The sequence below is a fragment of the Bicyclus anynana genome, chromosome 19 (genome assembly GCF_947172395.1).
Source record: "Bicyclus anynana chromosome 19, ilBicAnyn1.1, whole genome shotgun sequence".
Lineage (NCBI taxonomy): Eukaryota > Metazoa > Arthropoda > Insecta > Lepidoptera > Nymphalidae > Bicyclus > Bicyclus anynana.
Window position 1 is genome coordinate 937,237 of NC_069101.1, and position 144,179 is coordinate 1,081,415.

The 144,179-nt window shown below is 37.4% G+C and overlaps 3 protein-coding genes across 5 annotated transcripts; 2 read left to right on the plus strand and 1 right to left on the minus strand.

Annotated features, from left to right (window-relative positions):
• Positions 1 to 4,218: 4,218 nt before the first annotated feature.
• LOC112053097 (insulin receptor substrate 1-B) lies at positions 4,219 to 32,280 on the minus strand. Its single transcript, XM_052887582.1, has 14 exons — positions 31,243 to 32,280; positions 23,909 to 24,092; positions 23,146 to 23,271; positions 22,447 to 22,595; positions 19,294 to 19,398; positions 12,234 to 12,551; positions 9,967 to 10,062; positions 9,176 to 9,284; positions 8,513 to 8,698; positions 7,557 to 7,785; positions 6,061 to 6,364; positions 5,236 to 5,568; positions 4,867 to 5,040; positions 4,219 to 4,357 (listed from the first exon to the last, which is right to left on the minus strand). Exons 1-13 carry the CDS (start codon positions 31,601 to 31,603, stop codon positions 4,883 to 4,885), a joined length of 2,658 nt encoding a protein of 885 aa, XP_052743542.1. The 5' UTR covers positions 31,604 to 32,280; the 3' UTR covers positions 4,219 to 4,357; positions 4,867 to 4,882.
• Positions 32,281 to 33,918: 1,638 nt separating this feature from the next.
• On the plus strand, positions 33,919 to 70,539 carry LOC112053096 (disks large homolog 5). Its single transcript, XM_052887288.1, has 29 exons — positions 33,919 to 34,363; positions 35,646 to 35,684; positions 35,772 to 35,821; positions 37,720 to 37,994; positions 40,029 to 40,144; positions 40,992 to 41,111; positions 42,574 to 42,691; positions 43,277 to 43,425; positions 44,327 to 44,450; positions 45,792 to 45,904; positions 46,562 to 46,668; positions 47,095 to 47,234; positions 47,982 to 48,077; positions 49,115 to 49,264; positions 49,737 to 49,900; positions 50,361 to 50,551; positions 51,353 to 51,432; positions 51,836 to 51,966; positions 53,537 to 53,633; positions 54,161 to 54,254; positions 55,764 to 55,846; positions 56,227 to 56,290; positions 56,709 to 58,645; positions 59,053 to 59,327; positions 59,701 to 59,921; positions 60,516 to 60,649; positions 60,911 to 61,130; positions 61,450 to 61,535; positions 61,614 to 70,539. Exons 3-29 carry the CDS (start codon positions 35,776 to 35,778, stop codon positions 62,400 to 62,402), a joined length of 6,120 nt encoding a protein of 2,039 aa, XP_052743248.1. The 5' UTR covers positions 33,919 to 34,363; positions 35,646 to 35,684; positions 35,772 to 35,775; the 3' UTR covers positions 62,403 to 70,539.
• A 3,753-nt stretch (positions 70,540 to 74,292) lies between these two features.
• On the plus strand, positions 74,293 to 118,461 carry LOC112053078 (uncharacterized). 3 transcript variants are annotated; one of them, XM_052887411.1, is made up of 10 exons: positions 74,297 to 74,414; positions 74,612 to 74,864; positions 107,044 to 107,223; positions 110,002 to 110,162; positions 110,770 to 110,872; positions 112,004 to 112,192; positions 113,056 to 113,223; positions 113,760 to 113,887; positions 115,259 to 115,453; positions 116,426 to 118,461. In XM_052887411.1, the coding sequence occupies exons 2-10, from the start codon at positions 74,690 to 74,692 to the stop codon at positions 116,630 to 116,632; spliced, it is 1,506 nt and encodes a 501-aa protein (XP_052743371.1). In that variant the 5' UTR covers positions 74,297 to 74,414; positions 74,612 to 74,689; the 3' UTR covers positions 116,633 to 118,461. The 3 variants fall into 3 exon arrangements, with proteins under 3 accessions (XP_052743370.1, XP_052743372.1, XP_052743371.1); XM_052887410.1 differs by having other exon boundaries at positions 74,293 to 74,864; XM_052887412.1 differs by having other exon boundaries at positions 74,293 to 74,864; positions 115,292 to 115,453.
• The last annotated feature ends 25,718 nt before the right edge of the window (positions 118,462 to 144,179 follow it).

Here is a 144,179-nt window from a genome sequence, read left to right on the forward strand (position 1 = left end):
ATATAAACAAAAACGGCAGATAAATTAAAAACGTCAAGCGCGAAGCAACAACAGACTAATAACAGTGTAGAAATAACTTCAGATTTAAAAAACGCTCGGTAAAAAATTGCACAGTTGCACACGGTTTAGTAATCGTACAATACGGAATCAATTGTTCTTGTGTAAAATAAAAACTTATTGTTAAATCATTTCCATTTTTCACTATTTATTGGTTCAAATATATAATGATCGATAACCGGAAAATGCAAAATTTAATAACAGAGAAGGACGGAAATTGGTGACCCTTACCATCCTGTGCCAGAATCATTTGCCAGGACAGAATTTGTTCGAGGAATATTGATGGCATCCGACAAAGATTTTTCCATGGGTTGGCAAAAAAGCCGGATAGTTACGGGACAAACTATGCCCATCCAAAGAGTGGATGAAGTAATTTGTGTGCCGCAACAAACATCATTACGGCAATCCACAAATTGGGAGAGCGACTAAATAGAAATATTGACCGCAGAGAAGGAAGAGGAAGGTGTGATCAAGTTTTGCGTGCGATCACGTATTTATCTGCTATTACCATTACAAATATGAAGTCAAAGGTAATAAGCGTAACTATTACATTTTGAAAGCTGCTTTTGTTATCCAATTGCAACATCAAGAGTAACGTACGAGTAAGTTGTGATACAATAGTGCACACAATTAAATTAAACCTAACATGGTGGCGTATAGTATTGGTAATATCCGTACTGTATGATTGCTAAACGACGTCAGTTTGAATAGAGTATCCTAGGAACACAATAGGCAGTATATTATCTGGGAACGTAAAGAACTGAGTGACTACGTTTAGGCCTCTCTCACAACCGTAGCATTATCGACTAAGGGCAATCGAATATATTTAGTATATTGAACATTTAACGAAGTAAATATGTGGACGTATGTACAGAATATCTAATGGGAATTTCGCTGTGTCGAAATTAGACTTTATCAACAAAGTGATAAAATGCAATTTAGCTCGCACTGTGTTAAGTATTAACCCAAGGGCCCACTAAACGTCAGACCAGGAGTTGTCTATCGTAACTTATAATTTTGTATACACAAATCACATATTAAAAAAAAAATGTTTCTTTTTGGCTTTCTAATTGTTTTTTACTCAAAAGGTACTTCTAACGTGTGTTCTTGTTTCCCATGCTGAATATATGCCATTGCCCATTAACTATTATTTACAGTTTATTAAAATCCATTCATTTTTGCATTCCTGAGATTTCTTCGTGTACGTACATCCTTTACTTATATATAAAGTTAAAGGTACGAAGAAATGTGTAATGCAAAAATGGTTGGTTTTAAACACCGGACATTAATTTATGCACTAAGAGGATTTTTTTTTTCAATTTCTTATTTATTAATGAAACAGCTGAACACTAAGGACTAATTATATGTTAAGGCCTTCTTAAACTTCGACAGTTTCAAGAACGTAGACAGAGAAGTAAATAGACGTATTGATAGCATCCGTCAAATTCTCTCAAAGAAGAGAACTTATTCATGGACACTGTAAACAAACGAGACAATACAATATAATGTTTGGTGTCAGAATGTGTGACTATTTTGACAGACCATAAGGTCTGTATAACAACTTTGATAATTGTTTTTCAATAATGGATGCTTGTATTTAAAAGAAAATCAAACTTAGAGAGAGCCGAAATATACAGTCTGTACTTGTTTTAAATTTTATGTAGCCAGTAAGCTTACTTGATAAATATATTGCTTTCAAAATGGTTCAGTATAGTGTGTTGTGCTGTGAAAATCACACTAGAATCGAGATCTTTTGGCTGACAATATTATGGTGAATGGCCTATTTATACTCTGTCAATGTTTAAGAAGTTGGCTGTTATGTCAAAGACCTTTTAAGATGATTTTTAGGGTATGTGAAGAGAATAGACAGAGAAATCGCCTAACTAAATTATTTAAACCGAACGACAGCTATACTTGAGAATTAGTCTAACTTATATTTTATAGTTTGTTGAAGATTCACACTCAAATATGATTGTTAATTAACCAGGAGCAAGTATGAAATAGTTTGATGTTAAAAAATGTTTAAATGTATATGCCAGTCGATATCGAGACAACATTTATTTTGGAAAAACATCAAATCTGTCTATAAAAAAGTTTTATTATCAAAGTACAAGAAAACTTTAGATCGTAGTCAATTTGAATTTACCCATTCACTTATACTGTTTTAGTAAATAAAAAATAATGGTTAGATTTATTACTCTGCAAAAGTAAGTTTTGCAGACTAATTAATATCTCATCATATTAAATTTTCCAAAATAAATCGTTGTCATTTTGTTAATCCATGAACAGTTAATAAACATCGTCCATTCATTTTGCCATTCATTCCTACAATTAATGGCAGTTATTTCTTAAATAAGCGCATCGTCTTGTTCACTTGTGTCCTTTCCTGCGTACCATACGGTAAACAATAACACAACTTAACAATAAGATAGAGTTTCCAGGACCAAGATATTCATTCATGACCTTATTGCATACACTTTGTACACTATATTCATGGCGAGTCGGACATGACTTTAACCCTTTGACGACAGCGGGGACAAATGTGTCCCTAGCAGATAATGAGGAAGATATTAACAATTAAAAAACCAATATATTTTTTTATCAATGATACAATATCAGGCAAAAAGTATCAGCTATCGCCCACAGGGACAGGTTTGTCCCAAGAATGTCCAAAAAAGCTAGTTATTTTTGGTATTTTAATAATGCAATATGTTTACTATTTGCATAATCAACTATCCTATGTAGCTGTTATGGTAATATACGCTCCTATGTTAACCTTGCTGTCCTGTAAGGGTTAAAAGAGGCGAACCATGGTCCATATAGTCCAGCATTTTGCTTGCTTCATGCAGTACAATGTTGAGCTGGCACCTTTTTTAAGGTTGTGCCAACTTGAGTTTTGGTATTGAACTGCCCAGGTTATTGAGGTATCAGACACTACAATGGTGCGATTTTTCTTTCTTTCTTTTTTTTTAGACATCCACCGTTGGATTCCCACCAATGGAAGAATATTTGTGTGATGAGCATGAGTGTATTCCAGTGTCTGGGTGTATTTATACATTATATTAGTATTTATATGTAGTATTTAAAGTTATAATTGATAAAATCAGCTATCTTAGTACCAATAACACAGGCTATATGCCTACTTTGGGGCTAAGTAGTTATGTGTGTATTGTTTAATATTATTATTATATAATAATATGATAAGGTTAGGTAACCACTTGAGTTTAAATATCTTTATCTATTCTGCGAAAATTCTCTTAGAGTCATGTCTCGGTTATAATATTTTTTATTCAGACAATTTTTAGAGGACATTATTTCTTGTCGGACGCACCATGATCTGTAGGATAGCTTAGAAGAAAAACGCTCCACCACCATGGACTGCTTCATTCATAGTTTTGTACGACTCACCATAAATATCACATACACAAAGTTGGATCAGTATGGTCATGAATAGATATTTTGTTTGCGGGACCAAGGACCATTTGTCGTTGGACAACATGGGCGATAAAGCAAATAAACTAAATTGCTTAGAGCATAGAATTTGCTAGAAACTTAAGGCAGTTTATTACATTATTTGGCCAATTGCTTAAATATAATATCAATCCAGGTTTTTATACGACTTATTCCATGAATACCACTCCCTTGCTTGCCAAATGGGAACATAAGAAACTTTAGTTCTGTATGTCGGTCCCAGTGTGACGGCTTATTTGGAACAAGTGTCTAATACATAATAGTGTTTTATAAAGTATTGCTCTTTCATGTTAGCGTGCATTAAACATAAATTAAACGTAAACATTAATTAAACTAGATATAGTAGATTTGATTTGGTTTATATATATAAAATAACGGTGTTTTTTAGTCTCGCTATAACTAAAAAATGTCTAGATCCATTTATATGATTTTTTTGGTTTGTTTGTTCTATCTAATATATAAAAACAATTTGGTAATGTCCAATAAGGCTTTTGGAAAGTAAAATCCAGACCAGTTAGAATGCTATAGAACTCCGATAAATTGTCAACCTTTTAATGATAATGAAGTCATTCGTGTCTGTATGAACGCTAAAGCAAATGAGCAATACTGAACAGTGTAAGGTCGTGTTATGTACATACGAGTATACAATAATTTAGTGTAGTTCGTAATTATATACATATAAGTATACAATAATTTAGTTTAGTTGGTTATTATATACATGTAAGTATACAACAATTGAGTGTAGTTCGTTAGTCCGTTACCGTGGATGTTCCGCGGCGGGCGGCGCGGAGCCGCGTGCTGATTGATATCTCTTATCACTTAAACTTATCTGAAAATAATAATATTAATATTTTTAATAGAACAAAAAATAAAATACTGTTTTTTTTATATTACGTAATAAGGAATATTAATTCAGTATTTTTTCTGTAATTTTAAAAATATTATTAAAAGTCGTATACAGATATATTTTTCTACAAATATGTCTTTAAATATTTTAAGCATTTAAAACAACATCATATTAGCGCAGTATGCGAATTAGTAATTTGACCTCACAAATGTCAAGACATTTTTTTTATATGGGTTTGTCCACTTTTTAAATGTGGTAAGGTAGAGATATAAAAATATGCGGTTGCCTTCTAAATATCTACCCCATCTTTCATGAAATTAGATTGGTTGTCTTACACCCTCTTACGTGAGCGTATTTGTTGGTGTCGGTCATATTATCATTAGCATCTAATAAGTGATAGTAATCGTCAGAGTGAAACATTATCTCCAATTCCTGCTTTCCTATAGGAGAGAAGAAACCTAATCGATGATGATGATTATGATGAGGCTCACCTAACAGCTAGGGCGGCTAGGTGGCGTCGGGCGCGAACTTCTCGCTGAGGGTGAAGTCTATCTCCGTGTACATGCGGTGCTCGGCGGCGAGCGGCGCGCGGCGCGGCTCCAGGTCCAGCGCCGCGTAGTGCAGGCCGCCCGCCGCACCCGTCGGCAACGCGCCCGCCACCGCATCTATTACACATACACGGGAATATTGAAAATATTCGGCTCGAAGGACCAAAAGCATTGTCCGGCTCGAAGGACCAAAATTAAAAATAAAATACCCATAAAGATTATGGGTATTTTTTTAAATTATTTTTCTAGTGGGGCCATACGCAATTGTCATTAAGCTGTTGTAGCAGTCTAATACTGAAAGCTCAAACGAACCTCTCACATCCTCCGGCCTCATAATAGTCTTAGTGGCAGTGGGGTTGTTCGGTAGTTCTTCGGGTTCCGGCGATTTGTTGCTGATGGGGATGCCCCTCGCCAGCTTGACGTACTGCGGCGACGAGGAAACTTCTCCGGAATCCGCGCGGCTGTCCGGACTCTTCCGGCCGTCTTCCGATATCTCCCGGACAGTCGTCAAGTAGTGGTGGTCGTCTTCTAGGTCGGTGATATCCGTTTCCGGAGGTGATGAGGGTGACATGTGGAACAGGGTTTGCGAGCCGTGGTGCGCTCGCGGTTCCCTTCGTCTCCGTCTGTCGTCTGGGGAATTTGCAACTGCAAATATTTTACATAAATTAATTGTAGAATTTAATATTATCTCCATCAACTTACATTGGAGGTACCGAGGTGTCTAAACTTCATATGCCTCTCCGATACGGAGAGAGCGCTGGCCTTAATTCGCTTGACTGTTGAGCACAAGTCTTGAGTTCTCAGGCGTGTGCAAGGTTTCTTCACGATGTTCTTCCTTTACCATTTGAGCCGCATGATATTTAATTTCTTTCTGAGTATCCTACTCACCGAATTAGATAGACGAACAAGAAAAAACTGTGCTGTATAGGCTGTAGACCACACGGTTGAAGTGAAACTTTTTTCAATAACAATACATCAAAGTTGTGTCATACTTTAGTCATATATTTAAAACTTATTGGTATGTCATTTCAATTACACTTTTTGTAACGCGTTCACTAGCTTCCTCTTTAAGTCAAGCGTACGCAAAAAAAGTTAACTTCAAGCTTTTCCTTTGAAATGAACGTGTTGAATGAATACCTTGCGGCGGTGGCTGTCGAGGAGTAGCTATCGCGATGGGTCGCGTGGGCGCGCGGCCGCACGTCATTTCGACGTAGCCGTCGGGCGTGGAGGCGGCCGACGCGCCGGCGGTCGTCGACGGCGGCGGCAGGTCGCCGGGCCGCATCTCCACGTAGCCGGCGGCGGCGTGCGCGGGCGCCGGGGCGGGAGCGGCGCGCGGAGACATGTCGACATACTCGTCCGCGTTGGCGCGCTTGGGCTCCATGAAACCCGCCGCCGGCGGCGTCCGAGCTAGTATCACCTGGTAGTGACCAAACACTTCGGTCTATTGAGGCTGAATGACTGTCATTGCACTTAAAATATAATATCGCCAGTGCAGATATTAAGCGATTTGACTATAAGGAATTAAAACCAGAAATTTTGTTTGTGTCCCTTCTCTCTCTTCTCGCATGCCTCTAATTAGACTTATGGGTAAAATATACAAAACGGTTGTAAGACCCGTCGTAATGTATGGGTCAAAATGTTAGGTGGTAAAATTAGCATGCGTACGAAATGCATATCATGTTGAGATTGGTATGACAAGAATAGAAATAAAGAATGAATATACAAAGAGTAAGTCTGAAAGTGGCGTCACTGTCAAAAATTCTGGACTAAAAGGTTAGCTTGGTATGGACAGGTAATGCAGAGCGATGAATGTCATATTACCTATAATAATGAAAAATTAACATATAGGACACAAGAGGAAAAGTCGAAGAAAAGATGGTTAGAGTGTGTGAAAGAGAACATATGTGTAAAAGGAGTAAGTTGTAAAGTTGATATTAAATATATCTACTTTATCATTTACTCTTTGCCTTGCCCCACATGAGTGCAATAAGGTAAAGAAGATGAAGATTCCTTATTGGTATGTGTTCTACTTGCAACAATATTTTGGAAAAGAACACATTGTAAGACGTGTTTCTTGAATATGCTTCGAAACGTAGCTCTGTTTATAGGAAATGGTTTTACTATTTATCATCAGATGGATATCTGTATGGTCCGTCAATCACTACTTAAATAACATCGTTTGATCACTTGCCGGTGACGGTGCCGAGTCAGTGGCGTATTAAAACCGTTTCTGAAAGAACCACGGGAAAGAACTGTCTGAAAATCCTAAAACTTAATGATTTAAACTGTTTGAGTTAATGAATTACTGTGTTGGCACCACTGTCAAAGTGATTAGAAGATATTATTATACACATACAATGTTATTTTTCACTTTTTAGTTTATTTTTGTGATTTTGAAGTCGGTTGAATTTTTTTGTTAAAAAGATTTTATTTTTCTGTTTTTAGTGTCCTAACCATGCATAAGTAACGAAAGCGCCACAGTATGGGTAACATGAAAATTAAATGGGACCAATCTCTTTGAAACAAAAAAGTATTTTCAAAATTGGTTAAGAAATGACTAAGTTGAGAGGTAACAAATATAAAAAAACCTCCTCCTTTTTTTTGAAGTCGATTAATAAAAATAGTTGGCTTGCCTTAGGCGCCGGCGAGTTGGAGGAGAAGTCCAGCTCCATGAGGTCGTCGGCGGAGGCGCGCGGCGCGGGCGCGGGCGCGGGCGGCGGCGGGCGGCGTCTCGCGCCCGCACTGTACGCGCGCAGGCGCGCCGGCTCCGCGCGCGCGCTGGCGGGCCGCGAGCCCACGCTGTAGGCGCGCGTCGAGCGCAGGTCCGACAGGTGCGACGTGGCGGGCTCCAGCTGGTACTCGCTGTGACCACACGACACCGTTACAGCCCAATACACTGCTCGCCAAGTTGTTTTGACGTGATTACATCTTACAAATCGATAAACGCCGGCTGCACGCACGAAAAAGTATCACGTTCTGACTGAGCCTCAGACTAATTACATTACATTCCTAACTCGCTAGACGTTACTTTTCTGTCAAAGTATATGATAACCGATCTAATGAGATTATTAAAACTGTCTCTATAGAGCCAATGTTGTTGTAATCATGTTTGCCGGTTAAAAAGCTCCGTAAAAATACCTTTTGTGTTTTTGAATGGTGTAAAAAACAGGCTAAACTTTTAGTTTAGTATACGATATATCTAATCTCTCAATCTATCTATCTAATCGAAGCTCGTTTTCCTTGAAAAAAATACAGGCAATTTTATTTGTAAATTTGGGTGCGATACTAGTCCTTATGTAATTAGTCTGAGGCCTGAGCCGAACGTGCAAGCGAGAGGAACTAGCGATATAGAGTCACGATTGGCCTAAGCGTTCGGCTTGTGTTTATTACTTGGCTATCTTTAAAATAAGAGTGAAAATGGAATAGGCAAGCGTTTACCATCTTGAGCCACATCTTTTTTTAATCTGTTTTAAAATATAAAAAAAAATGTGATTTTTGTGCGCAAAATCATTTTTTTCTCAAAGCACAAAGACCGAAGGGCTCGTGGCCCGGCGCCACGGACAGGTAACCGTTACACATTGCCACTCACCTGAAGCGCGGGTCGGTGGAGGGCGTGCCGCTGCACACGGAGCCGCTGGAGGACACCAGGCCGAAGGGCTCGTGGCCCGGCGCCATGGGCAGGTAGCCGTCGGGCGCGTCGGGCTCGTCGGCGCCGACGGATGACGTGCGCGAGTGCGCTATGGAGCTGCCACGCGTCGTGCTGATAAAATTTAAGCTTGAAGCCCGAATGAAAAAAATTAGCGTTTAAATATTTAAAATTTTCATCAACGTCTCTTCGCACTTTCCACTTGCAGGGTTTTATAAATCAATATAAGTATTTTCAACCTCGTTACATTTTACATTTAAACAATAGTCAATTCTACCGATTATCGTGATTTTTTTATAAAAATGTTCAACCCCATAGCAGTGAAATTATTTATATTTAAAAAATAAAACAAATAATCCCTTAAATTGTATATAACGGTTGTCAAGTTCATAGTAAAATGGGGGATGGAAGTTTGTATGGAGCATTCCGCAATTTTCAAGGTAAAAAACTAAAAATTGGTATGCAGACTATTTGTAAATATTTTAGAGTAGGGGAAGTGTACGGTCCGGCACTGGTAGGGTAGGGTAGGGAACAAGTACACATAAGACAAAGTGAAGCTAGATCGGGTCCGCTAGAACCTAAATACAGAGTAGAACATAGTGTTACCTCATAAAGTCCTTGGAGACGACGTCACAGCAGTCGGGCTCCTCGGGTATCCGCGGCGTGCGGTACCACTCCGACATCGAGTCGATGTCGTCGCGCGACGAGCCCATACCTTTGTACAACAATCAACAAGTTACGTTTTAACTGTATTATTCTATCAAACTATTTGCCAAGAGATTTCCTAACGACATAATGTGGTAGTCCCTCAATAAGTACCTAAAACTCTGTTCTAAAAGCGTATTAAGAACTTATTTTAAGGAAGGAAAGAAAGGATTATAAGTTTTCAAAAGTAATACTGAAACCTAAATTGAGTTTGATAATAATCGAGGAGGAATCTGCTAACTAGTATTAACTATTTACGTTTTATTTCATAAATAATAAATAAAACTAAACATGTTTTTTTGGAACCATAATAATTTTTGGCATGGGTAAAAATAAAAAAAATGTCGACTCTTAGGGATTTTGTGCAATTAGTAGTAGTCACTGGACATATTTGGATGGATGCTTTAGTAACTTGATAAATTAGGATCCAATTGTAAATTCAATGCACGACAATATCCACATCTGTTTAGATTGCGAAGTGTGAAAAAAAACACTGTGCAGCAGTGTACAAAATCCGACTAATTGACAAAATTATTTCAATGTACATTTGACGTTATTGCGCCTCCCTGCCGGCGGATAGTCGCAATTACCCAGAAATTTCTACAGACACTTTTGGGAGTGTACTCTATCACCAGAAATTCTCGCAGACGATTCAGAAAGAGGTATTGCGTAGTAGGTCTGTAATAAAGTACCATCAAGCTCAGTGTCCCGAGGAGGCGGTCGGTCGGTGTCGAAGGACGAGGCTCTCGACGGCATCGTCTCACAGCGCTTGCGTAATGTGCTCGAATCTGCTAACAAACCACGAAGTTACAGTTCTGCACCACTTTGTAAGTGTTATGTAACCCAACTTAGCTGAAAAACTGATGACAGTTCGGAAGGATTTTTGTCATTAAATACCATTAATGGAAGTCACGGATACCGCGATAGCCAGCAATGCGCATTAAAAACCTGCCGCAGACGTACAAGTTGGCGGAATATCTAACTTTTGGAAGAAACTAAAAGTAAACAAGATTCTGATACGATCGGTCTCCAATTGATTGGTTGGCCAACTAGATCGCAGAGAACATTACTAGTATAGTGACGTAAGCTAGCCCGCAAATATTATCCAACTAAATAGTGCAACTAATGAATTGGACACGCAATTAGAATCAGAATCCAGATTCCCTTTTGATAAAAATTATAAAAATACGCAATTTAGCCGTTAAACATCAAAACCAACTTGAGTGAACTGGATATAACGGTTTCTGTGCCTTTCCAACACAACCCATGTATATGAAAAAGGAGGTTTTCAATAGAATATTAAAATGAGGAGAAACATTTCATTGCAGTTATGTTATGTCAAGCGGAGAAGCTCTACATCAGCAGCTAAGCTGGGCGGAGTTTAAATGATTTCTTGATAGTTACTAAAGAATATTATGATAACTTTAAGTATGAAGTTTGCACAATCTCTATCGTTTCTGAAATGTCAAAGTAAAATGGATCTAACATTCTTCATGTTAAAGTACATTATGTGGTAATAATTTTAATACTTACTGTCATCTGATTAGGGAAGTTGTCTGTGAACATGCTAAAGCCTTAAAAGTATAATGATAAACTTCATAGTCGTATTTTATTTGCAGTTGCATTGTATGCATTTTACTTTGTCACCATTTAATTTTGGTACAAGACCGATTCTACGATAGAATGTGCAAAATAAATACTAAACCTACGTTTTTCCAGGAACATTCCCAACATAACAATAACTTTTGTAATCGTCAAATGTCGTTTTATATCCAAGAATCTTTCCCCAATTAATTAAAAATCTTCATTGGTTAAACATACAATGTTAAACCACTTGTGTGAAAAACAAGACATTGTAAACATTAAAAATAGCCTCACATAACAAGCAAACGTTCACTTCCTTAGCATCGATATGTTAACACAATTTAACAAATCTCGACTTATACATTTTAGTCTAAGAACTCGACTCGACTTATACATTTTAGTTCAATCAACCACTTTAAAGTATTTTCATTTGGCGAATTCTCTTTTAGTTCCTATTGAACCCATGTGGGGCTTACCAAGTATGTATTTAATTTTTTCGAGATATCTTGGTATTTTTTTTTATACCGGCAACACCGACATAAGATTGCAAAATAATTGCGTTTTAATATTAAAGGCTTCCAATTTGCATTTTAATTCATATTCCTGGTGCTTTTTTTGATTTGGGCTTAAAATGACTTACATTTTTCCAATTCAGAATTGAGCGATTTTAATAAAGCTTCCGATGCAGGTTATTATCGAATGATTAAACAAAACTTTTAGATTATAAACTTATTACGTTATTCTCCTTCAGTTTTTCAACAACAATCAGTTTATTTGATTCTGTATTGAAAAAAGGAGATAAATATCAAAATTATATATTACTGGAAGATTGGAAAGTGCCTGTTAATCAATAGGCAAGCGCATCAAGCTGTAGGTCTGCCTACTTGTTTTTGCACCCAGATATCATCCATAGTATTAATATGCTAGGTACTCTGTACTTATACTTTAGGGTGATTTCAGACTACTGTTATCGTAGCCTTTTAAAGTGTTTTTTGAACATGTTACTTTACTGATATATTTTTATTTAGCACGATAAGATAACACATTTGTACAAAAGTAATAAAAACAAATACACAAATACAATATTTAAAAAATGTTTATTAAATTAAAAAAATCAAGCGCATCACAGCATTCAAAATACATGCACTCAACAAACGCAAGCATAAACAGAAACAAAATAGCGCATAAATATAAAATAACATATCTTAAAACGCACAAATCAGTGACAATCAAACTAAGAGTTGCCAGGTTATTTATTATAGAATTTTTCACCATTACCAAAATGGTAGTATTTTTTTAACCCGGCAACTCTCAGGCGGTAAGGAAGTTAGTACGGTGCGATGCGGTTTAGATGAAGCGGTTGATTTATACATACTCTTCGTATGCGCCGGCGACAATTTCGACAATCGTGTACCAGTGCTGGCGCGTCGACTCCACGGCGTTTTCTTCGACGACAGATCCATTCCATTGACGGCTTTACACGACGAATGCATTGCGGTTTTCTCTAAAATGGCTCTATCTAACTCGTCCCCCGTCAAAGGAGCGGAGTACGTCCTCCCGTGGTGAATCTTCAACGGCTCTTGGAACAACGAGCAGCCGCTAGGTAGCGAATCGGAACGTTGGTGCGTGTTCCCCCTCACTAGTTTGTCGGTTTTCTCGTTCGTTAGTGTGTTATTCGGCGGTTGGTTTTCGGCTGCGGAAAAAACAATGACAAGCGACACGTAAACATATGGCACCAAGCGTCACCCGGTGCAATGGTGGGTTATGTGATATATGACTAGACGATGGTACCTCTGTGCTTTTAAGAAGGAATATTTTGATTTGGTCAGAAAATTTTACTACTAGACTTATTGGTAACAAATATAAAGAAATAAAAAGACATTCTGAATAAATAAGATTTCTTACTAGTTTTATGATAAATTGTAGCGTACTAAGTAGTAGTACCCTTTAAGTAGATGTTTAGTTCTGTGGCCGATCGTTTATACCACCCTAATAGATCGAAAAATACTTGAGAAAATTTTAGGTTATATAAATCATACTCTGATAAAAATATTGTGAAGAAAGTATTTCTTTGATAACACTTATTTGCGAGAGAACTATAGAATATAACTATATACCTAATATGATTATCCAAAATACATAATTAGGTATACTGAGTGAAACTAATGAAAAAAAAACGACTGGAGTAAGCACCGACCATAGAATATTTATTTGAACAACTTACGCGAAGGTACCATTGCCTCAGAGATGTTATTTTATTAAAACATGGCAACACTGCAAATAAAACTTTGAATAATAATTTATATGTTTTGCATTTGCATCCCAACAAACCCTGAAATTGAACAACTAGTTTATTACTTTACAAGCAGGCGATCTAAATTGTCGGCTATAAAAATCTGCTCACTAAATGTCACTTTATAATGTCAGATTCAAGATATTTCGTCAATACCCACATCACGTCTCTACGCTAATTACTTGGATTTTTTGGTCATAACGGCAGTTGCAAGTCTACCTCCATATTTTACTTTATTTAAAAAATAAAATATGGAAGTAAAAGGCGCGTCTATGAACGTTTAAAACCTATCTATCGCGATAACGAGGACTTAATTTCGGATACAGGCGGTACTTCCAAAATGTTTTCCATTTGAATGTTGCCATGTTTTCGCCTAAGTGTTCATGTACTGGATATTATGTATGATTGTCACACTGGACAGTACAATGGTCGGACGACCAAAACCATCACCAACAAACATGCAGACAATACCCATTCCTATGACGACGGGACAAAGCATAGAACGCTCCGACAGTTTAGACATCATGCTTAAGACTGTATTTACTTGTCACCGTGTCCTTTGATCTCGTTTGTAAGTAATCTTCTAAACAATAGATTGATTATTATTAATTCATGATAAGTATTGTATTAACTATCTAAGATTGCTGTTCCATAGGTACATAGGTATAGCTTAGCAAGTTCGTCGGTGACACTCCCATGATATGCGGGCAACGGGGGAGGAGGCGGGAAGGTCACACCGTCCCCGAACCCCGTCACAGCCCGCGCGGACCATCGAAAGTGTTACGAACGAATTTGCCAACCTATAGGTAGATACGCTAAATCATTTGATTGTCCACATTTCCCAAAACGAATAAATTCTTTTCATCTGCAAACAATTTTCACCTTCCTTTTTCTCAACCTTTTGGAGCTACGCCTCTTCTATCTTCTACCACATTTGTTGATTTTTTTAAACGCAAACTATATACAAAATACTCTGTCAAGGTGTCACGAATCCAAAATACAGCTAAAAAAGAAATAGTAATATTCCAACCACTCTAACCATAAACAATTACCCAATCGTACAAATACTCACACAAACAGCCACAAGCACGCACGACACACATTCGTATGCACTGTTGTAGACGCACACAAACATACACTCATGTTATATTATATGTTTATTTTTAATTTATTTATAATTCTCTATTTTCTACGTTATTTATAATTCACACTCAGTGGTTAAATCTATAACTTGTGTTTTAAATTCACACGTGTAACCTTTGTACTTCATTTATTTCCAACAATCAGTTGCTGGTTACGAATATATAAATAAAAAATAAAATACATAGTTTTTACATAATGATCGATGTTTCATTAATAAATGCCTCTGTATCGGTATAACTGAATACCAATACATGCACCTTGCAGTGCCATTATTTTTTATAAATTAAAACGCAATATTCTACATTTACGTCAGATAAAGTTACACATCGAATAAACATTATTTAACAAGATTTTCCGTATTTTTCAGACAAAATATATGTATAATGATAACTGCGTGGGAACTGTTGCTTATTATCCGTGTATGTATATTGACTATCTCAGACCAATTACCTTCTTTTGGACTTGTAACACACTCAAATTCACCAACAAAATTGTCTGTCGTTTTTTGAAGGGGACGAGGTAAACTCACACACAAAATAAATAACACCAAAAAATATATCCTTTATTAAGGACAAAGGGTATATTTTTGGTGTTAAATATTTTAACTGCCCACTAGGTACACTACACACAACTGTAAACTTTTAATCGTTATGCACACGTGTAATTTTAACACAATGAAACATCGATTCTATAGACACAGTTTGTGTGAAGAGGTTTGATCATGATCAAATATATTTGACAGAGGGGTAACCTCTAGAGAGGCAGGTCCTGTAGAAGATAATTGGTCCGAGCTGACTATTGACACACTGGCCGACAATTGAGACGGGTTGATATAAAACTGGTTTCGTGCGGTTTTCACGAAGAAAAAGTTTAGCTTGGAACAAAGTTTCTTCTCGTAAATTAAAACATGAAACACATAGATTAATAAAATATTGACAGGAATTATTATTGAAGGAACAGAATGTGTAGTAAAGTTCAGACATAAACCAATCAGATTATTGAGAGATTAACATTGACCTCTTATAATAAAAGGACGCACAATCATATTGAAAATTTCACTTAAAAACTGGCCAATTTTTTTTTGACAGTTTTAAAATTATTGGTAAAGAAAATTATACCTAAAGATCTTTAAATATAGTATAATATTCAATAAAACCCGAAATTTAGAGCAAATTCAACCTTAAGAATTGAGTTTAAGGTTGAATTTGCAAATGCGACTACTTGAATTGAGTGTCAAGAAGTTGTGTTTGGCACTCATTGAGTGGGGACGTTTTTTGGTCGTTGATTGTGCATCCATTTTTTAATAGGAGATCGATGGAGATTAACTAATAAAATATAATTAACACAAATTGACAGTAGAAGCCCCACTCCTTCAGTAAATACTTGTCATTGGTACCGAGCGAACGTCATCGTTAATTTGTGTATTTACTGAATAATTGTATTATTTGGTATCTTAATTACCACAAATTAAATTAGCGGATATCACGATAACCTAATAATCATCGCTCAATATTCTGAAGACCTATAAAAGGTTTCACTGTATAGGGAAAAAAAAACACTTTATATCACTTATTCTAGAAAATAACAAACAGTGTCCATCCCATAAAACTATTTATTGATGTTAATTCTCATTCCATTTTTAATCTGTAGAGGAAAAAAGAAGAGATGATTTCACAGCATTCATAACCTAATGATTGCATGAAAAATAGCAGATAGCGAAAGAAAAAGGATGGCCAACAATGGTATTGATGATTCTTTATGGTCGATTTTTAATTTATTTCAATGGTGAGGCGATATAGGGCAGTCCAGGCAATGATTGTATGGTATACATTTAAATATGGTACTTATTCTTATTTTCTTGTGTTATATTTTAATAATACTATTTTATGGGGTCAAATATCTTTGGTCCCTCTGTTTTAAATATTTTCTCTTCTCAAGACTCCTATGATTTTTTGTAAATAAATATTATTTCTTAGAATGTTAATATATTTTGGTTGTTTCAAAGTAGTCATGGTTGTCACAACTAAAACTCTATAATCTCAAATGGTAAAACATATAATGCGCTCCTTTTTTTAGGAGTAATTGAACTAGACCTTTAAAAGAAAACAAATAGAGTCTATTTTGGACGAAAATAGTGTTTTGATAAACAACAATTTATATCTGAATATTAATTAAATTCCTCAAAGATTTTGTCACGAACAGAAGGGTAATCAAGCATTACATTACACTGAATTGATAACTATAAATTTAACGTAGGAAACGGACCAATTAGTGCACGCAAAGGATTGCGTGCCTGATTTCTTAATCCAGCGTCATTTCGAAAACGTTTATTGAATAAAATGACCTTATAATTATGATATTCAAGAAAAACACTAAATATTTTACGTTTTGTAAGTCTTTGTAGGACACAAGAAAATAAGAATACATGACAAATATTGAAAATAATGTCCGCTAGTCAATGTTACATATACAACCATTGATTCAGATTTATAAACATTGATTCAGATTTATAAACATTGATTCAGATTTAAGACTCAATTTACTTCCCAGTAAAGTGAACTTTGAATGGTAGTGATAAGAATCCACTTTACTTTGAAATAAATTGAGGCGTAAAACTTAATCACTGTTTATGAGTATGAACTCTACAAAAAAGGTTATAGGCTAGCTTCTAAATTGTAGAACGGTTCGTCTCTCGTTCATATGCGCACTGCGCCTCGTCACAATCCTAACTATATATTGCTATTCAAATTGTTTGCGTAGACAGAGAAAAAAATAGACAACTGATTAGCGTGCCTTTGTGAGTCATTAGATATTCTATTTTGACATCACAACACACTACACTCAACCATTTATTTCACCAGCATATATTAGGCTTACTTGTTCCCTGGCTGTAAGTTTGTGGTAACAGTAAATTCATTTCAAATACTTTTATAAAAAAAAAATATTATTACTTGTCCTTTGGACTGTCGTTGTAACTAAAAAACCGGCAAACGTTATGTCACCGTATATCGACTTTCCTGTCTCGTTCCTTGACAGAGGTCATGCCTGTAAGGTGCCTTGTTCTTACTGTAAAAGCAGTAAAGCACTGCCTCCTCACTACACTATTATGGTCAGCACCGGACATCCGGTCTCCGCCGACGACACTGACCGACTGCCTCTTTACCCCTCCACTTTGAGTATATATGAGACAGTGAATATAGGTATTTATTTAGTAGACACAAACACTACAATGCCCAATTTGTAATATTTTTTGAGCGAAAGCAGTAGATGGTATATATTCGTCTATTCACTTCACTGTCTTCGATTTTTCAATGCCTGTTCAACGTCTAAAAGTTTTTGAATTACAATAACATGTTCTACCCGAGTGCGATAAATACAGTGAGAGAGAGACGACGCTCTACAGAACTTCGCCCATTACTTTCTACAAACAAACCGCGTAACTTGGTCCTCGTCTACGCAGTACAGAGATGCAAAAAGAGAGGTGCGGACGGTAACATATACCAATGAATTAGTACAGAATGAGTTTATCGCTCGCTCCTCTTTCCGATAATATTCTTTAAAGTAGGATCAGTCTACTAGCAGTTTCGATTTGTTGATCTTAAGTAGGGCGCTATCTACAAAATGTGTTCCACGAATTTTGTGATATTTTTACCCCTTTCCTCTCTTTGTTACAAATTGTCTCATTTATGAGATTATCTCCCTAATTTGACGTCCCGTTTCATATTTTCACAGTAAAATTTAGTTGATTTTCATTTAAATATTTTTTTAATGACTTCGATATAATTCAAATATTTAAAGATAATTGACAATTTGTATTAATAAATTGTTAGGTATATAATTTATTAGATCACCATAATTAATCAATTAGTTGTATTAATAAAAAATACAAACTTAAGCATATTGAGTTATATTTCTTCAAAGGGCTCATAGCGGTTGGAGTGTTTCAAAATGTGACGTCATCAAACACTCCTTCGGTCCTTTGTCATACAATATCACAGTCGACTGTGACGTAATTCTACTGCTAGCGGTAATATTATCACCATTTCCTGCACCACTGTACTGCGCGACGAGAACTCCTCAGTTTGATGTACTGCCATGTAACATTGACTGACAAGACAACGGGCCAGCCCACCAGTAGACCTAACATGCGTACCACGACATACCTAGTGAAGACAAATCGCGGTTAAACCAGAAAAGTCGCTGTCTGTCGTACTAACGCAATGACAGAGAGAACGATATATCCGGTTCGCGTATATTGAAAGTATACATATACTCTTGTGTTCTAGTACTGAATTGTTTCAGAACGTAAAACAAAATAAAGCCCTGGAAAATATACACAATTTCTGCGTATTTCCCCTAAACAAACTATTGAATTGGTTCAGTGAAATAACTGGTTATAAACCAAACATTGCCCTAAGATATGCTTAATTTCCTTCGCTCAAAACTCAAGCGCGCGTAACTGGAAAACATACGCGTTAAAAGCGTAATAACGATGTATAGTTTCAAAATTAATTTGAAAGTATATTTACGGCCTCCGTGGCGCAGAGGTATGCGCGGTGGATTTACAAAACGGAGGTCCTGGGTTCGATCCCCAGCTGGGCAGATTGAGATTTTCTTAATTGGTCCAGGTCTGGCTGGTGGGTGGCTTGGGCTGTGGCTAGTTACCACCCTACCGGCAAAAACGTACCGCCAAGCGATTTAGGGTTCCGGTACGATGCCGTGTAGAAACCGAAAGGGGTGTGGATTTTCATCCTCCTCCTAACAAGTAGCCCGCTTCCATCTTAGATTGCATCATCAGTTACCATCAGGTGATATTGTAGTCAACGGCTACCTTGTAAAGAATATATAAAAAAAAGAAAAAAAAAAGAGCAGTCCCAGCCTGTGTATACTTTCAATAAACGCATCCGGTTCGGTTAGTCGATTTGTCTTGACGAGATAATGTCGTGGGCCGCACGTCGGGCCTACAGCACTCGTGTTCCCTGTACCACACCAGTCCTACCGTGCGTCGGCGTCATGGGCGCGACCGCCGCGGCCGAGTCGTCAATGGAGCGCGTGGCCGAGCACACGCATTGCCTGATACACGAGCCCATACACAGGCCCTTCTCTGCAATAGAGCGTTCGGGTCACGAAACTTGAAACGGCTCAACCTTTACTCGATTTACGCACTTGTACAACATGGCTACGTTCCACTTGGCGATCTCTGGGGCTATTCTGGAAACGATGTTTTGTACTTGCTTTACGAATGACGTTGTACAACATGGCTAGGTTCCACTTGGGAATCTCGAGAACTATTCTGTAACCTAAGTTTTGTATAACTCACAAGTGCTAGTTTTGAATTCTATCTTTCTCCTTCTATAGATTCGTGTTACAAAGAGAGAGATAGAGGTGAATATCCATAATACTCCTGCAGTTATTCCACATGCGCGGTGACGGCGGCCGCGGTCTTTTTGAACGTCACTGATGACGTCATTAATATCGCTCACGGATCCCATCGACCCATTACATTAATCAAATAAATTTGTTTGTGTAAACGTAGTTTTTGAAACCTTGTTTTTTGAAATTATTTGAGAAACATTAATATTAAATGAAGTTAATAAATATTATATCAAAAATTAATATAATAACAATAATTAAGTATAATTTTTTGCTGTTTAATAATGTTTTGTATATATCTCATAAATATTAGCTTAAAATTAATATTTTCTCGCCATTTTGTATCATTTACATCAACGCTCAAAACACTCTATGATCCAATCTAATTGAGTTTATTATTGTAACTCTCGCAAGCTAGTGGAACGAGAAATACTGCGGCCGTAAGCGTGATAGTTAGGATTCCTAAGTGGAACGTAGCTCATGTAATTTGTTACTACCCACACAATAAATATAAAACATAATAAAAAGATTGTAGAACTATAGGAGAAATGATTTTTCTTCCTATTAAGTGACAGACTGGAAACTCAATTCACAATGCCAAATGGTGTCAGTTTACAATTCCCATTTTTCAAAAAATCCTATAATACAGACGAATTCAGATCATTTTTTCATAAAATTTCAAATTTCGTGACGCGATCAGTACCCGGTCTATTATACTTTTTGTGGAAATTTGATTTTCATTAAGATCACACAAATATAAGTATTTAATTCCAAATGCCAGCAGTGTGGCATGTACTAATAAATTTATATATGTACATGTACTAGTTAATCTAGACTACTTTATTAAGAGGTGTAAAGAAGTTTTTCTAACATAAAATATCATATGTATTTTGATTATTTATAAAAAAAGTATTCGTACCTAAAGAGGTAATTGTAATATTCATAGCCTCTTTAGTTTGAATCATTTAAGAAGAAGCAGATCTTTTCGTCAAAATAGAGATCAATTTACAATGCAAGAACATAACGAAGGAAGCTTCTTTTGGGAAATGGTACATTCAGTTGTTTTCATAAACTTCATCTAAAGGGTTAAATTTTAAAAAAATTTTACGATAATGGAACCTTTATGCAAATATTTTAAAGTGCAGCAGTTTAAACTATGTGTTAATATGTCGGTCAGTAATTAAGATGTTCTTTTCACAATTAAATACATATTTTATAGACACATGTTTAGGTAAACTTCAATTAAGATGGCGAGAAAAAAAACATTTATATTATATTTGGCATATTCTAAAAAAGGGTGCTATAAATATTAGTATACTAAGTTTTCATAAATGAATAATGAATTACTATTTGACATTTTTTTTTACCACAAAACGTACTTCCTTACATCTCTTATGTAATTTTATGTGAACAAACTTGTTAGTAATTTACAGTTTACACTGGAAAATCTGTTCACCTTTTCTGGGACCTGAGAATTTCATTCTTTTATAAGTTTTTAATTTTTAATGAAGTTAAATTAAGTTGCATAATTATCTTTCGAGGCAATTTTTGTACAGACGATACACAAATATTTATAAGAAATAATAAAAATGAGTTGAACAGACTTCCCTAATATTACATACTTTAAGCACTCTAAAACTACACAGAGCAAATAACTATACATTACTATACTATAGTACTAAACTCTACGTGAAACAATCAGATCAAAGTGATACACATAGTGATAGCTACATGATCAAGTGCACTACTAAACAATCTACTGATGACTCGAAATGCAGTATGAAAAAATAAAACACAATTAATGCAGTGTGTACACGATTTTAGTATTTTTCACGTGTACTTACTGTTTTTTTTTTCAAGTTGTATGTACTGTAGAATTTGAAGTAGGTATGTATGAATCGTGATTTTAAATATTCAATAGTATTTTAAACGACTACACTGAATGCACCCCGACTTAATAGTAGGTATATTTATTTTTACTAAAAAAAATCACAAGTCTTCAAAGATAAAGTTATTGCAAATTACTTGTACTTTGATAAAAGTACTCTACATTATTCGGGAGTTTGCTATATTTCATGAAAACATGAAGTTAGGAAATTTGAGTTTTAAAACTTTATCGTTTGTGTACATTCACTTGAGTGATCAATTTATTAAAATCTATATGTTGTATGAACACTCATAAAATTGATTTGTTTTTTTAATTTGCATACATTTATTCATATTTAACCAATGTAATATGATACTCTTAAACACCCCATAGCTGTATTTTACTTCACTAATGCAAAATTAGTGTACCTACTCAGCTAGTATCAAAACCCCACAAAATGGGGCGATGAGTGGCAAAAGGGGGAGCCACGAGATTATATGAATTAATCGGAGGTCATTAGATCACTTTTATAATAATCCGAGTGAGTCATCAATTTTCGGGGGTCATTGATCCCTTGTTCAACGCTTTAGGGACGAAATCCATGTAATATACAAGAGTAGGCTTTTACTCACATAGCTGAGCAATTCTGTGACAATAACTTTAAAAAAACAATTTAATGCTTAAAAAGTATTAGTTATGTCTAGGCTGATGACTTTTTAAGCATCTTGCATGAAAAGTAGTGCAGTTAAGTAAAGTTGTAACTCTTTAACTTGCACCTAACTCTCTTTAATAAGCCTAAAGTTTTTGAAATAAGTTCTTGTAATGACTTTATTCGAATATTTTATTTAAATTATTTTTATTTAGTCTTTTTCCTTAACATGGTTTTATTTATTTTTTGTAGTCCTTACTCACCGTTGTAGAGGCCGGAGCGGCCTTTGCCCTCCGAGATAGTCTGTCGGCGCGCGGGCAGTGGGTTCGATCCGTCCAGCAGTGAACTCTTTGCGGGCACCACTATGTGGTCGCGTTCGTTTTCGTTCTCCTTTGCACAGTTTTTCATTGCTCTGAAAATTGGGCAATGATTTTTTTAACAAACTGTTTACTCGTATCTAGGAAGTATAATTTGATAGTATCATTCGATACCCATATTATGGAGGTATCATTTGATACCCATATTATGGAGGTATCATTTGACATGCGTATTATGGAGGTGTGATTTGATGCCCATGTATCATGGTCATGGGGGTGTATAAAAGATAATAGGTCAGCCATCTTTGTGAGTTTATTAGATTAAAAATAACGTAATCTTTATAACCATGTATTGTCATCAAAACTAAACATGTGCAACTCAAGCCTCAATTAGTTTTGAGAGTTAATGTTTTAAAATCCAGGAGAAAGGTTAAAAAACATTGACAGTTGCGTAAAAAATTGTAAAAAATATTAGTTAAAAATTTTTTTAACGTTATGTTTAGTCTTAAAAGAGAAAGATCAAAATGGATTCCAGAGAGCCGCTAGATGCTGGCGGCCCAAGAACGAGGTGTTTAGATGTCCCTATAGGAAGCCATTGTCCCCTCTCCAAGTAAAGGAGCCCTCGCAGTGGGGAAGTAAACTCACAGCAGGATAGTGGAGTGCATGCTCTGCGCGATGTTGGAGTCCTCAGAGTGCATCCACAGCTCGCCCGCGCCCGTCACCGTCTGCCGCCCCACCTCCATGTAGAAGAAACACTCGGAGTCGCCGCACCTGGAACGTTATGTCATTACATAGAAAACACCTAACTTATGCTCAGCCCCTGTAGCCAATTGGCACGTAGATTCTCTTTCTACGATCGACATCGATGAGAATGACAGATCTTGATCACGTGACCTATCAATAGCAAATGTCATTCCCATACATATTTTCGATTATCGAAGCGTTTATTATCGTAGAAAGAGAACCGACGAGCCACTTAGCTACAGGGGCAGGTCATTATTTTTTTATAAGCACGGAATTGACTTAAGCCATGCTAGAAGAAAGCAATGATGAGGTAGACTATCTAAATCTAGGAATTGTCTAAAAGTGAAAAAAAAGAGTGGAGTCTAAAAGATTCATTCTTGTCTTGAAGATGCATAAATCGTATGCGTCACAAAGCAAGAAGGCCATTGGCCCGTATTTTAACTGTTCCAATAAGAAACGTCGAAAGAAAACGTTTCGTGCTGGTATATCAACAACACACGGATGCTAATGTTCTTGGCTTTAAGACTGGCCTATAAAATCAATTCCTTTGTGTATTTAGCCCAAATTCGAAACCTTAAAAGGTTGATTTAAATCGAAATAGTCCACAGTCTGCTGTAAAAACCTCTCCCATTCCCGTTTGGAAGGTGATTACAAAAATGTTTACCGTCTGATATTCTTCAAGGAGTACTCCACCCGCTCGGGTATGCCCAGGTCGCAGATGAAGTTGTTGTGGCTCTTGATCTTCACCAGAGTGAGAGTCTTGTCAGTGAGGCACAGGTTGTAGAGGCCCTGGATGTTCTTGGACGCGCCCAGGCCCTTCTTCTGCACGTTCACTTGCCACACGTGTTCTGGAAATTGATGTTGGCTAGAAGTAGTAAGTCGTAGAAGAGTCGTAGGGTGTGAGAGGATTGCCAGCAAAATCACTCCATAAATTGCTTTAAAACATTGGCCTCACTACAGCAAGTCTTATATTAGAGCGAGAATACAAAGCTGCACTAGTAGGATCTTACCAAAATTGACTGGGCAGGGAGAACAACACGAGCGAGGGAGGGGAGTGTTAATCGATTTCAACTTAACCCTACACTTGTTGGTCACAAGTCTCGCGATCTACTCAGAGCTTTTCTCTGCTACACGATGGACCCGACACCCGCACGGTGTCCACGGAATGCTAAGATATTCATCATCCTACTTTAAATATACACTTCTCACACTAAGAAACCTCGCGAAATATAGACGGCCACAACCACGAATCGTTAGCTGTGATAGCAAAAACTACTGTTTGGCTACGACCTTCTTTCGTTTGTCGTGCTACGAGTACTAGTTGTTATTCTGCCCGCGCAGTACTGGCTGACCAGGTTGCATCTACGTCACAGAAGTAGTGCGCGAACGCTCATAGCATATACGTAGAGCTTGATCGTAAGTGGTGCCGTCCCGTCTGCGGCCAACTGTGCCATATATGGAGCCTTCAGTTAACCTGGTCTTTGTGGTCTAAAGTTCATGGATGGCCGGATGTAGGACGTCTTCCTTGCATGCCCTGATAAGTGTTGCTCTGTTCATAGGAGTTGGTTTTCCACTTTCAATCAGGTAGATTTCCTTGGTCCGTCAATTGTTATTTTTTATAAACAGTAATACATTTGCTAAGCGGCTCAATACTTTTCAATTAACAATGCCAATACCACGATGTCCTAGATTTGAGTCCTGGGTCAGTTTATGTAATATTGAACTTTTTTCTTCTGAGAAATTCTCGATAGAAATTATTAGCCCAGGTTTGAGAAAATGATGGTGTTACACACTCGTGGCTTGGAGTGCGTAAAACGTAAGTCGCGGTTATTATCATTAAGTATATAGTATAATAGCAAAGTAGATATGACCTCTGCCTCCGCTTCCGGAGGGTGTGAGTTAGAATCCTGTCCGGGGCAAGCACCTCCAATTTTTCAGTTGTGTGCATTTTAAGAAATTAAATATCGTGAGTAAACCTGCATACCAGAGTATTCTTAATTCTCTGTGTGTGTGAAGTTTGCCAATCATTGGGCCAGCGTGCTGGGCTATTGGCCTAGCCCCTCTTATTCTGAGAGAAGACTCGAGCTCAGCAGTGAGCCGAATATGAGTTGATAATGATGAATGATAAAATGAACCCTTAGGCCTAAGTTTCATATCCCCTCTCACAATTAAAACAAGCTGTTAATGATACATTAGAATTGCTCAAGATTATTATAACCCTCCAAGCAGATTATTGCACCATAATTTCTTAAGTATTACCTAACTGTATATCGGTAAAGTTGTTTTTTATTATTATCGTTACATCGTCGTCACCGGGGGTTTTCGTTCAACAATCATGATTCACGACACGACAAGCGGTATAGTGTTTGTCACGGACTTACATTAGCTAGACGCCGCTTTTCCATTCAAAAGTAACAAATGCTAATGCCAATTTTCACTAACTACGATGGTGTCATGGAAGTTTTTAGTGACATCTAAAAGTAAACAGTCTAATCGCCACACATTGAATAATTAAAAAATCGAAATCGATCAAAACCAAAAAATACGTAAGACACATTCAAAAGATGACTGGCATTTCGGTTTTACCTACTACCTACAATTTATGTTTTCCAAGTCAAGAGTGAACGTTCTAAATTCTAATCTAGAGAAGTGCGTTCCATGCATAATCGCTTTGTCCATAACCAGAGAGAGCAAATAGGTGCTCGGCACAAATATTTCTGGTTTCGATGGATGGTTGCGGTATCTAGATAAATCTAAGTCTATGATTTCTGTTTATCTAAATATTATGATTAGAACTTCTGTGTAATTCCCTTACGTATTTTCCTACGTGGTTACGAGTATACCTAGCGGATGTTTTTTTTTCTTTATCAGATAGATAACTTTATTCGGTTTAGGGTTTGCGTAGATATGTTACGATTTCACGTTAATGGAATGAAATCCTGCGCCCGCCAGACCTCTCTCAGTTTATGAACCCTAAAAGTTCGTTAGCCCGTTACTCATTTTCAAAGGCCGCCTCGTGCTAATTCTTAGTTTAAATTATTGTTTTCTTTATATATATTTTTGTGTGCAATAAAGTACCTATTTCTTCTTCTACTACCATAGGTAGGTACAGTGGCCAATTACGAAGGTTAGATTGTGGTGGCTTTGTAAGGTCCAGACCCTGAACCTAGTATTTTTTTCAATATTTTCCTCGGAATAATATGAGAAATCATGTCATATTTATTTATTATGAAACACGGCTATAACTCACGTGATACAACCCTGAGCACCCCAAACTAGTTCCGAACCTATACGGGGCCCTTAATCATGAGTTGGTTCTTGTAACGCAGCAACTTACACTTATGATAGTTTAGATACTAAAAAATCAAAATTACCAAAATTATTAAAATTTACAGTTGTTAATATTTTTTCAATGTATGTTTTTTCTTGAATCGAACATATTATAATGCAGGTATTTGCTCATATCTAGATTATGCGATTGCCAATCAAACTGAAATTAAACCAGTCTAAAACTGATATTGTTATTTAATAAATGACACTAATTTGGACATTGTAATGGTACATTCATCAAATCTGGGCCCAGGAATGTATGAAAAAAATACATACCTAATCTAAACTCAAAGATGACCTGACCAGAACGACTCCCAAGGGCTTATCCTCTGAGACTCGCTAAGAGGACCGTTCTAGAAGGGTTTAGAGTCTAACTACTATTCCAAAGAGGCTGTTAAAAGGGCTTATTGGTATTACTCGTCCCATGTACAAAATCGATAGGCCTTAAGTACTCGGATGTCAATAAAATAATAACTAACCCAATAAAGTTTATGCTTTACGTGGCCCGCGCGCCGAACCGATTTATGTTCAAACGACGGTTTAATGGTCCAATAAAAATTTTATTATTACTCTACGGACTTCCCCCGTTGGTTAGACAAGTACCACGCAAATGATAAAACTTTATGTATGGGGGGACACTGTTTAGTTTGGTACCCTCCTCCAGAACGGCCCTCTAAGCTGAGGTCCGAGTCTAATAGAACAAGCCCTTAGAAAGCCCTTTTCCTTTCAACATTCGAGCCTCATTAGGCGATGCTTCTGCGGTCGCCCAAACCCTCGGTGACGCCGCTGCGATTTCATTATGATGCCTTTGTCACTTTTGCAATAAAAAAAAATAGTTTGATGCTCACTGCCCTAAAAATACGATAGATGGCCGTGTCTTGTTTCGTATTCGATTGATATTTTTATTTATATGCTTAGTACTTTCCCAGTTATGGTGCAAAAAACACTAGGTACTACTGCTAAGAAGTCAAAAAATAGAAAGCATTTTTGATATCTTTAGTATCAGGCTTAGCAAAGAATGAAAGTTTGTATGAAAATCTATACTAATATTATAAAGCTGAAGAGTTTGTTTGCTTGAACGCGCTAATCTCAGGAACCACTGATCCGATTTGAAAAATTCTTTCAGTGTTAGATAGCCCATTTATCGAGGAAGGCTATAGGCTATATATTATCCCCTACGAGAACGGAAAATACGCGGGTGAAACCGTGCGACGTTAGCTAGTCTTTCATAAGCGCACAGGTGAATTAAGTCGCGGGCATTCTACTTAACTTCATCAATCAATTGGAAATTAAAACATTTCGATTATATCATAACGGTTTTGTCTACCTGAGACCTGAGACCTGAGACTCGAACTCTGTACTTTATATCTGTAACTAAGCATTATGCGTACAGATTATACAAATCAGAACATTGCTTCTCCAAAATTACTAAACCTTATAGTAATGAGGAGTTTAGGCGCTATATTTTTACATGTATGAAATTCACACCATTAGAACAAAATTCATTTTATAATACAAATATACAACATATCAATGACTGAAAAAACCTCATACAAGTTCATTATCTCCACTCATTACATTACTACTACACTAAACTGGCCAATGAACTCCAAATTAGCAAATTTATATGAAAAAAAAAAGTTACGCGAAACCTCCATTATATCATTCAACCTTTTAAGACATTAGAGTGCCAATTATATTGTATAATTTATATTGCCATACAATATTGACAAGGAAACATAGGGTTGACAGTCTTGAAGATTAAGTAACAGAATAAAAAAAAACAAAAAAGACATATACATTACTTTTTGGAAATCGATTAAAATTACTAAAAAATGATTTCTTTCTATTTTCTTTGCCATGTGTCATTTTTAGGAAGTCTTTAAAACAAGTGTTTGTTCAGCAGTGGACTTTCATCCACAGCATTATATCAATCATAGTACTGGCAGTATTAAATTTTTTTGGTATTTAAAACCTATTAAGTACCTACTTAAATAACACACTTTTGAATATTTTATTTTTGTAAGCTTTAATATAAGAATTTAACAAAAATACGAAAGACCTGTAAACCAAGACAACAGCCAAAAACTCGAAATAAATGAAATAGTTAATTTCATTTAAATATAATTAGGAATTCCCATTTAAACAATTTCAGAAGATATATGAAGTTTATAGAGTCATCAAAACAATATTACTAAATAAATTTATTTGAACTATTTAGCATTTTACTGCTAGTTGACAACCCTATCTGCCACTGTCATTAACTTAATAGAGATTGATAATAGGACATTGTTTACATATTATCAGAGTGCCATAGTTAGGTCAGTGACACATTGCCTTGAGATCTCTATGACTCTATGAGTACAATTCCATACTTCTACTGAATACACTGTACATACAATACTGGAATCCTAGCTTCTTCTATACATTATACACATTTTTTTAGACAGCGAAAAGTATGATTGAATTATTTAATTCTTTCACTTTTTTTTTTCAATCTAAGTTTTTGTCAACCCCCACAAGGTGGGCCAAAGACATCAAGCAGGTATCAGGGAACCGCTGGAGGCTGGTGGCTCAAAACCATGATGTTTGGAAGTCTATGTCAAGCAGTGTATGTCCATTGGCTATTAATTATGACAACAATGTTTGTGTAATTTTTATTTAATTAAGTTTTCATTTTCAGCTGTAATTCCCGTCCTTATAATTCAACTGTTGAACTACCTTCTTGTTATTCAAAAATCTAATTTAATGAAGTGCATAGTTTTAATATAATAAAACATGTATTTTAATAAATTTATTATTTTAGAAAATTTGTAGAATATTTTCCATATTATCTTTTTAAATATGACCAATATTGCCATTCCCCTTCAATTAATTGGAAAAGACTGTGTTAGGAGGGGATACAACAATAGACCAACAGGGCGGGGAATGAACCACCACCCCTCGTGATGATTCCGACCGCTCTTAGCATTGAGCTATTGAGGTTATTGAGGTCTATTTTTTAATAATTTATATAAAAATGACAAAATTATTAAGCGTGCAGACCTCCAAATCCTGCTCTATACAGGCTGTAAGATATGGGCCCTTACAACCTGGCAATAAAATTTGCTGATGATGTCAATATTTTCTGTAAATTCTAAATTATGTATGCTTATAAGCACTAATAAAACACCAAGTTTATCTGTTTTTAGTGAACAAAACTTCCAAACCAAAGGGAGAGTTACTACTCTGCCATTGGTTTGGAAGGGTGAATCTGCTAAGAGCCAGCGAGAAACAAAATAGAATATAATATTTCTGAGCATAAGGCAGAAAATTACACTAATAATACACAACTAAGTAATACTATAATACCATAAATTACATTTGATACCTAATGAGAGATAAGATACTACTGTATTTATAATTAGCTGACACCCACAACTACGTCCATATTAAATTCTCCTTTTTTTCAGTAACTGTTTTTTTCAATATAAGTCCAAAAATAATGAAAGAAACCCTATGTTACTCTGAATTTAGTTTAGTAGTATATAACTGTGAAAGGTGCATGCCCCGGATTGGGTTCGATCCTTCGCCCTCTGGAATTGGAGGCAGAGGTCATATCCACTGGGCTGTCACAGATTTGTGTTCTTTAACTCTATGAAACTCAACTGACTTTTTTATAATTATATTGAAACTAGCAGACGCCTGCGACTTCATCTGCGTGGATTTCAGCTTTTTACAAATCCCGCGGAAACTATGGATGATATTATAAGTACATATAAACCTTTCTCTTTAATCACTCTATCTATTACAAAAAATCACATGAAAATCTGTTGGGTAGTTTAAAAGATTTAAGCATACATAGGGACAGAGAAAGCGACTTTGTTTTATACTATGTAGTGATTACAGACATTCAACTTCTCTCAATATTTAGTATAGATAATTCATAATTCATTATCAATATAGTATCTTAACTTAAATCAGTTTTACTCATGTTTAATATTAAATACAGGCTATCAAGTGATTCATACTTCATTGTAAATAAGATTAAAAAACAGGAAAACAACTTGTTGAAACCCTACAATGACCTTGATTAAATTTACCCAAACATATTACAACACAAAAAACAATTATTATCATTATCAGCCTATATTATAACAATTATATATTAAAAAAGAAGTATTGGAATGCTTTTTCAATGCAATTTGATGGGTTTGGGCAATGGCATGCATAATGCTTTCGATTTAGGATTTATTTTATATAATAATAATTAAAACAATTGTATTTCAAATATAAGGTTAACAGATAGCTATAATAATAAGTAATTACTCTAAGGAAAATTCTTCAAAAGTTTTCTTTCCAACAGATTTCAATACATCTCTTTCAAATATAGGAAGATGATAAAAGTTGTGTAAAAACTCAATCTAAAATTTAGACATCTTGAGGTTATTTTAAAAATAAGGTTATTGTAACCTTGTTTATATTCCAATTGGATTATTTATTTTTTAAAGCATAGTGGAGATTAATGTCATTGGTTATGTACATTTGTTTACATAATAATTTATAACCTACTATGTTTTCAACTAATCTCTTAAGCTTGCAATGCTGCTATTAACCAAAATACTCTTTAAAACAAATAACTACAATACTCATAACTTTCAAGGCTGAACAAAATATAGTACGACTTACGTATTGGATGGAGTAAGTCATCACTGGTGTCATCTCTGCGGAACAGCTTGAGGATGGCTGCCAGCCATGCGTGAAGCTCCACTTCATTGTCAGCCACTATGCACAGTTGTTCCTCCTTGGTGAACAGAGCGATCACATGCTTCTGCTTCAAGTCCAGTCTGCGAGTTATGTTGTAGCAACTCTTGAGGGGCAGCACGCGCCTAGGGTTGGACCCTGAGCGGAACTTCTTCTCCGACTCGTAGTACTCCAGGCGCGCGGAGCTCACGGGCGTCTCGGCGCGCAACACGAAGTATTTCTTCTTCATGGTCTTCAGCTTGTAGAGGTGGCCCTGCCGCACTACGGCACCGTCGCTCGCCGCCATCTCAGCGCATCAGGGTGCCAGACGCAGCTAATAACCTTGAAGTTGTTTACGCACTGATGAAAGTCACTAGTCTGTGCCGTCGCGACTAAAAATACGTACTATCTCTTTTGAATAGTGCGTAAATAGTAAACTCGTAACTATTCCGCGCACGGGCCAGGCCTGTGGGCGCCCTGCGAGCGCCCGCCGTCCGCCTCCAGCGTTAAACCCACCACACCACAGATTTACGCTCGAGATAACGGACGATAATACACTGCGATGCCGTGCGAACCGAAATACAATAACAAACGCTTTTCAAATCCATAATTTTGTACGCTCGCTATTACACTCGGTCATTCACAGATACACGAGTTTAGAAAGAGATAAAGATAAAATCATTCATAGTAAACGTAATCCGCACGCCCTTCCGTAGGAACGCAGGGCATGGAAGTCACGCCGTGGTCCATGCCCATGCCTTCGTGCGACATCAAAACAATCAATTTTGCGCGCTACACTGCACTGTTTCCGAACTTTGCGATTTTAGGAAATGAAAGAGTCATATTACACCACAACGTTTGTATGTTATGCACTTGATTTATAAAACTCCTGTATTTGCGCGTCGTTTTTTATTGGTTCCTCGCTATTGCGTGTCATTTATTCGAACGACGATTACGAGAAAGAAAATAGTGCCGTATAATTCGGATACTCGGACCACCAGCACCTTAGCAAAACAATAACATCAGAAATAAAATTATAATGTTAAATTGAATCTAACCAAAAACTAAAACGAATATTTAAATAACAACCTTTAAGTTGATGTTGATTTTTGAATGAATTTTTCTATAGTAACAAATAAAAAAGTTTTTAACTCGTCAACCTCAGGGCAGAGTCGGGCAGAGTACATTATGAAATTAAGATGTTTTAAATTTAAACTATTTAACAAGTGTCTTTTAGGCCAAAATTCAAAAAATCTTTTTTTGATTATGTTTTTGTTGATGGTAGCAGGCTTGGCGCACTCCGTGTTTTGGCAAAAACGTACACGGTCTAGGTACACGGTCGCGGTACCCTAAGGGGGACTTAAACAGGACTTAAAGAGGATGCTTTTGCACACACTACGCGACGTGCCGACCGTTCGTTATCGTTCGTAATATTATTAACCAAAAAAAATAATGAGAAAAAGATATTGTTGTGCATTTGGCTGCAATAGTAGATTGTTATACAAGGGGCTAAAAAACCCCATTTTAAACGAGGTATTTGTAGGGCACGAGCCGTAGGCGAGGGCCGCTTAAATAGAAACCGAGTATATAATGGGTTTAGTCCCGCGTGTTACACAATTCTTTTCACTACGATTGAGAGAAAGTAAAATAACTCGGTACGGTATTCAATGTTTTATTTTATTTGAAAATTAAATGTAGGTACAAAATGCTACAATTTTGGATGTTAAGGGAGATGCTTTTACCCGGTAACTTAATTTCCGACTACTGTGAAGTTGAATAATGAGTATGAGGGGTAAACATGGGAGATAATTGTTTAAAAACACCATCCGTAAGTGAATGCACTTGTTGTTCCTTTCTCCACTTATTAAATTTTTCGTAAGTAGGTGTTTCATTTGTAATGCTTTTTTGATCCATCTCCAAATTAGGGTCACCATTCTCACTAGATGAAGACATAACAATTAATGTTGCGAAACATGTAAATTACGGTCACAAATTCACAATGAATTTCTTTAAAAAAATCAAGTATTTATTATTCACGGCAATTGTTTTTAAAATTCTCGCTTTTTAATTTTATTTTTCTTTCAATGATTTTATTTTCGAATAAAACCTCCACCGTTTTATAGTAGGCTAGTGCTTGGCTAGTACTCGAAACAGACAAGAACTAAAAAAACAAAATTACTTTAGCCCCAGAGGCTGAAATGCTTGTTTAGCCCCGCTGCGAAGGCGGTAATAAGACAGTGTTTTTGAGCAAGAGTAGTGAAAAGTAAAATAAATGCAGTATAGATGAGAAAAATAAGGGGTATGAATGGAGTTTCAATTAATGAAAGAGTTAGATTAGAAATAATGTATTAAGAGTAGGTTGTGGTCTAAAAGTTTTAGTGAAAATCGAGACTAAACATACCTTTCTCGTACGTAGAGAGAACTTGACATATGGCTTTATGATTGCAACGTTATAAAGCAAGTGGCCCAATAAAAATTGTGGTCGTGAGCGTAATCGTTTTGATCGCTTAGTGGAATGTGCCCTAATGTATGTAATTTGACATTTGTTATAATTTGGTCAAAGTATCCGAAACAATTGTTAAATTTTATCTATGGCAATATTCATAAAATGTCCGTCGTCTTTTGTGTCCGTCATTCATTCATTCATTTACTTGCTAAAAAAGGTAGAGAACAGAAACGGGAAATGTTGGCAAATTAATACTAATAAATACGTGTAATGAATGTTTTGTTCTCTCATTTAAGCTAATCTTTGTGTAATATCTTGTGGTTTGTGCGATACAGTTAACTGGGACGGGTTATAAGTGATCTGTTTACATTGTGAAATAAGTTTTAGCTCTATAGCCGTGAAAAGTATATTCGTGTAATTCGTAGCGAAAGGAGACTTTTTTGTTGCGATTTCGGCGTTTTCAGTGCTCGGTGATGGTATTTATGGACCGTATCGGTGTACAGTTATCCGATATTCGCGGGTGGCGACGAGATTTTGGGTGTTTCGTCGCGTAATGTTGATCTTTCTGCGCTTGTGAACTGTAAACAGCGAAGTTGCAAGTTGCGACAACGGTTGCGGTTTGTAAGTTTTGCAACCATCATTAGAGCGTGAAAACCGTGTCAAGCTTGCACCCGCGAGATTTGGATCCTCTGATAATAACATTTACACTGCCTGTACGCACTAACTCGAGCAACTATTCTTATTAGATAACCAGTTTTTGCCCACGGTTTCGTCCGCGTAAGATTCAAGATAATTTACATTTGTACTAAAAATTGTATAACATCAGTCTTATCAGTATATTATGAACAAGTACAATTTATAATATTTTGCTGAAAAACCACTGAATCCTACTATACAATTATATTATCAGCCCATTTTAATGGCTCACTACAGGGCCAGGTCTCTCCTGATAGGCTAGTTATGGAGCTTTGACCCACCATGTTGCTCCAATGAGGGTCACCCACCGCTTACAATGTTTAATTGTCTTTTCAATTGATTATTGTAGAGTCAACATCTCCTAAGAAGCTCTGGTTTCACAGTAAAACATAAGTAGTGGGTTTATTATTAGGTCCAGGTAGTGATGCAGTTTGGATTCATTGGTTTTAAATAGCTACTTAAATTGATTATTAATTATTTATAATGGATGTTGGCTTCTTCTTGTATTAGGTTCTTTTTCCTATAAAGTTTGCCATTGTGTGTGTGTGTACTCTGTTGGGATACTCCATCCAGCTTAGCTTGCTCTAAAAGCTTAATCCACTGCTTATTATTAGCTTCTTTTATTTGGTTCATCATCATCATTATCCACCCATATTTGGCTCACTGCTGTGCTTGAGTCTCCTCTCAGAGTGAGAGGGGTTAGGCCAATAGACCACCACGCTGGCACAATGCAGATTTGCAGACTTCACACATGCAGAGAATTAAGAAATTTCTTTGGTATGCAGGTTTCCTCACATTGTTTTTCCTTACCATTTGAGACACGTGATATTTAATTTTTAAAATGCAACTGAAAAGTTGAAGGTGCATGCCCCGGACTGGTTTCACACCCACACCCTCCAGAATCAGAGGCAGAGGTCACATCCACTGGGCTATCAGGATCAATTTATTTGGTTATCAATTTCATGTTCTATAGAATTTGAATTCTTATAATCTAATATACATAATAGGTCTATTGATGAAGAAATCCAAATCCTCCAGGATGCAAGCTCTCTAAAGACATGTCTAATTTTACTATCAATTTATTAGGGTCACTTGGACTTTTTATTAATAGACCTGAATTAAATGGTCTCTTCTACTGTACATGCAGAATCCTAACAATAAATGATTTTTGACTAATTAACTAATGATTATCATATTTTATTTTTAGGTAACACTATAAAATGGACACAAGGTCATAGTTTTAGAGGTAATTTAAATTAATTGTATCAGAATATATTATTATAGTAATAGTAAAGTATACATTTGTGTATGTTAAAATATAATTTAATTTCAGGTTTATGATGGCATCTGGCACTTCCTCTTTGGAAAGCAATGGGAGTAACGGTACATTAATTTTCATTTTCTATTTTGATGTTATATTGCTTATAGACATATATTACATGTAATATAATTATGCAATACAACACTCACACTGTGAACTAAAATTGGCTATGCGATTAGTTTGTACACCATGGAAGTAGGTGTGAGAGGATTACTAGCAATATCTCGCTATAACTTGCATAATCTGCTTAAATACCTTGGCCTGACTAGAATTGCATTAAGTTCTAAAAGAGTTAGAAAATAATTCCTCAACCCTACACCTGTGGCACAAGTCCTGGGATTTTGTCAAAGGTATTCTCTGCTAAATGATGAGGATAAATTCATGGAATGCAAAGATATCAGTCTTTATTATTTTGACGGCCTCCGTAGCGCAGTGGTATGCGCGGTGGATTTACAAAACGGAGGTCCTGGGTTCGATCCCTGGCTGGGCAGATTGAGATTTTCTTAATTTGTCCAGGTCTGTCTGGAGGGAGGCTTCGGCCGTGGCTAGACCCTACCGGCAAAGACGTGTAGAAATCAAAAGGAGTGTGGATTTTCATCCTCCTCCTAACAAGTTAGCCCGCTTCCATCTTAGACTGCATCATCACTTACCATCAGGTTAGATTGTAGTCAAGGGCTAACTTGTCTATACTTCTATACTAATATTATAAAGAGGTAAAGTTTGTAAGTTTGTAAGTTTGTCACATTTTTTAAATCGGGTAATCTTCGGAACTACTGGTCCGATTTTAAAAATTCTTTCACCAGTAGAATACTACATTATCCGGGAGTGCTATAGGCTATATTTTATATTGGTATCATATATATTAGCCGAGTTATCACAGTTTTTGTCATACAGGTCGGACTGAAAATCCTCTTAAACAGACTTATTTGCATGCGCTGCCTTAACTATTGTGTAAAATTGAAATTAATGTATGGAGGCTTTATGTATCTTTAAAAGTTCTACAAAAAAGTCCGCGACACCATATATCTATCTTCTATATATTAGCAGATATAGTACCTTTTGTGCTTTTAAAAATTATTAATTTTATATACTTAGGTTTGCGTCATTATTTATGCTACTTAACTTAAATCCTTATCAAAATAAATTATTTAATAATCACAAGGATATTATGGAGATAAGATTTGCACTTTACAGTATGTTTATTACTTAAATAGTTTCGGAGATAATACAAAATTTCTAAAAGACGCAGAAATTCCGCTATATGACGCCCAGCGCTTTCATTTACTTAGTTCCCGTTCCCGTGTGAATATGGGGATCAATATATATATAATAGCCTATGACACTCGCAAATAACGTAGCTTTCTATTGGTAAAACAATCTTTCAAATCGGTCCAGTAGATCCAGAGATTACCTCCTACAACCACACGAACTTTACCTCTTTATATTATTAGCATAGAAGTTTCTATTTCTCTTGGTCATACCAGTACTCTCGAAGGACTGCTAAGGATTTTGCTAAGGGTAGGAGTAAGATAGAAGTTACAGGGTAGGGTAGGGTATGGGTAGGGAAGCGTAGGGGTAGGGTAGGTTTAGGGCCGGGTTTAGGGTAGTGGTAGGGTAGGGGTAGGATAGGCGTGAGATAGGGGTACGGGTGGAATAGGGGTAGGAAAGGGATAGGGTACGGGAAGGGTAGGGGTAGGATGGGGGTAGGGGTAGGGGTAGGATGGGGGTAGGGTGTAGGTAAAGTAGGGGTAGGTTTGGGGTAGGGTAGGGGTAGGGTGGGGGTAGGGGTAGGGTAGGGTAGATGTAGGGGTTGGGTAGGGTAGGGTTGGGGTAGTGGTAGGGTAGGGTAGGGGTAGTAGTAAAGTTGACATCGAAATTTACGCGGACGAAGTCGCGGGCATCCGCTAGTAAAGAATAAAAAAAAAAGTCAATTAAAGTTATTCATCTACTTTTGTTCCAGAGTCAATAACGCACAGTTACGTGAGCAATGAGAGGCACACGGCCGCCCAGCTGCCCATCGAGTATGAGGTGCTATCGGCCTCACAATGCTACGAAAAGCCCACCTACACACACACGCACACCATGAGCGCACCCTACGAGCTGGGCCAGTATGACGTCATCAATAAGCAAGCCAACGAGAGCCTCAAGCAGCAATGCGAGAAAGCTCTACACGACCTCAACCAGCTGAGGCGACAGCACTCGGAGACGTCGCGTCGGTGTGAACATGTCATGAAGGTAGTTGGATTTATTTTTTATTTACCTTTTTGACATTTATTTATTTATACTTAATGAAAGATTTGACTGTTCATTTGCATTGAATAGGCTCATTATTACTAAGGTAGACTAATTTTAAAAATTCTTTTACCAATGGAAAGCTACAATGTTATCGTATATTTTATTCCCTGTATTCCCACAGGAATGGGGACTACACAAGTGAAACCGAGTGGTTCTGCTATTAGGGACAAACTGGGTCTGTTAAACAAACAGATCAATGAGAGTTTTAAGATATCCATGACCCCATCAGAATGGGGTCATGGGGTATTTGGCTAGCAATGTCCATATTGTTACTGCTGACACGCAGCATTGCTGTGACAGTAAACACAGACGTCGAAACATTCCACATCTTAGCAGTTCTTCCCCTGTACCCAAGTGGCACGTCGATTCTCTTTCTACGATCGCAAACGCTTCGAAAACTACAAAAATGTATGGGAATGACAGATTTTGAACACGTGACCTGTCGATAACAAATGTCATTCCTAAACATTTTTCTAGTTATCGAAGCGTTTGCGATCGTAGAAAGAGAATCGACTTGCCACTTGGCTACAGGGGCTTATTAGAAACGTTGATGTAAAATGTCTTGTAAGGATTGTCAGGACGTCAATTTTCACATTTTTACGGCGTCTCACTGTTCGTTGGTTAAATGAGGAACTAGATTGTATAGTTTCTGTATTCCTGTTAACTTCCAAATTTGACTTACACATACATAATATGAGTATGTAACAGGGTTAGTAAAATAAAATCATGTAAAAAAGAAGTCTTATTACATGTAATTACGGCGTATTCAATAACGTTTTGCATTTTATTCACTCGCAAAGAACTGGAGCGTTGTTCAAAAGCCTCATTTACATGAGCGCGCGCTGCAAAAACCGAGTAAGCAGCTTTTTCATACATACAGAATAAAATATAGGTCACCAGGCCAAGTTTGCTTTTTGCGAGGTTCATTTCTGAAACGTGAATTTCCGTTGAATGGCGCCCGGCTCTCAATACTTTCTATAGGCGGCTCGGTTTCGCCTCGAGCCGTGAATATAATCAGAGATGTACTGCGATACTTCTGTTGGAAACGGCTTCAATATGTGGGTTACAGGATTTTATTACTATAGAAATGTTAATTTTTTTGAAACATAATAAAGAAATGAATGATTAACACTACTTCTTAAGTCTTTTCTACTGATTGGAGGGGGAGGAGTTTATTGTGTAAAAGAATAACAATTTCGTCATCTTGAGCATTTAAATATGGGATAGTTTCTCCCATCAGTTTGATTTAGTCTTTCTAGTCATCGTATTATGACATGTCAAAAAGTCCAACATTTTTTTTGCCCTTATAAACTATGATCTAATAAATTTTCAATAGATAAGAAGTGACTGACGTGTAATCCACGACGTGTATCAGCTGACTGTACTTTGTTTTAGATATTGGGTTAATATCTGTATAAATCATTCTAGAAATAAACAATGCCTGCTTATGCCTGCACCCTTGAAATCGCAGCTGACTTTTTCCAGGAGCCTCAAGTATTTTACAAGCTATCGTCCGAGCGATATGACCGAACTTTTTTTCCTGGTTCAGGGACCACAATAAGTGAGAAAGGAACAAAAAATTACGTTCTAATTAATAATAATAATTCATGTTTAGTGCTACAAACAATACATCCTATTTTAAATATTTTACGACTGTCTGTGACACCATACAGAAAGAGCTCAGCATTTAGCCATTCATTGCTAAAGCAAGGCCCAACGCTGATTTTCAGCTGAGAAGTCGGTAGTAAGTAGTGGTATAGCATGGCAACTTCGTTCGTAACACTCCCGTTACGCCAGTCCGTGCGGGTCGGGGGGCGTGTATCGATGAATGAAAAACCCACGACTGATGCACCTCACTTCCTCGCACGCACGATTTCACGCCCGCGCAGTCTTTCTCCCCGTCGCCCGCATATCATGCGAGTATCATCAACGAACTTGCCAGACTAAAAGATGCCATGTCCTGTTGTTGCGCAGGAGTTGGAGTACTTCCGCGGGCAGCACCGCGCCGCCATGAACCAGCTCGAGGTGTCGGCGCAGGAGGCGAGCAGTCTGCGCGGCAAGTATGGCGACCTTCTCAACGACAACCAACGGTGAGCATTGGTGGTTAGCGACACACCTGCGGCACGTTCCCTTGAACACGTTTGTAATGTTTTGCCAATTAGTCTTGTTCACAAAAGCCATTTATGCCAAAAAAAATTCTCCGTCTCCTAGAACTATGCTTGAGATGTCATTCGATTCGGAATTGAATGTAGATTTTGAAAAAAATTAAGGCCCGATCGCAAAAATTGCGATCTTAAAGATATTTCCAATTTGACAATAGATTCAGATTCACGATGCTTCGTGTAACGATGCGACGTGTAACGCAAGCGAAAGCTCGGGGCGCACAATTCATAACGCCAATGCGCGTCATGCGTGTGTGTCATACCGACTGATGTTTCCGTCACTGAAGTTAACGTGCTGTAATGTTCCACAGGTGTATCCCGCACTTACTATCTGCCCAGAAGTAGAGTCACTTTAAAGAAAACATAATTTTGTTCAAAGAAGAATCTATACTATAGACTTTCTTGATGAGTACTGTTTACCAACAAACAAATTAAAAAAGAGGGTATAAATCACTAGTCATTTCACAACTAAATAACTTTATGTAGCTTGTTCTTAAATTAATGCAAATAAATTTGATTAATAATCTTAGAACAATTAGATATGGTTAAAATATTTTAAATAACAATTTATAAACAAACAGTACATGATTTAAAATAAATAAGTTATGAAATGATATGCGTTTTCTGCCTTCATTTTTAATGTCTTTGTAGTAGTCGAGCTTCACCCAGGCTTCAAATATGTGAAGCTACGAGTATATGTAGCGCCTTTACGTTAGTTTATTTAAAGTCAGTGTTGCCAAGTTTCTATGAATAACAGTATTTCATTGTCCGCTAGACTGGAGCGCGAGGTGCAGCACCTGCAGCAGAACAGCGGGCCCGAGGGCTCGGACGCGCTCGTGCATACGCTCCGGAAATACGACGCTCTCAAGGAAGAGTTCGATTGTTTCCAGAAGAGGTGAATCTTATATATTTCATTTATTAACAACGACGCAAAAAAGTCTGTAGATATAAACATATTATAATAATATGTTTATATTTTTTACAATTACTTAGCTCCATACCTGTATAGGTACATGAACAGAAAGGAAAATATCTCGGAAATTTCTAGACACTCATTAAAAAAGTGGTTAAAATCCACATTATCTACAGTTAATTATGATAATACGGAAAACATAATGGATCCATATTTAGTCCACAAATAAAATAAAATTAAGATTGTATTTTGAAACTAGTACCTAATCTAGTAGTTAAATATTAAGAGTAAAGGTAAATATAATATTAATAGTAAAGAAGTCTAGTTATAACTCACACTCATACGCACACACACAGACATAGCCGCATACAGAACACACACGCACACACACAGCCATACCCGCACTTACACGCATGCATGTATTTACACACACACACACACACATACACACACACGCACTAACATGCACACAACATTAAAAATTATAAACTCTTTTTTTTTTAGTAATGTATTTTTAAGATCTTTGTAAAAATTCTTTTGGATATTGTATGGATATTGTATGTAGCAAATGTACCCAGGGAAGTCACTGGCCCTTAAGACACGGGCTTACCTAGTTTAAGGGCCAGGACGTCATTGCTATTTATATGTACCGAGTTTATTCAAATAAAACAATTCTTATTCTTATTCTTATTCTTATTTACAGACAGTGTGTCACAGACAAGTAGCGTGGCAGACACCCACCCATTTAGATGAAGTTAACTTGTTTCAAATAGGCTATACTTACTAGTACTTTTGGAAAGTCAAGTGTATTAGTGGGGAGTGACTATCACGAGTTCCAAAAATACATTATATTGAGAAGAGTCAGCAAAAGACTCAGTTAACAAAAGAAGTGGTGCCATTTTAATGTTACATTTCTTGTTATCCTTGCTTGCTTGCTTCCACTTCTGTTACAACAATTAAGTTATCATTTTATCCTAGACATATTGAATAATGTCTTGATTTTTTAAATTTTTATAATAAGTTCAAGCGAGGAATAAATTTATGACTACAATGGAATGTATTATGGAAAAGGTACGACCTGATGAACGTAGATTATTTTGCGCACTTTAATATGCTATGCTCCATGACAAACACTACGGCAACGCCACCCAGAATTTCAAGAAATGGCGCTGAAATGTTCAAATGTAAAAATATTAAAGTTAAGATTGTAAAGTATGCTCCAATTAATATAGGTACCTGAAATTGTATTGTAGCTTTGTATAATATGTATATTCTGTAATCTTTGTGGCCTTAGTTTTAAGCCTATGTAATCTAATAATTATGTACTTACTGTTACACTGTTTATTACAAATAAATCTATAAAATAAAAAATAAAATACTCAATATGTTTTTTATATGTGTACCTATATATAAAAATTAAAATGATAAATAATTTTGTTTGCAGGTATGACGACTTAATAGAGAATCACAACACTTCTCTGGAGAAACTGCGAATAGTCCAAGAGGAGAACAGTCGACTCAAGACGCAATGTCATGAGCTGACTCAGGAAAGAAACGCTGTGGTAAGATTTTTCACAATAGCTAAAAAAAAGGTTATATTGTTAAAAAAAACCAAGTAAATTCACCATAATAATGTTTTTATGAAAACTTCTATAACTTAACTTTATTTTAACACGTGGTGTATGAAGAATTGCGCTTTTGTAGTTGCCAACTATAAAAAATAAATGAAACTACCACCGCGCATAGAGACATCATAGTCTCTATGCGCGGGAATTGATAAGAAATTACGAGGTATTAGTGAAACCAAAGTTACTGGACATAGCTCAACTAGGAGTTTGAAAAAGTAAAAAAAATAAAGGGACATCTTTTAGCCAAACGCATTCCAACTTAGACAAATCTAAGACCTCATATGCCCGTTGTTAAATCGTCAACCAAGCATTTCAGACTGGAACATTACCTTACCTTCCTCCAGCTAATGCTGCTTGCAAACATTAGCGGCATGCGATTGGTAATTCTTCTCTGGACCAACTCTATCACAAAATGAAACAGATTAAATAAATGATTTACTACAACTAAGTTATATTATTCAATTGACATGTGCGTTATCCGGCTCGAAGGACCAAAAAATACACATGTATATTTTGTAGATACGCGAACGCAACGCTCTGAAGCAGCAGGTGGCGAGCGTGGTGCGGCAGTGGGAGGGCGGCGGGGTGCGCGAGCGTGCCGACATCAAGCGCCTCACCGACGAGAGGAACGCGGCCATGGCGGAGTACACGCTCATCATGAGCGAGAGGTGAGGCACTGAGCGGCATAGTTATAGTCATAGTCATCTTCTATTTATATACAACATGCTAAGTTCACCTTTTGTAAGCCGCCCTGACATTTATTAGTCCAATACAAGAAACCCTTAACAGTATTAAAAATGATCTCAAGGTAATTCATACTAGCGAAAAATAATTCATGAAAAAAATTATACAGAATTAAACAGGTTAATTCTGGTACGTAAGTATAAAGTCATTGAACTTAGACCTATATAGTTTAGACTAAAGTGAATGACCTCAAAGGGACCGACGAGCCGCATAGCGACATCGCGGCGGAGTTTGAAAATACAGGATGTTTTAAAATAATAAATTTTTGAAAGCTTATTACAATCGTAACTCCTCGTTTTTATATATATATGTTGACACCACGCTGATCTAATGCGGAATGCCAGAGTTTTTTAAATTCTCTGATATGCAAGTTTTCCTCAATAAGCTTTTCCTTCACCGTTTGAGACAATATATGTAATTTCTTAAAATCCAAATAGTAAAAGAATTTTTGAAATCTTTTCAGTTAATCCTCTCGGTCTCGGACTAATTACCTTCTATTGGACTTGTATCACACTCAAGTTTACCAACAAAGTTGTATATCGTTTTATTAAGGGGGACGAGGTAAACTTACCATCGAAAATATTTAACACCAATAAATATATCCTGGTGTTCTTACACTACCCCACTTTTAAATTTTAAATCGTAATACACACATGTGTAATTTTATCACAATGAAGCACCAATTATATAGATATAGTGTGTATGAATATATTAGATCTTGGTCACATATTACCTCAGGCAGGTTCAATAGAAGGTATTAGGTCTGAGCTGGTGGTGTTTGTGTTGCGCGGAGTGGTTGGTGAAGTGTCAAAGGGCGTATTACAGGGACACGGTGCACAAGGAGATGGAGAAGCTGTCGGACGACCTGCAGGCGGCGCTCAAGCGCGTGGCGGCGCTGGAGTCCGCGCTGCAGGCCTCGCGGGAGGAGCAGCGGGCCACCGCGCTACAGGTACTGGAGGAGTAGTTGCTAGTTGGCCAAATGTTGACGACTTCTGACGACAGCAAACCTACCGGACGACCTGCAGGCGGCGCTCAAGCGCGTGGCGGCGCTGGAGTCCGCGCTACAGGCCTCGCGGGAGGAGCAGCGGGCCACCGCGCTACAGGTACTGCAGGAGTAGTTGCTAGTTGGCCAAATGTTGACGACTTCTGACGACAGCAAACCTACCGGACGACCTGCAGGCGGCGCTCAAGCGGGTGGCGGCGCTGGAGTCCGCGCTGCAGGCCTCGCGGGAGGAGCAGCGGGCCACCGCGCTACAGGTACTGCAGGAGTAGTTGCTAGTTGGCCAAATGTTGACGACTTCTGACGACAGCAAACCTACCGGACGACCTGCAGGCGGCGCTCAAGCGGGTGGCGGCGCTGGAGTCCGCGCTGCAGGCCTCGCGGGAGGAGCAGCGGGCCACCGCGCTACAGGTACTGCAGGAGTAGTTGCTAGTTGGCCAAATGTTGACGACTTCTGACGACAGCAAACCTACCGGTACTTAAGAGCGCGCAGCGCGTCGGTACGATATGGATGAAATTCGAAGCGCAAACGAGACGCCGAATTATGACTTTCACGTGAGTGAATAGCACGGAGCGATTGACGCGCGGCGCAAATTTTATGACGTGAGCGCCAAAACCATTTTTACCTTTGCAACCATTGCAAGTAAATTAAACAACATTACGAAAAACAAAATGGCCATGTTCAAGATATATACCTAATTTTCTATACAAAACAAAAATTTAAGAAAATAAGTTTGTATAGTCATAACGAACACTTTGAAATATCATTTACCTAATATCAGGCTCCTAACTTTTCCAGAATCTGAGATCCAGAACCATTTGTAACCACCTAATTACATATTGCACACTGTTAACTGGCAAAATAATTGATAGCTAACAAAATGTTGACGACTTCTGACGACGACAAACGTACAGGTATTAAAGTCGGATGCAGTCTTTCTGACGTTACACCTCGTGCACGAATCCCACCCACCCGCAGTCGCCTCACGCGTCTTGATTTTTGTATAACCTGAGCGTAGGTCTTTTTTCAGACTAATAATTATTGATAGCTTACAAAATGTTGGCTACTACTGATTGTTCTATTTCTCATTATTTGAAGAGTGAATAGGCATCTTCTAAGCAAGCGCTCTCCACATAATATCTCTCCCTATAATACAGTCCAATTTCTTAAACTCTAATTTCACAACCTAATCACTGTTGAATATAGCACATTTTAAGTCTAACCTATGACCACGTTGTGGTATGTTGATGATGATGATGATGATGATGAATGAACCTCACTGTTCGCAGGCGGAAAGTCTTCGTCGCGAGATCGAGTCAGCGCTGGTGGACCGCGACCGCGCCATCAAGGAGTGCACGGACTTGAAGACGCCGCAGAACACCGCCACACTTGTGAAGTCTCGGTGAGTTACGATTTCCAAGTTAATCTATACCTACGATCTACAAGATTGTCATAAAATAGTCTTCATCATCATATCAGCCAAAGAACGTCCACTACAGGACAAATGCCTTTTGTAGAGACTTCCAAACATCTCAATCTTGAGCCAGTGAATCCCTGTGACTCGCTTGAAGTCGTCAGTCCGCGTAGTACGTAATCGCCATTCCAGCACCTTGGAATCCTATCGTCCATCGGCGCTTCGTCCATGTGCCCCGCCCATTGCCACTTCAGCTTCTATGACTTTGTTTCTTCTGCTGATTTCCTCATTTCTGAATCGATCACGCAGGGACACTCCAAGGGTTGCTCGTTACATCGCCCGCTGTGTGATTCTAAGTTTGCTCATGAGGCCCATAGTTAGTTAACAAGTCTCGGAACCATAGGTCATCTCTAGCAACACTCACTGTTTGAAGACTTTCGTCTGCTTTTGGCAGGCAGTAAAGTAGCACATAAAATAGTAAGGAAACCCATTCTGTATGGGAAATAGAACAATGAAAAGATTTAAAAATCTATAGAATAACTTACAAAGCGTAGAAAGAATACATCAAATTTAACTAGATAAATACATCTGCACCTGTTGTTTTATATACATTTTGCATTTATTATTTTTTCTAACCTTTTACAGTCAAGATAATTCTGCATATCACCACTTGGGGCTGACGAGTGGTGTTGGTACTGATGGATTCCTTAACGGGCAGCATTCCAATGATCCGTCCATGGACAAATTGCAAGGTGATTATTTAAATTAATCCCATATTAAGGTTATGTATGTGGTTCAAATTAAGGTCGAGATTTTTTATTCATATACATAACAATATTTTTTTAATATACTCAGATTAAATTGTGAAATTTTAAAAACTGCATAAAATACCTGCAAAGTTCAGTAATACATTATATGCTATTGGTCCATTCGAAAATTCAGGCAACCAATGGAAAAGTGTCTTTTGTATTGACATTAGTGGCATCATAGTGCCATAAAATACTTAAATGCTTAAAATACATTAGATATTTTAAGAGCTCATTTTTCAAAAAATAATAAAGTTTTATCTCGTGATTTTACTTTAATCATAGTGTTGTTATGACAGAAATCGATCAAAAATATAAAAAAAAGTACATGTATAATCCTTTTCATTTAATGTAATTGTTTCCCACGTTCAGGTTTGGTTGGTATGGTGGTGGACGCGGTGGACAAGGAGCGTGTTGACAACCTGGAGCAAGCCAACCAGGAGATCGAGCGCCTCAGGAAGCAGACCGAGCGCCAGCAGGCTGAGCTCAACGACGCGCAGAGAGAGGCTGAGGTTCGTTTTGTTAACAAATCCTAGAACTATAGGCTTGTACTAGAGCCCCATTTGGTTAAACTCGATGTAAACAAACCACCATAAATAGGGTTCTGAAATTTTTCCCCTTTATACATGAATCCTATCTTATTTATTTCAAGCATTTAATTAACTTGCACTCCTTTGTATAATTATTTAAAATTAATGACTACTATGAAGTTTCCAATTGGTTGTTAATATCTGCTTCCACCTGATTTGTGGTCTACATCAAATATGGCTCAACTATAGAATGTCTACGTTTGATTTACATATCGCTATCTCTGTCGTTCAAATGCAATTAAAGAGAGAGCTATTGAAGGAAAATTTCTTTACAAAAGCTCTATTTAAGGTGTAAGTTGATGAATGCGTTGCGAAATGCGAAAATTGTAATGCGTGGTGTCCTCTACAGGCATAATAAAATATTGTCTTCTAAACTACCGGTAGATGGCGTTCTTAGAGCACTTTGAAACAATACCTTTTAGTATATTTCAAGAACCTGTAGCGTTGCAGTTATGCCTGAGGCTCATAGATGGCGCTGTGTTATTTTTGAAAGAAGTTTTACTTCAGTCGTGTAGTCTACACACTTCTTTTTTTTCCTTTGTTGCTCTTGGTCGATATGACTTTCTCTCGTTACGCTCACGATATATGTCTTTTATGTATTTATGCACATTTTTCCATTAATGATTGCAAATGGTGTTGTTTTTTTTTTTAATTTTGTCTTGTTTGCAGGTTTCCAAACGTAGACGAGACTGGGCGTTCTCGGAGCGAGATAAGCTGCTGCAAGAGCGTGAAAGCGTCAAAGCGCTTTGTAATAGATTAAGAAAGGTAAATAATGTTACGGAGCACCCTATTGCTCCAGACATAGGTTTCATAATCTCTCGCTCATGTCGGGTTGTTTTTAAAAATATCAAATTGAAATACCCCTGTACTGTGCAGAGGATGAGTCAACCATGCGGCTTGCCTATCATAATCAGCATTAATAAATGTAGATACACCCCTGCTGGACATTTGACTAGTAAGGATTTCTAAACACCACAAGCCACCAGTTTGCCTGTATAAATAAATAATAATAATAAATAATAATAAAGCTTTATTTAATTCCATATAAACCTAAAACTAATACATAATTTTAAATTACATGTATAAAAATAAAGTAGTTTAACTAAATTTAATATTTACAAGATTTTTCGTTTCTTTTTTTAATTTAAGTTTTTATATGGACCCCCTAAGGGTAAAAGCCTCCTCCAATGTTTTCCACCTTTCCCTATCTTTAGCTACATCTTGCCATTTGACTCCTGCTTGCGTCTCTATTTCATCTGCCCATCTAGCAGCTGGGCGGCCTCTCGCCCTTGTGCCTATTGGACCACCCCATTTCAGCACTCTTTTGGTCCATCTTTTGTCTGTACATCTGGCTAGGTGACCTGCCCATTGCCATTTCCTTTTGAGGCAGTAAGTTAAAGCGTCTGTTACCTTCGTTTTATTACGGATATCCTCATTTCTTACCCGGTCTTTTAACTTTATGCCTAAGCAACTTCTTTCCATTCTTCTCTGAGTAGTCTGGATTTTTCTTCTTGTTTTAACATCAAACGTCCATTAAACGTCCGTTTGCCTGTATAGCCCCATAAAAAGTTTTAGGATCTGACCAGGATTTTTAGAATTATAACCAGAATAACTTATCTGAATGCTACATTTGGCTTATGACCTGTAGGATCGGGCTTATACAGATATGAATTAATGAATAAAAGCCGCCTTCAAACTGATCAATAGCACACATGGTGTTACTTTTAGCATTTTAGTGTGTGTTTTAGAATTCGGTAGATTTTTTTTTAATTTAAAATAAAACCTTTGCTGTATTATTGTAGGAGCGCGATCAAATGGTGGGTGAGTTGGCGGAGGCTCGTCGCCACAACAAGAAGGAGGCAAAGGACGGCAAGTCTCGCTCGAAGCACGAGGACATGTGCCGGCTGCCGTCCCCCGCGCCCGCGCCGCACCGACACTCCGCCGACGTGCAGGTGAGGGAGCTATAGTCTAAGATCAAATGGTGGGCGAGTTGGCGGAGGCTCGTCGCCACAACAAGAAGGAGGCAAAGGACGGCAAGTCTCGCTCGAAGCACGAGGACATGTGCCGGCTGCCGTCCCCCGCGCCCGCGCCGCACCGACACTCCGCCGACGTGCAGGTGAGGGAGCTATAGTCTAAGATCAAATGGTGGGCGAGTTGGCGGAGGCTCGTCGCCACAACAAGAAGGAGGCAAAGGACGGCAAGTCTCGCTCGAAGCACGAGGACATGTGCCGGCTGCCGTCCCCCGCGCCCGCGCCGCACCGACACTCGGCCGACGTGCAGGTGAGGGAGCTATAGTCTAAGATCAAATGGTGGGCGAGTTGGCGGAGGCTCGTCGCCACAACAAGAAGGAGGCGAAGGACGGCAAGTCTCGCTCGAAGCTGATTTTCAATGACGCAGAGAGTTTATCTTAGTTTGTCGTGTCAGGACTTCGAGTGGGAGCTGATCGACGTGGAGCTGAGCGGCGCGGGCGCGGACGGCTCGCCGGGGCTGGAGCTGAGCGGCGGGCGCGACGAGCCGCTGTACCCCAACGACTGCAGCGTCTACGTCACCGCGGTCAAGAAGGGCTCCGTCGCCGACGGGAAGATCAAGTGAGACCTAATTATACTGTAAGAAGCAAGGAAAAAAGTGGCTCCGGCCACTCGCTCTGTAGTCATACACTTAACGTTTGTACTATTTGGGTAGGACTTGTGTTGTCGCATTAAAAAAACTATTCCTGTTAATTAATTGATTTATTTGGTTTTCTATACATTGATTAATATAAAACTAATAAACTAATTCTTCCATATATATAAAGATTCTTTTGTGTTTGCCGTACACCGTTCGTTCATTTGAAATTATTGTGTGATTTGCACTTAGAACTGACAGAGAGGTGGGAGTGGGGCTGGCGCAAAATATACGCCTGACGATGACGACGATTGAATTAATGAAGGAATGAGGCCCATAGTTAGCGACCAAGTCTCGGGACCATAGGTCATCACTGGCAACACGCACTGTTCGAACAGTCTTGTTGTACATGCCAAGTGTTGACGTAGCTCGTGTGTCCCGTAGGGCGCTGGACCGCGTGGCGGAGGTGTGCGGCGTGTCGCAGTGGGCGCGCGGCTCGGCGTGCGCGGCCGCGTTGCGCGCGGCGCTGGCGCGCGGGCCCGTGCCGCTGCGGCTGCAGCGCGCGCGCGCCACGCGCACGTTGCTGCGCATCGCGGCCGGCGGCCAGAGCCAGTGCGGCATCACGCTGCAGCACGGTGAGTGCGCGACGACATGCAAACAACACGAACGTCTGTATCGCATAACAATCTATATATTTTTTATGAGAAGCAAATAAATTGTAGTACGCTTGTGGAAGAAAAAAGGAATGCCGATTTTTGTATGAAATTTTTGTAATGGCCTTGCGTCATAACCAAACTGGCGGCAATACATGTAAAATATGATAAGATTATGTGTTAAAAATCATAAAGATATTCGACGTAGTATTATGACTTTTAACGGTGCGTACATTTTTTAGGTTATGTTTTGTAAATGAAATGTTCATGTTTTTTTTGAAGTTTCAGGCATTTACACCTTTGAGACAGTAAAAGTTTGCACGAAGAACAAGAATGCTTATTTCGATTTTAGTACTTGCGTATTCATTGCCATTGTATTCAGGTGTAGAAAAACCGGGCATTACGTATCTTATCATAGTAATGACGCATGGAAAACATAGACTAGACACAAATAGCATCTATACAAGTAAATTCCTTTATAAAGATTTAAAAATTATACAAGTAAACCGTGGAAAGAATCAATAAGAAAAAGAAAGTTAAATTGTAAAAAAAAAATCTAAACACAAAATGTACAACTTAACTAAATCTATAAAATTGTAATAAATTTAAACTAATACTTAAAAATACTTATCAAAATTTGCCGCCCTTGGTACCCTGCCCATCACGCAGGCAGCATTTCCGCATTAGATTGCGATTGAAATTCTTTGCCCAAGAAAGCTGCCTGCCCGAAGGTCGCAAATCTTTGTTATTTTTATTAAAAAAAAAACCAAATATTGTCGGCAGGTATTTTCATCGGCAAAATAGCGTGCGGTAGTGCGGCCGCCAAGGAGAGCAACCTGTACGTCGGCGACCGGGTCGTCAGTGTAAGATACTTTTCAGTTGCTTGTGATGCTCAAGATTCTAATATTGCAGCACCCGCTTTACTAGAATTTCTGTACTCTTGTTTGACATGTAAACTTCTTTCACTTCTAGAATTTTGTATAGTAAATAACAGGCAGGCTAGTGGTCAAGTGCGGAAAGGCCCAGGAAAGAAGAAGAACAGATGAATGAGGGTAATCTCCACTTGACCTCAATCGGGTGTGGTATCAGGCTGAAGGATTTACTTCTTGTCCGTGCAAATCCTCTTGTAGAAACATGGCATTGCCGGTTTTCTGTTCCAGCTCTGTTTAAGGCTGAGACTCTTGCCCTATGAATCAGTCCATGTGGATATATCCAAGCGGACGTCCGCTAGTCATACATATAATTACAACTGTTGTTGTGGTACAGATCAACAACCGGTCGCTGGAGGGCGTGAAGAGCGCGTCGGAGGCGACGGCGCTGCTCAACGACTGCCAGTACGACTGCGTGCTGATCACCGTGCTGCGCCCGCTCTACCCGTGCTGCGATCCCCGGAACAGGTACTGCACACTTTGAGCCTAACCACAGGACATAACCGAGTCCTCGACGGCGCTGCTCAACGACTGCCAGTACGACTGCGTGCTGATCACCGTGCTGCGCCCGCTCTACCCGTGCTGCGACCCCCGGAACAGGTACTGCACACTTTGAGCCTAACCACAGGACATAACCGAGTCCTCGACGGCGCTGCTCAACGACTGCCAGTACGACTGCGTGCTGATCACCGTGCTGCGCCCGCTCTACCCGTGCTGCGACCCCAGGAACAGGTACTGCAACTTTGAGTCTAACTCGCGCTGCTCAGTGGTGCGGCATGTTTGTCTGTCTTAACGCAATAACATGAAAAAAATATTGTATTCTCATCTCATCATCATCAACAGCCGATGGACGTTTACTGCTGGACATAGGCCACACGCATGGACTTCCAATCAACATTCTCGAGCCGCCAGCATCCAGTTGCTCCCTGCAACCAAAACTACGTTTTGCTATTCAGCACCTTGTGACCCCAACATCCGCTTTTCGAACTATATGATTTGCATATTGCCATTTCAGCTTCGCGATTGGCTGAACTATGTCAGTGACTTTGTGTCGTCTGCGGATCTCCCCATTTCTGATTCGATCACGCAGAGAAACTGTATTCAATGTTGCCATATCAAAGAATAACATAATCGTTATAATCCACGTACCACGGCCAATCACGTGACCAAGTGCGGTAACGGCCTAGAAGAATCGTTATAATATCATAATGTTTAAAAACTATAAGCCCAAATATGGTTAAACTAAGAAATTATAACAAGTCGGCGATATTACAATAGGTTCCAATAAAAGGAAGTTTAAAAACTATAAGCCCGACTTTCCTTAAACTAAGAAATTATAACCAGTAAATTTTACAATAATAATGATTTATTTAATTACTTAGATTTTTTTCCTAAATAAAATAGTGTTTTTTTTTTTTTGAAAATTATTCTAATTTGAAAGGCTAAAACCAAACAGTATTAGGCTCAAAAACAAATTTTTTCTTTATTATCACACTGAATAAATATTTCCTTCGTGTGTTTAAAACAGAGGTTCCAGAATTAATGATAAAAATACGCACAGGTTAGGACATTTGGATTCAATTAAAATATTTAAAATTCCCCCTGAAATAAGAGTATCTTTCAAAGAATTGCCTTCCGTTACACGAGTAAACATTATGTTATTATTTTCTCAACAAAAAAAGGATGTTTGTCTCACAGATGAATCTCGCACGCGACTCGGGCTCGTGTTAACGGTCTTTAATGGTTACATAATTTTACTGTGGTTATGTTAGGACTTTGGTTAGGCTTGGTTTGGAATAATAAACAAATATCGATATTCTTTTTTTGTGATCTGAACTCACTTTAATTATATCACTATCCTCTAAAGTGGCAGTAGTGTCGTCATTTTCGGCTTATTACGCGAATGATTTTTAAAATATTGGAGGCAGAGGTATTAATTGTAATGTAGTTATAGATTTTGCGTAAGTTACTGATCTATTGTGGTCAGATATTGAAACACAAAATACCCTTTTCTCGAATGTTGACATTTTTTGTTCAGGGCTTCCTTCGAACCTGCGTACCCTTCGAACAGTACTCCTTCTTCTGAAGAACCTTGGGGTGCATTCCTACCGCCTGCGCCGCCGCACGAGCCCAAGGTAACTAATGCAGTAATTTTCTCAAATTCACATAATCTAAATTATGTAGACTTAAAGTTAGACTTCCTAAAAATTTTAGTGAAGCAGACGCACATCATTATTAAACTATTATGGTTTTCTTTAGAAATGCCTTATTCATTTTATTATAATTGAGGTTATGTAACCAATTTATGATAAAACAAAAGAAGAATAACAAAGAGAAGTAAATTGAGAAATACTCCTGCAACAATCATTAAAGGAGCAATACAAACCATTTATAGAAATGAATACTAAAACAAAAATGGTTTGTACATATAGTATCTCACTCGTCAACCGTCAATCTGAAATAACGTTAGAATGTACAAAAATGTAAAAAGTGTAAATTTTAACAACACAAGAAAATATATTTTTCTTGAATAAATATGAGTACATTAATATTTTAGCAATAATGGGTGTCCAGATTTAAATATGATTCTATTACAAAATACGAATTTATAACTGGGTTCATTAGGTTTACTTTAGCTTGACTACATAATATGTTTTGACAGCAGGTACACATAGAGCACGGGGTGCCGGATTTTGATAGGAGATACGTTTACCACGTGGCCGCTGGCAGCCAGGGGAAGATACATCAAGAAAGAGGTATGTCTATTTTGCACTGGCTTGAAGGCCTTTCTTAAATAAAATATCTATCTTTTAAAAATATGACTAATGGTCTTGTTTCTCTCTTTTGAAAGGATATTGAGTCGTCTATACTAAAACAGGGTCTTCTTTGGATTTTGGTTTGCCAAATAGGTTATTTCTAAGCAAAGATGCCACGGACACGAATGCGCCTAGTTTCTCTATCCTTGTAGATCAAACGACGAGATACGACAAATCTAATTAATAATCTCGATTTCCCTTATCCCATCTAAAGAGAGCCATATTATTGATTCTTCTGTTGTCAATTCTTTTTTGTTTTTTATTAGGTAACATGTCGTGTCCGCATCCTAGACCTACTGAAAATTAAATTATTGAGTCTTGTGATGGAAAAATTATCGCGTTCTCTTTTGATGCCTGTATTGGCCTACTGTACGCTTTCTATCTTTCGCGGGCCTTAATAGTAGCCAGTTGTTTTTCTGATTGTTAATTTGCTGCATGCCTCTTAACTGGGCCATTAACGGCACTGGAGGTATTCGTAAACTTCTGCGTTCACACATACCCGAGGGCTAAAAGAATATGGGGAATATGTTTTGACAACTGCATTTAATGAAAATTATTTGCAAATAAATGTCAAATCTCATGGAAAATTGTCAGTTTGACAAAGATAATGGAATTAATTTACTGTATAACGGATCCGATCAAGATATTTTATTGCCCTGCGGGTTGATTATCGTAAAAAATTGAGGATTGTATTTGGATATTTTTTAGAATGAGTTCTTTAGTTACTGAAGGCTGACTTGCCTGTTATGTGTATAGCCCTTATGTATAACGCGCTGTATTGTTGTGCGAGGCGATTGCATTTGGGCCCAACTCTCCGGCGTTATCGCTATCAGCAATCGACGAGCGTGCTGATAAGATTGTAGTAATTCATCGATGTATCGATGGTTAAGGATTGTGGCACACCGGTTCCTGTTATACGTGCAATATTTATTTATCTTATCATAAATTAATATTGTTGATTCAATAAATATTAACTTTTAGATTTTATTTTGCTACTTTGTTGATGCTAAATAACAGTTTTCTAGTAGTAATAGTCTCTGAGCTAAACTGCAGACGGATCGACAGACATGGCAAGACTATAAGAAGTCTCAATTGTTGACCAATTTGCGTTATATTTGTTACTAGCTGACGCCCCGCGTTTTTACCCGTGTGGTTCCCGTTCCCGTAGGAATACAGGGATAATATATAGCCTTCCTCCATAAATGGTCTATCTAACACTAAAAGATTTTTTCAAATCGGACCAGTAGTTCCTGAGATTAGCGCGTTCAAGTAAACAAACAAACTCTTCAGATTTATATTATTAGTATAAATAAAATTTTCGCTGTTATGCATTTTTATTAACTTTTTTGTTATCGTATCGTGTAAGTGATGTTGTGAACGCGAAACGCAGTGTACCCTCATCTTTACCAACAGTGTGTACGAACGTTAGTATTGCATCGCGTTTTGCAGGCACCTGGGATATGATCGGGGGCATGATCCGCGGGAAGATCGAAGCCGTCACCGGCGGCAAGTCCAAGGACAAACAGAATAAGGTAATTATTATAAACGACCTTGAAATATACTTAACTATAAGTAAATAATGTTTAAACAACATAAAATACTTGCTCGTCTATCAAATCAACCATTGTTTACCAATTTTTCAACATTTAATAAATTTTAGATGTATTGTGTTTTAAAATCATTATTTTTTTTTACCTAAGATGTTGTTTAAAGTTTTAAGATAATCTGCAAAGAAAATCTTCTTTATTTGTTGATGATAAATAAATTGTCTTATGCACCTCTAATTGAGTACTATTACTTTATTGTATTTTAGGCTATTTGTGATAAATTTTATAATTTTGGATTATTGTTTACTTAGATAGCAGTTTTTTCTTATACATGCAAAATTAAAACCAATGTCTGTTTGCTACAGGTGCCGGAGTCGGATGCTATCGCAGAGTTAGATTCCGTTATCGACAGTTATCACGGAAAAACAAGTGAGTGTCTCGTAAAACTTGTACTCTTAACTGTGCCTACACCGCTGCACTGGTGTTACAGCATATCATTTATGTCATCTGTAATGTCAAATAACTGTTATAATTAACTAAATTCCTACAGACACAGATTGTTCTAGACTGCATTTAAGACTCAAATCATAAGAACCCACCGTCTGATCTTTGGGTCAGGTTTCGCACTATGACAATGCCTCGTTGATATTGAGCTTTTCTTCTAAGAACATTCCAGATGCATGGAGTGGATGCGCCTGGAGTTACACATTATCACACTTAGTTTGCCAACCTTCATTGATGCAATGTGGTGGATCTAACACCTATATCTCCTGTCTGATAATGATGATGGATACGTCGACCTTGAAAAATTAAAAAAAATATAATTTGAACCATGTTTATTTTTCAGTAAAAGAAACTAGCAGCGTGTTAAAACGATCGCGTAGAAAAAACAAGGAAACGCAAAATGATGCGAAAAATGGTGGAACGTGGCCCAAAGCGCGGGCGAATTTCATACTCGAGGACAACGCCACCGGCACCATAGTACAACCCAGGTCGAGGAAAGAACGGCCACCACTGTCTATTCTTCTCAGTCCACCCACGAAGTTGCCGCCCGAGCCGCAAAGATCTAACACTAATCGAAATTCCAACCCCATACCGCTAGGACACGTCCCTTTGACGCAAGTGACAGCGCCCGCGCGGCATTCAGTGTACAAATCTATAGAATCTAGTCCAGCGGTCGAGCATTTTCCCAAACCGGCCCCCTTGGCCATCCACAACCCCTTCGCTCCCACCGGCATGAGTTTCGACAAAAACCGCACGTTAGAAAAGGATAAAATATCCATAAGCGATTACGAGCAGGAAGTCGCCGCGAACAGATTGAGTTTAGTTTTAAACCCGTCAGAAGATTCGTTGTTCTACCAACCGGCGATCAGAAATCGAACGAAAAGCCCTCACTCGTTAGATTTCATGGTGAACAAGGGCCCCAATTCACTGGATTTCGTTACGAGAAAGTCACCCAGTTCTTTGGACCATTCGATAAAAAATCACACGGGGAAAGATATCCTCGACCAGTATTATTCGTCAAAAAAGTCTTCGTCCCCCAAAACAGTGAACAAATACCCTTCGGACAGTGACAGCTTTGGCCCGGACAGTTTGAACAGCAATGCTAATTTCCCCATGACGGGTACCTTACCAACGCAGTCGCGGTTACAGTCTCAGTACTACAGGGGGCCGTTTACGAACTCGAACCCGCACGCGTCGAGTCGATACACGCATTTGTCGAGCCCTACGAATATACCGCAAAGTCAGTCAGGCGAAAGCATCGGCACGACCTACGACATGCACTCCTTCACCTCTCACACGCACAATATGTCAGATCTCAATCCCGTGCCGCGAGTGAATCGGGAGTACCAACACACGTACGAAGGCGGCACGTTTCCGAGGAAGAAGGAGAATCAGAGGTTTCGGATACCGTCCAACCCCAGTGTGACTTCCAAAAATTCCGCGGGAAAACTCAGCACTGGATCCATAGAGAGGAGCTCGGAGCGGAACTCGCCTATGCCGACATTTCACGTCGAAGTGTTGAGCCCGGGGAGGGGAGCTAAACAACTCACCCACAAAGGGACCAGGAATTCAATGCCGGAGTACTGCGGTTTAGGTTGGAACAAGCCCTTGCCTGGGGAACTTCGGAGGGTGCACATAGACAAAAGTCAGCAGCCGCTCGGCATTCAGATATACTGTCCGCCCAGCAGCGGCGGAGTGTTCGTATCGACAGTGAACGACAACTCCTTAGCGAGTCAAGTCGGTCTTCAGATCGGTGATCAGTTGTTGGAAGTCTGCGGTATAAACATGCGCTCGGCTACTTATACGCTAGCCGCGAGCGTGCTACGACAGATTGGCAACTCGATAACGATGCTAGTACAGTACAGCCCTGAGAAGTATAAGGACGAAATGGACGTGCCCGGTAGTTCGTCTTCTGGGGAGAGTTCCCACGATGAAGAGGTTTCGTTATCAGGGTCGCCCACACCTAGAAATTCACCCGGTCCTCAACAGTCTCTGAGGATGGACGTGCCGTCTACTGACGTAGCGACATTGAGACAATCTCAAGGGAATAAGGATCTTCCGAGGTTCTTGTTGATCGAGATGCGCAACTGTTCGGACTTAGGTATAAGTTTGGTGGGCGGCAACGCCGTGGGTATATTCGTGCACAGCGTGCAAATAGATTCGCCGGCGTACATCGCTGGGCTGCGGACGGGAGATCAGATCTTGGAGTACAACAACGTGGACTTGAGGCGGGCGACCGCAGAACAGGCAGCTTTGGAGTTGGCGAAACCGGCGGATAAGGTAAGTATTCTTAATCAAGGATAATGATCTAAGTGCCTTTTGAGATACCAGCGATATTTGTAGTCCAGAAAGTGGATGGAAAGAGTATATCTTTCCAGAAGTATGTGCATTTAAATGATGAAAATTCCCATTATCATTGTAACAATAGTTACGGGTCCAACACTGTTAACTTTTAAAACGACCTTTTAAAATTAAATTGATCAGATTAATTGATAATGTTATGCGCATAATTAAATTATTTGCATACCATTCTTGTTGTAGAAACATGATAACACTTTTTAAAACAAGAGTAAATAGGCATCTTCCATAGGCAAGCGCGTTCCACCAGTTTAGATTGTGGTCAAGCGCAAGCATAAAGTACATGGTTTTGTGGGTCAGTTGCAGTCAATGTTATTTCGTATTCGCAGGTCAGTGTACTAGTCAGGCACGATCTCCAGCAGTACCACGAGATCAAAGACAAGCCCGGAGACGCGTTCTACATCCGCGCGGGGTTCGACCGCTGCAACAAGATCACGTCCATCGGCATGGACACCATAGACGAGTATTCTCTATGGTTCCGCAAGGACGAGGTGCTGTTCGTGGACAACACGCTGTTCAACGGAGCCCCAGGGCTGTGGCGCGCTTGGCAGTTGGACTTTAAGGGTGTCAAGAGACAGTGGGGCACCATACCCAGTAAATTCAAGTAAGTTTCCTATCTATTAACTTTTTTCTCGCTACATAATCAGTGTGGAAAACTAGGAAATACGATAAACAAATAACACATAACTAATGTTTTTGTTTGTCTGATGGTAAATGATGCCTCTGGTAAAACGCCCTATTTAGCAAAGGTTTCTATTTGCTTTTGACTTGAAGCTGGAAATCTATTTCCTGTCTATCCAGTGGGTATAACGAAAGTGGAACAAGCCAGCTTAGCGGCCTAGGGATAATAGCAAAAACTGGCCAATTTTGCACACGAATTTAAGATAGGCATGCTGCCAAAGAACAAGATACTTTATCTAATGTACACAATATACATACACACGTTACATTTATTGCTTATATTTATATTATTTCAGGGTAGAAGAAATACTCCGGCGATCGATAGGAACACTAGACAACGACGCACAGAGACGAGCGTCGAGCACGGCGAGGCGTTCGTTCTTCCGACGGAAAAAGCACAGAGACAGCAAGGAGCTGGCTTCCTTCTCCAACACGGAGCTGGGCTGCTGGAGCGACTCCGGCACCCTGGCTGACGATGCGCCCCCGCTCTCCTACCAGAGGGTCGAGAGGTTGCACTGTAAGTCGGTGGAAATTAATACACACACGTCCCATAAAACAACAATTTACACACCATTCGGACTTCATACTATCACACTGCTGTCATTTGGTATTAAGCACAATCATTAGAATAGAAACTGTTTTAGGGCAGAGTGACGACGGAACGTGGTAATATTATGTAATTACGGATTACAGTTTACTGTATAAGCATCGTTGCTTTCGGGGTTCAATTATTTATCTAATTAGCTTAAAACGAGTGACATGGGACGGGCCATTAAACATCGTCGTGGCAGTAATTCCTCCAGACTCCAGTACCGCGCACACCACGTCGCCACCCATTACACACTTGCAGCAATATCAATAGAGTTAATATGCAACCCATATGTCATTTTGTCTTTGATGTCGTAGATGGGGAGGACGATGTCAGAAAAATAGTAGGTGTCACTTGGAATAGATAAGCACATAACCGTTTAGTGTGGCAGATTCTAGGGAAGGCCTATGCTGAAAAGCAAGACAATCTCAACATGCCGGTGTCAATTAACTAAATTTTCAAATAATTTATAGATATGTAAGGTTGTTAAATAAAGATATTATGACATGGGCGTGTCGTCAGACGGCAGCCGGCGGCCGGTGGCGGTGCTGGGCCCGCTGCGCGACTGCGTGGCTGGCAAGCTGGTGACGGACTGGCCGCACGTGTTCGCGCGCGCGCGCCCCGACCCGCGCGCGCTGCGGGACCTGGCCGACAAGGTGAGGCTCAACTTGCGCGTCGTGGGAATGTAGTTTATTCCCACAGACACGCAAGCCAACCTTATGAACCTGCTTAGTGGCGGTTTTAATACAACAGAATTTTTAGCCATTGCTGAGCATCACATTTTACCATAACACAACGTTATAGGAGGTTTCGGCCGTGGCTAGCTACCACGCTACCGACAAACGTACGTGAGATTGCAGTCAGGGGCTAACTTGCAAAAAATAAAAAAAAAATAACTCGTTTCCTTTTTCATCCAGGGCGTCCATTGTATAGTGGACGTCAGCGTGCCGACCATCGAGAAGCTGCACAAGCACCAGATCTACCCCATCGTGCTGTTCATCAAGTTCAAGTCCTTCAAGCAGATCAAAGAGGTGAAGGACACGAGGTACCCCGCCGACAAGGTGTCCGCCAAGGCTGCCAAGGAGATGTACGAACACGGCCTGAAAGTGGAGAACGAGTATAGAAATTATATCTCGGGTGAGTCTCTCATGTACATGTTTTTTTGGGGAACTGGGAATGCGTTACGAAAAGTGTGATGGGTTTAGGAGAACAAACGTTGAGAGGGAGACCTACAGAAGTTTTACTTCAGTCGTGTAGTCTAAAGAATAGTTGTTTTATTTAAAGAAATATTTTCTATATCTTTAATATATGACATGTCTCGTTCCTGTCAAATTACTTGGAAAGACTGTTAGGTATGACTACGACAATAGGACGCAGGGATCGAACCCAGAATACCTAGCTTCAGATAGGATGTTTAGTAGGAATTGGTATAACGCTCTTTGTAATTTAATTGCAGCTGAAATACCAGCGGGCGTGAACATAGCGTACATGTGCACGCAAATCAAAGAGGCGGTAGAGGAGGAGCAAAACAAAACCCTGTGGGTGCCGTCCGCGCAGGCCTGACCCCTGCCCCCCACGCCCCCCACCCGCACGCCCTCCTCCTCCACCCCCTCGCGCAAGTCCGTCACCTTCTGCACGCACTGCAAGTACGACAAGCCCCCCCGGCACACGGACGCCGACATCCGATACTACTCCGACCCCGGACAACCCGACACGCCGAAACAGAAAGCAAAAAAGAAGCCCAAAGAACCAAAAAAAGACTCGACAGACAGCGACATGAAGTACTACTCTGAACCGGACGCTAAATACTTCGAAATCGACTACGAATTCCTGAAGGAGTTACGCAAAATCGCTCGCAAACATTGCCCCAAGTGTAAAAGAAGACGGTCTAAAAACAAAGACTCGAAATACAAAGACAAGAGTAGATTGAAACCTCCAAGACATGTTCGCATGCGGGAGAATTTGGTTCTGTGCAACGGTCGCTATCACAGCGACATGGAGCATTGTCAGCTTTGCTGCAAGATATGTAACCGTTCCACGGACACTTTGGATTCTATGGAGGACGAATATTCCCTAGTGTCCAAAAGTTACAGTCTCCCATCCAGTAAAGGGACGATTAGTTCGCGATCTAAATCTACTCCATCCAATCGCGCGCGGGAACGGAAGAATTCTGTGCAATCGAACAAATCGGTGTCCTTCCTAGAGTCCAGCAACGAGGAGTCATTGAAGGACGAACCGAATTACACAGCTTCCAGTTTCACGAATGATTTAAAAAAGTTTCTCCTGAAACCTGCGTCGCCAAGACTGAGTTTACGCGAGAAGTTCATCATAAGTTTCAAACAAGAGTTGGAGGCGACCAAAAAGTCGCCCAAACTCAAAGCTATAAAGGGACTGTGGAAATCCTACTGAGATATATAAATATATAGCCTTTTTTTATTTATTTCGTATTAACCTTCTGTGATTGTTAAGCTATGAACTTTCTTGTGTATTGTTATTAAATTTTTTGAGAATTTATTGAAGAGTTAGGCGGATAAGACTTATTTTTTATTTTATACCTTTCAAACTTCAATTTGCCGGTTAATAAATGGTGTATTTGATGAAAAATTCAGTGTCCAAAGTGTTTCTTTTAAAACGAATAATTTCATGTTATATAATATAATACATTGCATTTTTGTATTACAGTTACATTAAAATCAGTATTAACAGTATTGACGCTGCATTGAATAATATACAAAATTTCAAGGTCACAGTGAAATTATAACTATAAACTGTTTAAAATCAATAAGGACAATTTTATTTATTTTTAGACTCAATTGCGTACTTGATGATATATTTTGTATGTATTATGGAGATTATAAAAATATAAATAAGTAATTTATCAAATACACTATTTCTTTGCTAAATAAAGCAACCTGCAGCCTAACTCACACTTGAGATTTCCTTAACTTGGTGCTTATTTTAGATCTTAAAACTATCGGTTCTCTATAAACATATTTTCGAGTCAACGTACGTGTTCAGAATTGGTCTAAACTTTGTATTAGCAATGTGTAGGTGCTAAATAAGTAGAAGCTTTATGTATGAGGACATTTATTGATGGCTACCGGCGTGTCTGATTTTGAATACAATTTTGGTTGGATGTCGACGCGTGTTTGTAAGCAGGCTGATTGAATCGATCGCACTTAATCCGTTATCTATGTGAGTCTTTCATGATAACGCGACTATACGAAAGAAATAATGTGAAAGAATGTATAAGAAATATTAGATTCTGACGAATTGGAAACTTTCTCCTTTTTCGAAGACGATTATAAAACTTGGCGAAATGGACTTGTCTTGTCTCAGTTGCTTTACTGACGTTCGAAGTACTATTTTAGTCATTTTAGACATTCAGATACGCCATTCATCGGAAGTCGACAAAATCAGGTTAATTTAAATGTTATTAATCTAAATTAGACAAATTTAAATGAAACTCAGACAGTACGTCTGTAGCTGCCAATAGATGTCCCAAAATGGAACTAAAGTTAGGAGTTTGAGAATTTACCTCTATACAATAAGTATTCTGTAAGAAGTTACTAGGACAATTTGTAGGGTTTAATGTCTGTATTTGAACGTTTATCGTATTAACAAGATATTACAGCATCGTTTCTAAGCGTTTACATTTTTGGAAGTGTGTGATTTAGGAGCATCCATAAATTGTGTTTTTTCAAAACAAAATGTGCTACAAAATGTGCCCAATTACGTTGTTTACTGATGATTTTCGAAGATGTTTTTCAAGAGATCAACCTCCATATTTGAAACTTTTTAAAATCCCATAGATAATAAAAAGGAGCCCATTGTGCCAAATAATCTGCTTCTGTATGTTCTCAACGATTGGTGCCGTTTGTCCTTTTGTTTTTCTAGTTGATTATCTTTCTCTGACAGGTTTATAGCCATGTGAATAAATTCGCCAACATAGTAAAATGATTGTTAATGGCTGATTTTACGCTACTTTTAACGCTAAATTTAAACTGAAAAATGCCTCGTTTACGTGGTTTATGGATGTTCCTATATTGAATTTTTGTCCTTTACAGTTTGTGACTTGTATCTTTTTGAAGACTCTTAGATGGTGCCCGATGAAATACATTCGCGCCAATTCTATCGAACACGTAACTTAACTATTTCAGTTTTATTAAAAGCAAGCAACTCTTGCTATTGTTTTGTTAAATATTTTAATATTACTCTCAGAGCTAGGTGTCTCATGTTTTGTTTCTGGAATATATTAAGCCTTATGGGCAAATTTGGAAGTTTTTATAAGACTGAAAAGGATTATAAACCAAAATTGACATTGAGTTCTTTGAAGTCCACAACTGATGACCACTCTTGTCCTCTCTTGAAAAGCAGGTAAAATAATGAAAAAAGAAGTATCTTTTTATATTATGCCACATATCACAGTTATTGTAAGGACAAAACAGGACAATAACCTGCGATGTGTGGTATAACCTAGAAAAAGGTCTCATGCATATTAAAAAAGTACAAAAATCAATATAAATTAAAAACCGCAAAGTTAGCTAGCACCCTGTAGAGTTTCTCATATTGTTTACGGGACTCTCTGTATTGGATATACAGACTTCCCTTAACTTACTGCACCTTCACTTAAAATAACGCAAGCAGTGCTAATTTTCAGTTAGATTTGGTCAAGGATTGGTTTTGTTTGTTTTCTGTTTCGTGTTCGATAGAATTGGTAGTCATTTATTACAATCAAATAAAGTACTACAAAGTTTTATATGAATATTTATATTAATATTTGATAATATAATGCATCTTCTTCCCCAAATTGTCTTTTATCTATAATACAATCCATAGTTATTTCACAATATTTCAAAGCTACTATATTTATATACAATTATGTGACGTGAAACATTTTATATCTAGTGACCATTTAAAATTACAGTTGAAGGCTTTGTTTGGTATTACTGATGGTAAAGTAAGTTCTGAAAGATAAAATATAAAATTACAGAATATTGTTTTATTAGATACAAAAAGTTCAAAATAAATCAATAATTAATTTCTACCATTGTCGAGTTTTGTGAACTGAAATACTATTCTTTAGCGATTTTTTATAACTCGGCAGTACGAGTTTCGAATTCTCTATATCTCTCTATTTGTAGTATTGTGTTAGCTAGAGAGATACAGAGATTTCTAACCTCACACTGTCACTGATATTTTTCGCAGCTTACTTTACTATCTATAAGCATTTATGGGCTCTTTTACATTACGAGTAATGTTTAAAGCTTTTAAGACCTGATTAGAATATTATACCTAGATTTTCAACTAGAAAATAAATCTTTTGGCAAATATTAAAGTGAATCAACCTCTATAAAGTATTGTAAAGTGCAAGAGTCCCAACATGCCTTTCTTAAAAAGCCCTTAAAAGTTTTTGAAAGTGTCTTAGTCCTTAGACATTAGGTATTAGATTGGAGTAACACAGTTCACCTTAGACTTAGAGGTAGCATAGTATGTTTGAGGTAGTTCCTTAGGGATCAAGTGAAATCGTAAAACTTTTGTTATGTTTATAGACATTTATAGTATTATAGAATGTATGACGTAACGATTCCTATGACGCCGTCTGCTCATTTGGACTTTTTGTCATAGTGAAGTATTGTTACCAAGTGGTATATGCAATTGAAATATAAAGAAGCACGCTCACTGTTGAGACGGTGATGTGATGAATAGTTCCAGCACAAGAATTGGTGAATTTTTGTTATAATGACATTTAAAATATATGGAAGCGCACGAAGTATGTGGAACTATTTGTCACATCTCTCGTGGGTTGAGATTTGGGTGAATTTAGTAATCCATTCCAAGACTGTGCTCATTTGGTAGCCGAGCGATGAAAACAATGGTCGCACTGGGTAACGATAGGTGACAGTGTCAAAAAGTTACAAAATCATAGTGACTCAGAACCACTGAAGGGAAATTATTGGCTATAGTCGATTAGAAAAAAATACGATGTAACAAAATTTACACTTCACTTTAGTTTTGGATAAGAAACTAACTCAGTTTTAGACATATTTCTAAATTAAAGTGACAGAGAATAGTTCTGTTCTTAATCAAAAGACCTTTTAAATGGGATCTGTCAATTTAGTGCAATTTTATCTATTACTGAGTACACAACAGTTACAAAACGTGACATCAAATTGATAAAACGCGTTTTCTGTCAAAATATGATACTTGGCCTGTCATTTTAGTAATGGAACGGTAACAATACAGTACAACGAAATTAATAATTTATCCGTAATGTAACAATATTAGAATGTTATTTTATGAAAACTCTAGTACACATATCACAAAGCACGTACATTAGGAAGCACCTTGCAACACTAGATATATAACAATAAATAAACTTACAGGCGTTCCCACTGTGTGTGTGTGTAATATAGCGGTAAATAGTATGTTATATAACATTTATAATAGTATGTTATATATCATTATTATTATTATTTCATTTATTATTTTTAATTATTACAAGCGTGTATGTATGTCAATGAATAATCTTTATGTAAAAAAGTGTTATATACGAATGAAAATGAAGGATTACATATATAACAAAACAATTAATATATTTGTGATAAAATTAATTAAACACTTATGTGATTGTTTCTTTAATCTGCAAGAATCCTTTACGCTGTTCATTCTTATTTTTTTTTTAATATTAATGAAGTGATACATGTTGTATAATATAATATTACAGCTAAATGGGAGCGCCTTTTTAATGAATATCTTATATTGATTACATATACCTTTAGACGTCCATATATAAAGCGTTATACATGTTTAATTATAAGTAAATATTACACATACGTTTGCGTATTGAAAAAGTAATCGGAACATATAGGGTCGGATATTGTATGTAATGTAGGACCAAATTTTTTAACGTCTATGAAAATATTTTTTTTTGGTTATAATATTTAATGTGTTTTAAATATTTACATGGGCAATTTTTTGTTACAGCTTGTGTTTACATGCGATAAAATCTACAAACACTACTATATAAATATGTGAAGTAAATTGACAGGTGTGAAAAATGTGTTATATAGTTTGATTAAAAATAAACTTGGTTTCATTTAGCTGAACACAATTACAAGTCCACTGAAGTAGTTGCCGTTTTTTTTATTTTATATGCGTTTTTCATATATTTTATAATTTGTTCGATACTTTCTCTAACTTCGCGTTCGATTGTTGACATACACTTATTACAGAAAATGTCAATTTAGTTTTTAAAACCTGTCAATTTAGTTTAAAAGATTTGTCCGAATCACCACTAAACATAAATATAGTGCAGAATGGATGACTACGATCTCATTGATATTTTACATTGTGATGAGGCTTTATAACGATATTAATTTTTTAAAATGATTTTCAGCACAGTTTTTAGTGGTTAAGTTTTTTATGTACAGACGTTTGGTACGAGTTTATGTGACGTTAGCACTATTCGCTTTTCGCCGTTTTTTGGAAAATGATTTTTCGTACGCGCACAGTTTCGTATAAGACGGCCACTGGTTACTTTTATGTCCAAAATCAAAGTCAGAAATATTCTAAAAAGAACAGGAAAGTTTATTATGAATAGTAGTCACCTACGTTTGGTATTATTTGTGGACGTAGTTCCAAGTGAAAGATATAAACTATAAATCATTAATATTATTATATAACTAAATATTACCACCGCTTATAAGGCAACTGTGCGCGTAAGAAAAAGCCTTAAGATTTTAAGTGTAAACGTAGATTGAGAAACCTATAGACAAAGATTAAATGTTTTAAAATATTAATATACACATTATTCTTAACATCAGTAAACACGTAGACTATCCTTGTTATGACGTTGTTTCTTATTATTTAAAATCATCGTAGAATCAATAGGATTAGTGAATGATTACCTGAATGATTGTTTGTTATTTATTAATTCTTAATTTTTTTTATATAGTAATTTACAAGTTTATTTTAAAATAATATTAAAACTACCTACTTATATTGACTTTCTTTTTATTTATTAAATTTCTTAACTTATTGTATTTTTCTTCATAATCTAAAATAGGGTACCAACGATATAGGTTTCTCTGTCTACGCCTTTTAAAGTTTTGTTGTTTTTTTCGGTGCTTGTATGGCGCCACGTGTTTTATAACAAGCAATATTATATATAAACCGTTATATTCAAAATGGAATGGCCGGGAATAATAAAAAATGATATAAACTATTTTTATTAACTAAAGCTCTGAAACTATATTTATGTAGAGATACTCTCAATATTTTTTTAAACTTAAAGTTTCTACTTGCTATATTTTGGAGTACTGAGTCCTTATTGGTTGTGACGAAATTAAATGTGACTTTTTAAAATTTATTATCAAATAATATTAGCAATGTTTAAAAAAATTACCAAACTTTCTCTCCAACTAAGCAAAAAGCCCGGCTATTGGACTATTGCCATACCCACATGGCAATAGTCAGTGATTTTTGCACTCATGGCATGGAATGTTTGTCATTTTTGTGTCAAAAATATTCTTAATGTTAGCCGACGTAAACAGAAGTTCAGTTTTAACTGCACAATGGAAATGTTCATTTCATTTAAATGGTCCGTGTGCAGTTGTTGGCAGTTTTAACTGTACAGTTTTTTCTAACTGTACAGTTAAAACTGCACTTCTGTACCACCAGTTAGCTTAATGTGCAATGGTCATAATTCATTATTTGATTTTTAATTAGTTCGGGAAATTAACAAAACATTTCAATAAATGGTTTCCAATATGACGTCACGTTTCTTTTAAAATGTCATATCGAATCGGGACTCAATAATTCTCTCTCTCTATCTGCGTCCTATTATGGTTGTTTAATATTAAAAATATGATTACTGTAATACATAAAGTATGGTGCTAATTTTAGTAAAAACCCATTCAACGAATGATTACGAGGAGTAAAACAGATCACTATTTTTGGTAATATAAATATTTATATTTACTATACGCATTTTAAAAGGCCTCTTTTGATATTTTTTCTAAAAAAATATGTTTTATTAAATGTAAAAACTCGTCATATATTGTGCAAAAAAACAAAAACAACGTTGGAACATACGCAAAATATGAAAGAGGCCTTTTAAAACGGCTCACCTTTAGCACACCGTCTAATTTTTTTTTTATTATTCCCGGCCAAATGAAAAAGTATAATAAAATAGTTACCATATATATACATACATATAAAGAATATTACCTACTTAATTAAAATTGCACAAAAATACAGTTCAATGTATAACTAAAAAATATATTTTTAAGCCACAGTTAGTTATTAAGTGTATGTTAATTTTGATCTGATATTACAGCTAAGGAATTTGGTTGCTAAGGGCTGTTGTCCACCGCGGATGCGTCGCGTAGCGGGAGCAAGCCATGAAAATGTTCACAGCGAAGTTCCTTGCAACTTGGTTTCTTTTTGTCGTTTTAATTATTTACTCGTATATTAAAGCCTTTGTATACGATTGACATTTTTAAATATAAAAGAGGGTCTTTGAGGTTATCGTATTTTAACATACCGATAACGATATAAACGATACATATGTTTACAAAACCAATTTGCAGCGCTTTTCGTGTGAACAGCGCTGCAAATTGAATTTGGAAATGCGAATCTACAAGTAACAACAGGCTGATAGACTTTGCTGGTTGTAGATTCCCATTGAGGTCATGTTGTACAAAGGCGACGATCGTTTTGTTATTGGAGTTTATTAATTAATTTAATTATTAAATGTAAGTATATTTATTCATCCTATATAAGTACGGCAGCCGTTTTCTCTTTTAATAATATTTTACAATGAATGTACCAAAATTATCGCAATCGTTTGCATCTCTCTTCATTGGCATTAGCATACACATCATTTGATTTTCTTGATCATTGAAATGAAAATGCCACGTGTTATTCTTGGCATTGTTATATTCACTTCAACCTGACTTGAGATTTTGTTTGAATTTTGATGAAATTACATTTAGTATGGAATTCAATCTTTACTGACAATCTGCTTGAATAATAAAGGATTTTTTAGCAATATTCGTATCGATGTTATTTTGACTTTTAAAATAAATTGATAATCATGGTTAGTTACGCTTCGCATCGCGCCTAATGTGGAATGCTAACCTTAACATTTTGCTTGATAATTTTATTATTGTACATTAGAAATTAATATATTTTTATTTATAATAATAATATTATTATAACACTTTGAGAGTCCCTAAATGTGTATTTTAAAATGGACAATAAACAGTATTTAAATTATAAAAAATATACAAGGTAGTTTCGATGTCTTATTTTGGAGATATATTTTATCTGTTGATGTTTTTTGGTTTTTATTTTCTGTATTTTTGAATGGTATTATTATTCTTTATGTAAATTCGTTTTAATTATTAAGTATCTTGTATATTATAGCAGTTGAGTGAAAATACCTTATAATATTAATTATTATATTATTATGTTTATATTGTAATGGTTCAACGAATTGTTTACAATTTGGAACGGAGCAATAAATATTATACGGAAGATTCTTATTTGTTTTATTTTTTCTGATTAAAAACAATAAGGTCACTTGAGATTGCATAATAGTATAACGTAGCATGTAAGTAACTTGCAGACCTTCCTCGGTTTTACCCGCGTAGCTCCTATTTCTGTGGGAGTTCGTGAATCAAATATAGCTTATGTTAGTTACAGATAATGTATTCAATTAGTGAATGAATTTTTAAAATCGGAGCTTATTCAAGCTTTATTCAGCTTATTCAATGCATGCAATCAAATCTCTCTTTATAATATTAGCATAGATAAAAACAAAGTTTGTGTGAAAAGTACTTTATTTTTCAAGTTTAATTAATTTAATTTTGTGAAAGTTTGTACTTTACTAGAAAAATATTAAAATCGTCATTCGAGATTTTTCCAAATTCTGCTTCTAAAGGATTAAAAAGGGGTAGAAGTTTTTTCAATATAAATCGTTATATCGTATAAATGTCTTGAGTTTTAGTTTTGTAGCTATAATGATTAGTGGACTATTTAGCAGATGAAATAAATAGGGGTTGAAAGCTTACATCACTTCACGCAGATGAAGTCGCGGGCATTCGCTAGTACTTAATAATTTCATTACATGTGCATTGTGCACGTAAATAAAATGTCGTTAAAATACATTTTCATAATTAGATTTTATGATATGAGACTTAGGAATTTATTAGGTATGTAGGTCAAATCCACCGTACATAAGTAGTTGATACGTATTTACTATGCTAGATGCAAACATGGACAATATGCGAATTAAGTACGTACGTGCCTACTTATCTGAGTTGGGCTTGGTTTAACTAAGAAAAGTAACTTTCTCTAATTAGTTCACCGATCGCGTGCCGCGCAGGATAAGTTGTGTGATTTGTGAAACAGCTCCGATATAATTACCTACTCCGGATTGGTTTTGATCCGAGCAGATAAAATCAGTCCTGGATGGAAAGTTGGTGGAACTAAAACGATAGTTGTCGTCACAGGTACAATTATAAACAAAAGTGTTAAACACGTGCTTCGTTTGGCTTAGAAGCAGGGGCGTAGTTACCGCCGTATTAGCCGTATTTTTTTTTATTCTCTACAGGTTAGCCCTTGACTACAATCTCAATCTTGATGGTAAGTGATGATGCAATCTATGATGGAAGCGGGCTAACTTGTTAGGAGTAGTATAAAATCCACACTCCTTTCGGTTTCTACACGACATCGTACCGAAACGCTAAATCGCTTGGCGGTATGTCTTTGTCGGTAGGGTGGTAACTAGCCACGGCCGAAGCCTCCTACCAGCCAGACCTGGGCAAATTAAGAAAATCTCAATCGGTCCAGCCGGGCATCGAACCCAGGACCTCCGTCTTATAAATCCACCGCGCATACCACTGTGCCACGGAGGCCGTCAAAAAGGATACGCCGTATCAAGGATACGGGGCCCCCGGACTACATGGGCCCCTTACGTGTAAAAGCAAAAATTAGTAAAACGTAATCCATAAGCCCACTTAGTCTGGTGCTTCCAGGAAGAAACAAAACGATATCTAAACCTAACCTATGTAAAATGAATACAAAAATGTTTGTTATAACATACTACCTACACAAGATGTAATATTTTTTTTTTGGTTTGAGTAAGGGAATTGGGAGTTTTTTGGCAATTTTTTCTGATGTGCCGCTTGTCTATTGGGCTCCCTAACTAATTTTGATACAGGGCCCCTTCAAGGCACGCTACGCTACTGCTTGGATGCTTAAGGTTTTTTAAGGAAAAAATAACTTAATTTAAACTGTTCAATTTATTAATAGTGGCATTTTAAATTACCTACACTAATAAAATTTAATATAACAAAAGGTTAATGTAACTTATGTACATATTCTTAAGAGTTGGGGGTTCGGCGATTTAATCCGACCACCTGAGGATTCTGCTGTGTCTTTTTTTTATTCCTTACAAGTTAGTTTTGACTATAATCTCACCTGATGGTAAATGATGATGCAATCTAAGATGGAAGCGGGCTAACTTAGTGAGAGGAGAAAAATGCTGTGGATTTTTCTCCTACCTTTCGGTTTCTACGCGACATCGTACTGGAACGTTAAATCGCTTGGCATGTCCTTGTCGGTAACTAGCCACGGCCGAAGCCTCCCACCACTTAGACCTGGACCAATTGAGAAAACCGAACCGAGCAGCGTTAGCTAGTCATTGATACGTTTGATACGGCGATCGCAACGTCCCTGCCATTCTATTCTTGTAAAAGTTGCCGGTTTTACTATCGCCTATTGTATACTGTGATATCACGGCGAGCACAGGATAGATACCTACTCCCCGTAGCTGGGTAGTTACATGAAAACACAAACAGGTAAGCACGATCTCGTGCTGTCTCGATCACGAATTGATTTGCGGGTCTTGTGACCTGTATTACCTGTATGAAATCCGCCGTATAAGTGCACAACCACTTTAATGTGAAGGAATTAATGAGCATGCACTGGATGCCGACGCTAAGCGTTTCTGTTAAACAAAGGGCCACCTGACAAGATGATGCTCCGAGTATAGATGTTTTATTATTGAATAGAAACAAGCGTTAGGTACTTAGAGGTAGGTGAGGTAGGTACATTTTTTTTTAATTATTTTGTCATATATTTTAAATATGACCAACTAGCGGACTACTTCGTTCTTTTAAATATGACCAGGACGCCCGCGACTTCGTCCGCGTGGAATTTAGATTTTCACAAATCCCTCGGGAATCATGGATTTTTCCGGGATAAAAACTAGCGTATGTGTTAATCCAGGCTATAATATATCTCAATACCTTCAATAATATATATCAATACCAAACTTCAGCTAATTCGGTTAAGTAGTCGAGGCGTGAAAGAGTAACAAACATTCATATCATCAAAATCATCAGTTTTCGCAAATCTCGGGAGACCATGGATTTTTTCGGGATAAAAAGTAGCATATGTGTTAATTTAGAGTAAAATCTATTTAAATTCCAAATTTCACCTAAATCGCTTCAGTAGTAGTAAACATCCATACTAACTTTCGCGCTTATAATGTTAGTAGGATATTCTCATTCCCCTTCAACTAGTTAGGAAAGACTGTATTAGGAGTGGGTAAACAGACCAACGGGGCGGGGATCGAACTACCACCCCTCGGTGATGAGTCCGACCGCTCTTACCGTTGAGCTATTGAGCAACGTTGTCGTAGCCGTTCAAATACAAAATTCAAAAACTAATACATTTTCGAGTCAGTACGACTCGAAGCGTTGCATCAGTAATTTTCAATATTAGGTATTCAAGAAAAATGGCGTCTTAAATATTTTAAAAACACAAAAACCTAAAAAAATAAGATAAAGTATTTTTTTATTGTATTGTATTGTATGTATTGTAATTATTTATTATTAAATTAATTTACGTATTTTTAGCGTTAAATTTTGATATACAAATTAGGAAAAAAAATGTAAGTAGGTATATGCGGATGGAGATGAGATCATGCATCTCATCTCCATCTGCATATACGTTACGTATATACGTTTGGGTTTTTATTGGTTTCACCGGCTTCACCACGCTGCTTACAAGCAGACTCATTCTGGATCATTCTTTATTCTGTGGATAATACGTAGAGCTTGCTCATACAGCGGAACATTAAAAATGCTGATGGTATGTAAATGTCGAAGTAGAACGAGATAGTAATCAAAACAAATGAATGAACGGAAAAGTTTGGTTCAATTATTGTAACAATCACGCTGTAAAGTGGTTTATTTATCTTCTTTTTGCCCTCCGTGTTTTGCGCGTCCACCTGCCCAGTCGCGATTACCTGTCTCCATACAGCGCACGCGTTTCAAAATGGCCGACTGTTTTGCGCGCCAAAATTCGCGAAATTCAACCAATTGCCGCGTATTGAAATATACACAGGTCGTTTAGTTATTTATTAAAGTTTTACAAATAGTACGAAATTGTTGTAAATTGTTACAATTTAGTTTTGGGATCTGTAATTTTAATTTTTTAAAAGAACATCGGAAAACGGTTACGAAGTAATTTTGAAAATCGCAGTTTTTAGCACTGTTAATTAATTGATTAAATATTTTTCTTGCTTATTTTTTTTATTTAAGTACATAATGTTGGATAGTCGATTATGAATTCTTGTGTTGTAAGATTTGTTTTTTAAAAACAACAATTATGAATGGAAAATGCGTACGAAACTTTTCGGATGTTTGGTGTTTATTGTGTTGATACTGTGCTGCGATGGTTTCAATAATAAGAAGAAGGTTAAAAGAAAAATAGGGACTGGTGCTGGAAAGAATAAAGTCTTTTTTGGAAATGTGACTGAAAAACATGGTGAAAAGCGAGGATTTTTGCCACACGGTAAGATTTTTTTATATTTATAGGTATGCCAGAGAAATAATACTGTTTTCACTACTCTTGCTCAAAAACACTGTCATATTACCACTCCACAGCGGGGCTAAACAAGCATATTAGCCTCTAGGGGCTAAAGTAATTTTGTTTTTTTAATTCTTGTCTGTTACGAGTACTTGCTAAGTACTAGCCTACTATAAAACGGAGGAGGTTTTATTCGAAAATAGAATCATTATAGGTAAGGCACTGATTGTTTTGAAAAATAAATAAAAAACTTTAAATTGGAATGAAATACAGCGTTCTTGTCTGTGGAATGCGTTTATTTTTTTATTGAGTTGCGAATAGAACGAGATTTGAAGACATGGGACATCCTTTACGGTGTAATACCTTTGCCTCTTTCTCATGTGAAAAAAATAAAATTAAAAAGCGAGAATTTAAAAAACAATTGGCGTGAATACTTGATTTTTTTCAGAAATTCATTGTCAATTTGTGACCGTAACTTACATATTTTTCAACAATAATTGTTATTTTCTCGCAATCGTAGTGAAAAGCAGAGTGTAATACGTGGGGTTAAACCCATTATAAACTCGGTTTCTATTTATATAAATACCTCGTATATAATGGGTCTTTTTAGCCCCTTGTATAACAATCTACTATTAATACTCCACTTAAAATAAGTCGTGATAGCTCAGTTGATATGACCTCGACGTTTGATTTGAAGAGTGTAGGTTCAAGTTCAGTCCAATTCTTCAGTTATGTGCGTTTTAAGAAATTAAAAATAACGCTAAGATAAAAAATCCTTTTTACCAAAAAAGGACTTCCTAAATAATAATATCGTAACTATGTACTACTTAAATTACTTAAATACCAACTACACAGATTTGTTTAGCAAACAGGTCAAGATTTTTTGAATCCCATACTGTCACAAGTAATTTTCTTATTTTGCCTTAATCCGGCATTAAAACAAATACCAACTTGTAAATCCACCGTGCAGACCACTGTGCCACGGAGGCCTTCGAAAATTCAGATTGGAGATAAATTAGGTACCTATCTATCTATACCTGATTAACGTGTAGGCTAATTATTCCGGAAAAAATCATGGCTCCCAAGATTTGTGTAAGACTGGATTTCACGTAGACGATGTCGCAGGGATCAGCTAGTTGTCTATAATTGTAGAAAATGTTAGCTAGCAATGAGTCACATTTCCTTATCTTGCTAAAGTGGGTAGGTATCTCGCTCTTGTGGAGGGGATAAGTTCACGATTATACAATAACTAGCAGACTTATCTAACCCCTTTTTAGTGCTCCTTACTTAGGTTAGTCTTTTTTTATTCTTTATAAGTTAGCCCTTGTCTACAATCTCACCTGAAGGTAAGTGATGATGCAATCAAGGATGCCAAAGCAACAATCTCACCTGATGGTAAGTGATGATGCAATCAAGGATGCCAAAGCAACAATCTCACCTAATGGTAAGTGATGATGCAATCTAAGATGGAAGCGGGTTAACTTGAACCCAGGACCTCCGTCTTGTAAATCCACCGCGCAAACCACTGCGCCACGGAGGCTGTCAGTAGCTACCCAAAATATAGTTTAACCTACCATGGTATTACAAGTATGTACCTACGGTAAGCAGTGGCGTGCGCAGGGTTTTAACTAGGGTATGCACTATAGGTACAAAATGTAAAATTCCTATCGCAATACAGGTTCGTAATGAGTTCTCAGGGTAGGCAGGGCATGTTTGTATCTATGGTGTGCACGCCACTGACGTTAAGCTATGCATAAAACTATGAAAACAAAGCTAATAGCTTCCTCGCTTCATAAATCGTATAGTTACTATCACACTTCGACGTCATAAAACATGTTTAACTTATGCATTGGCAGCTCCGAAATTGCTTTGGGATCCGTTTCGTGTTGTAGGTAGAGGTATACGGTGCACCTACTAAGTGTCGCCGCACACGGGCCACAGCCACAAACGCCGCCACAAGAAGCTAGAAGGGGCCACAAAAGTATCTGAAGCGCGCGACAGCCACTTGTGGACCAATTAAGAAAACCTCAATTGGCCCAGCCGGGGATCGAACCAGGACCTCCGTCTTGTAAGTCCACTGCGTATCCCACCGCGCTACGGAGGTTGCTGCTACTATTCGACTCTAACATGTTCAATAAGAGAGAGAAAGGTGCGGAACCGCGCAAGTGTGGTGTGTTGGCGTTTAGTGGCCGATGCGGGCCACAAGAAGCAAGCAGCGCTGGCTACTTGCCTCTTTTGTAAACAGTGTTTAAACTGAATTATGGAAGTATTATAAGCTATATTTTATTTTGTCCCGACAATAAAAACCAGTAAAATTTTTGCCGCCGAAACACAACACATTAGCAAGTAACGTCATTCATAGATAACAGCGTGATTGGCGTTTGCAGTGATGTGATATATCACGTCACCGCAAGCGCCAATCAAAAACCGATGCCTAGTAGCGAATGACGTCACAGTGTTATGATTGGCGTTTGCGGTGACGTGATAAAAATACAATTTTGTTTTGTAAAAATATTACAATTACGACATTATTTTCACAAATAAAAATGTGATTAGAGTTTCTAGGTATCTAAACTGCCTATATGCAAATCTTCTTAGTTTTGTACAGTAGGCGAGTAGCCTATTGTAGCGTGTGGCGGCCACCGTCCATATAGAATGTACTAGCTGACGCCGCGCGGTTTCACCCGCGTGGATCCCGTTCCGTTAGGAATACGGGGATAATATATAGCCTATAGCCTTCCTCGATAAATGGGCTATCTAACACTGAAATACTTTTTCAAATCGGATCAGTAGTTCCTGAGATTAGCGCGTTCAATCAAACAAACTCTTCAGCTTTAAAATATTAGTATAGATGAAAACTACAGGAAATATGCCGGTAGCGGCGTTTTGTGGTTGTGGCCCGTGTGAGGGAGCCCTAATGTAACAAAGTTGGAACTTGAATGAGGTAAGTTACCCACTCGGACCTGCTCAAAGTTGTACAACTGCTAACTCTTCCGGACGAATTCAAAGAGGGTCAGGTTTCCGGAAATAGTATATTAGTCTAGTAGAAGTCTACCCGACAAAATCGTACATTAATAATGGACAAAATATGATACACTTCGTCTTCGTTCGGTCGTTTTTGAAGTCGTCCATCTACTTAATTAGCTGTTCGTCAACTAATTAACTGTATGAACATGAAATCTATATAATAATATATAGCTGAAGAGTTTATTTGTTTGAACGCGCTAATCTCAGGAACTACTTAGGTCCGATTTGAAAATTATTTTTAGTGTTAGATAGTTCATTTATCGAGGAAGCTATGGGCTTTTATGTTTTATCCCCGTATTCCTACGGGAACGGGAACCACGCCGGTGAAACCGCGCGATGTCAGCTGGTGATGAATGAAACCGTATGAGTAGTCACTTCGAAAAAATTTAAATGTAAAAACCAAATCAAGTGTATGAGTTACCTATACGTAAAAATAATACCATGTGTAAACAAATAATTTTTTTTTTCAGTTTTTAACATGACTTCATAATTTTTTTTTTTATTCAAAAATTTTTGTTTTCTATTTTTCAAAAAAAAATTTTTTTTTATTGAGAAAGAATACAATATGGAACTTAAGCTAACTAACAAAATTAAATTGAATATTTTTTTTTATTCTTTGCCTTCTTTGCTCTGTAGTTAAGGGCTAACTTTAACTACAATCTCACTTGATGGTAAGTGATGAAGCAATCTAAGTTGGAATCGGGCAAATTTGTTACGAGGAGGATGAAAATCCACACCCCTTTCGGTTTATACTCGACATCGTATTAAAACGTTAAATCGGTTGGCGGTACGTCTGCCGATAGAGTGGTAACTAGCCACAGCCGAAGTCTCCCACCAGCCAGATCTGGACGTATTAAGAAAACCTTTAGCCTAGCCAGTTCATGGTCAGGTCTTTTAAATCCGCACATATCACAGCGCCACAAAGACCGGCAAATATTTCATAGTCAGGATTCGAACCCAGATTCCCACAACCTATAGCCGTATACTCTAACCACTGGGCCATCGAGATAGTTCACATATGGGTACGCAATTCTAAAACCGAGTACCGCGCGGCCTAGAAATGGCTGCGGGTTGCGGTTCGCGCGCGTCATTCAGCAAAAACTTATTATCACTGTTGATAGCTACTTGGAAAATCGAGTTTACAGTACGAGGCACACCGGGCGAGATACTTATACTTTGTTGTAAGCATTATTGGAAATTGTAGTGACGTCATAATCGCCGCATCTGCTGTTATATATGACGTTTTTTTTCAAAAACATCGCTAAATGTTTTAGACTACGTACTCGTAAAGCTAAAAATTAAAACTAAAATTCGAAATGCATTTTTAGAACGACATTATTTATTTCAAGTTCTTCGAGTACCACAATTTTATTATAACATTCATAATCACACTAATATCACACTTCACATCACATCACACATCACATGAGTCACACAATTATGGCAAAATAAACTTACGAAAATTTAAATGTAAGTTGTACCTTTTCTGCGTAATAAACAAGTTTATAGAAGCACTAGGTTTGGAAAATGTCCCTCTTAGACTGTTTTTGAAGCCTGGAAAACCTAATGAAAAAAAATATTTTAAGATAGGTATGGCACAAGCATTACATGAAAGTACCACCTGTGTAGCCAGTTAAAGCAGTTACATAGGGTAGTTTAGCCGGTTTGCCGCCGATGGTTTTTGGCCCGTACTTAGTTATACTAAGTAAATGAGAAATCTTTGCTTTATTTATGATTTAGCTTTTTTGTGACACCACACGCACACCACCACACACCACCACACACCCATAGATTTCCATGTTCTGACATATTTTATTACGACAACAAAACTTTAAAGCTTTTGAATTTCAGTATAATACCACTATAACACAGATCTAATGCTTTCGACTGTGCTTCTTTAAAACTCAAGCATCTAAATATAATTAATAAAACAAAAGATAGCACGCAGTAAACTTTTGCGAAGTAAGTTACTGTTAATAGTTGTTATAGATGTATTGTTAAAGATGAAATAATTTCAACGTATTATATAGGACTAAGTTTATATAATAATATTTAGTTTAACTAAGACATTACTCATGAAATATATTGATTTGTGTGTAATAACCCGACCAGTTATTAGTAATTATAAGGTAAAAACTAAATATGAAAAAAATAATACACTAACATTACTTATAAAGGCAAAAGTTTGTGTGTATGTGAGTGTGTATGTTTGTTCCTCTTTTAGGCTGCGGCTACTGAAGCGATTTGGTTGAAATTTAGAATGGAAATATATTTTACTCTGTATTAACTCTTCAATTCCCAGTGTCACCTGGAGGTGACAGACGTTTATAATTTTTTTTCTACCAGAAGGAGATATTATTTTTCAAATTTACTATTATTGTTTCGAAGCCAATATGTAACATTATCAATTATTTTTTTTTGATAACACTAGCGATATGTCATGTGTCAAATTCATTTAGTTGTTAAGCGCGAAATTGAAGGAGTCTGCGTTTTAGTGATCTTTTGCGATATAAAGTGAAATATAAATGCCTCGACCGTAAGTATTGTTTTTTTACTTATTACATGTAATAAAGGAATAAATAAGCTGTAGTACAAATGTTTCTTATTCTAAAAATAACTTATAGCGTTATTGTTACAACGTCCGAAGTATGCAGTGTCACCTGTAGGTGACACTGGGCATTGCAATAACAAATTGTCCTGACTTCATTCTAAGAAAAAACTTGTTACATTTTGGCCTTATCGCTATGTGGTGATGTTTTTTTTATAACTTTATTACGTATAACAGGTTGACCTTGGATTATAGTTGCAGGCAGAGGAGAACTCAGGCGATATTATTTTATTTTCTCCTTATAATGGTGTTTTTACAGGTGATGATAGAGGGAAGAAACGAAGCTAATATTATACATCTCCCCAGTCGCATGCTTCGCTCTCATGTTGTAATACAAAATATACTTTACTATTATTCCGAGTAGTTACGAGAGCAGAATGTTGGAGTACGGGTACTGGTCGGGAAAATCGTTTGGACTACTGCAATTCATAAAACTTGAGAACGAGAGAAAGAGCTAGGCTCTTCCTTACGTCAAGCTTCTGAAGACCATATTGTAGCTAAGTAGCATGACAATAGCATGACTTACTTTGCTTTTAGCTTAGATGCAGCTTGTCAAATTAATGTCTGAACTGAGACAAGATTCAAGATTTCTTGGTCAAAAAACTACTAGCCTTACTGCGTTTTCCGGTGAAATGTTGCTACTTGCAAAAATGTGACAAGCCTTCGATCGGCAATTTGAGAATCTACCTCTGCAGATGATGTTGAAAGTCCCTACTGAGGTTAGGAGCGCTGGGAGAGCTGACGATCACTCGCAAACCGACACTCAACGAAAATGTGTATGTACAAACCACCACAATATAAAATGTATTCCAATGCAATATCGGTTTGCATATAGTGCTGTACAGCTTTCACAGTAAATGAGTTTTCTATTTGTTTACATAAATACACATTATTATAGAATCTGTCGTTTCATTCCTACTGTAAGAATAAGAAAAATATTGTTTCCTATAAGTATAGTCTCAAGTATACTTATAGGAAACAACAATGCCTCAATGCCCAGTGTCACCTGTGGGTGACACGCCCATAAAAAAAAATGGGGGTGGTTCATTTACATTTTATTTATTTTTTTGTAATAACTAAGTGTTTGTAAGCTATGTTATCCAAAGAAAAACGAAAAATCTATATTAGCCTTGACATGGGAATTGAAGAGTTAACACACAGGCTACTTTTTATCCTGGAAAATCTATGGTTCCCGGGGGATTTGTGAAAAACTGAATTTCACGCGGACGAGGTTGGGGGTGTCCGCATTACATATGAATAAGTTATCAATAAATTCAAATATTTCTGTATACTTAAAACTTCGAGTTCCATATTATTTACAAATATCTTTGTTATCATAGAAAATAATCGTCTAGCATCACTATCTTACCATAAGTGGATAACTGTCCGAGAACTGGTGGAATTACCCTAGTTGTTAGTTGTCAGTGTGACACACAGTTAGCGGGATGAGTTGCCATATTCGCGAATGATTTAATCTCTTTTACGACTCTACGGTTTTCACTGCGGGGGCCAGGGGGAAGAGGGAAGTGAAAATTCCATAAACGCTACTTTACATGTGATTTTAAATGATTCGTTTTATGATAACTTGAAATGTAATATTGGTTCGATTGCCTCAAGTGCCAAGTTATCATTAAAGAAATAAAAAAGCTAAATCTATACTTCTATAGTAATGTTATATAGAGAAAAAATTGTGGTATTGTAGGGGGCTTATTTCTGGGTCTACTGAACCGATTTTTAAATTTCTTTTAGTAATAGAAAGCCACTTTAATTGTGAGTGTCAAAGGCTAGATTCCCGTATTACACGGGAACGGGAACTACGCGAGTGAATCCGCGAGACGTCGGCTAGTATTATAGGTATATTGGAGTATTATTAGTATTAGAGGTATATTGGTATTACATATTCAAGTAAAAAGTGTCATAATTATACTTATTATATTAGGTACCTATTAGCTCAGGCGAACTATTTTTTATGTTCCAAATTATATACTGAACATATACGTGTATAGCGGGGTTTCTACAATAACACTTAAACCAAAACCATTCTTTCTTTATTTATGTCAAAAACATAAAAAAACACAAGCTTTTTATTATCTCCGTAAAAGGTAATATAAGTGATGTATAAACAATAATAAAATCAAAATGAAATACATTTTTTTCTCACGCTGAACGCGCATTGAATAAAGATACATAATATAGCATAATTCCGGTAATAAATTAGTGAAATAATAACGGCCGACCGGTTGACTTGCTGGCTATGACAAATTCAGAAAGTTCATTGCGATAGGCGGAGCGTCTTGCGACTATGTAGTTTTTTTTATACAAACAAGTTAGATCCTTGACTGTGATCTCACCATTCTCATATGATGTTAAGTTACGATGCAGTCTTAGATGAAAGCAGGCTAAATTGGAAGTGGTAAAAATTCATACTCTGACGGTTTCTATGCGGCATCGCGTCCAAACACTAAATCGCATGGCGGTAGACGTCTTTGCTGGTAGGGTGGTAACTATAGCCACAGCCGATGTCTACCACCGGACCAATTTAGAAAAGATAAAATCCCAAACTGACTGAGCTGGGAATCGAACACAGGACCCCTCTGGTGAGAACCATAGCACTACCAACTGCGCCGGTAAGGTAGTAAAAAATGGTTGATATAGCAGATTACCTGATGCTTGTTTCACCTGGATGTGGATTCTACAACATAATCACGGAACGTCAGTATGATCACACTCATCCTATAAACTCCCAACGTCCAAGACTAGCTTCGAGTGTCATAAAGCCAGTTTTAAATAGAATAAAATACATTTTAGGAACATTACTCCCATATTCATACTCTGGTGATAACAACAGCCAGTAGTGGCTAGTAAATTCGCGACTTTCAAATTACCGCTCAGTGTGATTCGCTCGATCCCATGGCCCGACGGAGGCTTGAGGCAAAACGAGTATGTAACTTGTCCCCGAATATTTTCGCAATAAACAGTCATGAATAAGTGTACTATAGAACTAAAGTGAAGTAATCAGACGTTTGGCTTTACCTCACCTCACCTTACACTTACTGGTAAATTTACTTTCATCTGTTTAATATCAAGAGAATGCTACCATAGATTTTTTAGTAATATTAACTAGTATTAAAAAATATTTTTACCATAACCTAACAGTGAAATTTGTAGACGTCGTGGGGGTGCCCCCAAGGGATCGTACCCTCGCTGAGTTTCGAATTTTTTACTCTATGAGAATTCGACACTCAGCAGCGGTGAATGGTCCCCTGGAGGTGCCACTGCAACGTCTAATTCCACTGTAATTAGAGTAACAGGCCACTACAGGTCTCGAAGGATATGAAAATTATACCCAACTTGCTACTACTACTAGCAATGTCCTGCTCTGAAAAAATATTTAATTGATTTACAATTTCTACCAAATGTTGACGATAGGTATTGACCGGGATCGTTGATTTAACGTGTTTTCTGAGACACGAGGGTGTCATCATCATCATCAACCGATAAATGTTCACTGCTGAACAAAGGCCTGTTGCATGGACCTCCAAGCACAACAATCTCGAGCCGCCAGAATCCAGCGTCTCCAAACCCGCTTGATATCCTCGGTCAACGGATCCTCGGTCGGATAGTGGAGGGTCGACCAACGTATAATACCACCAATTCCCCGACTCCGTTTTGAAGACCGAACATTCATATAATTATTTCCTTTACTATAATCAATCTAATCTTGCACGCTTTTAAGCACAGAAAACATAATTTGTACGAGATAAGGCAGATTGTGCATGAGCCACACATTCTGACAATAAATGAATTTCTCGATTTCTCGATATTTCACAGTCTATAACCTCGACTGGAACCCAGGACCTCGTAATCCAAAGCTATATAAGTTAATCACTGCACTAACGAGTCGATTAATAGTACTCAGTAAGTATTTAATATTTTATTCAAGTATAGATACTTTTCTTATGTTGTAATTTGAGATGAACAAAAATCCGATGAATTTCTCATTATATTTTGTGTTTCGGAAAATTCTCATTGTGGTTTTTAGTATACAAAAAGTTTCATGTTTTTATATACTTTATTTTATTTTTATTTGAATTTTTTACTGTATATGTTCCACGTTTGTTTATTGATTTTTTGATAATATTTTCCTCATCGGTTAGGGCGTGCAAGCCTACGCACGATTTTATTTGACAGGCGTGAGGCGTCTTCAAGCGCATTTGAGGTCAATAGGTCCGCGACATCGAAACCTCATCGCTAATAAGGACTGAGGACTGAACAAGTCCTTTACAATGTAAAAACCTTTTTTTATTTGTTTTTCTTATAAGTATACGAGTACCTTAGACGTTTATAGGTACTATTTTTGTCTCTCATTTATTTATTACTTCTTTTTTTTTAAATTTTTAACAATATAAGTATAAAATACAAAACATTATTAAAATTTTATAAAAAAAATTCACCCTCCCGCTGCGGGACATTTGAGTGCCCAAGCAACCGGTGGTCAGGGCTCCAGAGTGAGGAACCTCCTCACAATACGCGCCGTCTCAAGAATCACTGCCTTTTGTATCCGACTCTTGATCCAACAGTTAAGCGAAAGCTTCTTAAGGTGTTGGTCGAAGCTTTTCGCTATAAGACCATTGACTGAAACAACTATCGGAACAATAATAGTTGACTCAACATTCCACATGGCGGTAATCTCGTGAGCAAGGTCCAAGTATTTTGATACTTTTTCCTTTTCGGCTTTAACCAGATTATCGTCATGTGGAACTGTAATATCAACAATTATTGCACGACGCACTGACCGATCGACTAGCACTATATCAGGTCTATTGACTACAATATACCTGTCAGTGATAATCGTTCGGTCCCAGTAGAGCAATGCACTGCTATTTTCAAGAACTGACGCTGGGTCGTAATAGGTACTATAATTATTAGATATATAATATAAGACCTATGTAAATGTACCATATTCTGGCGAAATAAAAATTGATTGATTGATAGATATTATACGAAATTTTCAGAGTAAAGTGGAACTTTAATCACTATTTACTTTAATCACTTAAAGTTCATTTTATTTTGAAGAAATTTGAGGTTTAAATCTTAAACAATGTTCATAAAATATACTACAAGACAGGCTTTAACATAACGAGTAATAGAGACGAATGGAAAAGATTGACATATTTTTCCGACCCCACTTAAGTGGGATAAGGTTAAGGAAATGATGATGAGGCTTTAATATAACTTCGAATCTCGAGGTATTGGGATCGATTCCTGGGTCAGGTTATGAAATGTTGAGGTTTCTTTTATAGAAGACTAGCGGACGGAATTCAGTTTTTCACAAAACCCGCGGGAACCGTATTGGAACAGCGTGGTGGGTCTAAGCTTAGTAAATTGGTAAGAATTAAACATATGTACATTGTATTGAACATCCAATTTAACGCTAAAAGACTCCGTACAATAGACTAACGGTTTCAGATCGTAAATGTGTGTAACAGGCAACATTCCGCACCACAGGTTAAGTGATAGCAAAGGTTAAAACACTGCCCTTAGATAAATTACACCGACGGTGGAAAAGTAAAACTGTATAAGCGACATTTTGAGAAAATTACTCAAAAATAATAAATATTGTAAAGCTTTGAAATTGCACATTTGATGGCAAACTATTCTGAGCTCTGTTTTTGATGTACGTAGACGGTTTTTTATGAGTTTGGGCAGTAGGTCTTGCTGTTAGATGTAGATTTCTTTTTACTTGAAAAATAGCAAAATAAAACAACTTTTCATTGTTGATTGATAAATATCTACAAATCAACATGTTTCTGTTCAATAGAATAACAAAAAATATTAATTAAAGAATATCAATTATTTTTTGTAAGTATAATATCATGTAGCTCATAAACTAGCTAATAGCTATACAATAAGAATATGTATTTATTATAAGTTAATAAAAACTTTTAATAATGTTCTAACTTTCAAACATTGTTGACTTTAAGAAACAAAAAGAATTAGTAGTTGTTACGAGTATTTATTAATTAAGATTGGTAAATAATTTGTCCATAGAAATATAAAAACCACTTGTTAACCATTTTTTTAATTCTTTACAAGTTAGCCCTTGATTACAATCTCGCCTGATGGTAAGTGATGATGCATCTATGATGGAAGCGGGCTAACTTGTTAGGAGGAGGATGGAAATCCACATCCCTTTCGGTTTCTACACGAACGCACCGGTACTCTAAATCGCTTGGCAGTACCTACGTCTTTGTCAGTAGGGTGGTAACTAGCCACGGCCGAAAGGCCAATCAGCCCAGGTGTTGATCAAACCTAGGACTATTTATTGTTTATTATTGCAATGGCAAAAACATATATGACGTGTAGATATTAAAAAATAAATTCATAACGTGATGTTTTTTGTGATGTCGCTTAGATTGTTTTGTCTTTGCACAGTCGATAGTTCATGCTTGCTGTACATTAAGCCTTTTTAAAGATTAAGCTTTTTGACGACCTTGCCATTTATATTCGCATTATTTTATAACTGGGAGGGTTTGGTTTGGGTCAGATGGGTTAATTGCTAAGTCGACATTTTTCAGAAGATTAAGTCAATCTATCCCATTAATTAATACTGCAATTAGTAGGTATAGTACGCGGCTTATATGTTGTATTATACCTACGCTTTACATTGCAAAAAAAATTGCATTGGAAACTACAATAGCACTTATTGTAGTTTCCAAACCTAAACGAATAGACCGATTATGATGCGGTATTCCTTGTTTGAAAGCTGACATGATTCAGATGGTTCTTGGTTATATTATAACTAATATAAAGATCGTATAAGCCAAACTGGTAGTTTTCTGTTGTGATTAAAATAATTTCTGATATAAAAGTTGTTATTCTAATATATTTTTGTCTTGGTTGTTGCGTAATAAAAGGTTAATTCTACTCGGCCAAAGTTAACGAAATTGTATTAAATAGAGTAGGTAGTACCCTACGGCGAAAACCTGCTCTCTTGTCTCTACCAGACCTTTGCTCTTATTAAAGAGTCATTTGCAATTAAGGCTGCGCTATACGTGTGTACGCCTCTTTCTAGATATTCTATTTAAATTATATCTTCTTCTATCTATCTTTATTTGACGACCTCCGTGGCGCAGTGGTGTGCGCGGTGGATTTACAATACGGAAGTCCTGGGTTCGAACCCCGGCTGGATCGATTGAGGTTTTCTTAATTGGTCCAGGTCTGTCTGGTGGGAGGCCGTGACTAGTTACAACCCTAACTGCGAAGACGTACCGCCAAGCAATTTAGCGTTCCGGTACGATGTCTCGTAGAAACCGAAAGGGGCGTGGATTTTCATCATACTCTTAGCAAGCTAGCCCGCTTTCATCTTAGATTGCATCATCACTTACCATCAGGTGACCTAAAATCTTATATAAAAATACCATTCTATATTTACGGTGTATGTATTTGCGGCACGTTTGCAGAACGTATCCCTCGAGAATAAGGAGCTTTTACTATATTTATAAGTTAATTGACTGAGTTTCGATGAAACTTAACGTAACCTAACGCATTCTTAATAAAATAGTAGTTATGTTTTGCTCTCATTTTTTTTATTTACACTTTTCTTTGAAATTTTCATCAATGTTTACCTACCTATATAATATAATATAAATCACTATTCAAAATTTATAAAAAGATCATTGACATTTGAGTGCCTAATATAATTGTTTCTAGGTGGCATTAGCGGCTACCGACCAGCGCATCCTTAACTTTGCACCCGCGTAAGGTTACCACACCTACACGCAAAAACTTAATTTAATTTACCCTCGAGATGGAAAATGTTCGCGCAATTTATATTTTACTCGTATACTTATAAGAGATTTATACGGGAGGGTATTTTATATTCCTTTATTTTTATAATGTAAAGTGACTCTCAGTGGTTACATTTAAGCCGTTGATCCATTTTCCCGGCGCACAGATTTAGGGGACCAACTCGAGCGTATTATGTGACAAGCTCGCGTTGGGTAACGCGTCAGCGTCATGTAGTTTCAGAATACGCTGACGACATGTCGGTTGATAATATGTCGCATGACGTAACTGACATTTTTGACGTGAATACGTCTATGAATTGCTTCCATAGTGCGGTGTCATTCCAAAAAAGCATCGGAGAACACAATTTAAGCCACTACTATGATAATTGATAAGTCAAGCGCAGTGAAAGGCGAAGTTTTTACCAATATAAGGTCATTGTTTCAAAATTTCCATTTAGTATAACTTTTTTATTCGATTACAAGTTGGCCCTTGCCTGCGATCTCCCTTGTATTAAGTGCGCTGCGGTGTAAAATCCCAAGAAAAAGATGACATCATTAAGTGCACATTTTGAGTTATGGCGTGTTGGTGTATGCAGAAATCGCGAACTGCAGACAAGTTCGATATTTCCACTAATGATTGTTTTCTGCGCAGTAGAATCCGCATTAGTCATACGCACACAGGTAAATGTAAATAAACTCTTAAACTTCGACCTGAATTACCACAGATATAAGAGGTAACTAGATTTATAAAGTGTCAATTCTTTGCATTGAAACCAGCGCACCCAGGGGTGTGGCCTAAATGGCTGTTTAATATTTAGTGAAAAATGAAATATGTCACCCTTACTTTAGAGTTGAATATTTTTTATTCTTTTTGTCACAGATCAAAACAAGACTGCTAGTACATGCGCGGACACGCTTGCGATGTTCCGCACACCCGGGTGTACGCGGGCCACGCCCCCTTGCTACTTCTATTGCTAAAAGCGTTAGCTTTTAGCGTTGTCTGCTCTGTGTGAATTACATAGGCGTGGAACGGAGTTTTTAATCGACAATATACTGATCGAAAAGAATTTGCATTCGAGAAACTCGTAGTGAAGTCATATGTACCTAGTGAAGACTTTACGTGTATAGAAACAAGAAATCGTTAGTTTGCTTTAGAACTACGTTTAGGGTAAGAGCCCAACGAGTAATTTGCAGAAGGTATTTTTAGTTCGCATTCGTACATTCGGAGGTACTGGATTACGTAAAGAGTTTGATAAAATATTCAACTTGAACCACTTTCGATAATCAACTTATTTTACTTTTTTTCACTTTCACTTTCAAAAGAATTTTACAAGTTTAAGTTTTTAAGCTCATTTTGTGAGAAGTTTCGGATATAAGCTTTGTTGAAGTTTTTTTATTCATTTCCATTATTTAAACTAACCAGATGAAACAAGAAGAAAGAAGAAATATATTAATCTTTCTTCTTTCTTCTTGTTATATTAATTATTGAACTAGGCACAGATTAAAATTGATAATTTGAAAACAGTTACTGAAGGTGTGGATTCGAATCCGGTCCGGGGCATGCACCTCCAACTTTTCAGTTGTGTGTATTTTAAGAAATAAAATATCACATGTCTCAAATGGTGAAGGAAAACATCGTGAGGAAACCTGCATAGGTACCAGATAATTTTCTTAATTATCCGTGTGTGAAGTCTGCCAATCCGCATTGGGCCAGCGTGGTGGACTATTGGCCTAAGCCTGTTCATTCTGTGAGGAGACTCGTGCTCACAGTGATGTGATTGACGATGAGGAAAAATATTATTACCTAAAACAAAGGCGATTGTTAAGATCTCCGAGTATTATCTTAACAATCGCCTTCTTTGTATTTATCGAATTTGTAGTAGGTAGAGCCATTTTGATTGTTTACATGAATGTGAAGCAAAAATGAATTTTGATTGTAGTCATTGTGGGAAGCAAGAATTTACCTACTTAGTCGAGATTACTACACCATTGATGAGTTCCTTAATGATAAAGATGCTTGGAGTCAAATGGATCAGCTTCCACCTTCACATAGTAGAAGTAAAACTATAAGAAATTGTAATGTTCTCATCAATTGTAAATTATAATTTTATAATACTGCATGATTTAAAAAAAAAGCAACTATTGAGTTTCTTGCCGGTTTTTCTCAGCAGAACCTGCCTTCTGAACCGGTAGTAGAATCTTTACAAAGTAGTGCTTGTAAACTAAACCTACTTTTGCCTGAATTTTGTTTTTTTTTCCAAGGAAAACGTATGTTTAAGAGCTTACTTACTTGTAAAATTGTCAGCAGGTCAGTTAGAATAGTGGCGGGTAATAAAAATGTGGGTAAATACAGCCGGTTGGCCGAGTTCTAGTGCTTACATTCCTGTCCTACAGGACTGGTCCGACCAGTGCCCTGATACACTTCACGCAGGATTATCCGTGTCATTGCGACTTAGCCGTAGTGTCATAGCTTCTCAACCTGGGTGAAATGCCCCCTTGTGGGCGTTTGATCATTTCAAGGGGTCCCAGATAATTATAGCGAAGGTATACATGTAATAGATTATCAACAAAAGCGATCACAGTTCTTTGAAGGGACTATTAGAGTACCCAGAGAAAGTTAAAGGGTCTTAAGTATGGGATAAGTAGACAAACCCAGAACTGTAGCGAGTAATAAAAGTCTCACGCAATTTGGCTGAAGCTTTCAGCGCGTCTCATTGTGGGTAACATTTCTGTCCTACAAGACTGGTCCGACCGATTTAGCAGTAGTGTCTGTGAGTCATAGCTTCTCAATCTGGGTGAGATGCCCCCTTGTGGGCGTTTGATATTTTCAGGGGGTCCCAGATAATTATAGCAAAGGTATACATGTTATAGATTATCAACAAAAGCGATCACGCTCCTTTGAAGGGACTATTAGAGAACCCAGAGAAAGTTAAAGGGTCTTAAGTATGGGATAAGTAGACAAACCCAGATCTATGGAGAGTAATAAAAATCTCTCGAATTTTGCTGACGCATTCCGCGCATCTCAATCTGGGTAACATTCCTGTCCTACAGGACTGATACACTTACACGCAGGATTATCTGTGTCATTGCGAATTAACAGTAGTGTCTGTGCGAGTCATAGCTTCTCAACCTGGGTGAGATGCCCCCTTGTGGGCGTTTGACATTTTCAGGGTGTCCCAGATAATTAGAGCACATTAAGATAGCATTGGATAAAGTAGGTAAACTCAGAATTGATGTAGGTATACATGTAATAGATTATCAACAAAAGCGATCACACTCCTTTAAAGCTGATATTAGATAACCCAGAGAAAGTTAGAGGGTCTTGAGTGTCCAGAAGCTAGCCACCGGTCGTCGAACGCCTCATGGGGATTCAATGTGTGCTGCGCGTTGTACGGATACAAAAACAAACAACAAAAAACATCGATTAGATGCAGAGATCTAATCGATGTTTTTTCGATGACCGACATCCTGGCATGCATAACCAACCATGCATGGCATGCTCTGCACAGAGGACTGTCGGTTATACCTAGAACCGAAAGGTGTTTATTTAGTGAGTAGTGCCTTGTCATTAGTTCCGTGACTGTTTTAAGTTTGTTACTTTTGTTAAGTTTAAGTAGTTTTATCGTTAAACATGGGTTAATGCTTGTAAGGCCTCTCTTTTGAGCTGGAGGATATCTCCATATAGGATATGGGGGAGGAGGTACGATCTCCACTCCAAACCCATCAGCCATCTGTATTGTTTTATTTGACGATCTCTGCCGGTTCACGTGTAAGTCGCTTAAAAGAATTTCGTTCCAAAAAATGATTTACTTTAGTTATTATAAGTGGGAGTATTTTTCATTTTCCTCATTAAGGTATGATAAATAACAAGCGAGCCCTCGGACTGCGCATTAATCAGATTATAGCGCCGTGTTGTTGGTGTTGTTTTATCTCTTTTACGAGTTGAGAACTCGCCGCGGTGATATAGAACCTCTTTTTGCTGAACCTCCGGGCGTTTTGAGTGTCTGAACAGTTGTTAAGACTTTTTTGATCGTCTTTTGAGATAAACTTTTTATCCTGTTGCCGAATGAGGGTTAAAATTATATTAAAATGTTATAATTTTGCTTTTAGAAATAAAGTGTCGTAGAGTTAAACATTATCTATACTAATATTATAAATGCGAAAGTAAGTCTGTCTGTCTGTTACCTTTTCACGGCTAAACCGATCAAGATTAATTTTGTTATACCTAATGGTAAATGGGACCTTGGAGAAAACATAGGGTAACTTTTTGACCCTAAAATAAAAATAGAAGGAGGTGAAATAGGGGTTGAAAGTTTGTTTGGAAAGTCCTTCATTTTTAGATTTACAGTTTTAAAAAATTGTTCATAAATCGCAAAAAGAATACGAAATGTAATAAGGTTCAAAAATTTAAATTAAAAAAAAATAGAAATATAAAAAATATACTTTTATTTATATAGAGAATTTAACAATAACTGACCCATATCGCTTATCTCATTTCAGCTCATAAAATAAAGAGAGATAAAGCAACGACTGTGAACAATAAAACACGGCATTATAATCTGATTAATCTTCCGCAGGCGGGAAAATGGCCGAGGAAAGTCCTTCAGAACATTAATCGTGTTGTAGGATATAAAAAGTTTAATACATTAGCCGATAATGTTCATTATTAGATACCTTTTTAAGGGGTTAGCAATTTAAGACTGGACTTTCGACTGTATGTAACCAGATGATTAAGGGTTACTTTGGTCATATAGCCCGTCCCTTCCCGATAACCTGGATAATTGATGGACAAGGTGGAGGGGAAACAACCACGCTGCCAATCACCTACCCGCTGGTCTGACCAGGTTAAGTTACTCACTGGTCTCCCTGTAACAACAGCTATTAGAAAAGCCGAGGACCGACCTGTTTGAAGGGGAATTGTAAACAACGCAACTGCAGTGTGGACACGACCTTCAGCCAGTGGCATAGCCTGCTTTGGAGGGGGGCCCTGTATTAAAATTAGTTGGGGGCCCTAAAATGAAGGGTAATAACATCTCACAAAAAAATGCTCGCTTAAAATAAAAATGTTATGTGTGATGATTCCAACTTTTAGGTGCATTTGGGTTAAACACGCGGAAAAAATGCGTATTTTTATTTTTTTTATAAGTTTTATGATTTTTTTCTGGGAAGCACCAGATTAAGTGAGATTCTGGATTACATTTTACTATTTTTTACGTAAGGGGCCCCCGTGTGAAAGCAAAAAATAAGAAAAGTCTGAAGTCCGGAGGCCCCATATCATTGCAGATACGGCTGATACAGCGGTAGCTACGACCCCTGCCCTACAAAACGGAGGTCCTGGGTTCGATCCCCGGCTGGGCAGATTGAGATTTTCTTAATTGGTCCAGGTCTGGCTGGTGGGAGGCCTCGGACGTGGTTAGTTACCACCCTACCGGCAAAGACGTACCGCCAAGCGATTTAGAGTTCCCGTACGATGCCGTGTAGAAACCGAAAGGGGTGTGGATTTTCATCCTCTTCCTTACAAGTTAGCCCGCTTCCATCCAAGACTACATCATCACTTACCATCAGGTGAGATTGGGCTAACTTGTAAACAATAAAAAAAAAAGAATTCACACAGAGGTTAGGGGGGGGGGGAGGAATATGGCTTGTTAATAATGTCTTACACGGGAGCTAAGCGGGTGAGAACGCTAGGTTTTGGTAGTGTTTTATAAAAAAAAAAATATATGGGTACCGCAGGCTTTCGTCCTATGACGGCTATAGGCTCAGTTTTTAATTTCACGAATGATTTATGCAACACTTTTATGGAATTCCGAATTGATTAATTCTTCAAATATAATTGGAAACGGCAGCTAATAATTTATTACACGTGTAATTATTCAACTCATCACTTTCGTGTGATTAATTTTCACACAATACACTGATTACAAACAATAAAGAATCCTATTGTGTTGTTAATATGGTTGAAAATGTTTTATACTTAGTTTTACTCTCTCTGGAATTGCGATCTTGATAATAAAGCAGGAATTTTAATGTTGCGTGAGGCTTATGAATGAGATGTCGTGATCAATTAAAAGCGATGACGTCATTTTGTTGTATCTTAGTGCAACATCGGATGGCCCAATAAAAAAAAAACCAATTAATACCAAACATTTTGCATCTTCATCTTAACATATAAATGCGAAAGGTCACTTCATCACGAAATCTCGAAAACCACTTGACGTATAAAGATGAAATTTAGCAGGGAGGTAGTTAACATTTAGTAGACGTCCGCTATGAACGGATTTTGCAAGGGGGCCAGATTAAGGTCGAAAGGCACACGAAGTTGCGGGCGACAGCTAGGCTAGCTTCTTATACGCATGGTCAGGTACTTATTTAGAAGGAGTGTCTTATTTACCTATACTCCTGCAGATTTGATATAAATCAGGCTTAACATGCGACCAACGAGATATTGGGACGAAAAATATGATATTAGAACTCCGCCGCCATCAGTCGAAATTTCGTCTATTTCTCGTCGCTAGTTAAGTCGGTGGTCGCATGCTAGGCTTACCGGAGATTTTTTCTACATGACTTCGTACCGGAACGCATAATTTCTTTGTGGTAGATATGGTTTTCCCGATGATATGGTAAATAGCGGCTAAAACTTACTATCAGACCACACATCAAAATCTTTTTTTTTATTCTTTCCAAGTTAGCCATTGATTACAATCTCACCTGATGGTAAGTGATGATGTACCTAATCTAAGATGGAAGCAGGCTAACTTGTTAGGAGGAGGATTAAAATTCACACCTGTTTCAGTTTCTACACGACATCGTACTGGAACGTTCAATCGCTTGGCGGTACGTCTTTGTCGGTAGGGTGGTAACAGTCACGGCTGAAGCCTCCCACCAGCCAGACCTGGACAAATAAAGAAAACCTCAATCGGCCCAGCCGGATATCGAACACAGAACCTCTGTCATGTAAATCTACCGCGCACACCACTGCGCCACGGAGGCCGTCGCGTCTTAAATTAACCCGAGAATCGAACCCAGGACTTCTCTGTTGTAAACCATTATCAACCCACTCCAGCAAGTCGTATGTCGTCTAAGCATTTCTTTATTAATTAATCATAGCTATAGTGGGGACTCGGTGTGTACTGTTTATCAAAAAACAAATTGAAAATTAAGGTATAAATCGCTAGTCATTTCACACCTAATAATTAATTATAAATAACTTGTTTTTAAATTAATGAAAATAAATTTAATTAATAAGCTTAGAACAATTACATATAGTTAATATCTACATTCTAAATAAAATTTTATAAACAGACATAATAATTTGAAATAAATAAGTTATAAAATGACACGTGTTTTTAATATTAATTTTTAGTTTTTAATGTTGGTAAATAGTACGTCGAGTAAGGATGTAGTATACAGGCGCTATGGTCTTAGAAGACGATATATAACAGAACAGATAATAGCCCAGTTATGGTCAATGGCTGTGATAAAAACTGAACTAGTAAAAGTGTAGGCACTGTAACTATAACAATTAACCCACTTACTTTCTGTTTCACGGTCTCATGATCGGAAGCCATGCCTTCGTCATGTTTTACGTGAAAGTATTTCGTCATTCTATGAATAATCATGTATTAACAACATAGTTTGTTTTAATAATAATCAATTCAGTCAACTATTATTATTGCGATAGTTGTTTCAACGGTCTTACAGCGAAAAGCTTTGACCAACACCTTAAGAAGTTTTCGCCTAACTGTTCCAGGGTTGGGTTGATCCAGGGTCGGTTACAGAAGGCAGTAATTCGTCATGATGGGAGGCTTCGGCAGTGGCTAGTTTTCACTCTACCGACAAAGACGTACCGCCAAGCGAGTAAGTACCGGTACGATGTGTAGAAATCGAAAAGGGTGTGGATTTTTATTCTTCTCCTAACAAGTTAGCACGCTTCTATCTTAGATTACATCATCAATTGCCATCATATTGTTTGTAGTCAAGGGCTAACTTGTAAAGAATAAAAAAAAGTATTGTGAGGAGGTTCCCAATGTCCCGCAGCGGGCAGATTAAGATTAAAAAAAGAACAAATAAGTAAATGAAAAAATATCAATTGTACTATTGAGAATTTCTTAGATGGACGATTTGGACCCAAGGCTCTTGATCTAAAGCCACAATCGGTGGACTCATTTAATAGAGTGTAATATCAAGAGGAAACTGTCTTAACTAATAATTCTCCGTCATGTTCTTTTGATGAGTGAGCTTCGACAAACAATTTTTTACAATAGATTTTACCATAGATGGTTATCATTAATCAACACGGTCATGGGTACTCGTATACTATAATTAAACTGTCAATTATAAACCAATATTTTTTTACATTCGCGTAGTGTGCTAAAAATGTTTGGAGTTCCGTATTATTAATGGTTTGATAATCGCATTATATTTGTTTTTTGATTGAATTAAATTGTTAAAATATATTGTTAAATGTTAACGATATATTTTTAAAACTAGTTTTTATATATATAAATGCTCTAACACGTAAATGATGTACTGCATTACCATTAATAGTCGGTGATAACCAAATTTTTCTCTGTTTATAAAAGTTTGTCTAGCTCTATAAATTGAGGCTAGTACCATAGGTAAGCACGATTATAGGATTTTAGACACCTCTCTAGTGAAGTTTGTAGTGCTGTAGAGATGTTCTGGGTTCGATACCCAGCACTCATCAGAGACACTCATCAGATTCATCAGAGAGGTACTGGGTTCGATATCCAGCATCTCAAAAAAAAAGAGTTTGGATCGCGGTTGTTTTATATCAGATATAAATAGTTCCGAATCCGATCCTTTATTGAAACATAATTAAAACATAATTTTTCTTATTACATTATACTAGTATTGGACAGGTATTATAAGTCCTTAGTAGTAAAAGTTACACATGTCTACTAAATCAAAGTACTCCCTTTCTTTTGCGGAAACACACTCGTAAATATAAGTAATCAAATTATAACAGAATTTAAATTTAAATTGTACACGCCACGGACACATTAAGCTTGTCTATATGCGTTGTTATTATTACTTATGAATATGGATAGCTATGTTCTACTTACATTAAATCGGTACTATTTTTACATGAGTTTTATTGTTCGGAGTCATTGTTTTTATGCTGTAGGTATAGGTATTAATGGTGGACGGAACCAGCAAATTTGCCACCAGCATTATGAAGGAAATGTCCAGGGCCGTCTCTAACCATATTAACAGCTAGTAATTTGTTTGGCGCCCTGGACAACTGTTTGTAACTATCCATTCGGAATTTCATCGGTAACCATTCGAAATGGTTCCCATATTCGGCTCTCTGCTGAGCTCGAGTCTTCTCTCAGAATGAGAGGGGTTAGGCTAATAGTCTACCACGCTGGCCAAATGCGGATTGGCAGACTTCACACACGCAGAGAACTAAGAACATCCTCAGGTATGCAGGTTTCCTCACGATGTTTTTCCTTCACCGTTTGAGACACGTGATATTTAAATTTCTTAAAATGCACAAGACTGAATTCTTGACACCCTCCGGAATCGGAGGCAGAGGTCATATCCACTGGGCTATCATGGCTCTTATCATAGAGTTACAGAAATTAAGAAAGTTCAATTCTAGAGTGTTTTATTAAGTGAATAAGGAAAAACGAAGAGTCAAACAAATAGCACAATCATCTGACCAAATACTATCGCGAGTGGTAGCGGTCGTGATCATTGTTTCGTTTATTTTGTCCGTCTGTAACAGCTGTAGCGGTGAAAGTGAAGCGGTAGAGATTTCTGATGCCCGTTGAATTATTCTATTTTTAGGGTAGTACTTCCGACCTCAAAAGGATAAACAGAACGGACCACTTTGTTATAGTTCGGCCACCTTGCCGGCAAAGATGTCCCTACTGCCAAGCAATTTAGCGTTTCGGTACGATGTCGTGTAAACCGAAAGGGGTGTGGATTTTCATCCTCCTCCTAACAAGTTAGCCCGCTTCCATCTTAGATTGCATCATCACTTACCATAAGGTAAGATTGTAGTCAAGGGCTAATTGATATGAAATAATAATAAAATAATGGTGTACAAAAAAGTGATTTTAAATATACTCTATAGAAAAACAAATATTTTGTTTTGTGACAGGAATAAGCAAGTAATTCTCTCCAAAACGACAAAAAATACCATATCCAACTTCTCACTGACTAACCGCAGAGCTATTACTATATTAAAAGCATTTTTAATTTGCAGGTGCCGCAAACAGTTTGGGTATATAGTTTAAACACACACTCTCACGCACACACACACAGACACACTTGCACTTAACACAAAATTTAATGTTTTAAGTATTGTATTTTAAGATTATTTTATTTTATGTTAATTACATCATTATGCATATGTACCTAGTTTAAGGTTCAGGACGTCAATGTAATTTGTGTACTGAGTTTTTTCAAATAAACAATTCTTATTGTCATTCTTATTCTTATATCATCGCAAATAGAACTGTCACAGTGCTGTGTCACGGCTGTCACGCGGGTGACTTAAGCATAACGTATTGTGACACTGAACCCAACCTTTATAATCATTTTTTCCCAATTTTTTCTCCGTAAATATAATTTATGATGCACAACGTCCACTTTCGCCCAAGCATTACCAAACATGATGCGACTTTCCTGGAAATAAAGTTTTTTGATAAATTGATGCTGTCAACAATTTTGTTTGTGTTTTTTCTTGCTCGTCCTAACCTACATACATGGAGATATTTATTGCGTTGTGTGTCAATTTCGTTGATTTTCTTTTATATGGCCTACTTATCCAGCTATGTTATAAAAATGTTAGAACAATGTAAGGATTTTACAAATTCATCATAATGTCAGCTGGAAATAGGCTTACTGCTGGGATTTTCAAACGCCATGGCCCTAAAACCTGCCAGAAGTGGCAATAGGCGAGGCACACAGTTCGAAGAGCCGATGGACATTGGGGCCCCAAGGTGCTGAAAAGGCGGCCTCGCACCAGAAAGCGCAGTGTTGGTCGACCTCTCACCAGTTGGACTGACGACATCAAGCGAGTCTCTCAAAGCGAGAGCATTTGCTGGATGCAGGTAGCTCAAAGTTGTGATGTTTGGAAGTCCCTACAAAAGGCCTATGTGGACGGATGCCATTGGCTGACATAATGGTGATGGCGTAGTGGAAACACGTCTCTTTGACACCTTGGACCTGCAAACAACTTATAGTCTTAACGTTAAGACTTTCCGATTGCCAAAATGCTAAATATTTTTGGATACGATTTGCAGGTAAATTATGTATCTCGGTGTATATCAAGCCACTACACCAAGTGGTAAGGATTATTCGGGTCGTCTACGATAATTAAGTGGAAGTAGCGCTATTCTGTCACAATGTTTTTATACATCGACAGTGTCAGTTTCTATCCCACTGTCCGTAGCACACTGGCAACTATCCGTCATATCAGAACACAGTAATGCTGATTCACGGTAGAAACAATTATGGTATAGTACCTATTTACTTTCTCAGGCGAACGCTGTCAAAAAATAATCTATTACTAAAACTGTTGTTTGTGTTTTTTATTTTTTTTGTAAAGAAGGAATGCTTTTAAGATCGCGGTTAAAAAAACAAGTGACATTGATAAAATAAATATAAATAAAAGTAAGTTATTTGTTACAATAAATGTCCATACATTGTACTTTTGGGCTTACAAGGATACCTCGTATATTATATGCGTGGGATGACTAAGGCTTAAGTTACAACTTTCTTTTATTGCTTCATTGGTTTTTATGTTAAATCGTGGGGACGAGAATCATGCGGTCCTGGATTTAAAGCCTCAGCCGGGCTGTAGAAAACTGTAAAATTTTTTTTTTTCAAGCTATTGTCAGTAGCAGCCATCCGTGCCTCAAAGTGCACTTAATGTTGTACAAAAACAATTGAAGCAGATTACGTAAAAACAAAAGTTTACCCATAAAATGCCAAGTACAAGTACTTTTAAACCCGCCCTTTAACAAAATTCATCACAGCGGTAAAACATTTTTATTTCGTCAAATTAACATATTTTTTTTTTTAATTAAAAAAGGTTCACCAACTCTGGTCACAATATGGAAAACAAATCACAGCTTAGTTAACATAAAAATAGAAGCACAATTATATTTATATTTCCTATTAAAATCTGCTGGTGACAGCACGGATTTCCCACCGCGATCTCGAGAGCCTCTCGTGTACCGTTAGCAAAAAAAGCACTCGAGCAATCGAAATAATTAACTCTTTAACCGGAGTTCGATCCTATCGTAGTTACTTACTATACGATAACCGGGTTTAACTATAAGCAGTGAATTAGCAAAAATAACTAGGCAAACTTAGGACCAGTTTACACTGTTGAATATTTTGTAACAAAATTTAATTTGATTTATCTCTGAATTCATTTTGTATATCGCACAGACAGTTTTTATTTGTAGCACCAAATATTTTTTTTTAAAGAATATTTGCCATAACTATTTTTTAATATGACCAATATTTCCTTTCCCCTCCAACTAGTCGGGGAATACTGTATTAGGAGTAGGTATGACAACATTTGAGCTATTGAGGCTTTAAATTGAATTGTCAGCTTTATTCCGGAAAAATCTGCAAAAGAACAAATTGGCAGATTTTTCCGGATTTTTTTACATTTTTAACATCTATCATCTAGATGTTAAAAATGTATTTGATGAATTTTCTCAAATGAAGCGCGTAACTTTCGTTTGCAGCAAACGTATAGACGTGTAATCGCTACCGGAGGCGCTTGTGGCAACTTTTGTGATTTGGTATAGGTACTAACGTCCTTTGAAGTTAAGGGTTTAAATTTTGAGATATCCTTAAATAGACGTCCCATATGTCTAAGAGAGTGAGTACAGCAAATACACAATCAGAATAAAATAATAATAATTAATATATAAACCCATATTCGACTCACTGCTGAGCTCGAGTCTCCTCTCAGAATGAGAGAGGTTAGGCCGATAGTCCACCATGCTGGTCCAATGCGGATTGGCAGACTTCACACACGAGGATTAAGAAAATTCTGGTGAGCACGTTTCCTCACGATGTTTTCCTTCACCGTTTGAGACACGTGATATTTAATTTCAAAACTGCATATCCACTGGGCTATCACGGCTCTAAAATAAAATAAATATAAAAAATAAAAAATAACGCATTATTATTTACGAGTAATATCAAATGTTGAAGAAAAAATAATTTCCCGTCCATTATAAACGCGCACTTATAGCAAGATGCTTTATGAAAGGACATCTTTTTGCTGAGTAGTGAGTAGAGTAGGTAACTTAAAAAATATTTGCGATTGAAAAAGATGATTATATTGTATTCAATGGGAGATCTACAAGTGTGCCATATAACGGTAAACCATTGAAATATATACCAAATGACGAATTAACGCTTGTCAGTCAAATAATTACTAAAGTTTACGCTCATATTTTACTGTTACTTAGATCTTTCGATAAAAATTATCGACTTAACTAATTAATGTTATTGATTACCTAGTATCCTGCTAAGGCTTTGCTGGCCTCAAAAGCAACTTACATGGTATAGATACTATAATACTAAAACCTCAGACCAATTATAGAAGGACCTGTATCGCACTCATAGTCACGAACAAAATTGTCTGTCATTTTCTGAGGAAAACTAGCGTAGATTTGGTATATATCTTATACTAAACTAGAAGTTTTTGTCCGTTTTTTACACAATTCAATTACACAAAAAGGTATTTTTACGGAGCTCTTTAACCGACGAACACGATTATAACTATTTAACATCGATTCTAAAGAGACAGTTTTTATAATCGCATTAGGTCGTTGATCATATACTTAGACAGAAAAGTAACGTCTAGCGAGGCAGGTCCTATACAATAATTGGTCTGAGACTCAAACACACAGGACCGATTTGAAAAATTTTTTCACCAATAGAAAACTATATTTTCAGGGATTAACATTGTCTTTATTTCATACCAGTATTCCTATGAGACTGGGATCTACGGGGGTGTAAACATTTACAAGAAAAAGCAGTTTACAAAGGGTATAAAAAGTATAGATCCTGAGGGGGGTTGAACTTTTAACCTTTTGCATCGTCTAACCTCAGCGCGAAAAACTTTTTAGAACAATATGCAGTTTACGCATATTTTCCAGCATATTATCCAGTAAAGAGTATAAAAAGTTAGAGACTTTTATGCAGCTAAACAGAGTTTATATTAGCAAGCCTTTTTTAAAATATTCACCCGTAATGCCCGGGGCGGGTGCGGCGTATGCACCGTTTTTTGCGGAGTTTTCTTCCACATAATGGCACGGCAATTTGTAACAAAAGCATTGAGTTACGAAGTACTACGTACTAGAGAAGCTTTTCTAAACAAAATCCAGCGCCAGTCAGCGTTTTCCTAGAAGTTCAGAGATGCTGGATGTTTGACAGTGATTGAAGTATTTGCTGCAGCGCTAAAACATTATTTTAGTCATGGTAGACTAAAAACTATTAAAATGTGCAGCGCTAGATCGCTTATATAATACTAGCTGACGCCGCGCGGTTTCACCCGCGTGGTTCCCGTTCCCGTAGGAATATGGGAATAATATATAGCCTATAGCCTTCCTCGATAAATAGGCTATCTAACACTAAAAGAAATTTTTCAAATCGGACTAGTAGTTCCTGAGATTAGCGCGTTCAATCTAACAAACAAACTCTTCAAATTCAAATAATATTAGTATAGACTAGCGGACGCTTGCAACTTTGTACGTACTTATACTTCCTTTATCCGGCACTGCCGCTAACTATATATTGTAATCTACCTCACTGCCGAATTTCATAAGTCAAGCGGTTTTCGATATTAAGTGATGAGTTTACGCTCTTTTATTTAAATAGATTGGCGTCTTGCGAACAAAACACTGTAAGCACATGAATACTTGGCGCTTCATTCAACATACAGCACTGGCAAGAAACTATGAAGTGCGGCGATATCGCCGCAGTTGAACGGAACGCAGTAGTGACGAGCGGTGTCTTCTCTAGATACATAGTAACTCATTGAACAAAGGTGGTAATTTTACTTTATTTAATAAAGTCAGATGCGACATCGTCCATGTTGGCTGACATTTATGAGTGGGGTAGTAGTCATGCTTAATAATGCTTACTTCTACTAAGCAGCTTGGCTGTGCTTGAAATTTATGGTAATATGGCAAATATATAGTTAATAGTTTGTCTAGTTGGTCCAGTAGTTAGCCTATGTGGCTTCGGATGAGGTCGTGGGTCGGGTCGGGATATGAAATATTAAGCTCTTAGTAAGGAAGTATTATCAGTAAAACTTTAATCCCGGATATGAATAAAAATATACATCATCATCATCATCTTCATCATCATCATCATTAACAATCCATTTTCGGCTTATAGCTGAGCACGAGCCTTCTCTCATAAAAAAATAAAATAAAAAATGTCACCCTAATCCCGTCAACCCGCATTGGAAAAGCGTGATGGTTTTAAATATGGCCTGCCCTCCCTCTGGAAGAACTGGCCCTATAGTGGGCCGTTAAAATAGCCTAACAATGATGATAGAGTACGCCGTCCCATGTCCACTTTCCTACAAGGATAGGATAGGATAGGATATAGGAATGGTGATATGTAGCTTCGACCCACCACGCTGCTTCTATGCGGGTTGGCGGGCCTAACGAGCACTATCAGATCAGAAGCTTTTTATAAGCATCTATTTCTCTGTTTAAATATTACGTGACGCAATATAACCTTATATACACGAGAAAACTTTGTGTTTGTTATCTTCAAAGTTTACTATTTCTCCCCCAATTCTCTTTTTCTCTGCTTTCCGTGAAAATTCGCTCGCAACTTGCAAACAAGGTGTGACTATAAACAAGAAAGTTTCACGTTATTTTTGCGAAGAAAATGTTCCACGCAGTTTTAGAGGGAAAAGAAAATTCCTAACATTTTAAACAGCAAACTAATTTTCTTACCGTATTAGCTTAGCTCTGGTTTCGTTAATTTTTAGCCTTTATTTTTAAATGACAATAATTTATTTACTTTGGTATTTTTCGTACATATGTGTTTTTATAATAATAAATAATTGGCGGCAGAAATATGGCAGTAAATATTTAGACATTAGAAAAGGGATACTTCCCCGGGTAAGATCAAGGGACGACCACTCTTTTTGGTGCGGAGTGGGACCAGTAACGTGCACAAGGCTTTTAACTAGAGTATGCACTATAGGTACAAATTGTACAGAATGGAAAAATCCTCCTCTAAAACAGGTACGTAATGAATCCTCAGGGTATGCATTGTGTTTATGCATCTATGAAGTGCACGCCACTGCGTGGGACCCCTTGGTCTATCGACGTTTCGAACTATGTGACCCGCTCATTGCCACTTCAGCTCTTCACTGTATCTTTGTGAGATCGAATCAAAAATGAGGAGATTCGCAGAAGAACCACCGACTTAGCGATTTGCGAAGTCTCACACAAATACCTTCCGAATCGGTGGTAGGGTCTTTACAAATAGTAAACTGACGTTTGAAAGTGCTTGTAAACTATCTCCCTACTTGAAATAAATGAATTAAGAGTTTTACTAACAGTGGAATTCACCCGCTCGCACCGAAATCGTTCATCCGCTGAGTGTCGAATTTAAACTTTATGCGTTTGAGAATTCGACAGCGGGTGAATGGTCCCCTGGGGGTGCCCCCGCAACGTCTATGAATTCCACTGTAAGTTTACAAAAACCCATTCTCTACTATAGGCGCTAATAATTCCTCAAGAAACACTGTAGTTCCGTGCGAGGTAGTTTACGATTTTTTACTCGACTTCTTTATGAAGCCGTGCCTCGTGCAACGTAAACGTAGAGTTTATGTTTACGATTGTTTTGCAAAATTATTGTATCCTTGCAAACTTGTGTGGGAAGCTTTGTAATTTATTTTAGGTTGAAGTTATTTAAAGTTAAAGTTCTCTGGTTGGTTTATTTACCCCACTATGTCGAGAAATGGTAATGAAAGCAATCTATACTTGTATGTTTAGTAATACGTTCCTAAACTTCGATATTAATAAAGTGTGAATCAATTTGAAAAACCGGGTTTAGCAGGCTACTTTTACAACAATATGTGAGGTCGTTTTTCTCACAAACTGAAGTTTTTATCTATTATAAAGAGGTTTGTGTAGTTGGAGGGGGTAATCTCTGTATCTACTGAACCGATTTTGAAATGTTTTATTACTAATAGAAAAGTACGTTATTTGTGTGTTATTGGCTATTGTTATCCCCGTATTCTTATGGAAAAGGGTTTAAACGAAAGTGTTAGGTAATTTTCAAATATTTATAGATCCTCAAGTATAAATCTCATTTTAAGTTAAGGTATTTTTGGAATTCATCTCCAGAGATAATTGAGAATCCTCTTTCATTAAAACATTGGCAAAAACCCTGATTATATTGATGTTATGGTGACAGTAAATAATACAGTGCATAAGAATTGTTATTAATTGTTATCAATTGTAAATGATGTACTGTATGACTTTTTCATTTCAAAAGAGCAACTGTTGAGTTTCTTGCCGGTATCTTCTCAGCAGAACCTGCCTTCCGAACCGGTGGTAGAATCTTTACATATAGTCAACTGACGTGTCAAAAGTGCTTGTAAATTGAGCCTACTTGAAATAAATGAATTTTGATTTTGAAGAACTTTAGTGCGAAAACTTTAGTGCATGTGAACTTTAGTGCAAAACGAATCGTCGTCTTCTTACCAAATCTTTTCTTTCTTCGTTGAAGTGGTGCAACGAAGTTAAACTGAGCAGTATTACGATTTATCTGCAACTGTAGAGCAATAAAGGTGTCGCTATCTCTCACGATCGCCCACTTCAAGAAGTACAAGATAACTTATTTGCTTAGATTTCTTTGGTGGTTAATCTTAATACAAAGTAGTTTTTACACTATTGTATCTTTTATCTAGACAGAAATATAACACCTTGATAGTACTTGTAGTAGATCGAGTAGGTATTATTACTTGAAGCACAAAAACATATGTGTTTGGGGCTTTTTAATTATTTATTGAAACTGTGTTGCTGGCATTTATAGTAAACATAAAAAAAAACTGTTAATAATTTTCGACGGCCTCCGTGGCGCAGTGGTATGCTCGGTGGATTTACAAATCGGAGGTCCTGGGTTCTATCCCCGGCTGGACAGATTGAGATTTTCTTAATTAGTCCAGGTCTGGCTGGTGGGAGGCTTCGGCCGTGGCTAGTTACCGGCAAAGACATACCGCCAAGCGATTTAGCGTTCCGGTACGATGTCGTGTAGAAACCGAAAGGATTGTGGATTTTCATTCTCCTCCTAACAAGTTAGCCCGCTTCCATCTTAGACTGCATCATCACTTACCATCAGGTGAGATTGTAGTCTAGTCTAGTCTAGTAGTAGAGCTAACTTGTAAAGAATAAAAAAAAATAAAAAATTATATGAATTAAAAACTTCAAAAGATGAGTTGCAAGTATACCTCCACGCTTCGGAAAGTACGTTAAGCTGTTGGTCCCGAGCCGTATCATTAATGTCAGATAGTGATATTTACAAAATAACGCTATCACTCTCAGAATTGAAGCAGCGTGGCTCTACATATGAAGGAAGGTCTGGTCACCACAGACTCATAGTCTAGTATAATCTGTAGATACATATTCTAGTATAAGTTGCTTTTCCCTATCCCAAAATTGCATGAAAATGTTCCTTCTAAATTATTATTTTTTTGTTCCAGGAGGTATCTTCTCTTTGGGGAAGGTGCTCAACTTCTTCCCGGTGGGAGGAGAGAGGGAGTGCCAGCCCTCCGGGTTCACCATCGCGCGCGCGGGCATCTGCCTCAACCCTTACGACTGCCGCCAGAGGGACGGGCAGGCTGCGGGGGACTGCGCGCACGGACTCGGCGTGTGTTGTGTGTGTGAGTCATCATCACCAATATCTCAACCCTTACGACTGCCGCCAGAGGGACGGGCAGGCTGCGGGGGACTGCGCGCACGGACTCGGCGTGTGTTGTGTGTGTGAGTCATCATCACCAATATCTCAACCCTCACGACTGCCGCCAGAGGGACGGGCAGGCTGCGGGGGACTGCGCGCACGGACTCGGCGTGTGTTGTGTGTGTGAGTCATCATCACCAATATCTCAACCCTTACGACTGCCGCCAGAGGGACGGGCAGGCTGCGGGGGACTGCGCGCACGGACTCGGCGTGTGTTGTGTGTGTGAGTCATCATCACCAATATCTCAACCCTTACGACTGCCGCCAGAGGGACGGGCAGGCTGCGGGGGACTGCGCGCACGGACTCGGCGTGTGTTGTGTGTGTGAGTCATCATCATCATAATGTCCACTATATCTACCTACTCCGCGCCACGAAACAAGTCCCTGTAGACGCGGCGCTAATGTCTTAATGGCGCTCATTGTCATTTGGTAATGGCGGTCTTAATGTCAATTGTGTAAGGCGCTGTCAATTTTAGTTCAAGTTTCAGCCGCGGACTTCTTTCGTGGCGCGGAGTCTATCATCATTTACATTCATATATACCCGAAGCACTGTTTATATCCCAACTTTAGGTTCCTACTAAAATACTTACTTTTCAGTGAAATATGTTTGATCAGTAACAAACTTTCATCCATCTATCGGAAACTTTCACAATTATATAACTATTTATTTAGTTTGATAATATACTTGAACTAAATTTATACTAATAATATAAACAGGTTGTAGGTGGTAATCTGCGGTTTTACTGAACCGATTATCAAAATTCTATTGTCAATAGATAGCTACTTTATTTGAGTCTGATAAACCTTATCCACGTATTCACACGGGAATGGAAACACGCGGGTGAAGCCGGGGTCTGCTGGTATAATAATATATTTTGAACAAAAGGTTTTATTTACGTGACAATCTACAAATGGATGTCTACAAAGTCTAGGTTTTGGTATGATTACATAAATAATGACCAATCGATCAGACTTGCTGATATACTACACGTATATACATTCAAAGCAAACAGTCTTCAGCAAACAGTGAATCCAATTACCCGCCTCCTTTTGTTCTCAATTCGGTCGAATGATAAGATAAGACGTTTTAGGGATCCGCATGTCATAATAACATCTGTTTTCATATGTTTGTTGTTCTGTCTTCGCTTTTCATCTATTAAGTATTTATTTTCTTATTTTTCTTTACTAGTTCAATTTTATACTTGTTGTTGTAACCCAATGCCTCGTTTGTTCTATGATTTGTGTTCTCTGTGAGTGCCTAGATTCGACTCTTGGGTCAAGCAGTAAAATAGCATTTCTTTCTTCTTTAAAAATTTCAGTAATATTTTTTAGCCAGGAGTGGATAAGTCGATGTTATAGCCCCGTGCCTCGGAGCATGTTTAAGCCGTTGGTTCCGTATTATAGTTAGAGTCAAACATAACCTTAACCCATCAAACCGCATTGGTGCAGCGTGGCGTATCTAAGCTTCATATTACCTCTTCTATCAGAAGGAAGGTCTGGCATTAAAATAGTCTAATAATGAGTGAATTATTTTCAACAAACGCCATAAATAACCACGTTATCCATAGTGCTATTTAGAAAACAGTGTCGGTTTATATTATCTCATAACAATGCATACTCTTAGATTTATTACGCATTCACTGCACGCCAGGTGCCGCAGCCTGACACGGTTAAATTGTTTACAGACAGGAAAAGTTTGCGATTCGGTTCCTATACCTTTTGTATTTGTAAGCGAGAAAGTTACAGTGATTCGCGAAATAGTCTAAGAGAGCGATAGCATCACAGAACAAAAATAAATCTCGTTCTGAATCAACATGGCGTAAAGTCAGAGGCTCCCAAACTTTTTTTTCTTATAGACCACTTTCTAATTTAAATGGTTACGGTGGACCCCTTGCTAAATTTCGATCCAAAACTCGATTGATGTGATAAGGGATAAGTTAAAAAAAATAAAGTGAGAATTAATTACTAAGTTAATTAATTAAGTAATTGATTTTTAAACTAATGATAATTGTGTGTGGATGACAAAAAGTCTATAAAATTGTCCAGGAAAAAGTTATTTCAGCCAATGTTAATTTTGATATCTACTCACAGCACAATGAAGCAAACAATTCACAATTATATCGCATATTCGAATATGCGAGATTTTCGTAAAATTTACTAAAACAGTGCATAAACATTACTATTTTTTATTCCTGATCCAGGACTCGAATCTTGGACCGAGCAGAGACGAACAAGTCACCATTAGTCCACAAGCTACAGTGATATAAAGCAGTGCACATGACTTACTTACTCTAACGACGCCATATAAAGTAATGATTTAACAAGACTCTCAGAGAGGTGAAAACCGAGTAATTCAGTTTACTTCAATTACCTGCGTGTGACCGGTTGATGACCGGTTGGAGGAATCCGGTCATTGAGTCCGTCTCAGACTAAATGTGACCATCTATGACTTCTACGAAGCTTTCTTATGTCACTAGTCGGATGTGTTCCGAGAGATTCAAGTTTACCAATAGTTTGTTTATTTTTAAGGTTCTGTAAAAAAAGTTGCAACCCTGTCTCACTTAGAATTCCATCAAAAAATTCTTGCCACCATTCCACATGGACATGATCTTATAACAAGATAAGCCAGCCTATGTTTATTATCGTGCCTAATTCTTTCTCATTAACAAAATTGGTATGAAGATATATGATTGTTTTCCAGTTGAGGTGACATGCGGAGGTGTGGTGCAGAACAATCTGACGTATTTCATGTCTCCGCGCTTCCCCGAGCTGTGGACGGGCGAGAGGAACTGCTCCGTGCTCATAGAGAAGACTCACGCTGGCATCATGCAGCTGAGGATTGACTTCGTGCATTTTACTATCGTGAGTAACGTATGAACGATCTGCCATACTTCGTGTCACCTAGCCCGAGCTGTGGATGTAGAGGACATAAAATTAGAGGTAGTAGGGGGAAGGCATTAGCCGTGGCAAGTTAACACCCTACCGGCAAAGATGTACCAACGTGCGATTTACGATGAAACCAATATAGGAAGAATAAACTTGTATCTCTTCTAAGTATTCGTAATCCCGCTTCCACCTTAGACTGCATCGTCACTTAACATCAGGTGAGATAGTAGCCAAGGGTTACTTTACATTGGTTACACATATAAAGAAGAACATAGAGCTAAAAATAGACTTCGTGTAATTACTATCGTACACAAATAAATCGGTTACCTTTTGACTGCATCTCAATAGACTAACAATGATACAATGCAACAGAGTCGTAAACTGCAGGCTAATTTTAACTTTGACGACGAAACTGATATTCTACTTAACAAATGTCATCAAGTGCTTACTAACAACCCTTTTTGGATATCTACAGTAGGTAGATGCCATTTCTCAGATGATTGAATGTTTATGAGCTCGGTTCAGTTGTGGATGACATAATATCGAATAAAATCGATTACTGATGAGTGTAACTTATCCGCAGGGTCAGCCGAACCGTCTGACGGGAGAGTGTGACGAGGACGCCATGGTGCTCGGGGAAGGAGCCAGCAACTACACACTCTGTGGACAAAACCATGGACAGCATAGTAAGTATATTTTTCAAAAACTTATTTGAGTTGTTTATGGATGTTTGCTTTCAATCATGGCTAGACGAAAATTGGTATAGAGATTAGAGAAAGATATAATAATAGTAAAAAATCGCGTCGAGATAGATTTAAGCCTAGCAAAGCAAAAAGATTTTTACCCAATTTTGCTATTTCTATGCATGGAATGTCCGCGGGTGAAACACCAGAGCACAGATAGTATAGTAAAAGAAGTAGACGTGATTAAAAGACTTTTCACGGTTTCACCTGCGCAGTATTTATTTCCATTGTTATACGACAAATACGAAGGGCCTGGTGCAGCCCTGAGCGAGTTCTCGTGCCGTTTAAGACTACAGAATCCAGTGTAGATAAAACATTACAGATAGTAGGCATTTATTCTAGGATAGCTATTTTACGGTCTAACTTTTATAGGCCTAATAAAGGATCGTTTAAGGTTTCAACAAAACATTGTACCCTCATTAACTGTTAGATTACTTATTGCCATTCCTACATTACGTTCGTTGTTTTCACTCGGTGCTTAACCTCAGTCAGCGGTTAGGAGGGTAGTTAGACACAGACAGTCTGCGATTAGGAAACTGGAGTCCAACTAATTTAAAAAAGATGTTTTGTCTACTTTTCCTAAATTAATGGAGCAATTGTCTTTTGCACAAATTTTTCAGTGAAAAGAGCTTTTATAAAACTAATTCACATTTAGAATCAGAATTTTAACTGCAAAAACCATCTGATATAATGAAATATTAAAAACACTAAAAATAACATCGTTCTAACTACTGATCAGTTTAAAGGTGGTGCCAATTGAAATAATTTTTGGCACTGCCTTCAGGCAAGGGGTTTGAACTTTAGATACATCACAATCACCAAGGTTAAACCATATTAAACCAAACCAAAGGTCAGGTTGGTAATATACCCTTGAACTAGTCCTATGACTTGCGCTCAAATCTGACAATGTATAATCTGGGTACAGCGAGTAGAACGAGCAGCATGAAATGCGGCAGGACGAGTAACGTGGCTAAACGACGTCTCTGCCTCCTTCCCTCGCTACTTCTCACGCCACTCGTATGTGTGTGGCCGGAAGAATAGGACAGTGTGAGAAGTTTTTCCATTTCTCCCCAGTCTACTATACGCTGCCCAGCGGCGGCGAGACGCGCGAGGCGGGGGAGCTGCCCCGCGCGCGCCCCACCCCGCTGGTGATCACCATGCGTGGGGGCGACATGCCCCGGCTGTGGCTGCTGCGACTGGCGCAGATGCCCCTAGCGCACTCCTCTCCACACAACTGCTTGCAGTTTCACATCGAGAACAACGGTAAGAGATGCCATCTTGAGCAATCTAGGGTTATGAACATTAGCATTTACATGACGTGTTGTTTACAGTTTTCTAGCTCAAAATATTTATCTTCGACGTTTCTAATCAAGGTATAGAATAGAATGCTGTCCAGCGACAGTGTTTGCTTTCACGTATAGTTTGGGAACCTTTCTTGATTGGTCCAGGTCTGGCTGATGGGAGGCTTCGGTCATGGCTAGTACCCTACCGGTAAAGACGTACCGCCAAGCGATTTAGCGTTCCGGTACGATGCCGTGTAGAAACCGAAAGGAGTGTGGATTTTCATCCTCCTCCTAACAAGTTAGCCCGCTTCCATCTTAGATTGCATCATCACTTACCATCAGGTGAGATTGTAGTCAAGGGATAACTTTTTAACTTATTTAACTCAAGAGCTTATTTTTGTAGTGCCAGAAATTATGGTTTTTTATATTTGTTTTCTACAGAAGTCGATCTGGGTTTTATGCTTGTTCCATCAACTATCTATATGATACTTATAATGATATGACTGATAAAGGTAACTAGGTACCAAATCATGAAAATTTAAATTATTCAACAGGCGATAGACGTTCACTGAAAAATAGGCTTAATGTAAGGACTTCCAAACACCATATTCTTGAGAACATATTAGATGTTTTCTTAATAAGTTAAATATCACGTCTCAAACGGTGAAGGAAAAAATCGTGAGGAAACCTGCATACCAGAAAGTTTTCTTAATATCTGCGTGTGCGAAGTCTGCCAATCCGCATTGGGCCAGCGTGATGGACTCTCTTCTGAGAGGAGACTCGAGCTCAGCAGTGAGCCGAATATGGGTTGACAATGATGATGATGATATGTTTTAATTTCAGGTACCATAAAGACGTTCAACTACGCTTCAAATGGACGCCACCTTGCTGCGCAGGAGTACAGAGCGTGCGTCAGAAGAAACATAGGATTCTGCTCCATTCGCTATACGCCATGCGATAACCGCTCTTTTCGTATTGGACCTAGAGGCGATAGTTCTTTGGACACTTCGAGTAAGCTCCCATTTTACTTTATCACCTGAAAGAATAGGAAACTAAACTTTATTCTTTTTTGGTGATTAATACCGTATCACAGTGTACTGTTAGAATATGTTGTAACATTAAATGATTATCGGACATTTTCAATAACCTATCTATCCGCCATTTGGCTTACTTAAGGTAAGAAAATCTATCTTTCTGTTCTTATCTGTTTTTCAATAACCTACTGATAGAATGTTTGACTATGTAAAGATTACTGATAATCGAGGATAGCTATCTATTCGTAATCTTGGGTAGGTTATTGAAAAAGGCCGTAAGATATATTTTGCAGTAATATAGCATTACTGACGTTCGCCTCTAATGTCACAAGTTCGGCAAAACTTTTGTGTTTTTTTTTTCGTTTTCCAATTATGGGATAATTTATCTGGTTATTCACAGCACTTAATTTAATCAAACAGTGATAAAAAAGTGTTCAGAAGGATATCATAGGAGAACCTCAAATTATTGGTAGGTATAACAGATGAATGATAATGATGATTTTAATTCAAAAGGCACTGATCAAATGGATCAAGTAATGCCAGTCGATGACGAGCAGACCCAGCAAGATGAGGAGGGCTCGGGATCTGACCCACAAATAGAAGATACCTCTCCTACTCCGCAGCCCAGTTTTATGTCGAGGGTGAGAATGATAAATATTATTTTTATTTATAGCCATTCTTAATTAATTATATAAAAAGCCTTTGTTACAGTTTTCATTAAAATAATTTATCTCTATTTGATATTTTGTATAATGAATAGCTGAACCAAGTACTTATAAAGTTCTTTTATCAGTACGTTAACTGCTATCTGTACGTTTATCTTTTAAAGTTAAACGCTTGATAAGTTTTAAAAGATACAGCAGAATGCGTATAGAAAATTCCTCATTAGCATGTATCGTACTCAAGCTACAAACACAATACGCTCTTGACTTTAATGTAAACAATAGAAATATCCAATCTTCTATAAGCCAAGAGGTCTGGCATTGTATTGGGAAATTAATATAGACTAATACTGAAGATAATGATGAATTATACATCCGTTGATCCTTTGTAGAAGAAGACCAAGAATCAAAAGATAAATGTTGCAACAAAACTTAGTCTTACAAAAAGTAATTTAAATATTCTAAAGTAATTAGGTACTCCTATAATAAAGTAAGCTTTTGGAACAGTGCCAAGAAAGCTGATGGCATTCGTTTAAAAAATGAGTCGCCCGTTTAGTTACCGGATGGAGCAAATAACTATAGTAGAAATATCTGCAAAAATTTTTGGCAGTTTGCTTACGGCGTCAGGGGATGAGATAAAGAAATTCTGGGAAATGAAATAGAAAAATTATATTATTTGTCTTAATAACATGGTTGAAGAGGAAATTAAGATTAAAAGGAATATTGGTTATTTTTAAAGACATGGCTAATACAAGTACTTACTTAGAAAACTATCGAATTATGTCATTTCATTTTGAATAAGTATGATAATTGTATTTAATTTAATTTATTTATATGACATTTCTTTCATAATTTTATCAGCGTAGTAGTGATTATGAATTAATTTTTCGATATGACTAATACCTAATACAAGCAATATAATAAATTAAAAACTCTTGCTTTTTGCTTAAAAAAATTTAAAAGTAATATATTATGATGGATGTTAATCTATGATTATCTATTCCATAATTGATGTGTGGTTCCAATTCTTCTTAGACTCTATCTTATTTATAAGTATCCTGTATATTAATCTATATTTTCCTTGCAATTCTATCACCTTAAATATTTAGGCACTTGAAAATGGCCTTAAGCATTGATTTCTCTTACAACTACCCATTAACATGAGAATAGTATTTTAAGCTAAACTCTGCCATGTTTAACCCTATCGCTCCTTATTTTATTTTGTTTCATATTTAAATTTTTTTAACAATAATATCTTAGACATAGTTATATATATGGTAATATTTTGGACATAATAGCTTCCCCTGTAGTACCCCGTAGCTAGCTAACCCCTAACCCGTAAATAAGCAGATATGGAGCTTTATCTGGCCGTTTGGCGGGCAGAGGGCGGGGCGGGCGTTCTGGAGCTGGTCGCCGTACATGCAGCACTACAGTGAGGAGAAGCTCAAGTACTACGGGTACGGGTACTACGCTGGCGGCGGCTTTGGGAGACAGCGCTGTACTGACAGAGTCACCATACCCTGCGAGAATGAATACTTCGTGTCGGTGAGTTGGTTATTTTAAGTATTGATTATTTTGCACAAGTTCATAATCTATACTAATATTTTTTTTTTATTTTTTATTCTTTACAAGTTAGCCCTTGACTACAATCTCACCTGATGGTAAGTGATGATGCAGTCTAAGATGGAATCGGGCTAACTTGCTAGGAGGAGGATGAAAATCCACACCCCTTTCGGTTTCTACACTGCATCGTACCGGAGCGCTAAATCGCTTGACGGTACTGTCTTTGCCGGTAGGGTGGTAACTAGCCACGGCCGAAGCCGATTTAATCCCCGTATTCCTACGGGAACGGAAACCACGCGGGTGAAACCGTCACAAAACCGGAACAATTGGTCATGTTAAAGATACTCGTAATATTATCGTAAAATCGTTTGTATAAAAAATTATTGAATCGATTTTAAAAGTACTTTCATCAATGGAAAGCTACATTATCTTATCCGCGTATTACCACTGAAATTAGAATTACGCGGTCTGCTATTTTATAAATAAACTAGCGGACGAAATCAGTGTAAACTTTCAGACCCTATTTCACCACTTTAGGGGTTGAATTTTAAGAATTTTTGAAGTATTTCGTATTTTTTTTATGATTTATGAACAAATTTTTAAAACTCTAACTCTAAAAATGAAGAACTTTCCATACTTTCAACCCCTATCCCCCCCTTCTCATTTTATTTTTGTAATAAAGAGTATCCTATAACATTCTCCGTATTATAGTCTTAAACCTTGCCAAGTTTAATTTGAATTCATTCAGTAGTTTCAGCGTGATGCACGAATAACAAAAGAACACGCACAGATAGACAGACAGACAAGAATTGGAAAAAAAATTATGGTAACGTTTGTTGTTACAAATGGTATTAGTAAAATCTCAAATAGCGAATAAATGTATAGAATTCTACCAGTTTTATTATAAGTATAGATATAGATATGCTAATTATATGTTCTTACTCCCATTTCCAGTCTCAACTGTTCGGTCCGGGGGTGTGCGACCCCCACCACTGCGGCAACACCTTCTGTCCGGGGGTGCGCCCGCAGGACTGTCGCGTGGACACGTCTATCTCTCCCTTCGCCGTGTCCGTGCACTTCGGACCCCCCACCCTCAAGCAGAACCCCGAGGAGAACATCGGCATGTGTTTGAGATACACTCAAGTGCCCTGTGACTCTTAAAACGTTTGCTGCGGTATACGGTCAATAGACCTTTACTATGAACTTACTGACGGTGCATAAAAAAAGATGTATGAGGTCTTTCGACCTCATGTCGTACTGGAGCGTCAAATTGACATTTCTAGAGATACTAGGCCTATTTGAAGCACAACGCTCATCAACCTCATATCGCATTAATCGATTTGCCAGAATTATTTAGTGATGAATAATATACTCAAGTGCCTTGGACTCTTAAAACGTTTGCTGCGGTATACGGTCGATAGACCTTTCCTATGAACTTACTGATTGGGCATAAAAAAAGATGTATGAGGTCTTTCGACCTCATGTCGTACTGGAGCGTCGAATTGACATTTCTAGAGATATCAGGCCTATATGAAGCACAACGCTCATCAATCTCATATCGCATTAGCCGATTAGCCACAATTATTTAGTGATGAATGATACACTCAAGTGCCCTGGACTTTTAAAACGGTCGCTGCGGTATAAGGTCGATAGACCTTTCCTATGAACTTACTGACGGTGCGGGAATAAAGATGTATGAGGTCTTTTGACCTTATGTCGTGCTGGAGCGTCAAATTGACATTTCTAGAGATATCAGGCCTATATGAAGCACAACGCTCATCAACCTCATATTGCATTAATCGATTAGCCACAATTATTTAGTGATGAATGATATACTCAAGTGCCCTGGACTCCTAAATCGTTTGCTGCGGTATAAGGTCGATAGACCTTTACTATGAACTTACTGATGGTGCATAAAAAAAGATGTATGAGGTCTTTCGACCTTCTGTCATACTGGAGCGTAAAATTGACATTCATACGGATACCAGGGCTGAAAGCCTTATATGAAGCACAACGCTCATCAATATCATATCGCATTAACCGATGAGCCAGAATTATTTAGTGATGAATTGAATATGATATTGTGCAAAGCAAGTGCGTGGGTGAATATTCCTTATGTTCACATTTTTTGTAATGTATTAAATTAATACGTGTAGCCCAAGGGTGTTAAAATTTGAGTTAGAAAAAAATAATGGAGTGCGACCGGCAGGACTCTCGCGTGAAATGAAATAAGATGAAATAAAATTGAACCTCCAGGAAAACATCAGCATGTGTTTGAGATACACCCAAGTGCCTTGTGACTCTTAACATGTTTGTAGCGGTGTAAGGTCAATAGACCTTAACTGCGAACTTACAGCCAGTTCGGGCGTAATAATAATCTTCCTGGTGCGGTAGCTATTTAGAAAGAAAGAAAATATTGTTACATTATGCCACACATTACAATTATTTAATTAGGAATACTGAATACCCTGCGATATGTGGCAGAACCTAGAAAAAGGTACCAGCTTAGCATATTGCTATATTTATAAGTGAATTCTTGGTGTACGACAAAGTCGATATTATATTTCCTTAGCGTACAAGAAGGAGGTCTTTGTTTGATTTCCAGCTACAAAATGTATGTCAGTCACCCTTCATCCATTACAGGACAGTAATACTGCACTTGTATTTACCCGATTGCCAAAAAGGTAAGATTGGGCTTGCCATAGAGTTATGAACAGCTTAATTTATAGAAGCGTCGCTTTGTAATGCGATTCTTGAATCTTACCTTTTGCCATAGAAATAAGAAATGACATGACAATATTAATGATTGTCTTTGTACATATTATAATAATATTCTACTAATGTAAAAACACAATATTTGAGTTATATAACGCTGATATAACATTAATGTAAATGTGTGTAAAGTATTTATTTAATTTAAATAATTTATTAAGTAAATAAATATTTGTTTGTAATATACGTGTTGATAATAAATCTACTTTTTTAAATAATGTTCTTTATTTACCATATATATATATATCTTATGTATATAAATGCGAGGTCATTCATCACGAAATCTCGAAAACCGCTTGATGTACAAAGACGAAATTTGGCAGGGAGGTAGTCTATATTTACAAGGACGGCTTTTTTACAAGTATTTTTTCCGGTGGGAGGCTTCGGCCGTGGCTAGTTACCACTCTACCGGCAAAGACGTACTGCCAAGCTATTTAGCGTTCCGGTACGATGTCGTGTAGAAACCGAGAGGAGTGTGGATTGTCATCCTCCTTCTAACAAGTGAGCCCACTTCCATCTTAGACTGCATCATCAGCAGGTGAGGTGTAGTCAAGGACTAACTTGTAAAGAATAAAAAAAGATTTTGCGATAGGGCCGGATTAAAAAGGCCTAAGGGCGGACGAAGGCGCAAGCGTCCGCTAGTATTAGTGTAAAGCAGAAAACGGCAAGTAAAATCTTTAAATATTTTTATGATTAATATGTGTTTTTAATTTTTTAGTTGAAAATTAAGTTATCTAAAGACCTATAATTCAAAATTCATTTATTTTTCAAAAATTCATTTATTTTTTAAGATTATGTCGTAATTTAATTTAATCTAATGGTGGTAATAATATTCGAAAACTTAAAATTAAAGTTACGAGGATTCCAAAGCGCCTTGGTCCGAGAAGAGCCCACAACAAATTCAGCCAAGGTTTCTTTTTGTTTACCACCATTTTACAAACTTATTTAAAACTAGTAGATGCCGCGCGGTTTCACCCCCGTGGTTCCCGTTCCCGTAGGAATAAAGGGATAAAATATAGCCTATAGCCTTTCTCGCTAAATGAGCTATCTAACACTGAAATATTTTTTTAAATCGGACCAGTAGTTCTTGAGATTAGCGCGTTCAATCAAACTAACAAACAAACTCTTCAGCTTTATAATATTAGTATAGACTAAGCACACAGTCGTATATTATTAATTTAACACCTAGCTTTTTTATAATTAATATAATCATTAACACTATAATAAGCCTTTCCCAAAAGCTTGCGTTTAATAAACACTTTTTTAAAGCTTTTTGAGATAAGTATAAGTATGTATGTTTGTATGCCAGCGATTTCCCTAAATAATCAAATCTGCTTTAGGTACCTACCCGTGCGAAACAGGAGAATTTCCCTTGTGTGACATAATAAAGGAAAACCCACAAAACCTAGACAGAAAAAGTCAATAAAAAGTAGGCACTGTAGTAGTCGCATTATAGAAGATCACGTTTTATTTGTAAGACAATGAACAGACGGTTAAAGCAATTTCACCGCATAGATGTTAATTCCGTGAAAGGACTAAGTAATTTCCATTTTCCTAAACGTTCTTTTACTGTTTGTATAATTAAAAAAAACAGCCGGTCCATTATTTTGTAGGCTAAGAGTGGTGTATTTTTAGATCAAATTGTTTATACATTTTTAACCGACTTCCAAAAAGGAGGAGGTTCTACGTTCGGCTGTATGTATGTTTTTTTTTTATGTATGTCCAGCGATAATTCCGTCAATTATGGCCGTCTAGTACGTTTGTTAGTGTTTCCATAAGTTATTTTAAACCACTAAAACTTTATGAAGGTTTGGAGTTGGTCTGATGATGGAGCCGAAACACAGACGATGGAACTCGTCAAGGATTTACAGCAGTCACCTTTTGTTTGGGCTTGATTAATTTGTATTGATGAGTACTTTCCACCTATATGGGTTGTGACTGTATTAAGGGTCTGGTGATGAAGACGAGGGACAGTGAAGAGAACTCCTCGACGGTTCACAGTAGCTACCTTGTGTTTGGATTTGATAAATTTGTATTGATGAGAACTTTCCACCTAGATGGATTGCGACTGTATTAGGGGCTGGTGATGAAGACGAAGCACAGTGAAGAGAACTCCTCGACGGCTCACAGTAGCTACCTTGTGTTTGGACTTGATAATTTTGTATTGATAAGAACTTTCCACTTAGATAGGTTGTGACTGTACACACGCAGTGGGTATGCTAACACTAAAAATAAAAAAATAAAAATTTTAATAAAAAAAATTCAACCAACTTCCAACTCAAAAAATAACTTTAACTAAAAAGCAAAAAATAACATCCTACCTATGTGCTACCTTCTGATTAGTTTGAAGGCGGTGCCAAGCCAGTGTCGTGTTTTAATTCAAGCTGTTTCTGGAATAACCACAGAAATTTTGTAGTTTAAACGTATTTAATTAAAACATCACTGGCTTGGCACCGCCTTCAAAGTGATCAGAAGGTAGCACATAGGTAGGATGTTATTTTTTGCTTTTTAGTTAAAGTTATTTTTTGAGTTGGAAGTCGGTTGAATTTTTTTTATTAAAATTTTTATTTAGCTTTTTTGTAATGGTCTACTACTAATATATATAGTAGTTTAGCGTAACATTTATGAGATACGAATACTTATGGAGATTAGACCCACCACGCTGCCCAATGTTTATGGTGATATACTAGACTAGATTATCTAGCAACTAGCTGACGATGCGAGGTTTCACCCGCGTGGTTCCTGTTCCCGTAGGAATATGGGGATAATATACAACCTATAGCCTTCCTCGATAAATCGGCGCGTTCCTGAGATTAGCGCGTTAAAGCAAACAAACAACCTCTTCAGCTTTATAATATTAGTATAGATTAGGTACTACCAGCTGATGTTAATAATAATGACCGGGATCGATGCCTTAACTCTTCATGGCTCGGTATGTATCATTGAGGGGCTTGGGGGAAAGAACTTGTACGTTAGTTGCCATACACTATATATTAATAACTTACAATAACGATTAATAATATAAAATCCTGCTAATATTATAAACGCGAAAGTTTGTATGGATGTTTGGATGTTTTTTACTATTTAACGCCTCTACTACTGAAGCGATTTGGCTGAAATTTGGAATGAAAATAGATTTTACTCTGGATTAACACATATGCTATTTTTTATCCCGAAAAAATCCATGGTCCCTGAGGGATTTGTGAAAAACTAAATTCGAAGCGTCGAAGTCGCGCGCGTCCGCGTCGCGTTTAATATAAAGTGTTGTTAAGATTTATACAGCAATGACGCCTGTAAAAATGCAATAGCAATATCTTGTTATGGAAAATTTACAGAATTTTAATATCGACAATTAATAATAATAACAATAATTTTTATTTAAAGGTATTTACCCAATATAAAATATACAAAATCAATAATAATAATAATAATACAAATGAAAAAAATGGGACCACCCTGGAAGTAAACCCTTCAAAACAAAAAAGGAATTTTCAAAATCGGTCCATAATTGACGGAATTATCGCTGGACATACATTAAAAAAAAAAAAAAAAACATACATACAGCCGAACGTAGAACCTCCTCCTTTTTGGAAGTCGGTTAATAAAAATTCTAAAATTATAAGTAGCCAGGTACATTACCTACATTACTTTTTATTCGGCTCCTGGTGCACTGAACGCCAATGTTTACTTAGTCCAAAGTTGACATGAATAGAAGCATAAGCAGTATGCCCTAAACAATGTCACTTTGACTTGCTCACTGCACTTTGCAAAGCGTCGCGCCAACATGTTGCATCTAACAGCCAGAGCCCGTCGCTCCCTCTCAATATCTTCATTATCAACGAGACCCTCAGTCACAATGTGCCCGATGTATCTGAACCGCTCAACCCTTTCCAGAACGTTACCTTCCAGCAACACCCCCAGAATTGTCTCTGGACCTCTGCCTGAACGGAACACCATCGTCAATTTTTACCATTCTTATTTTTATTACTTTTAATAAGATGCAAGAAACTGCATAAAGTACAAACATAAATGTGCTTGGAATGTCTGAGAAAGATCGTTTATTGCACCTAATGGATTTATAATAGCAATTTCATCGAAATCTCGTCAGTTACTTACTTTGTTATTATTTTCCTTACATTGTTTAAGTTACCTAAACCTTAGTAAATGAACGATGGTATAGACAGCCAATTTAGCCATGTTTAGGCGACCTAAAATTTTGTTGCAAATGTTTATAGTTGTCAGTATAAACATTTAGTATAAACAGGTAACTGGCTCTTTTACTTAAAAAAACAAGTCCTTTATTTTATTTGCTCAAGTTAATTAAGTAAACAGGTTTGCTAAGCTCCCCCGCGCAGATCGCTGGGGTTTATGTGTTTGCTGAACACAGTTTGATGCGGTGGAAACCTAATGGTTTGTAATTATCACTTTGTTTGGAAATGGTTTTAGGGTAATCTTACTGAAAGGATCATTTAATTTTGACCTTGAACCTTCTTTCACCGGAGGCATTTCTAACTTAGATGATTTCAATGTATTATTAGATGATTTTGCAGTTAAAAGTTTAAAAAAAAGGAACCCACATAGAATTTGTTGTATGGCGGTCTGTTTTTTTTTTAAATTTACAGTTAGTACCTATAGAAATCTGTTATTAGTAGGTATGTTTGGGTCAAATTTATAGTGAAATTGGAGCTTTGTCTGTGGTCGTCAACCGTACGATGCGTCAACGACGTATATAGTGACCAGAGACAAACATAATATTGTCGACCAATAGCGGTGGAATCGAAAATATAATTCTGTATTTTATTCTGACCCATGTCTTCTACAAAAGTCGTGGCGATTGATTCAGCGAGTTCAAAACGCTTGTGCTCGTTTTTGTTTCACCGTCCCGCCCAGATCACACATCACCCCATTTTTAATTAATAATAAAATATTAAATATGAAACATAGGTATCAGCTATTAGTAGGCACTCTTTTATTTGGTGTTGTCAAAACTAAAGAACCTCCATATTTATATTCTAAGCTAGCTTGGCGGGAACCTAGCTATGGTAAGAGGTCTAAAGTACCACCTTTAATAATGCCACAGCACAGGTCTGCAGCATTTCGTGGCAGTTTTAAATATCTTGCCACAAAATGTTGGAACAACATCCCCCCACCTATTCGGGAGGTAAAATCTAAATTTACTTTTTAAAAAATTTTCGATTGTATTTGTTAGATTGCCAAAAAGCAGACTGTGGCAATTATTAATTAATAATAAACAATTAAATCTATATATTTTTTTCCTTTTTTTAAAATTTTTCTTTTCTTTTGTGTTTGCTAGCTATTGAGATTAAATTTTTTTTTTTGTTCTTCTGAGATTACACTACTGTATTTTTAAACTGTATTTTGTTTTATTTTATTAGTTATATAATTATTTTGTGTTCTGTTCTTCCCTCCTAAGGGTCTGACAGAATACCAGCGTTGTGGGTACTGATGTACCCAATAAGCAATTAGTTGAAACGTTATTTTCTTATGATAAGTATCTAAGTCCTACAATCCCAATTTTAAAAATACTACCTTAACTTATATACAAAATTTCACTCCCCCTTTATCCACACGTAATATGAATATTCAGAAAACCGTGAAAGGTGACTGTCCGCCGTCTTCATCACCAGACTCCCTATGCAGTCACATTCTCATCAATATAAAATTTATCAAGTCCAAACACAAGGTAGCTACTGTGAACCGTCGAGGAGTTCGCTTAACTCCCCTTCATCTTCGTCACCAGACCCCTAATACAGTCACAACCCATCTAGGTGGATAGTTCTCATCAATACAAAATTATCAAGTCAAAACACAAGGTAGATACTGTGAACCGTTGAGGAGTTCCCTTAACTATCCTTCGTCTTCATCATCAGACCCCTAATACAGTCACAACCCACCTAGGTGGAAAGTTCTCATCAATACAAATTTGTCAAGTCCAAACACAAGGTAGCTACTGTGAACCGTTGAGGAGTTCTCTTTACTATCATTCGTCTTCATCCTCAGACCCTTAATACAGTCACAACCCATCTGGGTGGAAAGTTCTCATCAATACAAATAAATCAAGCCCAAACAAAACTTACCTTCTGTAAATCGTTGACGAGTTCCATCGTCTGTGTTTCGACTCCATCATCAGACCAACTCCAGACCTTCATAAAAGTGTAGTGGTTTAAAATACCTTATGGAAACACTAACAAACGCACTAGCCGTCCCTACAATTTTCGAAAGTTCCCCTCGATTTCTCCAGGATCCCATCATCAGATCCTGACATGAAAAAAATGGGACCACCCTGAAACCAAATCCTTCAAAACAAAAAAAGAATTTTCAAAATCGGTCCACAAATGACGGAATTATCGCTGGACATACATAAAAAAAAAAAAAAAAAAAAAACATACATACAGCCGAACGTAGAACAGGAGGTTCTACGTTCGGCTGTATGTATGTTTTCCTTTTTGGAAGTCGGTTAAAAATCGATTTCTTTTTGTGCGTAGGCTCACTGATGTTTTGTTGATTTCTGTTACACTGACAATAATTGTAAGTGTTTGTGTATTTCGCTCCCCTTCACGCTCCAGTTACAGATTTGTTTGATATTTGGAATAGTGATAGATTATACTCTGGATTAATACAATGAACTACTTAATATGCCTAAAAAATCATAGTTATCGCGGGATTTCTAAAAAAACGAAGTTGCGGGCGTCGTCGATTTTTATCTATACTTATAGAGGTAAACTGTGGGGTGATGTTGGGAGTAATCTCTGGATCTACTGAACCTATTTTGAAAATTCCTTTACCACTAAAAAGCCACGTTATTTGTGTCATAGGCTAACCGGAAGCACCGGATAGGGGACTACGCGGTTGAAAACACGGGGCGTCGACGAGAATACATATAATAGCGGTTTCAAATAAATTTATATTTTGACGGCCTCCGTGGCGCAGGGGTATGCGCGATGGATATACAAATCGGAGGTCCTGGGTTCGATCCCCGGCTGGGCAGATTGAGATTTTCTTAATTGGTCCAGGTCTGGCTAGTGGGAGGCTTCGACTGTGGCTAGTTACCACCCTACCGGCAAAGACGTACCGCCAAGCGATTTAGCGTTCCGGTACGATGCCGTGTAGAAACCGAAAGGGGTGTGCATTTTCGTCCTCCTCCTAACAAATTAGCCCGCTTCCATCTTAGACTGCATCATCACTTACCATCAGGTGAGATTGTAGTCAAGGGCTAACTTGTAAATAATAAAAAAAAATATATATTTATAAATATCTATAAATTATTAAATAATAAAGTGGGTGTTTTCGAACGTCGACAGAACTGCGACGGCGCCGTGTTCATACTTGCATTATTAAAATGCAATCACAGTTTGTACTCGCTCGAGACGAGGTACACTCCGCCTCAAATACATCTACATGTCGATACTACAATGATAGATATTTTCATCTGTAAACACTGTCGTCACAGAGTTCCTCTGGGAAAGTAATTCCAGTTTATTTCTGCCGCTGGTAAACGTAAGATGCTTACCAAAACATATCTCGAGACCAAATACAAATCCAATAGCAGTGGATTCGAATATATCGCTTACTTTTGTTGCTTACTTGTTTTTATAGAGAATATGACCGGAAAAATCCTTTGATTATACCCCCCACAATAATGACAGTGTACGTCAAGAGTTCATTTTGTATGGCAAAAAAAATCTACAACACACTTCTTATTTTGACGACCTCCGTGGCGCAGTGGTATGCGCGGTTGATTTACATGACGGAGATCCTGGGTTCGATCCCCAGCTGGGCCGGTTGAGGATTTCTTAATTGGTCCAGATCTAGCTGGTGGGAGGAAGGCTTTGGCCGTGGCTAGCTACCACCTACCTTTCGTACCTACCGAAAGGGGTGTGGATTTTCATCCTCCTCCTATCAAGTGAGCCCGCTTCCATCTTAGATTGCATCATCATTTACCAACAGTTGAGATTATAGTCAAGGACTAAATTGTAAAGAATAAAAAAAAATATTAGTTAAAAAACGAAGCCTTGCAATTGTGATATTTTATTAATTTAATACAGAAGACGATAATGAGGGAAGGCTCTGAAGTAGGCTATTAAAATAGAGTGATAATGATGATGATCGCTTGGAAACAATACGGGAAACCAGTCTTTTTTTAATTCTTTACAGGTTTGCCCTTGACTATCTCACGTGATGGTAAGTGATGAATGAATATGGAGGTACGTCTTTGTCGAAAGGGTGGTAACTACCAATTAAGAAAACCTCAATCGGCCCAGGCGGTAATCGAACCCAGGACCTCTGTCTTGTAAATCCACCGCGCATACCACTGCGCCACGGAGGCCGTCAAAACAAGTCGAGTCTGAACAGAAGTTATCCCACAACTGTGCTCTAAAGTCAAGCTTTTAAAATACTTAGACTTTGAAACGAAAAAGAGAAATTGTATTTCTTAATAGTGGACGTGCCCGGCAAGACTTTCAAATGGTATAAACTCACAGCTTAAGTTTTGGTCCCCCGAGTGAAATGAAGTTAAAGGACTTGGTCGCTATTTTTCCAGACACTTGAGCAATTTCTTCGGAAAATTTACAAACTTAAGCTGCGGATAAAATAAAATATGAAATACCGGGATAAATTCTAACATAAGGTAAGTACTTTTCTATGTACATTGTAAAGTGTTTGAGACGAGCCAAAGATATTTCAGATATGGAAAAATATTTTGTATACAATAAGAAGTTGATGTGTGTGTGTAAACTAAAGAATTATCGCCATATCAGAAACTTTGTTAGATTATTTACAGAGACACAGAAGCTATTAAAATACACGTCATCAATTGAGTAATATCATCTACCTACTGTATGATAACCACCGGTAGAATATGTACTAGATGACATTTGTTACTTAGAAACTCAATTTCGTTTATCCCTTTCCAAATTTTTGCTTTTTTCGTGTATAACTTAGATTAAATGTGGTTATTTAGGCTTCAAATAATTAAAAAAAATATTGTAAAAATAATCCTGTGCCCTCCTTTTATCACAAAAATATCCGCATGATCATGACGATTAGGAATAAATTGATTACCACACGATCGTGACATTTAAAGAATCAGATAATAAAATTCAGATTTTAGCAACTTTCTTAGATTTCTTATTATAATGTTTCAGTTATCTAATCGTCAGTCTTTATAACTGAGCATTTGTACTTGTAATTTTTTAATGAAGTGTGTTCCGTAAAAGACTATTGTTCAAATGGAACGATTCCTTTACTATAGGTCGTGCCCACAGCAATTAGTCATATAAGAATTATAAAAAATAATGACATTTGAAACTTCCTCAAGGTTGGTTATAGATGATACTTTATTTTTATTGTGTTCCAGTACGGAACAAAGTGCAAACATCAACACAATCGTGCGACGCCGGTCTTATTTAACCTGTTGGAAAGGGTTATGTCAACTAGCATACGTCAAAGATATTGAATTAGCATGGTCACTACGAGTATGTTATGCCGTGCATTTATATATCGTACTACATCGTCCGCACTTAAACCTCCGTAATCCGGCCTTCTTGCAAAATCCGTTCTTAGTGGACGTCTACTAACTGTACCTCCCTGCCTCCTTCAGCATTGAACGGCAAGTGGTTTTAGAGATTTCCTAATGAATGACCTTTCGTTTAGCATCTTTATGTTAAGACTAGCCGACGCCCGCGACTTTGTCCGCGTGAAACTCGATGTAAATTTTCAACTACCCCTATCCTACCCCTACCTACCCCTACCCTACTTTTCTGGTTGATTTTTTACACCTTGTGTCCGAAAAACCCAAATATCTTACGGAACCCTATTTTTTTCCATAATAAAATTAAGCCTAAGTTACTTGTGGATAATGTAGCTTTCGAATGGTGAAAGAATTTTTAAAATCAGTCCAGTAGTTTTTGAGCCTATTCATTACAATCAAACAAATAAACAAACATACAAACAAAGTTTTCCTCTTTATAATATTAAGTATAGATTTAACTTTAAATATTATTATTTTAAGCTGACTGTACTTATTGTACTTAAATTAAACTCAGTAACGTCAGCAGCGACGACAACCAGTTACGAGATGTTCTACGGCTGCTTAACAAGCAATTATAACCTCTACCTTTAGCCTTTCTAATACAATATGGCAGTTTAATTATGCAATACATCATTTATTCTGAACTTACTTTAGTTTATTGACAATAAAGAGCTCTGGCCCTCAATACTGAGGGGAATTGCTGTGGTGTGTCAAAACACCACATTTTCGAAAACCAGGATTGTGGGAGACTCCATCCATTTTATTGTTATTTATTATTTATGTAGTATATCTCTATTATTTATGTAGTTCTCTCGTCAGGGGTTGCCTGGTAGAGATTACTTATAGTAATAAGGCCGCCTTTGCATGCTTAGTTTATTTTATGTTTTTAATGTTTCAATTTATATTTATTCAATTGGATTTTTGTGTGCAATAAAGTATTTCTTCTTCTTCTTCTTTCATCCATCTTGTTCCTTTTCATCACATAATAGCAAGACAAAAGGGACATGATGAATCCAGGCAACCCTTACTTAACGTTTTCTATCAACATTTTTAATTCGCACAGCAAACCTTTAAGGAGAGAGTCTGTCGACAGCAATGATATTAAATACTGTTAGATGTGTTACTAGCGCATGAAAAATGAGGCGCTCGAAAGAGGAAATTTATAGTCAACTCAATGATAGTTGTGGCCAATAACGAACGTTATTTCAAATCAAATCAAAATTCATTTATTTGAAGTAGGCTCAATTTACAAGCACTTTTGACACGTCAGTTGACTATTTGTAAAGATTCTACCAGCGGTTCGGAAGGCAGGTTCTGCTGAGAAGATACCGGCAAGAAACTCAACAGTTGCTCTTAATTTAAACAAATAGTACCTAAATACCGTCTACAATGTCGAGTTGTGTGTTCAGGAAGTGTAAAATTTATATTATATTCATAAATATAGATATAATGGAATTAAAGACAAAATTGTGCATATGTGTTGTAGGCAACTGTTGTAACCTATTAATTGGATCACTTTTTGCGGTGATTTTGTAGGGACGTAACCGATCTATAGTATAAAATTATCATTGGTGGACACCATTAATTTTGACACCATTATAGCTAAAAATTTGAGAATGCGTAATGTTTATAGAATGAAAATCTCTTTTTTGAAGTCGGTTGAAAATACTCAGAGGCCTTAGCCATTTGGCACGTCGATTCTCTATCTACAAACGTTAACGCTTCGAAAACTATAAAATGTATGGGAGTGACAGATCCAATCGACAACTTGATCACGTGACTTGCCGATAGTGATCATTCCAATACATTTTTAAATTTTCGAAGCGTTAGCGTTTGTAGATATAGAATGGACGTGCCACTTGGCTAGGAGGCCAGTATAGTATTTACATTGGCGTCTTGGCCCTTAAACTCGGTAAGGCAGCATTTATATATTAAGATAACATAAATATGCTTATGCGTTAACATTTATAATCATTATTGCTTCCTCACAGTAATCGGTCTGCCACCTGAGCCTCGAGGGAGAAACAAACCACCAAGACTCGACACAAATACAATCGTCAATAAATCGTTTGATTTGCAAATACCCACGGATTCGCAATTAATGCCATTGTATTACGAAAACGGCAAACATCGTTCACAACAAAAGGTACTTTTTGTATATTATTTACTTCAATATAAATGCTAATTGCCTAGAGTACAATAGGGATAGAAGAAAGACGCACACTTTAATTTCTTTAATCATCATCATCATCATCATCATCATCATATCAGCCGATGGACGTCCACTGCAGGACATAGGCCTTTTGTAGGGACTTCCAAACATCACGATACTGAGCCACCTGCATCCAGCGAATCCCTGCGACTCGCTTGATGTCGTCAGTCCACCTGGTGGGGGGTCGGCCAACACTGCGCTTACTAGTGCGGGGTCGCCATTCCAGCACTTTGGGACCCCAACGTCCATCGGCTCTTCGCACTATGTGCCCCGCCCATTGCCACTTCAGCTTCGCAACTCGTTGAGCTATGTCGGTGACTATGGTTCTTCTGTGGATCTCCTCATTCCTGATTCGATCACGCAGAGATACTCCTAACATAGCTCGTTCCATATTTAATTTGGGGTGTAATTTATATTTCTTTAATAAATATTATTTATTTAAACAGCAATTTACAAATGAAGGCGGGGTTTTAATTCGAATGTGTCTTTACCACAAATGCTCGACGCAACAAGAATTTAATTACTTACACGTAAAGTAAAACTTTGTTCGAAGGCTTAGTACGCAGCGTGAATAAACTACAAATAAAGCGGCTAAGGAATATCTGAAAACGCAAAACCGCATAAGTACATGCACGAACTGCGACTTGTATTATGCTTTACTTTAATTTAATTTCATTATCATCATTGTTCTTTTTCTCAACAAGCATTTTACAGTGTAAATGAGTATTTAAGTTGATATTATTGTTATTTTCATACATATTTTAAATTGTAAAGATGTAAATTTTAAATGGTGAAATTGTCATTTGAATCATTAAATACTTAATAAATAATTTGCATGCCTAATTGGCAAGATACATTTACTATCTACATCTACCGACCACCTGTATAAATAATGCATGTATCTGCAAATAAATAAATTGATTGATTGATTGATTGATTGAAAAGTGGTGAAATATGCTTATGCGTTAACATTTATAATCATTATTGCTTCCTCGCAGCAACCGGTCTCCCAAAGGCGTGGTCTAAAGTGGTGAAATTTTCGAAAATAGTGATAAGAATCCTTTAAAGACTAGAAAGTAGGATCTGCTAAGAAAAACAATAAGCCAAACAGTTACAGCACTTTGCAAAACTAATACTTGTATAATATTCCTGTTGCGAAACTGTTTTACCCTCCAATGTTAGCAAGTAAACTGTTTTACCGGCTGAAAACATTTCACGCAGAGAACAGATGGCGCGTCGAAAGTTTAGATTGGCTTCGTAACTCTGGAGAAACAAAACTTTGGAAGCGTTGCTTAGTTATATTTTAAACTTTGTATAAACCAAACTTTAGAAGGTTACACGTCGGTTCTCTGTATACCTAATAAATGTAGATTCCAATATGCTTTAACACCACAAAGCGTTTGAAGAAGTTAACCACGGAGTACATAATACCATCGATATAAATCGTTAGATGGGCCCCTCCATATTAAAGAACGCACAATTTTATGTCATTCCCCAAAGACGTGCACAATATGCGAAACCAATGACAACTCCGCGACGCTTTGAGGTCCATCTAACGGTCTACGATCGAGGCATTATACCTTATAAGTTTAAATCAAAATACATACTAATATTATAAATTAAACAGCAAGTCTATCTGTCTGTGTGTCTGTTACCATTTCAAAACAAAACAACTGTATCGATTTGGTTGAAATTTTGAGTACCGATAAGTTGGATCTTAGAGCAGTATATAGGGTTCTTTACCCCCAGAAAAAAATAGGGTTGCTGCGGGATTCGTACAAAAAGAATTTTCACGGGAACCAAGTTGGGCGACAGTATTCAAGTATACCCACTAGCTAAGCTAAATTCTGTTTAAATCATCATTAAAGTAGATAATTATTAAATTATCTACAATTTGAAAAAGCTTTTTATACGTTGAATTGTTCAATATAGATGGTGGAGAGCAAATATTCTAGGTACCTCAAATTCCAAAGTGAACTTACTAAGAAGACTAGAGTATTATATTTACAAGTTTTTAAAGAAATTAAACCAAAAGCAAAAGCTACAAGCTCGTATTCATCAAGCCATAATTGCAAGTAAAGGGGTTATACAGTGTGCTCTGGAAATGAGAAAAAAACCTAATTTGTTCGGACATAATGAAACCAGCCGAGCCTACGGTACAGTTAACCTCAGAAGTCTTACTGCGATTCTGCATTGCGGATGGACTAAACTAATGAAAAAATTGTTATCTGCAACTAAAATTTAAAAGAAAACAAATTAAAACAATATTTTATCACCAATTTAAAGTAGGTATACAAGAGGACGCCCGACGACTTGATTTGCGTTAAGCCATGTGTTTTGGGGATATATGTATAAAAAGCCCTATTTTATCCAGGATATCTGTACTAATATAATAAAGCTGAAGAGTTTGTTTGTTTGATTAAACGCACTAATCCCAGGAACCACTGGTCCGATTTGAAAAATTCTTTCAGTGTTAAATAACCCATTTATCGAGGAACGCTGTAGGCTATATATTATCCCCATATTCCTACGGGAATGGAAACGCCGGTGAAACCTGCACTTCTAGAATAAATTTATGATTGTACTATAGGCACTCGTATTTATTAATAATATGCCGACACCCGTGACTTCGTTCCTTATTTCTATTAATCTCCCTTTTATGTAAGCATTTCTCATGAGCCTAGCTTTCATTTAAAAAGTATTTTCACAATATGACTGCTGCTAGACCTGACAAAGATAAGCCCATTTATTCCTTTCAGGACAGCAATGTTATGGAAGTGTATATTATCATAACAGCTATATAGGAAAGTTAATTATGCATACATTTTTTTTTGGACATTTTTGGGACAAACCTGTCCCTGTGGTCGATAGCTGATACTTTTTGCCTGATATTGTATATTGTATCATTAATAAAATACATTTGGGTATTGGCTTAACAATTGTTAATATGTTCCTAATTATCTGTTAGGGACAAATTTGTCCCCGCTGTCGTCAAAAAGTTAAACAAATAAATAAACACACAAACACAAACTCCGTTATATAATACTAGTACAGACAGTATACCATTTGTACTCCATTACGGTCTGTGTGTAAATAATGTCAGTCTCCGCTAATTATCATTCATGGCGCGCTCTGAGCAAGCCGACACTTGTAGGGACGCGACGGCCATTAGCAGTGATTGCCAGCTAATGGATTATATTAAAATATCCAGCTAGGTGTTTGTGAGCGACTCTGCAAAATCCACTGAAAATATCCATTTATTAGTGGACGATCCACGCCCACGGAAAAAGGAAGTGTAAAGCCGGATTTATATTTGTCTGACGTGTCGTGTCGTGACGCATCAGAACAGAATCGATATCATACATTTTATATGGCAACGATTACACTTATGTGTTGTGACATGGCGTGACGGCATCAGTGTGCTTAGTGGGAGTTTTCAATATTTTCATACTGTTACTATCACGTTGACGTAAACGCGAATTTGGCAGGTCATCTCCTCCCGGACAAAAATCCAGGTGGGGGTACGGGCCTCGAGGCTACGCCTCCTTGCCCGGGTAAGGCGCGGGGGATCTTGTTCCCCCGGTCATGTTCTTCCAGCTCCTTTCGAGGCTGAGACCTTTCGGCCTAAGGGTAGTAGACGCGAATTTATATGAAATTGAAACAGTTGTGCAGTAGTGCCACTAGATAGCGCTGTTTCAATTTCTTAGAAATTCGCGTTTACGTTAACGTGATAGTAACAGTATCAAACTGCCACTAGGCCCTCTGATGCCGCTTACAAAATGTATAAAAACCCCTCTACGGGATGATTATAAGGTTTGAATATATTGATTTTTATTAGATACTCTGGAAAATAATTAATGTTCTAATTTGTACGTAAAAAACAAAGATTGTCTGGATGTTTGTAAAATAAGTAAGATCATAAAATTTCAATAAAATTTTCAGTTACAAAAATCATTTATCGTAATTAGATGAAAATTCATACAGTTTTAACTTCCTTACATTAAATGATTTTCCAATATTTGAACTGTAAACATAAGAAACGGGGCCATTTTCTGGGTTATGCCCATATATATCGAAAGGTATAGTCCTGAATGATTTGCTGTACTGGAGATATTGTGATGTGTTTATGTGGCATAATTTCAAAATAAACGTATTTTTCTTTTTTTCTTTCACAAATAACAAAGATTTTTGCAATTTTTTTTTTAACGCCCATACAAATCTAAAGATCATTATGATCTACGTCATTAATTCGTATCATTTTGTATGGAGCGTTTTTCAGGGATCTGTGATAGTGCCGCAAATCTGACCCTTAAAATCCCTGTAGGTAGCTCCGAAAGTAATGATCGCAGATACCCAATTTCTTTTACAAAATTCCTTTACTATTAGCTTACTCCTAATTTGTATACAATTTAAAAACTGTCATCATCCCTATATCCGAATATTTGTGTTGTTAATAATGATAAAGACTCTTAGTCAGCCTGAACCTTATTTTCGACATCTACAAATATTTAAATAAAATCCACACAACCGTCATGTCTATCTATGCGTCTACGAATACATTCAAGCTCTGAAGATTCTCATGTATCTATCCATTTATCTTTAAGCTCTGAAGATGAATATGAAGGCCATCCTCGGCCTTCGTCTTAACAAGTCCAATATCTTCCAGTGTATTGAGTTTCCAGACGGTTGCGTTTCGATATATAAATAGAAACGCCACTCGGATACGTCGAGAGATGACTTTTAAATGGCATTTCATATTTCCAATGAAATAGCGTATAACTTGAACGGAAATGTGTGCCAATTTTATAAAATACTAGCTGACACCGCGCGGTTTCACCCGCGTGGATCCCGTTCCCGTAGGAATACGGAGATAATATATAGCCTATAGCCTTTCTCGATAAATGGGCTATCTATCAATGAAAGAATTTTTCAAATCGTACCAGTAGTTCCTGAGATTAGCGCGTTCAATCAAACAAACAAATTCTTCAGCTTTATGATATTAGTATAGATTTCATTTAGTTCGCACTTTGAAATGTAAAATTTAATCAGCTTATATCGAGATATTTATTTAATTTTGCGCTTTATAGAAAAATTATGTCCGTTAAAGAAATGAGAACGGACGGACATAAATTTTCTACTAGTATAATTACAAAAAACCTATATATATAATTACTAGACGAAAGAAATAAATGTTTACCATTTCCAATTTCTGCTAAAAGTGGCCAAAAATTTAAAAGCCTATTACTACTGGTAGTTGCTGTTGTTTGTAAGCGATCCGGCAATTAGCGGCGCGCGCCGGCGGCTATGGATCACCCGGGATTAGAACCCCGGCCCTCGCGGTAATCTTATTAAAGTAGGGGATTAACGAATGCATTTTTCCGAAAAGAGGAAATTGTAGCTTCTGTAATAAATTTTAGCGACTATCGTTAACTAAAGGTCCCATAAAATGTTTCAACGAGCTATGAGGAGTGTTCTGATCGAATCAGAAATGAGGAGATCTGCAGAAGAACTAAAGTCACCGACATAGCTAGCTGCACGCGATGCTGAAGTGGCAATGGACGATGCACATACTTCGAAGAGCCGATGGATGTTGGGGTCCCAACTCTCAAGAGGCTGGAATGGCAACTCCGCATTAGCAAGCGCATTATTGGTTGACCCCTCACCAGAGTTGTGTGTGGGTAACTGAACTGACGACATCAAGCGAGTGGAAGGGATTCGCTGGGTGCAGGCGGCTTAGTATCGTGATGTTTGGAAGTCCCTACAAAAGGCCTATGTCCTGCAGTGGACGTCCATCAGCTGATGTGATGATGAAGATGAATATGGATGTTTGTTACTCTCTAACGCCGCTATTACTGAAGCGATTTGGCTAAAATTTAAAAATGGAAATAGATTGTAATCTGGATTAACACGTAATTCGAAAAATCTATGGATTCTTGATATTTGCGAAAACCTGATGATTTTGATGGTATGAATGTTTGTTACTCTTTCACGCCTCGGCTACTGAACCTAATCACCTGAAATTTGAACTAAAGATAGATAATAGTCTGAATTAACACATAGGCTAACTTTCATCCCGGAAAAATCCATGGTTCCCACGGGATTTGTGAGACTGAATTCCACGCGGCCGAAGTCGCGAGCATCCGCTAGTGTTACATAAGACGCTGGTACAGAACATGGTTCCGGCTAGAAGCGTAGCGTTTCGCTACGTATTTTATGTAAGACGGTCAAGAATTTTTTTCTCAGTGTCTGTTTTTATTCTATCCTTATTAGTAGGGTAGGAATATAACTTTAATAATATCAGTAGAAAAGAATCCTACTAATATTATAAACGCGAAAGTTTGTATGGATGTTTGGATGTTTGTTACTCTTTAACACCGCTACTACTAAAGTGATTTGACTGAAATTTTAGAATGGAGATAGATTTTACTCTGGATTGACACATAAGCTACTTTTTATCCTGAAAAAATCCATGGTTTCTAGAGATTTGCGAAAACTGATGATATTGATGATATGAATGTTTGTTACTCTTTCACGCCTTAACTACTGAACTGAATTAGCTGAAATTTGGTATTGAGATATATTATAGCCTGGATTAACACATAGGCTACTTTTTATCCCGGAAAAATCCATGGTTACCGAGGGATTTGTGAAAAACTAAATTCTACGTGGTAGGAGTCGCGGGCGTCCGCTAGTTAAGTAAACATTAGAATATAACAAATAATGAGTAGAACAGTAGCAGAGAACACAAGAGTGACAGTCAGTTTGAGTGACAAGTCGCCTATTTGCTTTGTGGCGGAGATGCACTCCCCCTAATAAGCGACGCCGCTCCGACTGTATTGCCAATTCAACTAAATTCTCTTTAAGCACTAGCTAGGTAAATCTATATATATAAAAGAAAGTCGTGTTAAGCACTCCACTTATAACGCAAGAACGGCTGACCCGATTTAGCTGAAAATTGGCAGGGAGGTAGTTTAGAGCCAGGAGAAGGACATAGGATACTTCTTATCCCGTTCGAGTGCATTCCCATGTGACTTGACATGAAACGCAAAACGCAAATGAAAGCTATGTAATTGACGTATAATGGTAGATATCGTAATGACGTATGGATGAAGGAGTAAGGTAGGAGTAGGGTAGGGGTAGGGTGGGGATAGGGTAGGGTAGGGGTAGTTGAAAGTTTCCATCGAGTTTCACGCGGACGAAGTCGCGGGCGTCCGCTAGTATATAAATAAAAAGCCTTTATTCTAATACCTACCCTTTTACAATTCAAACTTAAAATCTAACAGTTAATTAAAAAAATAATAATTTCACTAAGTAAAAGCCTGTACTGCTTATGCCTCCACCAAAACTTTCCATAATTTCCTGTTTCGTGCTGTATGCACCTCCTAGCCAAATGGCAGGTCGATTCTCTTTCTACGATCTATGGGAATGACAGATCTTGATCACGTGACCTGTCGATAGCAAATGTCATTCCTATACATCTACCTAGTTTTAGCGTTAGCGATCGTAGATAGAAAATCGACGTGACACTTGGTTAGGGGGGCAGACCGTACCACACGGCTGTGAGAAGACGTCTCTCCATCTCCTCTTTTGAGGTCCTTTCTTTTTTTTTTCGCCTCTAGGTACTTGCTCATTCCGTAACCCCTTTAGGTCCATCTCAGTGGCGTAGCGTGCCTTGAAGATGCCCAGTATCAAAATTAGTTGGGGGTCCAAATGAAGGCTAAACATTTCTCACAAAAGAGACAAAAATGCTCGCTTAAAATAAATATGACAGTGACTTTAACGTATGTTTCTAATTTTTGGGCACACGCTTAGGCTCCCTGTCCACCAAAGCGGAGCGAAGGAGCGTAGCGGAGTTGCGTACTGTGTCTATCCACCGGAGCGAGGAAGGTGTGGGTTCGAATCCGAGGGATGCACCTCCATCTTTTTAGTTGTGTGCATTTTATGAAATTAAATATCACGTGTCTCAAACGGTAAAGGAGAAAAATCGTGAGGACATCTGCATACCAGAGAATTTTGTAATTCTTTGCGCGTGTCGGCCAATCCGCATTATGCCAAGCATGGTGGATTATTGCCCTTTCTCTCATTGTGAAAGGAGACTTAAGCTGAGCAGTGAGCCGAATATGCGTAGCGTATACTATTAAAATAGGCTACTGAATGATTATTAGGACCTATCTGTTTACAAAAAGATGAGTGTAACTTGAGATAAATACCTAAAAAAGCGAATTTCCCGCTCGGCGATAAAAAGGCGAACACATTCGGGAAACAGCGGGCAGAATGTTTCCGCGAGTTATCATTGCCCGCCGCTTGCCGCGTGCGTGACGTCACATAAACGGGCACATAAATTCGCGTATGCGGTTATTTGTGTTTATACTACATCGTTATCATAAGTTGAAAGTATATAGCTAGTTTCTGAGCAATGGCGGAGCCCTCGCAGTTTAAGCCTCGCAGTTGCCGTTCCCTTGGAGTACTGGGATAAAATAACCTATGTTACTCGCTAATAACCTGGCTTTCCATTGATGAAAGAATTTTTAAAATCGTTTCACTAGATCCGGAGATTACCCCAACAACATCAGAAACTCACCTTACCTCTTCACAATATTGGTATAGATAAGATATTCTTACCAGTGAGCCTAAGATTGTGTACCATGAGAGAACAGAGATAACTTTCTCTTCCATATCATCCATCCCAATGCAGCGAAAGACAGAGCCATAAATTACAAACATAAATATCTCTCTCTTTTGTTTCAATGGGAAGAGCGATATGTAGACGAAATGTAGAACTTCCCATGATGTGCGCACATTGGTTTCTCTAGATCAAATGACAGATCAACGAAATAATCTGATATTTAATGAATGAAAAGAATAATAAAAAGAGCGTCGTGACGCTCGACTATTACGTGGCTAGTGAAATAGATATCGAAATATGGTTAATTAGTTTGATTTTCATTAGTTTTTACACTGCCTACATCCCTAAGCGTTCTGCTGACAGCGCTGTATACTTTGACCATCTGTGGCCGGCATTAACAACTATGTGATTAAGCCATATTGTAAAACATCGGGTAGCAGTGATTGTACCATTAATTTTGTGGTAGAAGAAACACTTTGAGCAGGTCCCAGGACTTGTGACCTTGAGAGTAGGTTTAAAGGATCCTTTCAAAATGCAAAAACACTCAACTTCCCTGTCCGACATATTCTCCATACCCACACTAAACAATTTGCACAAAATTGCTAACGCGACTGGCAGCGTGATGGTGTCTACGCTGCCTAACAAACAACTGAGCTCAAGACATCAAATACCCTCTTATTTATAGATTAGAGGAACTTGTAACACTATATAAAAAAATCATGTTCCCCAACTTGATCCGTTCAAGGAATTGAAACCAGACTTTTGACCATTACTCCAGGGAGGTCAGCAAATAGTTGTATTAGAACCTTTTTGTATTCATGTGCCAGTGTGAGATAATCCCAGAATTAGCATTCCGGGTTGAGACGAAGCTTCGACGGACTAATAGGGGCAGCTATTCACTTTAACGAGATTAAGCGCTCCCGAGGTTTCTATTTGACATCAATTTGCAAGTGTTGCTAAATTGGATCGTGGAGATAGGATTGGGTTTGGGATACAATCAGATACTGAGGACTGAATGTTCTGCTACCTTTATGTCAGTATAACCTGTGTTTTAGTATTGGCAATCTATTTTAAGATGTCTGTTTGGCTTTGAATGTAGTGGTAAGATGACTAAAGACGTTTGTGTGTATAAACTAAAGGAGCAATGTCACTTCAGACACACTTAAGTCAGTGTTTTGATGGCCTCCGTGGCGCAGTGGTATGCGCGGTGGATTTACAAAACGGAGGTCCTGGGTTCGATTCCCGGATGGGCAGAATGAGATTTTCTTAATTCTTAATTAGGTTCAGGTCTGGCTGGTGGGAGGCTTCGGCCGTGGCTAGTTACCACCCTACCGGCAAAGACGTACCGCCAAGCGATTTAGCGTTCTGGTACTATGCCGTGTAGAAACCGAAAGGGGTGTGGATTTTCATCCTCCTCCTAACAAGTTAGCCCGCTTCCATCTTAGACTGCATCATCACTTACCATCAGGTGAGATTGTAGTCAAGGGCTAATTTGTAAAGAATAAAAAAAAGACACTCCTGACAAACGCTTGTATATCCAAAGATAAACGGAAATACCCAAATATATTGACTCAGTAGTAGAGCTTTCTGTGTCAGCGCTTTTCCTGGGAAGTAATAACTACGGAACATAAAGCATATAAGCTACGCATAAGCTGGTAATAACCATGTTTAATAATCGCGTAAACGGAAAAACATTAATTTTACCAATACACTGCAAAACATCGGATGGGCTTAGAATGTTATGGACGAAGTTCAGCTGGTCTATTTACTATTTTCGTTATTATTAAACAACAAATCAACTGACAAAATGTCATGTACCTACTTTATGATATCCACCAGTAGGCACTGGATGACATCCTACTTCCTACTATAATATAATAAACGCGAAAGTTTGTATGGATGTGTGGATGTATGTTTGGATGTTTGTTACTCTTTAACGCCGCTACTACTTTAACGCCGCTAAATTTGGAACGGAAATGGATTTTACTATGGATAGGCCACTTTTTATCCCGAAAAAATTCATGGTTTCCCGAAATTTGCGAAAACTGATGACTTTAATGATAATATGAATGTTTGTTACTCTTTCACGCCTCGACTACTCAACCGAATTAGCTGAAATTTGGTGTTGAGATATATTATAGCATGGATACACACATTGGCTACTTTTTATCCCGGTAAAATCCATGGTTCCCGAGGGATTTGTAAAAAACTAAATTCCATGCGGACGAAGTCGCGGGCGTCCGCTAGTTTTTTACATAAATTCTCAATTTCGTATATGTCAACTAACATACGTCAAAGATAGTGAATAAACCCTGCAGATTAACCGAGAAATGTTATCTACCTACCGTAAGATATCCACCGGGTGACATTTGTTACATAAATTATTGTCAATTTTGTATAAGTCAATTAACGTACGTACGTAGCGTACGTCAAAGATTGCAAGCTTTCTGGGTCTGTAATAAATTATAATAAGCATATAACAATGTTTTCGTTCTTATTACGTTACGGATCTCTAAAATATCAGGAAGAGACAGAGTTTTTGTCCACAAGCTGTTTGCTCGCGGTCGCTTTTTATTAACGCTTCCCGTTTACGGCTGCCCCGTAATTTCGCACATAGTTTTTAGGTCACAAGTTATAAAACAGAGGTTCATTTGGCGCAGCGCATATGGAATAAAAAGGTGGTTGGGTTTACAGGATAAAAAAGGCTTAACAAGCTTCTTATATTTAACTTAAACTATTAGTACTCTTATAGATATGTGTTCGTAAATAGGTAAGTATGGGTCCTAGTATCCTGTAGATATAGTTAAGTTTTGGAAACTATATTGTGATTGTCTGGGCGCTGCTGCTGCATCAGCAGAGACCCTCAAGCAGCGCAAATACAGAAATCTCCTCGGTGTTTACGTATGAACCGTTTGCGGTCGAAACGCTACGTCTGTGGTAACTCGCTTTCTTTTTAAAGAAATCGCAAACAATTAATAGACGCCTCCCGTGACCAGAAGGGCTGGCCTATATTTTGGACAGAGAATTAGTATTGCCATGCAACGTGGCAATACTGCCAGCCTTCTGGGCATTTTACCAATGAACACCGATTCGGATGAATTCTACGCGTAAGTATTTTGTTATACTTTTATATTTCCTTTTTTCATTTATATTGTTGTTAGTTTACGTAGTTAATCTTGAAAACTATTTCCTAATGTTCGATTGGATTTAAATACCTATCTTCTTGCGTGCGCATCTTCTAGAGAGAGACCATGGATTCACCATTCGGTTGCCGGGTCCACCGCGTGGTAGAGAGAAAAAGTCCGAGCAAAGTCCAGGACTTGTGAGACTCCTCCTTTCCTTAGCCCTACATACAGCTCACAAGTAGGTATAATACGTCATACGTACCTACGAATTACCTAGAAAGCGCAGCATTGGTAAACAACCCCCCACCAGGTGGACTGACGACATCAAGCGAGTCGCAGGGATTCGCTGGATGCAGGCGGCTCGAGACCGATGAGCTTGGAAGTCCATGAAAGAGGCCTATGTCCAGCAGTGGATGGACGGCTGATGATGATGATGATATAACACTAGGCGCAGTAAGGCGGTTTCTTCGGACGCGCTTTACCGTTTGCCAATTGCGAGGTGTAATTTTTTGATATTGTGGATTTTCTTACAAATAATTCATCGTTGTAAAAGAACGACGAACGTATGCATATTGTATACGTATTGACAATAGCGAATAGCTTACAACTTTAATAGCATAACTTGAACAAGATTGTACTGAAACTTGGGAATTATGTAGATATTACAAAAGCATTTAAGTTATGGACGGTCTTAGATTTAGATTGGATCCTTGCATAATATGTATAGTGGATAAAATTAACATTGTTTACCCGTATACAGCAATGATAATTTTATACTATAGATAGGTTACGTGCCTACAAAATCAGCGCAAAAAGTGTTCCGAATACAAAACACAAGAGCTTGGTAAGTCCTTGGTACAAGTAAGTGGGTAGGTCTCTCCGATGAACGGGTGGAAGAAGGCGCCGATATATGCACCTAACACATTAACGAGTTACCCACTATAAAATTTCAATCTTCGCTACTGGTAGGTCGGAAAGCCCTGATAGCCCAGTGGATATGACCTCTGCCTCCGATTCCGGAGGGTGTGGGTTCGGATCCGGTCTAGGGCATGCACCTCCAACTTTTCAGTTGTGTGCATTTTAAGAAATTAAATATCATGTGTCTCAAACGGTGAAGGAAAACATCGTGAGGAAACCTGCATACCAGAGAAGTTTCTTAATTCTCTGCGTGTGTGAAGTCTGCCAATCCGCATTCGGCCAGCGTGGTGGACTATTGGCCTAACCCCTCTCATTCTGAGAGGAGACTCGAGCTCAGCAATGAGCCAAATATGGGTTGATAACGACTACTGGTGGAGGACGACAGGTGGCGCTGTCTGTATCAAGACTAGGCTCCGTGTAAAAAATTACTTAAAAATAGAAAATCAAGTACTTTTCGCATAAAAATAAGTTTATCGTGTGTAGAAGTGCGTCTTACCTATGTGAAAACGTTATCTATGCTGGATTTGTGTGTAAAGTGAAAAAATAAACAATAAAACATTGTGGATCATACCTGTTCACAGAGTTGAAAAACAGTGTTAAAATCAATGAACTTTGAGGACTAAAAGTGAATTAAGTAAGTTTTTTCTTGTTATGAACTTAAAAAGGACGGATAATACCTAAAAGTGCTATTTATAAAGACGTTTTATAAACAAGTGAATGAAAAAATCACAGTTTGAAATAACGGCAAAAACGAAAAAATTACAAGTTGCGACACCTACTGGAGTTTATTATAACTACGAAGATAGATCACAAACGCTGAGCAAGTAGTACAAGAAATTGTCGACAGATGTCACTTTTAATATCACACCAAGCATTTTGATAACATTAAACTGAAAAGATAATTGTGTAAATAAACAGTAGTTATAGAAGAAAAAAAAAAAAAAAAAAAAACATAAATTTTATCTTATAATATCAATGTATCCAACACTGTTCATTGGGAAGATTATTTTCGACTGATTTAATAACTAGATCCGTAGCGCAGTGGATACAGGCGTGGATTTACACATATTGGGTCGTAAGATCGAATCCTAGTCCAAGTGAAGTAAACACAGATTTTAATAAATATTATTTAGTTTTGAAAACGAATGAACTTCGAACTTTAAAAAATTAATAAATAAAAAAAAAAAAAAATAATAATAATAATAATAAAATAAAATAAAAATTAACAGTATGGAACAATTACTTCGCGATCTTCGATGCGATATCAGAAAGGACTCGGAAGAGTCATTAAAAATAGTCGAAGAACGCATTACAAAATCAATTAATGAACACATAGATGAAAAATTCCAAAATATTCAGTCGCAGATAGATTTATTAAAGAAAAGTAACGACGAACAAAATGATAGAATTCTTACATTGGAAAAACAGATAAGAACTAAAAATTTAGTCTTTTTTGGAGTCCCAGAAGGCGAAAAAACGTATGAAGAATTAGAAAATAAAATCTT

Bases quoted from the DNA above. Each gene is read 5' to 3' on its own strand.
- LOC112053097 (XM_052887582.1), bottom strand. From the start codon at position 31,603: ATGGCGGCGAGCGACGGTGCCGTAGTGCGGCAGGGCCACCTCTACAAG. The intron at 24,093-31,242 runs GTAAGTCGTACT...ATCAATTTCCAG, and splicing joins TGACTTACTCCATCCAATAC to AACACGTGTGGCAAGTGAAC. The intron at 12,552-19,293 runs GTAGGACTGGTG...TTTTTTCCGCAG, and splicing joins GCCCATGACGCCGACGCACG to CCGAAAACCAACCGCCGAAT.
- LOC112053096 (XM_052887288.1), top strand. From the start codon at position 35,776: ATGATGGCATCTGGCACTTCCTCTTTGGAAAGCAATGGGAGTAACG. The intron at 51,967-53,536 runs GTACTGCACACT...TTTTTTGTTCAG, and splicing joins TGCTGCGATCCCCGGAACAG to GGCTTCCTTCGAACCTGCGT. The intron at 60,650-60,910 runs GTGAGGCTCAAC...TTTTTCATCCAG, and splicing joins TGCGGGACCTGGCCGACAAG to GGCGTCCATTGTATAGTGGA.
- LOC112053078 (XM_052887410.1), top strand. From the start codon at position 74,690: ATGCGTACGAAACTTTTCGGATGTTTGGTGTTTATTGTGTTGATACTG. The intron at 112,193-113,055 runs GTAAGAGATGCC...TTTTAATTTCAG, and splicing joins GTTTCACATCGAGAACAACG to GTACCATAAAGACGTTCAAC. The intron at 115,454-116,425 runs GTGAGTTGGTTA...TCCCATTTCCAG, and splicing joins AGAATGAATACTTCGTGTCG to TCTCAACTGTTCGGTCCGGG.